The 112,607-nt window shown below is 42.5% G+C and overlaps 3 protein-coding genes across 12 annotated transcripts; 2 read left to right on the top strand and 1 right to left on the bottom strand.

Moving 5' to 3' along the window:
- The first annotated feature begins 11,755 nt into the window (after nt 1-11,755).
- Nucleotides 11,756-12,748, top strand: LOC127574039 (adenosine receptor A3). The gene has a single exon (XM_052022630.1). The coding sequence runs from the start codon at nt 11,756-11,758 to the stop codon at nt 12,746-12,748; it is 993 nt and encodes a 330-aa protein (XP_051878590.1).
- Nucleotides 12,749-24,030: 11,282 nt separating this feature from the next.
- On the bottom strand, nt 24,031-54,588 carry ndufaf6 (NADH:ubiquinone oxidoreductase complex assembly factor 6). Of its 9 annotated transcripts, none has more exons than XR_007956878.1 (11): nt 54,533-54,588; nt 52,489-52,588; nt 48,924-49,023; nt 46,186-46,308; nt 42,326-42,382; nt 38,033-38,135; nt 37,371-37,504; nt 33,768-33,869; nt 33,460-33,516; nt 30,238-30,419; nt 25,789-27,941 (listed from the first exon to the last, which is right to left on the bottom strand). XR_007956878.1 is itself a non-coding variant. In XM_052022925.1 (9 exons), the coding sequence occupies exons 1-9, from the start codon at nt 53,693-53,695 to the stop codon at nt 30,291-30,293; spliced, it is 966 nt and encodes a 321-aa protein (XP_051878885.1). In that variant the 5' UTR covers nt 53,696-54,018; the 3' UTR covers nt 28,854-30,290. The 9 variants fall into 9 exon arrangements, 1 of the variants encoding a protein (XP_051878885.1); XR_007956877.1 differs by lacking the exon at nt 54,533-54,588 and adding an exon at nt 53,535-53,654; XR_007956874.1 differs by lacking the exons at nt 25,789-27,941; nt 52,489-52,588; nt 54,533-54,588 and adding exons at nt 24,031-25,395; nt 53,535-54,019.
- Nucleotides 54,176-107,041, top strand: nagpa (N-acetylglucosamine-1-phosphodiester alpha-N-acetylglucosaminidase). Of its 2 annotated transcripts, XM_052022916.1 has the most exons (11): nt 54,176-54,340; nt 57,370-57,849; nt 63,632-63,771; nt 70,600-70,708; nt 79,112-79,240; nt 86,538-86,743; nt 94,539-94,586; nt 97,030-97,158; nt 98,624-98,755; nt 101,053-101,134; nt 103,494-107,041. In XM_052022916.1, exons 1-11 carry the CDS (start codon nt 54,189-54,191, stop codon nt 103,732-103,734), a joined length of 1,848 nt encoding a protein of 615 aa, XP_051878876.1. In that variant the 5' UTR covers nt 54,176-54,188; the 3' UTR covers nt 103,735-107,041. The 2 variants fall into 2 exon arrangements, with proteins under 2 accessions (XP_051878876.1, XP_051878877.1); XM_052022917.1 differs by lacking the exons at nt 63,632-63,771; nt 70,600-70,708 and having other exon boundaries at nt 54,214-54,340.
- Nucleotides 107,042-112,607: the final 5,566 nt, after the last annotated feature.

Here is a 112,607-nt window from a genome sequence, read left to right as displayed (position 1 = left end):
ATATCGACGCCACGGCCAAGAAAGCTCACCGGCACCTCTACTTCCTCAGGAGGCTAAAATTTGGTACGTCCCCTTTGACTCTCACCAACTTTTAGCGAGGCACCATAGAAAGCATCCTATCTGGATGCATCACGGCTTGGTACGGCAACTGCTCTGCCCTGGACCGCAAGAAACTGCAGAGAGTCGTGGGCACAGCCCAGCGCATCAGGGACACCAGCCTCCCCTCCTTGGACTCTGTCTTTACCTCTCGTTGTCTTGGTGTAGCAGCCGGCATAATCAAAGACCCCACCCACCCGGGACATTCTCTGTTCTGCCCCCTCCCAAAAGCCTGAAAGCACGTACCACCGGGCTCAAGGACACTTTCTATCCCACTGTGTTAAGACTATTGAACAGTTCCCTAGCACGATAAGATGGACGCTTGACCTCAAACCAACCTCGTTATGACCTTGCACCTTATTGTCTGCCTGCACTGCATTTTCACTGTAGCTGTGACACTTTATTCTGAATTCTGTTATTGTTTTACCCTGTACTACCTCAATGCACTGTGCAATGAATTGATCTGTACGAACGGGATGCAAGACAAGTTTTTCACTGTACCCCAGTACAAGTGACAATAATAACCCAAATTACCAAAGGCCAGAGGAAATGAGGACCACCAGGTCAGTCTGTGGGAACGATGTAAGAAGCTGGGAGATAATAGGTGGAAGTGACAAAGGGGTATTGGGGCCGGTGAGACGGAAACATCCGGTTCCCATCCTCACCTCCTTCCATTTACTCCATGGTCCACTGTCGTCTCCAATCAGCTTGCATCTTCTTCAGTCCTTTGTCACTTCCACCTATCACCTCTCAGCTTCTTACATCATTCCCACTCCCCTCCCCCACCTGCCTATCACCCCCTCACCTGGACCCACCCATCACCTGCCAGCTCGTGCTCCACCCCCCCCCCCACCAATTCATACTGACTATCCCCCCTCTTCCTTTCCAGTCCTGATGAAGGGTCTTGACCTGAAATGTCAACTGTCCATTTCCCTTCATAGATGCTCCCTGACCTGCTGAGTTCCTCCAGTATTTTGTGTGTTGCAGTCTCTTGTGTCTCTGGTTACAGCTGACCAAGTTTTAGAACAGAGGTTGGCAGACACTGCCAGCTTTCTCTACTCTATCTATTTGTTTCCATTCTAGCTCTGTAAGATAAGAACTCTGCCACTAAGCAGAAATTACCAGCCAATCAGTAGAACTTTTTCCATGCATCCAAGGTCACTCTCCTGTGTGAGAACAGAGTAAGGGGTAATATAATGCTCTGGAAGTCTTTGACAGTAGTGCCAGTTCCAGACCCAAGCTGAGAGCCCACTAACAAAACTGTGTGGTGACACAGAGGCCCTCAGAGTTGTAAGCTTACCAGAACCGCTGTCACATTCGCGGAAATAACCATTCCATGTTGTTCTTCTGGATAGAATATCTTCCATACCAAGTCAAATGAATGCAGATGCTGGAAATCTGAAATAAAAGGAACGTATCCCCCTGTTGTTTAGTGTACGGTGCATCCTCTCCGACAGTCTGTGAAGGAGACCTTGAAGGTTTTCAGCACGGCCTCCATGTGGGCACATTACAAGCTTTGTTTGCGTACTGTAACTCTGTGACTGAGTTAGAGTGATCTGGGTTCTGAGGTGCAGGCAAAGAAAGCTGAACAGTTTCCACACATTCTGCAGATTACCACCACTGGAGCTAATAAAGCATTAAAACAAGGAACCCCCACCACACTCAGCAGGCATTGAGCAGCAGACTAAAAGATTACGACGATGACACCAGAGCTACTTGGAACGTTTATATGCAAGGCTGATTCTGGCATATTGTTGGTACAGGCCACTATTTGACAGAGTAGGCTGAGGGGCCTAATCCTGCACTTGATTGTTGCTCTTTTCCACTGAGGCTGAAGGAGGGCCTAATACACATGTTTAAAATGTTGGAATGTTTTGCTAGGATTCTGGTTGGCCCAGCCCTCTCTCAGTCTACGATCCAGTACCACGTCAACCAGGAGACACAAAGGACTTGCTGGAATCTGGAACAAAATACAAACTCAGCAGGTCAAACAGCATCTGTGGAGGGAAATGGATAGTTGATGCTTCGGGTGGAGACCCTTCATCTGTGTGACCCGCTGAGTTCCTCCAGCACTTTGCACCATGTAAACCAGTACAGTTGGTCCCATGGTCAGGTTGTCACACTAAGCTGGTGCCATTATCTGTGTAGACACAGGAGACTGCAGACACTGGAATCTGGAGCAACAAACGATGTGCTGGAGGAACTCGGCAGGTCGAGCAGCATCTGTGGGAGGAAAGGAATTGTCGACATTTCGGGTCAAAACCCTTCACCAGGACTTGTCAGGACTGCTGCAGGGTTTCGACCTGAAATGTTGACAATTCCTTTCCTCCCACAGATGCTGCTCGACCTGCTGAGTTCCTCCAGCACATTGTTTGTGTGTAGCGGTTAGCGTAACACTTTACAGCGCCAGCGACCCAGGTTCAATTCCAGCCTGTAAGGAGTTTGTACGTTCTCCCCGTGTCTGCATAGGTTTCCTCCGGGTGCTCTGGTTTCTTCCCACATTCCAAAGATGTATGGGTTAGGAAGTTGTGGGCATGCTACGTTGGCACCGGAAGCGTGGTGACACTTGCAGGCTGCCCCCAGAACACTCTACGCAAAAAGATGCATTTCACTGTGTGTCTCGATGTACATGTGACTAATAAAAATATCTTGTCTTTCCTTATCTTATCTTGTTGGTGCCATTACCTATACTGGGTGAGGTATTTGTGTAGTGAGTCACCAGGTCTAAAAACAAGACCTGCCAAAGGCCGGATGAACTTATATACCTGGGGAGGCACTGAGTGCCACCAGGTCAGTCTGCCCAAAGTGTCACATCCAAGGCAAGGCAACTAAATGTTATTACAGCATCCGAGACATCCCAATAATTGTAGCAGTCTTGGGAATGACTGCCTCACTTGACTTCAATGGAGTGTTTCCACTTGTGGGAAGAGCAAAATTTAAAGACTAAAGACACAAGTAGTCACTAAAATATAAATCATAATTTGATTTCCTGATATGAAAAAACACTTGCTAAATAGCCGCGCCCTTGCTGCTATTGGTAATGCAAGAAATGCCTCCAGAATCAGAACCTGGGGGAATCTTCCTTATCCACAAATTGATAGACTGTTGAATTCATTATTGTAAAGTTTATTTGATTCATATAAAGTAAGCTGGGCAAACATATGAGAGAGAATGGACTCACAGGTTCTGCTGCAAGGGTTAGATGGGAAGAGACCCGGATCAAGCGGAGTATATATGCTGACATGGACCGGTTGGGGTTTCAATTTTGCGAATTCAGTGTAATTCCATGTAAAAAAATTATCTCATCAGAGGCCGTTAAATATATCTTTTAAAACAACTTCCCTTTTGAAATCTTAGGAAAACTCTTAGAAAAGGTGTTCAGAGAAAATTGGTACGCACAAGTACTGTGTGTACCAATGTTAACATTAGCCAACAGCTCAGAAGTTAACTGTGCTATGTCTAAAAGACCCACTCAGTCAGTTTAAAAGGCCCAGACATCCAAGTTTAAAGTCTGCCCCCATACTGTACAATGTAAGTGCTCTAAGTGTACATTAACTACAGTCGTAGTGAACTAATCACAGATAAAGTGCAGTAAGAATACATGATCCATAGCAACGTTCAATAATAGTACATTAAGTGTAATTACAGTACGGTAAACATATATCAACTGCATCAGAGGACAGTAATGTATTGACTACCATTAGCACAAAATAATTATATTAAATGTAACTACAGGAATACAGAAATGCTGCTTTGACTACAATTAGAATACAGAAGAATCTATTCTAACTGATTAAATCTTTCAAGCTTATTTAAGCTTATTCAAGATAAGATCTTTATTAGTCACATGTACATCGAAACACACAGTGAAATGCATCTTTTGCATAGAGTGTTCTGGGGGCAGCCCACAAGTGTCGCCACACTTCCGGCACCAACATAGTATGCCCACAACTTGCTAACCTCTTCCTATGTCTTTGGGTTATGGGAGGAAACCAGAGCACCTGCAGGAAACCTACGCAGACACGGGGAGAACGTACAAACTCCTTACAGACAGCGGCCAGAATAGAACCTGGGTTGATGGTGTTGTAATAGTGTTACGCTAACCACACAGTTGCAGGGTAACCTAGAGAGGCATAATGCTAAACATTGGCAAATCTCTGGGAGTGGAAACAGGTCGTTTTGACCATTGGAAAGAAATCTGGAGTTCTGGAAAAGGGCACCACTGTAAAACAATTCTCAAACTAATATGACTGATGAATTAAACAAAGTATCAGGTAGCACATTTTCTTAAAGATAAAGATAAGATCTTTATTAGTCACATGTACATCGAAACACACAGTGAAATACATCTTTTGGGTAGAGTATTCTGGGGGCAGCCCGCAAGTGTCGCCACGCTTCCGGCACCAACATAGCGTGCCCACAACTTTCTAACCCGTATGTTTTTGGAACGTGGGAGGAAACCGGAGCACCCGGAGGAAACCCACGCAGACACGGGGAGAACGTACAAACTTTTTACAGACAGCAGTCAGAATTGAACCCAGGTCGCTGGCACTGTAATAGCATTATGCTAACCACTGCACTACTGTGCCTTTTAATTTGTTTTCCATTATTATTTTGCACTATCCATATTTTTGCATCATCCAGTGAAGTACTTCCCTCTGTTACCTTGGATAATTATGGGATGATTGTATTTCTGTTCATTGTCAAAGCGAGAACAAAGTCTCGTTTTAAAATATAAAATGCTTACAGTGCCATCTATCAGCTTGAACTGGAAAATATAATGACTATAATTTCATCTTGACAAATAATGCAACTGTATTAATGCTTTCAGCTTTTCTTATGAGGTAGGGTTTTTATCTCATGAATTTTCCCAAAACAAATTGACAATGGAAATGAAACTCTCCATTTAAGGGTGGTCTGAAAAACCCACTATTAAAAAACCCAAAGGGAAATAGAACCCTGAACTGAACCAGTTGGGGAGGGGAAAACCAATGAACAGAATATTCTTCATCAGTACAGTGGCAGTAATATACTCAAGAGAGCTAAAGTCAGTATTGAAATGATATCTGCATAACAAATGTTTTCTGTGAGTCAATGTCCCAGGAAGCTTAAACATATGATCCAGGATCTTTTCATTTAAAGTCAATCCTAAGCCTCTGTAATGCTTACTCAGTAGGTAGCTTTATGATGGTTATGTGGCCTTTCCCGATATATATTATCTAAATGTTGCCCTCTATTTTGTGAGCATTTAACTTTAATATTGAATTAGAATAGAATTGAATTTATTTGTTATTTTTATTTGTTCTCCTTAGTTGTGAAAATCAGGTGATGTACCAGATCTGGTGGCTTCATGAGCTCAGAATTTGATTTGATAAAAGCTTCATCAGATAACACCTAAACCCATGCCGTCACAGTGAGAATGCAGAAATTCCACACAGACAGCACCCAAGGTCAGGATTGAACCCATGTCTCTGGTGCTGTGAGGCAGTGGGTCTACCAGCTGCCCAACGTGCTGCTCTCTCTACCTGCCCCATTGTGCAACTTGTACTATTCCTGTTTGCTCACAGTCTGGAGGACGAATCACTTACCTGAAATATGAACGGTTCCTCTCTCCACCATTGCTCTCTGACCTGCCGTGTCGTTCCAGCACTTCCTGTTTATTGCTTTTTCTCTCTTCAATATTTTTCACATTGCAGCAACACAATCGCAGTGGAGTGACCAATTGCTTGTATTTCCTCAATTCAGATGAAGAGTATGCTATTAAATAGTTAAGCTTTAATTGCATGACATTGCTCAAAACAAGACTTCAATTGCCTCCCCTTCTCTACTTATCCCCCTTGAAAACCAAGAAGAATGAAATTTGACAAGACAACATAAGCACATTGCCCTCAACTTGCATTCATTGCACTTTTGACGTAACACTGTGCCAGATTCACAAGGTTGCCCATCAACCATCTATTCACAACAGGTTTAAGGTCCAATCGAGTAAGATTTATTGTGAAATCAAGGTGGAAGATAGCATACAGTAAAGGCCCCAGCTTCTATTAAAACAATGTAGCTGATTACTGCTGAGCAGAAAATTCAAAATGACTAAACATTGACACTGAGCATTACTATTTTCATGGAATTACATCAAAAATAAAGCATGGAAAGGGGTTTTTTGACTGAATCATAGATGTTTATTTACTAGAGAAACAAAGGATTACAGATACTGGAACCTAGATGAAAAACACGATGATGAACTCAGAAGGCCAGGTAGCATCTGTGGAGATTTACGTCATCATATATTCCAAATATAATCCCATGTGTCCGATATAATTTCTCTTGATTCCTCATTCCTTCAACCATTGAATTTATTTTTAGTCACAGTCATAGAGTCACACAGCATGGAAACAGGCCCTTCGGCCCAACTCGTCCATGCCGACCAGGATGCCAATCTAAACTAGTCCCATCTACCCATATTTGACCCATATCCCTCTGACCATTTCCAATCCATGGACCTGTCTAACTGTCTATAAAATGTTGTTATTGTACCTGCCTCACCCACTTCCTCTGGAAGCTCATTCCATATATGCACCACCCTCTGTGTGATGAAGTTACCCCCATCCCCCCCAGGTCCCTTTTAAGTCTTTTGCCTATCACTTTAAACCTATGCCCCCTGGTTTTTGATTCCTTTTCCCCAGGAAAAGACTGTGTGCATTCACCCTAACTATGCCCCTCATGATCTTACACACCTCTATAAGATCACTGCTCAATCTCCTACTCTCCAAGGAATAAAGACCCAGCCTGGCCAACCTCTCCCTTTAACTCAGGCCCTTGAGTCCTGCCAATAGTCTTGGAAATCTCTGCACTCTTTCCAGCTTAATGATCTGTTTTCTAACAGGTCAACCAAAACTGTACCCAGTGCTCCAGGTGCAGCCTCACCAACGTCCTGTACAATGGCAACATAATGTCCCAACTCCTATACTCAGTGCCCCAACTGATGAAGGCCAGCGAGCCAAACGCCTTCTTCACTACCCTGTCTACGTGCGACACTACTTTCAGGGAGCCATGTATCTGTACTCCTAGGTCCCTCTGTTCTGCCCTCCCATTCACTGTGAAAGTCCTACCCTAGCTTGACTTCCCAAAATGCAACACTTCACACTTATCTGGATTGAACCCATCTGCCAATCCTCAGTCCACTGACCCAGCTGATCAAGATCCCCCGGTAATTTTTGATAACCTTCCTTACCGTCTACAACACCACCTATTTTAGTGTCATCTGCAAATTTACTGACCATGATGTACATTCTCATCCAAATCATTTATATGAATAACAAACAACAATGGTCCCAGCAGCAACCCCTGTGGCACATATTCAACCTCTCCCTGCTTCAATCTCAGGTTCCCTCCTGTTTTAAGAAGACCACTATCATCCCAGTGCCAAAGGAAAGCAAGGTAACATGCCTCAATGACTACCGACCAGTGGCTCTGACATCCACCATCACGAAGTGCTTTGAGAGGTTGGTCATGGCACACATCAACTCCAGCCTCCCAGACAACCTGGACCCACTGTAATTCGCCTATTGGAGAAACAGGTCTACAGGGGATGCGATCTCCCTGGCCCTACACTCAGCTCTGGAGCATCTGGACAGTAAAGACACCTACATAGACAATTGTTTATTGACTACAGCTCTGCCTTCAATACAATAGTCCCAAGCAAGCCTGTCCCTAGACTCCGAGACCTAGGACTCAACACCTCCCCCTGTAAATGGATCCTTGACTTTCTAACCAACAGACCACAATCAGTGAGCATAGGCAGCAATACCTCTGGCACAATTATTCCCAACACTGGTGCCCCACAAGGCTGTGTCCTCAGCCCTCTACTCTACTCCCTATACACTCATGACTGTGTGGCCAGATTCTGCTCTAACTCCATCTATAAGTTTGCAGATGATACCACCGTTGTTGGCCGTATCTCAAACAGCGATGAGTCGGAGTACAAGGAGGAGATAGAGAGCTTAGTGGAATGGTGTCATGACAACAACCTTTCCCTCAATATCAACAAAACAAAAGAGCTGGTCATTGACTTCAGGAAAGGGGGTGGTGTACATGCACCCGTCTACATCAATGGTGCTGAGGTCAAGAGGTTTGAGAGCTTCAAGTTCCTAGGAGTGAACATCACCAACAGCCTGTCCTGGTCAAATCACGTAGATACCATGGTCAAGAAAGCTCACCAGTGTCTCTTCTTCCTCAGGAGGCTAAAGAAATTTGGTTTGTCCCCTTTGACTCTCACCGTCTTCTACAGATGCACCATAGAAAGCATCCTATCTGGATGTATCACGGCTTGGTACGGCAACTGCTCTGCCCAGGACCGCAGGAAGCTTCAGAGAGTTGTAGACACAGCCCAGCGCATCACGGACACCAGCCTCCCCTCCTTGGACTCTGTCTTTACCTCTCGTTGTCTTGGTGAAGCAGCCAGCATAATCAAAGACCACCCATCCGGGACATTCTCTCTTCTCTCCTCCATTCCATCGGGTAGAAGATACAGGAGCCTGAGGGCACGTACCACCAGACAGCTTCTACCCCACTGTGATAAGATTATTGAACTGTTCCTTTATACAATGAGATGGACTCTGACCTCACGATCTACCTTGTTGTGACCTTGCACCTTATTGCACTGCACTTCCTCTGTAGCTGTGACACTTTACTCTGTACTGTCACTGGTTTTAACTGTACTACATCAATGCACTTTGCACTAATTCAATGTAACTGCACTGTGTAATGAATTGACCCGTACGATCGGTTTGTAAGACAAGCTTTTCACTGTACCTCGGTACAAGTGACAATAATAAACCAATACCAATACCAATACACCACTGGAGTCACAGGCCTCCAGTCTGATAAACAATCTTCAACCATCGCCCTCTGCTTCCTGCTATCAGGCCAACTATGTATCCACGTAGCCAGCTCTCACTCGATCCCATGCCATCTAACCTTCCAGATTAGCCTTTCATGCAGGACCTTGTCAAAGGCCTTGTAAAAGTCCATGTAGACAATGTCTACCACCATGTCCTCATCAATCCTCTTGGTCAGCTCTTCAAAAAAAACTCAATCAAATTTGTGAAAGATGATTTTCCGCACACAAAGCCATGTTGACTTTCCCTAATCAGTCCTTGTCTAGATCCTGTCCCTCAGAATCCTCTCCAGTAACCAACCCACCACTTTTAATATATCTCTGCTTAATTCACTGTTACCACAGTGTTATCTACATTAGATCAGAGGAGGTGCTGCTGGTCCTAAGGCATATTACAGTGGATAAATCCCCAGGGTCTGATAAAGTGTAACCAAGGGCTTTGTGAGAAGCTTGGGAAGAAATTGGGTAAACTCCAGTAGTGTAGCGGTTAGCGTAACACTATTACAGTGCCAGTGACCCGGGTTCAATTCCCACTGCTGTCTGTAAGGAGTTTGTATGTTCTCCCCGTGTCTGCGTGGGTTTCCTCCGGGTGCTCCAGTTTCCTCCCACATTCCAAAGACATACAGGTTAGGAGTTGTGGGCATGCTATGTTGGCACCGGAAGCGTGGTGACACTTGCGGGCTGCCCCCAGAACATTCTCAGTAACCCAGAGAGACACATTTCGTGTTTTGATGCACATGTGACTAATAAATAAATATCTTAAATTGCAGGGCCCTGGCAGAGATATTTCTGTCTTCCTTAGCCATGGGTGAGGTACCAGAAGACTGCAGGGTGGGTTATGTTGTGCCTTTATTTAAGAAGGGCAACAGGGACAAGCCAGAGAACTACAGGCCGGCAAGCCTAACATCAGTGGTGGGAAGGTTACTGGAGGGGATTCTGAGGGATAGGATCTACCAGCATTTGGAAGGCAAGCACTGATAAGGGACAGTCAGCGTGGCTTTGTGTGTGGGAAATCGTGTCTCATGAACTTGACTGAGTTTTTTGATGAAGAAGATTGACCAGAGCAGACCGGTCTCTGTGGACTTTACCAAGGACTGTGCAAGGATCCACAGGGTAGGCTAGTCTGAAAGGTTAGAGCACATGGGGTCCAAGGTGAAACAGCCAATCCAAGTAGACACAAAAGTTGGCTTGATACAAGGAGACAGAGGAATGTTACTTGTCAGGTTACTTCATGGATTGGAGGCCTGTGCCTAGGGGTCAGAGCTGGGCCCCTGTTTGTTATTTATATTAACGATTTGGATGATAATGCTGTTAACATGGTTAATAAGTTTGCGGATGACACCAAAATTGGTGGTGTAGTGGACAGTGAAGAAGATTATCTGAGTTAACAACAGGATCTAGATCAACTGGGGATAAGGGCCAATGAATGGCAGATAGAATTTAACTCAGACAAGTTGTATTTTGATAAGTTAAACCAAGGCAGGGCTTACATGGTAAAAGACAGGGCCCTGGAAAGTGTTGTAGGGCAGAGAGACCTGGGGGTACAGGTACATAGTTCTCTGAAAATGGTGACACAGGTGGACAGGGTGGGGAAGGTGTGTGAAAGACATTAGGACAGGTACATGGATAGGAAAGGTTGAGAGGAATATGGGCCAAATGCAGGTAAATGGGACTAGCTTGGATAGACATCTTGGTCAGCATGAATGAGTTGGGCTGAAGGGCCTGTTTCCGTGCTGTATGACTCTGTGACTCCTGCGTTGTACAGCTTTGCCAGCCACAGTACATAGAGATTACTTTTTTTTATCTTAACCTCTTGCATTTCATCTTAGATCTGTCATTATTGTTCTACACAGTAAGCATGTGTAAGCATAGGAATATTTATCCAAACAGTGCAATGTTCAAAGAATTCTTTGAAGAACTCATAGCTGAACCTGGAGACAACGGCGCTGGACATTCGTTGACTGCAGCTGGTGAATACAACAACCTACCACCTTTGGCTACGTGTTGTACACGACAACATAGCAGCCGGGGCAATGTTCTTCCCTCCCCCAACTCTTCAGCCAATTGGATCGTCCCCATCATCCTTCCTCGCTTGTCTATTGACTGTTCCCCCGAGCCAAACAACGCTGAAGATGCAGCGAAGCAGCTCAGGAGCTGCATCAAGGCTACAGAAGATTTTTAAAGAGGAGATTTTAAAAGACCACTTTGGGGCCCGGTACTAACTCTGATTTGCCTCTCGGGGTTGGGTGGTGAAAGTGGTTAATTTGCCCATGGAACCAAGCGACAGCCGTCGGGTTACAGGTTCCCAGTTCCAGTAGCCCCGGAGAAAGTGACCGGAGCTGATTTCCTCCGATCTTGAAGTAAAATTACTGCACATCTGTCCCTGGTCGATTGGACATTTTTGAGCGAAGGAGTGGATTTTCTTCAATCTGTTTGCTAGAAAACATTGATACTGTGCGTCTAAAACAGGAATGTTTGATTACCTCACTTTAATAAGGAAATATCATTAATGAAGTTCAAAAGCGCCGCATTGGATTGTTAGGTGCGCCGTGACTGAGTCAGGAAACGTGGTTCTATCTGGTGAACCTTCACACATCTTGCCTTTGCTGGACTCTGAAAAGCGTGCGTTTGTATTAGAGGCCTCGACGATGATGTCGCTGGAGATGAACTAGTCTGTTGTGCAGCCGGCCGTTTCGGACTGAGCCTGAGCGAAGGGAGCGCTCTGCACATGGTGTCACTGTGACTTTGGAGAGATGATGGGTAATGAACTTCAGCAAACCAACTGCAGTATCTGCTACCGCAACTTTACCAGCCAAGCTCCTGACAATCATCTTCATGATCTTCTTAACCCTCTCCGTGCTGCTTGGGAACCTGCTGGCCTTGGTTGTGTTCTTAGGCTCCAAGCGCTTCTCCACCCCTCAGGGCTACCTGAAGGCGTCTCTGGCGGTGGCGGACCTGGCTGTCGGTGTTTTCGTCATCCCCTTTTCCGTCTACGTGGAGCTATTCCTTCTGCTGGAGGAATCTTCTGCAGGACGCGAGGTGAACTCGTTACTCGGCGACTATGTCCGGCTCTGCACGGTGATCGGAACAGTTTATGCTGGGTGCACGCTGGTCTCCGTCAGCACCATCTTTCTGTTGTCGATGGAGCGAAGCCTGGCGATCCTGAGGCCGCTGCACAGAGAGGCGGTGATGACCAGGAAGAGAACCTCATGGCTGATTGGGATCTCCTGGGTTGTTGGTTTCTCTCTGGCCGTGTCCCCGCTGGTGTTTGGTGAGGGGATCGTGCTGCACTACAACCCGTGCAGTCGGATGTGTAACTTCGCCTGCGTGCCGGGGACCCTGCCTCAGAATGATTGGAAAATTCTCCTACTGTTCCCAGCTTTTGATTTCACCCTCCTGGGAGGGACGGTGGCGATAAACATCCTGTCTTTCAGCGCTATTCGGCAACACTCCAAACAGAGGAAAGTGCTAGCGAACACCCACATGTCCCGTGTCTCGTCTTCCGATATCAAAGCCGCGAAGACCATCGCCACGGTGACCTTCGCTTTCACGGCTTCCTTCAGCCCCGTCGCCGTGTTTGTGGTGGGCAACGTCCTGGGACATCAGTGGTGCGATTTCTCGTTTTTCGCTTTTTGGATCCTGACTTCCAGCAGCTGTTGGAATGTGATCATTTACAGCGTCCGAGAGCAGAGGTTCCGGCAACGGGCGAGGCAGCTGGTGGGCATCTCCAGAGCGGCCGCTTCAATGAACAGATAGCTGGAAACGGCGCACTGGTGAAACACTGGGCTGAGCCGGCAAAACCCTGATCACCACTGCCGTTTAATTTATGCTTTTCTTGTGAATGCTGCTTATCTGATGCCATGTGCCTGTGATGCTGCTGCAAGTAAGTTTCTCACTGCCCTGGTGCAGAAGGCAATAAACTCCACTGTGACTTTTTGACTTTGAAAGTTACACTTCAAGTGCTAGTGGACACGCAAGAACCCACAGGTGCCGGAGCAACAGAGCGCTGGAGGAACTCAGCGGGTCGGGCAGCATCTGTGGAGGGAGAGAGACAGTCGACGTTTCGAGTTGACACCCTTCATCTGGACTAATTTAAGTATTAATGCTGTTGAATCAAGTATGAGGTCATCATATGGTTTGGTATTGGTTTATTATTGTCACTTGTACCGAGGTACAGTGACAAACTTGTCTTGCATACCGTTCATTAATTACACAGTGCATTGAGGTAGTACAGGGTAAAAACAATAACAGAATACAGAGTAAAGTGTCACAGCTACGGGGAAGTGCAGTGCAGGTAGACAATAATCCTGGGGTTGAATAATGTTAAGTTCTGGAGCTTGAGTTTCCCCGCAAATGATGAGAGTTAAACGGAGGTGCTCTCTCTTTACTCAATCACTTCGACATGCATGTAAACGTGTGCTTTTTAACATGCCAAGCTATGTATACAGTACGTGCGCTGCGAATCTACACTGGAGTCAGTGCGCTGCATGATTCAACCACACAGTCTACCTGTTACAACAAGACTGCTGTTAAATGTAACTAGATACGTTATTGGTCTGCAGTGGAAAGTTGCCCAAGTCCCGGACGGTTCATTGTTGATTGGGTCAGAATGTGCTGAATGGACCTGGTCCTGACTTTGCTCGCTGACGGTCGCGGTCAGTGAAGACTCTCTGCCGTGTTTTAGAGAAGATTGCGGACTCCGCACAGACCTGATAGATGGAAGTTTACCATCGTCTATTATTCAAGTTGATTAAACGCATTTTGAACTGACCACACGAGGTAAAGGCTACATTTTACCGATTTCTTCATTTGAAAACATTCGGCTGTTGAAGTAACATTTCATATATTTCACCGTTTTCACGACACAGTGAGAGGTCAGCCGGCCCATCGAGTCTGTGACGTCTCTCAGAGCTACCCCGTCGTTCCCATCCGCCAGTTATTCCTCTGTAACCTCTCGTGTGTCCATCAGTTCGCCCCTTCCCTCCGAGTTTCCAGCCACACGGGGGGCAACTTACACGAACCAGTTAGCTCATCAGCATGTTTTTGTGGCACAGAGAGAATCCGGATTCAGGGGGAAACCATGCCAACTCCACACAGACAGCACCCTAGCTCAGGATCTAATCGCGACCGCTGGAGGTGGACATCAACTGTAGGGCCACTGCTACAATCTTCAACATGCTCATTAATTCAGTACCTCCAGCTCCCCAAAGATTCAATATTCCTGAAGAGAAGCTACTTTTCCTCATCTTTGTTCTAAACGGCCAACTACTTTTCCACAATCTCAGGTCCTTAGTTGTCGACTCTCCGGCCAGGGAAACACCTCAGCAAATCATGTAAACATTCGGTGTTTTCCAATGAGATCATCTCTCCTTCTTCCAAACCCCAGAAACCAATCGAGTGAACCTTTGATATTGGCAAGTGTGAACTTCTGGGAGAATCAGAAATATAAAGTGTTCCAGGTATGGTTCCGCCAAAGCGCAGTGTAATTGCAGCACGACTTCCTTCCTGCGGCACTGGTCTATCCTATTACCACCCTTCCTCCTGGCCTGCTAAAATGACACGTTAACATTGTGTGATTTGTATACAGTGCAAGAACAACCAGAGAGAGAGAGAGAGGCGGGGGTGTGGTGATCGGAGAATCGGCCACAGGGGAAGGGAGCAACACACAAAGTGCTGGCGGAACCCAGCGGGTCAGGCAGCATCTATGGAGGGAAATGGACCGTCTATGTTTAGGGCCGAGACCCTTCATCTGGACTGGAAAGGAAGAGGGTAGAAGCCAGAATAAAAAGGTAGGGGAAGGAACATCGACTGTTTCTTTCCCTCCACAGATGCTGCCCGACCCGCTGAGTTCCTGCAGCGTTGTGTGTGCGTTATCGTAGTTTACTGACAAGCGTGCAAAACCATTCCGAGTGCTGGCAACAACGAATGCACTCCCATTAAAGCGATAACAATGATCGGTGTACGCCTTCATCCCGTCACATCGGGAGAACAAAATATCACTACAATGTACTCATTATAATTAAACACCATGGACAGCGACTTCCCGCCTGGATTGAGTTGCTCGCTCTCGCCGGCTCTTACATTTCACTTTGTGCTTCAGTTTTCTCCCACACCTGTCGCGCCGTTAACACTTTTTTTCTGAGTTGATTAGATTTTTCTTCAATACTACAGTTCATCTTCAGCGTATTGCTTGAACACTGTGATTGGTCAGATGGATCGCAATATGTTTCCTCGCATTCTGAGGGATACCTTATCAAATCACCAAGGCTGCATTTGTTGTTACCTGAGACCCTCAGTGACTTTCACAGCTCCAACACTTCATTCCAGTGTTGCACTTCGGTTGCAAGGTGTTTCGTTAACATTTAAAAGCGCTTGAATTTCACTCATTGTCAGTGTCTGGTGGGAGGCCACAGAAAGCCGCCGAGGTTTTGCGAGGATGTTGCCGGGACGCGAGAGACTTAGTTATGGAGAGAGGTTGAGCAGGTTGGGACTTTATTCATCGGAGAGGAGGAGAATGAGGGGTGATCTTATAATCATGAGGGGCAGAGACAGGGCGAATGCGCACAGTCTTTTCCCCGGGGTTGGGGAATCGAGATCTAGAGGGCATATGTTTAAGGTGAGAGCGGGGTGATGTAATAGGAACCGAGGGGCAACTTTTTCACCCAGGGGATGGTCAATACATGGAACAAGCTGCCAGAGGAAGTGGTTGAGGCAGGTACATTAACAACATTTGGAAGGTACTTGGACAGGTACACGGATAGGAAAGGTTTAGAGGGATATGGACCAAACACGGGCAAATGGGACTGGCTTAGATGGGTGTCTTGGTCGGCCTGGTCCAGTTGGGCCGAAGGGCCTGTTTCCGTGCTGTGTGACTCTGGGACTCTAAATTAACGCAGACAATAAGAAGGAAACTGACACTGCAATCTTAAAGCATTGTTCAGCGGGCATCCGTGCCGATGATCTAACTTAACACCAGAATACTTGTTAATTATCTTCAATTCAATTTGCCGATGTGCTACTAAAATGCCGACTATGCGTGAATTTGACTTTGCACTGACAGGGTGAGTGGCGGGGCGAGAGGGTGAATGACCCCAGTTGCTCTTCTGCTGCTGGCAATAACTTCAACGTAAGAGCCCCCGACTTCCGTGGTAATGGGTGTAGGACGCCGTTTTATTCCGTTTCTCCGAGATTGGAAGAGCTCCCACAGAAACTTATACTGTTCGAATTTAAGAATAACATGTTAATTCTTTTTCATCATAGATGTTCCAAAACTGGAATAAAAAGTCTTTTTTTTTAATCTTGTAGTTTCCCGGTGGTGTCTGGGACAGGAGTTGGATTCCAGATCTTTATTGCCTTAATGAGACAGAATACACTCCAGCAACACACAATGTGCTGGAGGAACTCAGCGGGTCGAGCAGCATCTGATGGGGGGTGGTTGGGGGGGAAGGAACTGTCGACGTTTCGGGTCCTGATGCAGGGTTTCCACCCAAAACGTCGGCAGTTCCTCTCCCCCCACAGGTGCTGCTCGACCCGCTGAGTTCCTGCAGCACATTGTGCGTTGCTCCAGATTCCGGCGTCTGCCTGTGTCTGCAGAATATATTGCACCTTGAATGGACCGAACTCGTGCCGGACTGTACTCAGACACACCGTCTTTTAATAGACTTTAAATCAAACCCTTCTGCTCATTTGTGCTTCTATTTTAAAAGCAGGATAGTTATGCCTTGTCTCCGTCTACACATACGCCTCATAAAGGAACATAGATATATATGACTGTTGACACGAAATCAAGATATTCCGTACTTTACTGATGAGAAAAGGCAAAGTTCAGGTATCAAGGTCTAGAAATGTTGGTATCAGTGTTATTGAAAGACTAATGTTATTTGATTGACCGCGTTTGTTCCTCTACAACTAAAGGTTAGGGGCTGTGTAGGAGGAAAGGGTCAGATTGATTGTGGGGAGGGCAGGCACGGTAGTGCAGCGCTTGGTATTACAATCACAATTCCGGCCGCTGTCTGTAAGGAGTTTGTACGTTCTCCCCGTGTCTGCGTGGGTTTCCTCCGGGTGCTCCGGTTTCCTCCCACATTCTAAAGATGTACGGGTTAGGAAGTTGTGGGCATGCTATGTTGGCGCCGGAAGCGTGGCGACACTTGCGGGCTGCCCCCAGAACACTACACAAAGGCTGCATTTCACTGTGTGTTTCCATGTACGTGTGACTAATAAAGAGATCTTATATAGGTTATCTTATCTTACATAGGTCAGCACAACATGGTGGGCCGAAGGGCCGTGCTGTTCTATGTTCTAATTGCGAGGCTGTGGAACGTGGCGCTTGTCCTGAACTGAAGGTGCAGAATCTTTCTCTGAATGCTCTCCGTCAGTCTGGGCTGGAACAGGACACTGCGGCGTTACGCCAGTATTCGGCGGGGCAATTTCCTCAACACTTCCCGGTCCAACATCCCGGTGTCCACAGCTGGGATGTACATCGCATAATTGATTCGCTGTCATACTTTAGAATTTTCCCCCAAGTCCAATAATTCTTTCTTAGTCTTTCAAGAGCCCGTAAGATCTGAGACACGGTCCTTTTAATCAGTTACTCCCGAAAAGCTGGATCAAGCAATTGTGAGGACGGTGAGCAGCCGTCCCGTCTCGGCAGCCCTATGGTTAAAGCACCTTGTCAAAGATGTAGGTGGTGTTGTCCTGCTGGGACAAGTTCCCACCAACAGCAATAATGTCCAGATATCTGCTTTCATTTCTGGTTGCGAGATGTGTTGGCCAGAAGGCGGGGCATCCCTTCCCTCCCGTCCGTCAGAACAGAAGCACGAACGAGCAAAAGGCTTTGGTTTAAGGTCTATTCATAGGACGGCCTTCTGAGAGCAACACTCCATTCAGGATATTAAAGGCAGGTTATACTGAAGACAGAGAGCGATAGATGTTGTCGCAGATAGCAAAGAATCAAGGGATGTGTGGTTAGTGCGAGAAAGTGGTGCTGAGGTTAAACACAGACAAGATCTTATCGAATAGCGGAGCGATCATGTGGGCGGAATCGCCTCCCTCCACTTCAATGTCTTATGTTCTCATGTTTGGATTCTTTCCTCCACACTGAAGTGGGTCTTGAACCACAGACTTCTGCAGCATCAGTAAAAGTGCTTCCCGCTGAGGCTCAGATGTCACTGAACCCTGGAAGGGCCGCTACCCCCGTCACTTCGGAAATGTGATAGACGATTGTTTGTACAAACAAGATCCCTCAGACAGCAATGGGACGATGATCTCGTTCTTTTGGTAATATTAACTGATGTTGTCCAGGTCACTGTAAGAAGCGGAAAGAAGTTAAGGGAAGTCCCGTGGTGGTGAAGACACGAGGTTTGGTTCCAGCATGAACTGTGGAAAAGTGTGACAGGTTGAACTGAGGAGGAAATGCAAAGAAACAAAGGACTGTAGATGCTGGAATCCAGATGAAAAACACGATGATGCTGGAGGAACTCAGCAGGCCAGGCAGCATCCGTGGAGAAAAGCAGGCGGTCAACGTTTCAGGTCAGGACCCTTCTTCAGGACTGAAGATAGGAAAAGGGGAAGCCCGATATATCAGAGGGAAAAGCAGAGCAGTGATAGGTGGACAGAAGAGGGGAGGTGGGGTGGGCACAGGGTGGTGATAGGGAGATGCAGGTAAGAGATAGTGATGGGCAGGTGCGGGGGAGGGGGTGTGGGGGTGTGTGGGAGGTGGTGGGGAGGTGTGGGGGGGTGTGGGATGGTGTGGGAGGGGGTGGGGGGTGTGGGAGGGGGTGGGGAGGTGTGGGGGGTGTTGGAGGGGGTGGGGAGGTGTGGGAGGGGGTGTGGGTGGGGGTGGGGAGGTGTGGGGGGGTGTGGGAGGGGGTGGGGAGGTGTGGGGGTGTGTGGGAGGGGGTGGGGAGGTGTGGGGGGGTGTGAGGGGGTGGGGAGGTGTGGGGGGTGTGGGGGTGTGTGAGGAGGTGTGGGAGGGGGTGGGGAGGTGTGGGGGGGTGGGGGGAGGTGTGGGGGTGTGTGGGAGGGGTTGTGGGAGGGGGTGTGGGAGGGGGTGGGGAGGTGTGGGGGGTGTGTGGGGGGGGTGTGTGAGGTGTGGGGGGGTGTGGAGGGGGTTTGGGAGGGGGTGAGGAGGTGTGGGGGTGTGTGGGAGGGGGTGGGGAGGGTGTGGGGAGGTGTGGGGGGGTGGGGAGGTGTGGGGGGTGTGGGAGGGGGTGGGGAGGTGTGGGGGGGTGTGGGAGGGTGTGGGGAGGTGTGGGGGTGTGGGAGGGTGTGGGGGTGTGGGAGGGGGTGGGGAGGGGGTGGGGAGGTGTGGGGGGGTGTGGGAGGGGGTGGGGAGGTGTGGGGGGTGTGGGAGGGGGTGGGGAGGGTGTGGGGAGGTGTGGGGGGGTGTGGGAGGGGTGGGGAGGTGTGGGGGGGTGTGGGAGGGGGTGGGGGGGTGTGGGAGGGGGTGGGGAGGTGTGGGGGGTGTGGGAGGGGGTGGGGAGGGTGTGGGGAGGTGTGGGGGGGTGTGGGAGGGGGTGGGGAGGTTTGGGGGGTGTGGGAGGGGGTGGGGAGGGTGTGGGGAGGTGTGGGGGGTGTGGGAGGGGGTGGGGAAGTGTGGGGGGTGTGGGAGGGGGTGGGGAGGTGTGGGGGGGGTGTGGGGAAGGGGGGTGGGGATTACCTGAAGTGGGAGAATTCAATGTTCGTGCCGTCAGGCTGCAAGGTTCCAAGACGGAAAGTGAGGAGCTGTTCCTCCAGTCTGTGCTGGGAATTCTCCCGGCAGTGGAGGAGGCCGAGGACAGACATATCAGTGATAGTGTGGGAGGGGGAGTTGAAGTGACCGGCAATGGGGAGATGCAGATCGCGGCTACGGACAGAGTTCAGGTGATCTGTGAAATGGTCACCTAGTCTGCGTTTGGTCTCACCAATGTAGAGGAGGCCACACCTGAAGCACCAAATGCAGTAGATGATATTAAGGGGGGTGCAGGTGAATCTCTGTCTCACCTGTTTGGGTCCCTGGATGGAGGTGATGGAGGTGGTGCAGGGGCAGGTGTTGCACCTATGGCGGGGCAGTGGAAAGTTCTCGGGGTGGGAGCGGGATGGGGGGGGGGGAGGAGTGAACTAGGGAGTTGCAGAGAGAGCGGTCCCAGCGAAAGGCAGAAAGGGGTGGCGAGGGGAAGATATGCTTGGTGGTGGGGTCCCATGGGAGACGGCGGAAGTGACGGAGAATGATGTGTTGGATACGTAGGCTGGTGGGATGAAATGTGAGGACGGGGACCCTGTCCCTGTTGGGTCTGGGAGGGGTGGGGGTGAGAGCGGAGGTGCAGAAATGGCAGAGATACGGGTGTGAGCTCTCTCCACCACAGTCGGGGGGAAGCTCCGGTTAGAAAGGAAGTTGGACATCTCGAATGTCCTGGAGTGGAAAGGTGGAGAAATTGAGAAAAAGGGATCGCGTCCTTGCAAGAGACAGGGTGGGAGGAGCTGTAATCGAGGTAGCTGTGGGCGTCAGTGGGTTTGTAGAAGATGTCAGTGGATGAGGAATCTCCTGAGATGGAGACAGAAAGATCGAGGAAGGAGAGAGAGGTGTCAGAGATAGTCCGAGTGAATTGGAGAGCTGGGTGAAAATTAGTGGTGAAATTTATGAAACTATCAAGTTCCGCACGGGTACGAGAGGTGGCACCAATGCAGTCGTTGATATAGCGGAGAAAGAGTTGAGGAATGGAGCAGGAGGTTCCGTCTTGGAACGTTGCAGCCTAATTGCATGAATATTGAATTCTCCCACTTTAGGTAATCCCCACCCCCCTCCCCCACACCCCCCCCCCCCTCCCACACCACGCTTCTTCTCCTCTTCCCTTTCCCAGCCTCTTTTTCCCCTCTCTCTCCTTACCTGTGACCCACCCCCCGGTAGATCTGCTCTCCCCTCCTCCCCCACACCTGCCTATCGCTCTCTTACCTGCACCTACCTATCACCACCCTGTGCCCACCCCACCTCCCCTCTTTTGCCCACCTATCACTGCTCTGCTTTCCCCTCCTATATATTGGGCTTCCCCTTTTCCTATCTTCAGTCCTGAAGAAGGATCCTGACCTGAAACGTTGACCGCCTGCTTTTCTCCACGGATGCTGCCTGGCCTGCTGAGTTCCTCCAGCATCATCGTGTTTTTTTGGAAAGAAAATGTTTATTTCCTCTATTTTAAAATTAAAACTTAATTAACTGTGCGATAGAACTACATTTATAGTGAACCTAAAGATATAATTGTAATTTAAAACTCAACATTTGCCAAGAAGAATATGCTGTCAAACAGTATGTTTTTTTTTGTTTTCAATGTTTGGATTTTCTTTTCAATCGTTTGTGTACTTCTGTGAATGCATGGATAGTGTCTCATAGGATTACGTTGCATAGAAACAGGGCATTCATTCCCCAATCCATCCTAGCCAATATTAATGCTCCACTCAAACCTCCCCCTCCCTTCCTCTAAATCTATCAGCATTGTCCTCTTGATTTCATGATCTCTTTATTAGTCACATGTACATCAAAACACACAGTGAAATGCACCTTTGTATAGAATGCTCTGGGGGCAGCCCGCAGGTATAACATAGCACGTATAACAAGCCCAACATAGCATGCCCACAACTTCCTAATGTGTACATCTTTGGAATGTGGGAGGAAACCAGAGCACCCGGAGGAAACTCACGCAGACACGGGGAGAACGTACAAACTCCTTACAGACGGCAGCAGAATTGAACCCGGGTCGCTGGTGCTGTAAAGCGTCACACTAACCGCTACACCACCGTGCCTCTAGCCCCTTCTTCCTCAAACGCTTGCCCACCCTCCCTTTGAATGTAGCTCCAGTATTCATTTCAATCACTGTGGTTGTAAATTCTGTGTTCTCACCACATTCCAGTCGTAGAAGCTTCCAATTAAGCATGTATCTGTTTCTTGGTGGTGATCTTATATTGATGTTATAGCCTTAGCTACAAAGCCTATATAACTAATTGTTTTTACCCGACAAAGCTTATAAACTGGGTTGTTCTTGTGAGTTGTGTCAATTTTTTGTGGTCAGCTCATACTCGTTTTCCAGTGGTTAAATATAGTTAGATAACACCTTCATATTCAAAAGATATGCAAAACAACAAGTTCCCCAAAAATCCCCGGGACAACCCTTTCACAAATTTCTTTCCTTGCACTTTTACCAAAGCATTCTTCCCCACCAACCCCAACAGTTTACAGAGAATGTGATGGTTTTTCAGGTTAATTGGTACAACTTACAGTATTTTTTGCTTTTCTTTCCAAGTTGAATGAATTCAGGAAGAGTTGTGCATACTTTAAATATAACAATAATTATGCTTTAATATAATTTTACTGGATCCGGCAAGGCCAGTATTTATTAGTTGTTCCTCACTGCACTTGAAGAAGTGATGATGAAGTCCTTCTGATGAATGTTACTTGCTACCAATGCTGATGAATAGGGAGTTTCAGGATTTTAACCTTGTGATGATGAAGAAATAGTGATCTAGTTTCAATAATGTGTGCAACTTCGATGGGAATATGCAGTGTTGGTACTCCCGTGTACCTGAATGCCCTGGTCCTTCTTGGTGATGGAGGTCACAGGTTTGGCAGTCACCGAAGTAGCCCAGGCAAATGATGACGTATCCCAAAATCTCTAAAATCTTTTGCTCCATCTCTCCCAATTCTACCCATGTGATTTGCATTGAGATAATTTGGAGTAAGTACCCACCTGGGCATTCTGCACTACTTGGGCTGAATGCAAATAGCAAATTCTGGCAAGGATGCATTACCTTGATCATTTTTGGCTGGTACATTTGAAGTTTCCCACCCACTCAACCTGTCAAGCAGTCAAGAAATGAAACCTTGTGACAGCTGCAGAAGCACAGCATTGCAGAAAGCCTGGCGGAGTCTTACTATTTAAAGCAAATAGTCTGGTCTCTCTCATGGATCTGGTCCAATAATAATGGCAAGAAGCATGCCATTCATGATTATGATGAAATAAAATCCATACTGATTAAACAGATTAAAGCCACTTACATGCTTCATACAATGCTCTCTGTATTCACAGTGCATTTAGGAACATTTGAGGTTGTTGAAGTTAATCATGAATGACATAGTAAAGACTGGGCTGCTATTGCTGTTTCAAAAGTTCACTAAGAGAGGAGCGGCAAGTGGGGGAAAAAAAATCATGCTTAAATTTCCATTCCTGATGGTTATCCATTAGCCACGTGTCTGGGGTGAGGATGGGTCTGGTGACGTGGTGTTGCTTCTGTTGGTTGAAGGGTCTGACAACACTCACTGCTTGTGCTTACACAAAACAAACTGGACTGTCACACCAGCAGGAGTCAGCAGCATTAGGAATCTATTTATTTGACTATAATACTCCAATTGTTTACCTTCGATAAATTAGAACTAATAAATGTACAATTATATTTATGTGTGTTATGGGCAAAGTGGTTGATATTGACATTTTCAAAACAAAATGGAAAACTGCTTTGAATTTTCTGTGGATTGAAACCATGTCCTACATTAATTGTACATTTTTTAATTATGGGGCTGGACAGTGCAGTGATGGAGTTATACAGCACACAAACATGCCCTTCAGACCAGCTCATCCAAGCTGCCTACCTGAGCTAGTCCCATTTGCCTGCATTTGGCCCATATCCCTCTAAACCTTTCCTATCCATGTACCTGTCCAAATGTCTTTTGAACACTGTAATTGTCCCCGCGTCACTAACAGTGGAAGGGTTAAGTGACTATGGGTCCTGATCTTCACTCTGTTACCGACTAACTTTAACCTCATAGCCAGCTGAAGGAACAACACAAGGGGAAGATGACAGGGAAGGGCTGTAGAGAAAATTTCAGCACTGCCACAAACCCCATCTCCTCCATGGTTAACTGCTGCACTCTGCAATCATGCATATCTTCACATTGTGCCGCTGTGTTAAGGAGTCCTGTATACAAGTGCTGTGCCAGTTATGATGGTAAAAGTGGTACACCGTGAGGTGTGGGTGTAGGGCTTGCTGCGCTGGTAGATTCTGAGAGTGCTGTGAATGTTTGGTACGAGTTCTGGTTGCTCAGGGCCCCTGGCAACTGGACGCATGGCCACCAATCAGGTTACAATTAAAATTTATAAATTAGAGGTTTGCAGACATCTCAGCTGGAATATATTACAGGAGTAGAGAGAAATGAGGCCATGAAAGGATTGAAAAACAAGAATATGAATTTTCTGATTGAGGCATAATTTAGCTGGGAGCTGAAGTAGGTCAGCAGGCAGAGGGGTGATGAGTGCATGGGGCTTTCAGCAGAATGACAGAAGGCATTTGAATAGTCAAGTGTAGAATTAACAAAGGCATGAATGAGTTCTTAAACAGCAAATGAAGTGAAGCAGAGGTCGAGCTGGACACATGAGTCTCAGCATGATCTGGAACTTTTCTGGGGAATCAAATTGAGCACCAAGTTCTGGCTCAGTCAGTCAGTTGACGGGGAAGGGGCGGTATTGATGGTCATGGGCTAGAGAGAGCTTCAATCTTTTGAACATTAGCTGGGGGAAAGTTTTGTTCATCCACTCCTGAAGTTCAAACAGTCAAATCAGAACCAGTGAAGGGTTTTGATACAGGTGGTATTGAGGTGGAGCTGGATTTCATCAGCATCCAATTAGAAACTGATATCCGTGTATTCGAGGGTGTTGCAGAGGCAGCAAGTAGATGAGAATACACATGTGTAGGCATAGATTAAACTAATGGAATATTATCTGTATCCAGATAATACCATGAAACATTTCATTATTTTTGCTTGCTTGAGAAATGCTTTCAAAATGTATGGGAGAATTTTCGCAAGTCAGGTCATTCATAACCTGGGGAGCCCCTTTACCTAAAGTTATCAAACAGAACTGTGAATGTGGCATGGTGGCATTTTAGTCAAACTGCCGCCCTCGGTTCCAGTAACCTGGGTCACTACTTCCTACTAGTTAGTCACTTCTCTCGCCGTGCTAATACATCACCTCCAACGCCTTGAGCTCTGATCTCGCAAAGTAACCTACTGTGTGGCATTTTGTTGAATACATATTGAAAATCCAAATACATCCAGTTTGGCTAAAAAAACTCAAAGCACTAATAAAGTTAATAGAGTTGACTCCTCTTTCTTGAAGCCATGTTGAATCTGCTTGATCAGATTTTGACTACCCAAATATTCTGCTATTACCTCCTTACTAAAGATTCTAATATTCAATAATAAATGTTAGGCTAACCAGCCTAGTTACCTGCCTTCCGTCTCTCACAATTTTTGAATAAGCAGCAAAACCCAAGTACTGGTTCAAGGCATACAGCATATCTTGAGTCTTTTTGCAATCATCACAAATTTTCATTGAAGTGCAAAAGACAGTTTTCAGTGAATGCAGTGTTTTTGTGTGTTTGGTAACCTGAAACGGGAACAAATGCAAATGATCATTAATAGGCTGTCATGTTACTCGGAGTTTAAAGGATTTTTGTTTACAAATAACTCCTGTTTCGGATAATGATTCATGTTTGCATATAATTGCTTTTCAAATGAATAAAATTGGAGCTTGGAGTTTACTCAGTTGAGAATGTCAAGTTGGAGCCCTGGATAAGAAAATAAATTATAAAACTAATATCTGAAGAGGCAGTTAGATTAACACAATTTTTGTAACAATGACAAAATTGTGTTTTCTGTCCAGCACAGAGAACAAGAAGATTGCAAGACTGTTACCCTGCAGGGATAAGGTTACACAGGTTGAATTTAATCAAAATTATTTATTCAAACCTATCTTGTAACATTTTTCTGTGGCTTCCAGGTCAATACAGTCACAAAGACAAATACTGCCTACCGCATAACTTTGCATTAGAAAAATGTCACAATGGTGGAGCAGGAGGGAGAAAACATTGTATTGCCAAGACAAGAGGCAGATGCACATGCGAAAGGAACATCACAGAAAGAATATTAAACATAGCACTCATTCAACACTGAATACGACTTTCAAAGGTTACTCTCATCCATTCCTTTAACAAACCCATCTGTCCACAAACATTTAAATCAAATGGGCCAGAAGCACCAATTCCAACAGTGTTTTTGGCATTACCTTAATTATATTTCATGACAATTTTTTCTTTTACTATGGTCTGACCTTATTTTGGACACAGATTTTTACACTAGCTCCTGCACTTTCTACATTACAACTTCAAATGTGCCTCATGGCTAATTAAGGGATTGCAGATCCTTAGTAAGTGACATGCACAATATTATTGCAAGGCTTTTGGAATTTGTATTTGATGTCACTGTTTGTTGGCTCACACCTTATCTTTCAGCTTGGGTATTCTGTGAAACATTTGAGAGTCTTACAGCACAGAAACAGGCCCTTCAGTGCACTGCATCCCTGCCAGCCAGCAAGTATCCATCTATAGCAACCCCACTTTCCCTTTCATATCCCCATCCATTCCCATACACCCGCTCCCATCCCTGATTCTGTCGCCATCCACCTGCAATAAGAGCAACTTACAGCAGCCAATTAACCAACCAACCCACCTTCGCTTTTCCTTCCAAATTTGCACAACTGGATCTCAATAGGAGGCAGACAAGTCTCTTGTCAACATCCAGGATGGTTTGTCAGCGACCGTTGCATCCACTGCTACAGTGATATTACACCCTGATGGAGCAGATCTGCATTACCTTCAGGGACAGCATCTCGCATGTCTCCTCTAACCATGGCCCTTCCTCCATACAACTATTGACCCGCACGGGGCAGGCAGGAGCAATGTTTTATATCATAGCTCTTCACTTTACCTGTCTCAGGTGAGAGGGCAGCGGGTGCAAGGCCGACAGCTCCATCCTCACTGCCATATTCCCAACATTCAATAGGAATTCCTCTGAACTCTCTGAAATTAATCAAAATTTCCTCCCACCTGTTTGATTCCAACCACGTGAACTTATTCTAAAGCAAAAAGTAATGCTCCAGCAGGTATCCACGTTGTGTATAAATAATACACATACATCGTGGATTAGGATCATTTCCATATTCCCTTAGGACACAGAGGCCATTCAGCCCTTCAAGCCCATGCCAGAACACAGAGCAATCCTAGTTCCTCCACTAACTTTCCATGCAACCTATTCTACCACAAATTCCCATCAACTCCCCCCAGATTCTACTATTTATCTGCACACTAGGGGCAATTTACAGTGCCTAACTAACCTACATGTTTGGGATGTGGGAAAAAACTAGAGCACCCAGAGGAAACCCACGTAGTCACTTCACACAGACAGCAGAGGTCAGGACTGAAGCCGATCTCTGGCGCTCTGAGGCAGCAGCTCTGCTAGCTGCACTACCGTGGAGATTCAAAACAGAAAACAATCACCAAGTAATATCTGTGGTGGGAGAAACAAAAAATCTCAGGTCACTGACCATTGATCAGAACTCTAACCTGAAATGTTAATTCTGCTTCTCTTCCCACAGACCTGCTGAGCATTTCTCACATTTTGTTATTTCAGATTTCACTGGACTTTCTTTTATATACAAAAGGCACAGCTGGATAGATTCTTCATAAGAGTGAATGACCCCTGCCATCAAATCAGCAATGACCTTTTAAATGGAAGAGAAAGTTCAAGGGTCTGAATGACTTAATCCTGCTTCTAATTCGTATGTTCATATGGAGATTGTATGAAAAAAACCGTACCAGTTATAAACTGCAGAATGTTAGGGCTAGATTTTGCAGTAAGCAGTGAACAAATGGTATTACCACTGAAACACAAACATTCTACAGATTCTGACAAAGGTTCTTCAATCTTGAACATTATTTCCATTTCTCTTTCCACAAATGCTGCCTGAACTGAGTGTTTCCAGCATGTGTTTTTATTTCAGATTTCCAGTATCTACAGTTTTTTTTACTCTATAGGGTAAACACTTCTGATTAGAAAGTCAGTTTGAGATTGCATCTTCTCCTGGGGATTCTGTACCTGTGTGAACAGGATAAACAATTGTGCATCACTATAGCAATTAGAAGTGTTAATGAGAAGTGTGATGTCTCAAGCAGGAAATAAATAGAAAGTTCATTTCACAAGCAGGATATAAATAAAGATAGAAGGATACAGAAATAAAGAAAAAGTAAACATAACATTATATCAATAATTAAAATCTGATGCAGTGGAACTTCATACTTCATAAAAATTAGTCATTCAGATTTTGGCTTCAAATCCCCATTATCTTTCAAAAGCCATTAAAAAAAAACTGATGCAGTCTTATTGGCATGAGGACAAGAAATCCCCCTTTTTCTGCATGTGAACTCCTAGAGTCTAACTGGGTGGGAGCTTGCTGTTAATACAGAATAAAGGCTGAACAAAACTTCCAAATGCTTGTGCTCATGATGGAAGTTGAAGTTTTACCACTGCTCCTTTGAGGTAGCCTCACAAACACCATCTAGGACTGGTATCAGAAATGACCAGAGCAACAGCATATCGTCTTTTCGTTTAGAATAGAACAACCATTAATTGCTTTCCAGTATTCAATCTGCTTAATGACAGCTGCTTCAGGTAGGTCAGCACATTCACTCTGTTTTCCTTTGCAGAATGACACACGACTGTACTCAACTTTTTTTTAGTCCTCAAGGGCAAGGTTTGACCACCAATGAATTTTGACTGACCTTCTGCAAAGTAGGATGCAGTTTTAATTTTTCTTTTAATTTCCCCAGACTGTTCTCTTCCTTTTTCCTTAAACTAGCTTGACTGACCCACACTACTATCATTTAGTTATGCTGCCTCAGAGAGAAGGCACTTGCTGCAGTGGCAGGTTGGACTTTGCCAAAGGTCACGTTTCCACCCCCTTCTGTGCCCCTCCCGCCCCACCCCAATTAAACCCAACTAACTAAATCAGGATATTTTATTATAATAAAATGTTATCACAATATTATAGTATTATCAGACTATCATAATCACCAAGAAGTCAATGAGGGCAGAGCAGTAGATATGGTCTATATGGACTTCAGTAATGATCTGCCATTACTTCATTAATGATGGAATCCAAAATTTTCCAATGACAGATGTTAGGCTAAGTCGCCTAAGTTTTCCTCTGTCACCCTCCTTTCTTGAATAGTGGCATTACATTTGCAGTTTCCCAATCCCTTGGGATCCTTCCAGAATTCCAGGGAATTTTGGTAGGTTACAACCAATGTATACAGTCTTTGCAGCCATATCCTTTAACACCTGTAGAGGAGGCCATCAGGACCAGGAGAACCTGTCAATGTCTAGCATCATTAGTTTGTCTGGCTCTTTTTTTCCCGTGATTGTGTAGGCTCTTTCTGCCACGTAGCCCCTTAATTATGTTATCAGTTTTCACTATGGATGAAATTAATAATTCAGACACAAATTTTGCCCAAAATCTTTTTTCTAATTCCACTTAAAACTCACTCGCATATTACCAATTCCAAAACCCAGTATAAGCAGTTTTGGAATGTAATTTTTTATTGAAAAATTGCTTTCAAAATTAAATAATTTGTACAGTTTGATTAAGAGGTAAATGGATTACCACAAAATATTTTGATCAAAGTGTTTGGTACACCTCAAGTAACCCAGTCTTAAATAATCAAAAGGGACTTTAAAAACCCATACTGCCCAAAAGAACAAAAGGAGATTTAAGAGTGCTCTGAAGAAAATGGCTCAATTAGTAGAAACTCACAATAGTGATTAATTTAATTAGGGGATGTCTCTGGTATTGTAGGTGGGTCAGCTTCTTCTGTTTATTTCTTTTATATACAACACAGTGCAAGTAACTTGTGTCTTTTGCACTGGAAGAAATGTCATGGTCCTTTGCAAGTTTGCCAGATTTTACCAAACAGACTTGGAAAAATTGCACCACTCTTGACATGTGCTCATCAGGAAGGGCTTATGATATAGACATTTACTTTGTTGATATAGGACTGATGCTTCACAGAAACAAAGTATTAAATATATGAAAGCTATTAAATATGATTTGGATTAAGCCATCTAAGAAATAACTTACAATGAAAAAAATTAAATTGTGGGATGAAAGAATACAAGGGAAACAACTCAAGATGACAGTTCGAATTAATTCTCTCTTAAACCTTAACATAGAGGAGTTCTGAACTACAAGCGATTTTATGCTGAGATCATTCATTAAGCATTGATGGCTCCAAACTCAGTTCCTCTTGCACAATTGAGGGCATAGAAGAAACCTGAATTCTTCTGGTTGTAGAGATCAAAGGGACAATGTCATCCTGTTTCTGTACTGAATACTTACTTTTCAAAAAAAACTGGCCACTGCATTTAGACTTTGTTATAAAATTGATAATATTAATAGATTTTCCTCCAAGAACGTATATACAAGTAGAAAGGAAGCATCATATTCCTCTTCTGAAGACTGGGATGAAATATATCAAAATCCACTTTACGAATTTTGTTCAAATAGTCATCAAGAATAACCTATGAAAATAAAGTTGAATAAGTGTTAAATTTTGTCGTGTTCTCTTTTAAAAATTCAAAAACAACTTCCATGTTCCCTTCAAATGCACGCCTAGAACCTCCTAGCCAGTAACACATGGGAGTACCTTCACAAAGACAGCAGCAGTTCATATCCTGTGACTGAGTTTTTAATATTACATATTTTATATGGCTTTATTTGAATTCAAGATGTATTCAAAAATAAGATTTGACAAAGTGAAATAAAGCTATTAGGGCAGAGGTAGGCTTTATAGAACACTGCAAAGAATTGAATTAAAGAGGTGAAGAGACTTAGGAATGGAATTTCAAACCTCTGTCAGATCTAAGCAAGACCACGTATAATAAGTCAGATTCACAAGCCAGAAATTGAAAAGTGTAGATATCATGGAACGTTGTAGGGCTTAGGACAGCATAGTTAGGGATAATCATAGATTTGAAGATATTTGAAGACAAGAATGAGAATTTTTAAAATCATGCTTCTGTTTAACCAAAGGTAGGCAAAGGATAGAGGACACAGGAGGGGATGGGCGAGTGGATATTACAATGAAGAGAACTTTGGGTAAACCCAGCATGGCCAAACAAAGCAGGCCATCTTGGAATGCAACAAGATAGATTAGCCTGGAGGAAACAAAGATGTAGATGAGGTTTTAGTAACAGGAAGACCAAGGGAGGGCAGTGTTACACACACAATTAGACCATCTTAGATCCACGTATTCCATAATGTACAGTTCACTTTGGTAAAAGACAGTTGGCAGGAGGAGAAATGGGGTCAGTGTCCAGGCAACAGAATCTGGCAAGAATATAGCTCCCTGATAGTTGAAGAAAATTTCTGATCATTTAGTGTTAAGTGTCAGACAAGTAATTTAAACAGTCAGAGGGGTGGTAATGGGGTGGAGCTGCAGGTCAGTGTTCATACAGAAAACAACACCATGTCCTGATAATGTCAGGGAGTAGCACTGAAGTAGGAGGGGGGCAAAGACAGATTTTTGACACCAGAGTTAACAGTTTAGAATCAGGAAGGGGAAGCCATTGCAGATGACTCTGGCTGCAGCTGGATTGATAAGAATAGAACCATCCATCAAACTTGCCCATTTAGTTCTTGCTGAAAAGGAACTGGAGAAGAATGATACATCCCGACTGTTTCAAAGACTCCAAACTAGTTGAGGGCTACGAGAAGAGATAGATTGCTTTAATGGCACCCAATGACCCGTGATTTTGACAAGAGCATTTTGGTACAGTGGCAGGAGCTGAAACTCAATTTGTCTTCAGGGAAAGATCAGCACAAATCTGGGAGCTGTAGCACATAACAGCAAAATGAAGTTCAGAAAGAAGGATGCAAAAAAAATTTCTAAGCATTATTTACTCTGGAGACAGACACAGAGACTATAGAACTGAGGTATAAGAATAGTAAGGTCATGGACCATATCCAGATTACGGAAGAGGTGGTGCTGGTTGTCTTGAGGCGAATTAAGGTGAATAAATCCCCAGGGCCCGACAAGGAGTCCCCTCAGACCTCGTGGGACGCTAGTGCAGAAACTGCAGGGGCCCTGGCAGAGATATTTAAAATGTCCCTAGCCACGGGTGAGGTGCTGGAGGACTGGAGGATAGCTAATGTTGTTCAAGAAAGACTCCAAGAATAAGCCCGGAAATTAGAGGCCAGTGAGCCTGGTGTCAGTCATTCCTAAATTACTGGAAGGTATTCTAAGGGACAGGATATACAGGTATTTGGATAGACAGGGCCTGATTAGGGATAGTCAACATTGCTCTGTGCATGGTAGTTCACGTCTAACCAACCTTAGAGCTTTGAGGAAGTTACCAAGAGGTCAAAGAGGGAAAGGTGGTGGATGTTGCCTACATGGACTTTAGCAAGGCCTTTGACAAAGTACCACATGGGAGGTTGGTCCAGAAGGTTAACTTGCTTGGCATTCAGGATGAAGTAGTCAATGGGATTCAACATCAGCTTGGCGGGAGAAGCCAGAGAGTGGTAGTAGATGGTCGTCTGTCTGACTGGAGGCCTGTGTCTAGTGGTGTGCCACGGGGATTGGTGCTGGGTTCGTTATTGTTTATATAATATTAGTATAAATGATTTAGATGATAATGTGGTAAACTGGATCAGCAAATTTGCAGATGACACCAAGACTGGGGGAGTAGTGGACAGCGAGGAAAATTATCAAAGCTTGCAGACCAACTGGGGCAATGGGCTGAAAAATGGCAGATGGAATTTAATGCAGACAAGTGTGAGGTGATGCACTTTGGGAGGACTAACCAGGGTAAGACTTACACAGTGAATGGTAGAGCTCTGAGGTGTGCGGTAGAACAAAGGGACCTGGGAATACAGATCCATAGTTCCTTGAAAATGGCGTCACAAGTAGACACAGTCGTAAAGAGCTTTTGACACACTGGCCTTCATAAATCAGGGCATTGAGTACAGGAATTGGGATGTTATGTTGAAGTTGTACAAGACGTTGGTGAGGCTGAATTTAGAGTATTGTGTGCAGTTCTGGTCACTTACCTACAGGAAAGATATCAATAAGTTTGAAAGAGTGCAGAGAAAATTTACAAGGATGTCGCTGGGACTTGAGGACCTGAGTTATTGGGAAAGGCTGAATAGGTTAGGACTTTATTCCCTGGAGCGCAGGAGAATGAGGCGCGATCTTTTAGAGGTATACACAATTATGAAGGGTATAGATAGGGTGAATGCATGCAGGCTTTTTCCCCCTAAGGTCGGGTGAGACTAGAACTAGGAGGACATAGGTTTAGGGTGAAAGGTGAAATACTTAAGGGGAATCTGAGGGGAAATTTCTTCACTCAGAGGGTGGTGCGAGTGTGGACCGAGCTGCCAGCGGAAGTGGTGGATGCAGTTTCAATTGTAACATTTAAATTTGGATAGGTACATGAATGGTGGGGGGGTTTGGTCCAGGTGCAGGTAGATAGGGTTAGGCAGAAGTTCAGGCGGCATGGACTAGATGGGCCGAAGAGCCTGTTTCTGTGCTGTAGTGCTCTATGACTCTAAATAACTTACCGTTTGCAAAAATGCTGGGCAGGCCCTCAAAGGGACATTTTTACAAAAGGATCTGGCCTGAAAAAACAGAAGTTAAAGAATATTTCATCTGTTGGCAATAACAATTCCAGTAACTTTAAAAAAATGTAAGTTAAAAGCAAATTGAAAAAGAAAAATGGAAGGAAAGAACAAATTAGGATGTTCAAAACACTGAGCAGAGAACATACAGGAGAGAAGAGAGACATGCCAACAAGGCAGTGTCCCACAGCTGGAGGTGGGGTTGTGGGACACTGAAACAGTAAAATAATTAAAATAACAAAAGTACCTACGTGTTCAAGGTGAACATGAGCCTGACTTGCAACATCAAATACCACATCCCTCACACGCTTTTCACGATTTCCCCGAATAAAATCTTCTTGTGATGCACCATGCTGGAAGAATAAAACCAAAGCAAATTTAACAGACTAGAACACAGTACAAAAAGTAGTTCTGACAAGGGGTCCCAGAATTTAAACACTGACTGTTTTTTCTTCAACAGCTGCTACCTGACCTGCTGAATGCTTCCAGTGTTTTCCATTTTTATACCAAAAAGTAGTCATTGACTAATATCATCCAGCCCCACGTTGTGCAGTATGGCAACAATCTCTTACTCAGTTAGAAGCTATATTAAGCTTCCTGTATGATGACATGTAGCACAAGGCTCTCTTACTAGGTTCAAAATACCTGTGCTGAAAATATACCAATGTACAGTAGGTCATCCCAGAAGACATTTCCTCTTCTCAATGTCTAAATTCCTCTTTAGAATTATCTTCTTCCATTTCCTCCATCAGTGCCTAATATAAAGTACAAGCAGCTCAGGAGCTTTGGTACCATTTTAGAAATTGGACACTTCCCCCCCCCACCCTCTCACACCAGCTATTAACATTTTAGGACCAAATCTTTTTCTAGTTTCAAACTCCACGTACAAAACAGCTGAGAGAAAATAAATAATCTGGCAGGTTGCTAAGCCACACATTGCAGTTTAGCAGGCTGTCAAACATGCCAAAAAACTTCATGCTGCCAAATGTCTGACAGCCAAGAATATTGATAACTGAAAAACAAATTAAATAAAAAAAACATTTAAAATAAATATTTACCTAAAATCAAATAATTCATAAAAATGTAAATGACCTAATATCTTTTGTCACTCATAACCTTTCCTTTCGAGTCAGACGTATGAAGATGCTGTTCCCATGTCAGGTCTACTCTGGGGTACATTCTGATGGCAGATTCCCCAGCATAAACATTGGGGAAATACCACACTTTTAAAGGCTGACAAAATACAGACAACAGCTTCAGGACTTGCAGGTTACTTTTGGGTTCATGTTTATAAAAGTGGGGATCCTCTTCAGCAGCACCAACACGGGAAATACCAACAATTCTGCACAGAACCGACAATAGTTCCCACAAAAATTCTGGCCATTAATTCTTTCCATTAAAAATTATGTTGAGAAATGTGAAACCACACTCACATTAAATTAAATTTGCCAAACCAACTGCTGTATTCATCTAAATACCAACTGGAAGTAACATTAAATCAAACACATTAATGAACAAGCATTCATATTTCAAAACAAGTTTTAGTGTATCAGCACTTGGTCAAACATCTAGTCACCAATCATTTAATATGATGCTTAGGAGAAACTACAAGATTGAGTTGCCCATCAATGGTGAACATCAATGAGTTAGAGAAGATGAGAAATTAAAACAAAAGTTACAGATTTTAGGAATGTTCAAAAGATTGTAGGTTTTATTCACCAATAGCAGCAAAGCTATCTTCCTAGTAAAATGTTAGGAGTGCTTCCAGATGTGTTATTTTGGACTCCAGTTCCTGTTAAGCCAATCAATGTGGTCAAAAAACAAAGTATTCACCTATCCTGCATCAGATAAGACAAAATTAAACTTTCCCAGCTCCGGCCATATCCCGCTTCCACAGCTCCTCCTCCTTCAGTGGTCAAAACCTGACTTAACTCCAGAATTAATTTCACAAATGAATTATGTATCCACTTCCTCTTTTTCACAATCTTAGCACAATTCAGAAATCTATCATTCAAGTCTTCTCTCACTAAAGATACTGTACATCAAACCTTCACCAGTGCTCAGCCTCATTAGTTCTCCATCACCCAGCGCAAATTTTCTCCAGCCATGTCCTAATTTTGTTTTTCAAACTCTGGATTACTTTTTTCTACTCACTCTCTACTGATGCTCAACTTTTTCCAAGCATTATGCCCTAATTTCAAAAACTCCTTAGCAACATCACATAGTCTACGGCCCTTGGATAGCTTCCTTAAATTTTTAGAACTGAGGGCCCTGTACAAATCTTTTAAATGCAGCAACAATTGAATTTAGGACACAGGATTCAAGAAAAATAATGTACAAATTTATTGCCATTTATCATACAAGCATGCTGTCACCACTTTAGATAAACTAGATTAGTAGATATGCACATATAGTTATGATACTGCCATTACTATTTGAAACTAGGTCTTTAAAAAACATTCATGGGTAATATCTGTGTCATTAATCATACACAATGCACGTTTCACATTTCTCATGTCGGCAGGCTACACCTCCTCAGTTAAGGTAAAACCAACAGATTTGACTTCTTGTCTGTCCATTTCATCACAATTATAGTCTTTGAAACTTTTCAAACATCTAATTTAGGTAATTTCAAAAATCATTCAAAATATTTAAAACCATTCAACACCTCCCAGGTGGACTCTCCACATTCCTCTTTGTTTGCATGCAAGAGTATTTCCAACTCACACTCCAACTTGCCGGAAAGAGTTGAGGCAGAGATACTTGCTACAATTGTGTTTGCCTGGGACAATCTCTCTACCCATAAACTCTCAGAACAGGCACAATCTGCAGTGAAGCTGTGTTAATTTAACACACTCGGCACTCGGATGGTGCCAGACCAGCAGATTTTCCAGACTATGGGATTTTGTTTTATTAATATTGCAATACACACTCAATTCACTTTTGTTGAAAGATGTTATAGAGTAAATACATTTCAGTGGACCTTATTAGTTTCAAGCAAGGGAAGTGATCGGAGAGCATGGGAACCAGGGACCTGATGATTGAACAGGAACATGGCAACGGTGGAGCTGGCGAGTGGAAAGTACCAACATCACCTGCTGAGCCAGATGCCCAAAGGTCAGACAGTAGATTATCAGTCATGTATTGTAGTTGCTTTCATCTTAGCTAACATTAAATTGGTAAATTAGTTTATTGTCACACGTACCGAGGTACAGTGAAAAACTTGCCTTGCATACTGTTCATACAGATCAATCCATTACACAGTGCATTGAGGTAGTACACAGTAAAACAATACAGAATGCAGAATAAAGTGTTACAGTTACAGAGAAAGTGCAGTGCAGGCGGACAATAAGGTTCAAGGCCATAATGAGGTAGATTGTGAGGTCATTAATTTCTACAAACTAACTTGCACTAGCATCTAAAACAATGGAGAAAAATTTAATCACATGAACCCTATAAGCATCGAAGGAAAGCACCACCACATCCTTGCCCTTTGCACGGAATTCACACACTTGCTGAATTCTTAGCACAATATTTACAAACACTCTTCAATGACATTATATCAAAGACGTTTTACCCCTCGACTTTAAAAAATGGTCAAGCCACGAATATATTCTGCCAAATTTGGTGTCATCTTTGGCATTAATCCGGAGACCATTTCATTTTTGATTGGCAGAGCCAGAGAGGTGTCTCTGAGATGAAGTTAACCCATAGATCTGTACATAAACACAACCCCCTTGAGGAAATGCAACTAATTATTTGTACCATTCTTTAAACAAAGATATTGTTTTTATCTTGTTTAAAATACTTAGACAATGGATTATTTTCCAAAAGTGAAATGTATTTAAAATTACCAGCAGGCAAATGTCCAATGGGAGGTAAACTTTGCGTTGCATACTGTGATAGGGAGTTGCCCGTAGACACGTCACTATTCCCTGAGCTTTTCCAATATGACTAGCTGCATGATCAGCATGGATATCCCTTACACCTGTTGGAGAAACAGATACAGCTGAGTACTAATACTACACCACCAAGGATGAATGCAGTTGAAAACAAAGTCTGAAAAGCTAAGTGTGATGAGAAGTCATGCACAACAGCAAAACCACTGCATCACGGGGTTCTGGGAGATCGTATCATACTTTCGAATATGATAACGTGATATTAAAATGTTACAAGTTGCCCTGCATCAGTTTTACAGATATTGCTTGTTCTAACCTTCAGCAAATGAAGGCACAAGGCACAGTTATACCATGTGTCCTCTGAGTTCAGTGATGGCCCATGTGAGGGTTCCAGTCAAGAGAAAGGCTGAATACTCCAGTTAATTGGGTATTGTAATTTACCCCTGGAGTAGGTTTTATACAGATGGAGTTTAGATACCCAAGCGCCATCAGGCTGCAAATAACTTCTGTTCTTATGCAAAAACACTAACATTTAACAAAGTAAATTTGGATTTCTTAGAGAAAAATAATTTTTAAAACTCAGTTAAAGAATCAAAGTTTATAAAATGTATTCTTACCCAATACTTCCAAGAGAAGGTAGATGAATGATGACTGAGCATTCTCTGCATAGGTTTCTAGTTCTTGGATATTTCTGTATGCTTTCTCATTCAAATTCTTTTCCTGAAATTCACCATTTTGAAATAAGCTTCATAATAAAAATTCAGTGATACAAAGTACAAGAAACACCATTTATTTTATTATCAATATTATTCAGGAGCACAAAGTCCACTGGCACCGTATACTTTTGCTGGTAGTTTGTATGGAATTTAGAGCATGAGCAATCAGCAGCAACGGTGAAGCACTTCATTAGTTGTTTGATTGAGACAAGAGATGCCGGAACCTGGAGCAACACACAAAGTGCTGGCGGAACTCAGCAGGTCAGGCAGCATCTATGGAGGGAAATAAACACTCGACATTTCAGGTCGAGACCCTTTGTTTTTGTTACATGTTTGTGTCAAAGTGAGGGAATTACCAGAAGGGAATGGAATATATCTTATTGACAACTTGGTCAATTCTCTGCATGTAGAGTTCCCTCATTGGATATTAACAAAACACCAAGTACATCCTTGGAATAATATTCTTCACTTTAGCGATGGTAATGCTGAATTGATGCGCACATTCAATACTGAGGCAGTAGCAGTTTGTGCAGCAGCTTTACATATACCAACACCTGCCCCAATTTGTTTGATGCAAGCCCTTCATGGCTACAAGAGGGGAGAAATTCACCCTCATTAAGCTTGAAGTAGATACAAGCACGTGAAAAGAGTAAAGTGCACGTTCTACATTTCACCTTGCACTCCACGCAAATGCTGAAGTTCATGATGTATAAAAGTAATTGGAGGCATAGCACAGGAGCTTTAGAGGAACTGTTCCCATTGTTTGCACATCTTCCATATTTTGCTAAGTAATTTTTCTAAATTGCCACATCGTTCTTAACACACACACAAACTTCATCTTACTCTTCCCCCCCCCACAACCCACCAAAGAAAACCAATGCAGTAGTTGAAATAGGAAAGCTATAACAAAAAATGGATTCTGGTGCCAAACATATGCTTTGTCTCTTAACAATGACCTCAGAGGCTACAGAATTTATAGATTGCTGCAGTACAGAAAGAGGTTATTCAGCCCATCTTTGCAAGGAATTCATCCATTCCCATTGTACTGTTATTTCCTTGTAACCCTGCACTCTTCTTGGAGAAGCATAGGCTGATTAGGGACAGTCAGCATGGTGCTGTGAAAGGCAGGTTGTACCTCATAAGCCTGATTGAAATCTTTGAGGATGTGACAAAGCACATTGATGAAGGTAGAGCAGTGGATATGGTGTACATGGATTTTAGTAAGGCATTTGATAAGGTTCCTCATGGAAGGTTCATTCAGAAAGTCAGGAGGCATGGGATCCAGGGAAACTTGGCTGTGTGGATTCAGGATTGGCTCACCCATAGAAGACAGAGTCTGGTTGTAGATGGAGCATATTCTGCCTGGAGGTCAGTGACCAGTGATGTTCCACAGGGATCTGTTCTGGGATCCCTGCTCTTTCTGATTTTTATAAATGACTTCGATGAGGATGTGGAAGGGTGGGTTAGTAAGTTTGCTGATGATATAAAGGTTGGTGGTGTTGTGGATAGTGTAGAAGGTTGCTGTAGGTCACAACAGGACATTGATAGGATGCAGAGCTGGGCTGAGAAGCGGCAGATGGAGTTCAACCCAGAAAAGTGTGAAGTGATACACTTCAGGAGATCAAACTTGAAGGCAGAATACAAGGTTAATGGCAGGACTCTTAGCAGTGTGGAGGAACAGAGGGATCTCGGGGTCCATGTCCCCAGATCCCTCAAGGTTGCCACATAGGTCAATGGGGTTGTTAAGAAGGTGTATGGTGAGTTGGCCTTCATTAGTCAGGGTACTGAGTTCAAGAGACACGAGGTAATGTTGCAGCTCTATAGAACACTGGTTAGACCACACTTGGAGTATTGTGTTCAGTTCTAGTTGCCTCATTATAGGAAGGATGTGGAAGCTTTAGAGAGGGTGCAGAGGAGATTTACCAGGATGCTGCCTGGATTGGAGAGCATGTCTTATGAGGATAGGTTGAGTAAGTTAGGGCTTTTCTCTTTAGAGAGGAGAATGAGAGGTGACTTGATAGAGGTGTACATGATGATAAGAGGCATAGATCGAGTGGACAGTCAGAGACTTTTTCCCAGGGCGACAATGGCTAACACGAGGGGGCATAATTTTAAGGTGATTGGAGGAAGGTATAAGGGTGATGTCAGAGGTAAGTTGTTTTTTTGTTTAAGAGCACAGAGTGGTGGGTGCCAGCAGAGGTGGTAGAGGCAGATACATTTGGGGCACTTAAGAGACTCCTAGATAGGCACATGGATGACAGAAAAATGGAGGGCTATGTGGGAGGGAAGGGTTAGATACATCTTAGAGCAGGATAAAATGTCGGCACAATATTATGGGCTGAAGGGCCTGTCTGTGCTGTAATGTTCTATGTTATTTCCTCAAAATGTTGACCCAATTCGCTTAAAGCAACAAACAATCGACTGCAGGAACTCAGCAAGTCAAACAGCATCTGTGGGTCGGGGAAGGGAAGAATTGTCGATGTTTTGGGAGAGGAGGGTGGTGGGAGAAAGCATTCACTGTTCATATTATCGAGTTGTGGACTACCCAAGCGGAATGAGGTCTTGTTCCTTACCCTGGCAGTGGAGAAGGCCAAGGATGGACAGGGAGCTCAGGATGGCTATTACGGACAAATTGGTCTCCCAGTCCCATTCCACCCCTCTCCCTCTTGGTTCCATCCTCCTGCTACCCACACATTTCACCCTCCACCCTGTCCCCCCAGCATCTGATCCCATCTGCCCTTCACTTCTCCCTGAATGGTTCCCAACATCACCTTCCTTATCAGACTCCAGCACTGCTAGCCTTTGTGTTCCTGCTTATCACCCTCCCACCAGCTGGCTCCATCTGCCTCTATTTGTCTGCCTTCATCTATCATCCACCTGCATCTGTGTCCCAACTCCACCACTCCCTGGCTCAATCTCCCCATCAACCTTCACTCCTCCTGGGTCCACCGATCACCTCTGGCCCATGTCACCGCTGCCCCTCCTTCTTTATACTGACTATCTCCCCTTTCCATTCAGTCCTGATGCAGGGTTTCCACCTGAAACATCAACAATTCCTCCCCCCTGAAACATCAACAATTCCTCCCCCCTCAGATGCTGCTCGACCTGCTGAGTTCCTCCAGCAGGTTTTATTGCTCCAGATTCCAGCGTCTGCAGCCTCGTGTCTCACTTTTTAAAATCCCAATTGCTTCTACCATCCTCACGAGGCAGAGTCCTCTAAATCATAACTATTCTGCGTAAAAAGTTTTAATTACATGGTTTTCACTCATCACTATGAATCTGTGTCCTCTGGAACATGAACCATCTGCTAATGGGAACAGCTTCTTTCCATTTGTCCTATCTAAACTCAATCTCACACACTTCAATCAAAATTCCCCAACCTTTTGTGCTCTGGAGAGAACAACCAATGCATCCACATTCTAACATTGTAAATGAAACCTCTCATGCATGGAACCATTCTATGAAATCTCTTCTGCACACCCTCTGGAGCCTTCACATTCTTCCTAAAGTTTAGGGACCAACATTTTATTATAATACTCCAGTTGAGATCTAATCAATGTTTTTATAAAGTTTCAGCATATCCTCCCTGCTTTTGTCATCTGTCGCCCTGTTTACGAAACCCAGGATCCCTTGTGCTTTACCAACCACTCCCTCAACATGTCCTGCTACCTTCCAAGGTTTATGTACATATACACTCAGGTCTGTACACCCTCTATACCCATTGCATTTGATCTGTATCTAACCACACTCATCTGACACTTTTTTGCCAATTTTATTAGGTGTCTATGTTTCTGCAGTCTATTCTACCCCTCTCGATATTAACTGGACAAGATTTGGTGTCTTCTGCCAAATTTGACATTTCACCCTCCAACTCTCATATCTGTTTATGTACATCAAAAAAAAATAATCAACTAAAAATATCCCATCCATGCTATTACCAATATGCTTTAAAAATGTAATATTCCATGACGGATTACAATAGATGTGTTTTCTGTTAGCTGGGTCTCACTACCTCTCTCGTCATGAGATGGGACTGTGGGTGAGACAGAAGTACTCCATCTGGTGGCACAGCAGAGAACGTGACAAAATGTGAAGATTAAGAGACACCATGATAACTGACGGTCTTTAACTACTTAGTATTGGAATACTGGGGTTACTTGGCTGCAAGGTAGTTAAATAACAAAGGATACTTACCCTTTCATCTATAATTCTCAGAAACCATCGCTTGGTCAGCTTGTGTTTTCTTACTGCCTAGCAATGCCAAAATACAGAATATAAAAAAGGGCACAGGCATAACTATTTCCTTTTCTAAAGTAATGGAAATGAACATTTACAATTTGACAATTTCCAAAGCAGCATACACACTTGTGCTGAATTTTCCACTTCTAAAATATTTTGCACTGGCTAACATCTCAAGGAATTTGATGAAGAAAATTCTTTTCAACTGCTATCATATTTTTGTTGTGTTTGTGTCAACTACATCCACATTAAATGCGTCAAATTGCAATAATAGTTTATTCTCCGGATGACAGCTTTTTATTTGTTTACAGGACATGGATATCCTGGCAATGCCAGTACTTATTACCCATCCTTTATCACCCCTGAACCGAGGAGGCAGTTCGGAGACAACACAATCAATTTAAGCCAAACCAGGAAAACTGACAGATCTCTATCCCAGAAGGACACAAGTGAACCAGTTGAGTTGAATTTTTTTTTGGAATTTAAATTACTTGAATTTAAATTCCCAGCTGCCATGAAGGAATTGGAACCCCTGTCTAAAAGACAATAGTTACGAAATCTGGTTGTAACCAGCTACACTACTGGATACAAACACCATGATGGGACTCCACCGAGTGATTGCTCCTCAGAAGTATGCCTGAAGCTTTTAAATGCTTTTGCTGTGATTGATGAAATATTGTGCTCATCCCCTCAGGCACAATATGCTTGATCTCAAGTCCTGCCAGTTCACTGTCCACACTACTCTTCCCTTCATACCTCCTGTTATGGTTGTCACTATCAAACAACAGCTAGCATAACGCTATTACAACACTAGTGACCTGGGTTCAATTTTGACCGCTGTCTGTAATGAGTTTGTACGTTCTCCCCGTGCCTGCTTGGGTTTCCTCCCACATTCCAAAGACGTACGGGTTAGGAAGTTGTGGGCATGCTATGCTGGCACTGGAAACGTGGCGACACTTGCAGGCTGTCCCCAGCACATTCTCAATAACGTAAAAAAATGTGTTTCTCTGCGTGCTTTCAATGTACATGTGACTGATAAATAAATATCTTACAGCACAGAAGGCCACTTAGCCTGTTGAGGCCATACTGGTTTGATGTTGAAGTACTCACCTCAAAAAAATTTTCACATGTATCTTTTATTAATCATCATTATATGTTCCCAAGATCTTGACCTTTTTAACCACCCTCTCTCCATCTCTATCCATCATAACTTTAAATATCTCCATCAGGTCACCTCACAGCCTCTCCTCCAAGGAGAACAGTCCCAGATACTCCTATCCATCCACATAACTGAAATCCCTCAAATCCAGAATCATTTTAGTAAATCTCTTTTCTCCAAATCTAAAACACTTACATCTTTCCTAAAGTGTGATGATCATTATAAAAAGGCAAAATATAGTATTGATTCTGGTGACTGGGAGAAATGCAGGTAGTGACAAAACAAAGGGAATATGAAATGAAGTTAGCCCGGAATTACTGCAGGAAAGTTGTGCTGAGGTAAAAGGTCAGCCATGATCTCACCGAATGGCAGAGCCAGCACGAGAGGCTGAGGGATTCATTCTTAAATCTGTTTCTTATATCTCAAAGGATGTTCATGAAATCCTTGTACATGCCCTTATTATAACTCCTTTCGATCTGAGAATTGCTCCATAGATTGAAAAATTGTGTGCGCTCTCATAGGAAGTTGAGAGAAACAAGGGAACTTGTGAGTTAGCATTAACACCTGTGGTCAGGAATTTGAGAGTCTATAATTGAAAAGTAAATCAAAAATTTTAGTTTACCAGAGTGGATTTATAAGGAATGAATCATGCCCATTGAAACTGAATATTTTGAAGAGATGATTTGGGACAGAGGAACACCCATGATGTTTTCATTTAGAAATGGTCTTACAGAAACAATTTAACATAGAATTTCACTAGACACTTAACCAAAATTGAATCTCATGGGGTTGAATGCAATTTATTGATCTAACTAGGAAAGTGGTCATGTGGCAAGAGGCAACTGAGGTAATAAACCGATATTCAAAGAGGTAGGACATGACTACGGCAAGGATCCGTGTTGGGGATGTTACGGACTCAGTGAAAGTCCCTTTAAGATAGAGTGTGAACGTGTTTGTGTGTGTGGGGCGTGCTTATGTCGATAGAAGATAAAGGACGTAATGACGTTGTAGAAGTCAGAAGAAGAAGGAGAGAGAGAGAGAGAGAGAGAGAGAGAGAGAGAAGGGAGAGAGACACCAGCCTGCTAGTTTTCTCTATCGATGGATGAGAAACAATAACTGTGTCTGCCACTGAAATCCATGTATGGAAGTTGGAAGTAATCCAGTGGAGTTCACTTTGTTGCTGACCTGTAGAAGGAAACAGGTATTTGTGTGTGTGGACGACCACGATTCGGATGCTTTTCGGGGTGAGGAAGTCACTACCGAGTAAACACTGGAGTGTCGTTTGGGTTCCATCGTGGAACATTTGGATTTCGTATTTACTCTCTCTATGTTTCTCTACGTCTACATCTTATCTTCAGACAACGGTGGTTGTTGAAAAAGCCCTTGCTCATGTTTCACCTTATGGCTTGTGGAACTGAACTTTAGGAACCATTCCTGAACTGGGAGTTTTGGACTTTGCCACACACACACACGACAAGTTTAGTTTTGGGGTTAACGTTCAAGGTTTAACATTTTTGAATTCTAACATACTAACATTTTTACTTTTATTTTACATATTATCATAAGTAGTGATTAATAAAATAGTTTTTAACACTGAATCATGCTCAGTGTGTTTCTTTTGTTGCTGGTTTGTGACAGGGATCACAATACTTCATCAATTAACAACGTTGACGATAGAACAGAAATCCACATATCCAGGTTTGCCAACAGAAGAAATATCAGCAGCAGTGCAAACAATGTAGGTGAGAGAATGAAATTAAAAAACACTATTAATGGGCAGTATCATGTGCTGAATGGCCCATTACTCATGCTCTCTGCCCACAGTATTTCTTTAAACTTATTTATACAGCACAGTAACAGGCCCTTCCAGCCCAGTGAGTCCGCGCCACCCATTTTAAACCCATGTTAACCTACCTATACATCTTTAGAATGTGGGAGGAAGCCGGGGCACCCGGAGGAAACCCACACAGACATGGGGAGAACGTACATACCCCTTACAGACCTCGGCGGGAATTGAACCCCAATCGCTGGTGCTGTAATAGTGTTACACTAACCGCTACGCTACCGTGCCTCCCTAGCAGGTGCTTGCAGCTGTTCTTTTTGTTCAAATATCCTCCAGGCCTCGCTGCCGTGACCACCCTGGAAAGCAAAGTAGATCGCAAGTCCCGAGTTCTGGCCCCTGGGCTAGCACACAGGCCTTTTAATAGACTGCTACTGTCAAAAGCCATTGAACTGCTTTCAAGTATTTCTAATAAATTTACTTCAACTATTTTATGTCTCTGATTAAGCACCTTTTAAGAACTAATTCTAAAAAATGTTAATTTCTATCACAATCTTAATGCTTTTACTTAAAAACATGTTAAAGTAAAACAAAGTTTCCAATTCAAATATGCCAGCCATGCCTGACCCCAAATGGGAAAACAATCACAAGCAAAATTCTGAAATATACATCTTGTATTTTAAAATCATTATATTTCATTAAACATTTTGGAAGGCTCTATGCCCAGAAGATTCCTAGAATAGCTCAGAAAATGAATCCAACAAGGAGAACTGGGGAGTAATCACAGCAAGCAAGTCAGAATACAACCAGCCCCACAAATAGCATCGTACCTACTGAAAAGCCTATGAAGAACAGGTTAATTAACACCAGCTTTACCTTCCATAGTTCCATGGCAATAGGTTGGTTGGGAGGATTATCAATATAAATATCTTCAATTAGTTGCCTCCAAAACTGTATCCTCATTAGACCCAGTGTTTTCTGGGATACAACATCTTGCACCTTAGGGGAATAGAACAAGAAACAAGGAATTAGGAATGATCGCGTTGTGCAGGGTGAAGCTTTTAAGTAACCACATTCTTGTTTCATATTGATACTAATTACAAAATGCTACACATTAAGCACACAGTGTCACAATCAAGTACAATGTAAATCAGGGACAAGAGATTCTGCAGATGCTGGAATCTGGAGCAATATACCCAAAATGTTGGAGGAACTCAGCAGGTCAGGCAGCATCTATGGAAGGAAATAAACAATGTTCCTTCCCTTACCTTTTTATTCTGGCTCCCGCCCTCTTCCTTTCCGATCCTGATGAAGGGTCTCGACCTGAAGCATCGACCGTTTATTTCCCTCCATATATGCTGCCTGACCTGCTGAGTTCCTCCAGCACTTTGTGTACACAATCTAAATCAGGCAAGATTAGAGGCTTAGAGTGGAATAATTAAGCTGAAAGAGAGGCAAGTGGATAGAAAAACAAGCAGGTTAGCTGGGAACAAAGTAGGCATTTCAGGTGAGTTTTTGAGCTCTTCTCATGCAATTTAGCAATGTTAGCAGTTTGGACATCTGATAAGGTACTCTTCGTCATTCCCAAATCACATCTCTATACAAATTGCCAAAATGGCAACCAGACTGCAGTTAGATTAATGGCTCCATGAATAATGCAACACAAGTAATAACCAACTACACAGTGATACATCCACACTATCTTTCCCTATTCAAGTCTGCATCGAGTAGGTACCAACAATCCAGCAAAATACATTGTCATACAAGTCTTGGGGCAGCACTGTAGCATAGCGGTTAGCATAATGCTATTACAGCACCAGCGATCAGGGTTCAATTCCCGCTGCTGCCTGTAAAGAATCTGTACATAGGTTTCCTCCGGGTGCTCTGGTTTCCTCCCACATTCCAAAGACATACAGGTTAGCAGGTTAACGTGGGTGTAATTGGGTGGCGTGGGCTTGTTGGGCCGTTAGGCCATGTTACTGTGCTGTATAAATAGTTAATAATGATGACTGTGATATCATCAGTCAGTAAGGTCATATGGTAATGCAGTAAAGATGGGACTTTTAAACTTTTTCTTGAAGAACCAAGATCATGTGTACAAAATACAAAAGTTCTTCATTACTTTTTAACAAGCAGTCATTCCTGTACTGTAGTCAATTTGGACACAGCAAACTCCTGCAAACCACAATGTGAAAGTGACAAGATAATTCTTTCCTCACAATGACCAAGGGATAAATATTGGCCAAACCAATGGGGGTAACTCCCCTGTTGTTTTCTTTGAAATGGTGTTATAGAATCTTTTTCGTTTATCCGAGACAGGAGGAGTCTTGGCTTAATGATACATCCAACAGACAGAATTTCCACCACACATTGTGTCCATGCTACAATTTAGCTAAGATTCCCAGAATAAGATTTCTAAAATTTAGCTGCAAGATGCTAAGATTTCTGTGCTAAAATTTAGAATGGCACTTTACCCACAATCTCTGGTTGGAGAGCAGGGTATACACACATCCTCCACTGGCACACAAAAACATCACTGCCGAACCTTAACCAACAGGCTAATCCAGAAAAGCTTGTCTAGCATTATATGAACATGATATACCCAAGAAACAATCAACACAATAAACCAAGTACTGAATATAATTTGTGGTTAAGAGAAATTCTGATTCTCAGATTAGACAAAACTGTTCTCAATTAATGCAAAGAAGCTATTACAAAGCAAGATAAGACCCTGTTCTAAAGAAATGTAATTGACCTGAGACGTTAACTGTTTCTCTCCCCACAGATGCTGCCCATCCTGCTGAGGATCTCCAACATTTTCTGATTTTATTTCTTATCCCCAGCATCTGGTTTTTGGCTTTTCAACTGCAGAGTTAACATAATGTTTAATTCAGCCGCAGGTTCAAGTAGAGAACTATTAGCATTATGTGAGCTAATTACATTTCCAACAGAGCTGCAGGATTGATGCTCAAATTTTACCCAAAAAAGTGAGGTCAAAGTCAAGCACCCTTTGTCAATCTTAAACTTAATCTAAGGATTACCTTGCAACAATCTTAACTTTTTTCTTTAAAGCAGAATACAGAAAATTATACATTTTTGCTAAGGTTCTTGACAATATTCACCATTAGTTGGAGCTTTCTAAAAGTATGATCAACTGTTGTTTTTCATTGGGTTTAACCCTCAAGTATGCAGAGCAATCACTTCATAGAAAATGCAATGGCTGCCAGATGTGCTTTACTTCACATGGCCAGAAGATCGTAGCCCCCATTAATTCAAGCTTGCATGTCTGATGGAAACCCTTTCTATTCACAAAATAACACCATCGGGGAGGAGGTATGGGAGCCTGAAGTCCCACAGTCAGCAATTTAGGAACATCATCTTCCCCTACTGCATCAGATTTGTGAACAGTCCATGAACCCATGAACACAACCTCATTACTCCTTTTTTTGCACTATTTATTTTGTAATTTATAGTAATTTTGCCTTTGCACTGTACTGCTGACACAAAACAAATTTCAGTCAGTGATAATAAACCCGATTCTGAACACCACTGAGAATGGAAAATCATTTAATAAACACACAAACACATTTGGACAAGCTATTCAGAGTACTTGCCTGAGCCAACTCCACATTGAAGGCTCTTAATGCAAAAACTGAACGGCGAAATTCTGAGGACAGCAGCAGAGAAGACAGGAAACCTTCATAGTCTCGATTTCTAGGTGTGGAAAAAAAATATTGATTCAATCATTGGAAAATAAACAAAGTAAACACCCAAAGTGAACAGGGGACCTAAAGTGTGCAATAAAAATGTAGAATGCTGGAAACACTCAGCAGATCAGGCAGCACATGTGGAAATAAAAACATTTCAGATCAAAGATCCTTCGCCAAGAATGGGACAAAAGGCAGTAAGTTAGCATTCAGTTGCAGGGAGAGCGAGGGCAGATGATGGAGCAAAGGGAATATCCCTGACAGGGTGAGGCCAGGGGTTGCCCTGGAGATGAGCTATAAATGAGGTCAATGGGTAATTGAGGCATTTGAGGGCAGAGAACATAGTCCCTTGTTCATAAAGGCTATGAAATGAAGGCAGTTACAGAACAGGACGACAGACAAGGGAATGTAAAAGTTGCAAAATGCAGGGTTTTAGGACAAACCCTGCAAATCAGGCTGAGCTAATGAAGAGAGAAACAAAAAACTGAGCCAATATCACAGACAGATGACCTAGACTGCTCTGAAAGAAAATGAGTTACCCAAAGTTGTAGAATTCAATTCAATATAGAGTCTGAACAGGTGCATGTGCCCAGACAGATGAGGCAGTGTTCCTCAAGTTTAGGTTGGACAGATAGCTCAGAGTGGGAGCCGGGTGGAGAACTACATTGGTAGGAGCTCTGGTCATCACTGCTGACTCAATGCAGGTGCTCCACAAAGTGGCCACCCAACCAGAAATTCCCCTCCAACCTCTCAAAGGCAATTGGATCATAGGAATGGTGACAAACCTTCAGAGTGACAAGGACAACTAATAATCTTCCAGAAACCATCAAAACTGACAATGCACATGACCATTATTGTTCTAACAACCTAAAATGCAATATTTCAATCTGAAATTTAACTATGTGCCACAACATCTGGAGGCAATCTGCCCAGTTATAAATAATCCAAATATTAAAAATTCTATGAGTAAAGGAATACAGAGGGAGTAAAATGGGAATACATCCATAATCATACTGAATGGCAGAGCACGTACAAGGGGCCAAATGGCCTAGCCCTGCTTTTATTTCTATATTGAAATGTGGTCTGAATTAAAAACATTAACCCCAAGCTTCCATTTTTTTTATTCAGCAAAGCTGATTGGGCCTGCTAACTTCTGCTCAGCTAAGTACCAATCCCAGCGCATCTGTACTTTGCTAGGAGTCTGCTCAAAGTTTAATGGATCAGCACAGACTTCCTCAGATTTCCCATCACTTAAGTATTTCCCATCACTTAAGTAGAAATTTTTATTATTTGATTGAATTCCTTAATCTAAATGACATTTTTAAAACTCTTCTGTAGGCAGTATTTTTTAGGATTTTAATATTTTTTAATTAACTTTTTAAAAACAATACTCTATTGTTTTCGAATGTTTGTGAATAAAAAGATATTTACAAATGTTCAAGTTAAATGACAGCTTTGGCAGCCAAGGAGCCTGAGGGTAGGTCTTCACAAGCTAGCAAAGCCATCCCAAGGGCAGAACCTGAATTTGCACTTGGAGAGACCCCCAACATAGTACAGGTGGCGAGACCTTGCTCAAACCCCACAAATGGCATCTGGGGACTTTAAATTCAGCTTACTAAATAACTCACTTTAGTATGGAATGAAAGAAAACAAAACAGTATCAGTAATGATACTGGTAGGCAGCACAGTAGAGCTGATGCCCCTGCTCCAACCTAGAGGCTGCTGAACCTATAGAATTCTCTACCACAAGTGGCATAAGGAGCCTGTAAAGTGATGCTGACAGGTTAGGAGTGGGCCAGTTAGCAGATGGGGTAAAATGTTGGAAAATACTTCCACATTGGAAGGAAGAAGGGAAAAAGCAAATTATTTAGATGGTGTGCAACCAAAAATATTTCAGTACAAAGGTCTTTGGATACAAAACACTAAAAAGTTAGCACGCAGGCAGTGAAGATAGATGGAGTCTATACTCATTAACATTACGAATGTTAGGTGAACTTACCAAAACAAGATTCTGAGGGGAATTGATAGGGTGAATGCTAAGGGGACCTTCCCCCCAATAGAGCTATCTAGAGCTAGGGGAGAATATTCCAGAATAAGTGGTAACCCATTTTAGATGGAGTTGAAGAATTTCTTTTGAGAACTGTGATTCTCTAGATTCTCTACCCCAGAGAGCTGTGGAAGTGGAGTCATTGAATATATTCAAAGCAGACACTGGATATGGATAGGATATGGGGATAGACTGGGAAAGTAGTGCTGAGGCCAACATTAGATCAACCATCTTTTTGAATGGTTAAGCAGGCTCAAGGGGCTGATTGGCTTCCTCCTGCTTATGTTCTTGTATTCCAGGTTACTGCTTAGTAAGGTACCTCATTGTGACCTTGCACCTTATTGCACTGCACTTTCTCTGTAGCTGTGACACTTTACTCTGTACCGTTATTGTTTTTACCTGTACTACATCAATACACTCTGTACTACCTCAATGTAACTGCACTGTGTAATGAATTGACCTGTACAATCAGTACGCAAGACAAATTTTTCACTGTACCTCGGTACAAGTGACAATAATAAACCAATACATAGCAAGATAGAGCTCAAAATCAAATACCCTTTACGGAAGGCAACTCAACTGACAGCAGAGCTCGATACAACGATGTGCAAACATCACATATACACAATATGCTACAATGCATCACCCCCTCTCTCTGGAACCTCCTCTAGTCTTATAATCTTGAGGCCAGTGTTCCTTCAATTCCTTGTGTACCTCCAATTTAAATTTGCCAGTACTGTAACCAAAGCCGCACAATTATCTTCTAGTCCCTCGGGATTGAGGATTATTTACTCCAACTCCAGTGTTGTGGTTTCTAAAGTGACTAATGAGTACAATGTGGAAACTGCAAACTCTCTGACAGAAGGGAGAGCAGGTGGCTGACAGAGCAGTTTACAAGGAGATGCGGGACAATGCAGATGCTGGAATCGGGAGCAAAAAATAATGAACTGCTAGAAGAACTCATCAGGTCTGCGAAGACCAAGGGATGGTTGAAGTTTCAGGATGTAAAGTGCAGAGTGAAAATAGCCAGTGTAAAAAAAAGACTGAGAGGGAAAGCCAATATAGGAAAAAAACTACAGATGCTGGAAATCAAACAAAACAAAATGGTGGAAATACTCAGCAGGTCAGGCCACATCAGTGGGAAACAGAGTCATCCAGGGTGAGACAGAGGCTAGTAGGTGAGAGGTGGAACCAGATATGGGATGGATGGGTGGGTGATGGGAACTGGGCAGTGTAGGAGACAGGAAAGGTGAACCAAGGGAGAAGAAACTCAGGTGGATCGGTATATCAGTGATGGGCAGATGGAAACAGGTGGGGAAGGGTAACGAATCTTAGTAACAAGGGAGGATGTGGAAAGGATGGAAAAGTGAACACAGGAAGAGAGACTGGTGGGACTCGGAAAGGAACATAAGGGGTGAGGGTTACCTGAAATTGTTAAATTCAATGGTAGTTTGTGAGGCAGCGCACTCCTTCCAGGTGCACTATCAAAGGTGCCCACCATCCAGGCCATACCATCTTCTCACAGCTACCAAGAAACAGAAGGTACAGAAGACTGAAGTTCCACACCACCAAATTCAAGAACAGCTACTTCCTGTCAACTATTTGGTTCTTGAACCAACTAGCACAATCCTAATCACTGGAGTTTAGCAGCACTATGACCACTTTGATCATTTTGCACTAAAGTGGACTTTGCTTTTTTTTGTTCTAATTGTGTTCGTTCTTGTAAAAATTGTGTATAAATTAACCGTTTATCTCGTGAATGCTGCTTACATGAAGCTGTATCTGTGATGCTGCTGCAAGCAAGTTTTTCCAGGACTGCTGAAGGGTCTCGACCTGAAACATCGACTGTATAGATGCTGCCTGACCTGCTGAGTTCCTCCAGCATTTTATGTTGCTCCAGATTCCAGCATCTGCAGAATCTCTTGCGTCACCAGCACCTCTACTTCCTCAGGAGGCCAAAGAAATTTGGCATGTCCTCTCTGACACTCGCCGATTTTTATCCATGCACCATAGAAAGCATCCTATCTGGATGCATCCCGGCTCGGGACGGCAACTGCTCTGCCCTGGACCGCAAGAAACTGCAGAGAGTCGTGGACACGGCCCAGCGCGTCACGGACACCAGCCTCCCCTCCGCGGACTCTGTCTGCACCGCTCGCTGCCTCGGTAAAGCAGCCGGCATCATCAAAGACCCCACCCACCCGGGCCATCCTCTCTCCTCTCCTATCGGGCAGAAGATACAGGAGCCTGAGGGCACGTCCCACCAGGCTCAAGGACAGCTTCTGCCCCTCTGTGATAAGACTGTTGAACGGTTCCCTCATACAATGAGATGGGCTCCCGGCCTCACTGTGACCGTGCACCTGAGTCCGCACTGCCTTCCCCTGCGCTCCCTCAGAGCCCGGTGCGGGGGATCCGGGCGGACGGTGGGGGGGTCGCTATCCCTGGCTCCGGGTGGCGATGATGACCGGACCCACCTGACCAGCCGCAAGCAGTAGTGCTCCCGGTGCGCGGGCACGGCCGCCCCGCTGTCGGCGGCGCGCCCCCGCCCGGCCGCGTGCCCCGGACGCCCGGTTGCCAGGAGACGGAGCCTCAGCGCGCGCCCCGGCCGCACACACGCGGCGGCGCCGGACGCCATGCTGCCCGCGCTCGCCGGCCGGTCCCTCAGCCTCTTCCTTCCGGAGAGCAGCGGCAGCGCCGACAAAGCGTTCCCCCCCCACACACCGCACGGTGTCCGCTGGGTCTGCAGCGATCAGCGGGTCGGGCAGCGTCTGTGGGGGAAGGAATTGTCGACGGCCCGGGTGCAAGACAAGCCGTGCACTCGGTCCCCGCCCAAACTTCCCGCGGAAGCTGGAGTGGGAATGGAATCACGTGACCCTGACGGGGTGGGGCGGGCTGGGAATGGAGTCACATGACCGGGGGACTTGGTTGGGGGGGGGGGGGAGGGCTGAGGGTGAGACACGTCTGGAGATCGGCCGGGAATAGCCTCACGTGACCACGGTATGTTTGGAGGATGGAGTCACATGACATGGATGCGGAGGGCGGGCTGAGAATGGTGTCACGTGACTGGGGCGGCCGAGTGGGCGCGAATGGAATCACGTGATGAGGTCTGTCCGGAGGGGGGGGGTTGAATGGCGTCACGTGACCCGGGCGGGATGGGAATGGCGGCCGGCGGCTCCCGCTCGGTGTGGAGTCGGTCACCGCCGGGGAAAGGCTGCTGGCGCACCGGCCTGGCCCTCGGCGTCCTCTCGCTCTTCTGTACCGGTGGCGGAGTCACCGACGGGTAAGTGCCGCCGGCCTGCGCGCCCTCAGCGTCACCTGAACTTCTGTGAAGCGGCCGGTTGTCGCTGCGGCCCCGGTCCCGGCCCCGCGGGCGGCCCGGCCCCGGTCCCAGCCCCAGCCCCGGCCCCGCGGGCAGCCCGATCCCGGTCCCGCGGGGCGCCTGACGCCAACCGAGTGGGTGTTAAAGCAAAACCTCAGCACAGGCGCCAGAAGCTGAAGGATCGAGTGAAGGATCAAAGTTGAAGCGGGCACATTCCGACGCCTAACTTTGTATGTACTCTCTTCTGATAGTGTAGACGTGTCCTAGGCAGCACGGAAGCTTCACCAAACGCTGTAGCTGACTCTTGGCTATTTATTACATACGCACGCACTATTGTTTTAAAAATTCCAAAAAAAAGTTTTAATACAAAATTTACAAGTATTGAATATAGAACATCCAATCAAGTACTTTATAACAAGTCCTTTTATTCCTATTAACACGTCATCAGTTCCTGTTAACATTCCTGTTAACAGTCATCAATTACAACTCTCAAATAAAAATTCATAGGGTTTTAATGCCGATTTCAATTAATTTGTGTGTTCTGCCAGGAAAACACTGAATTGTAGCCCTTTCCATCGGCTCTTGTAGTCGCTGCACCCAGTTCACTGCTTCCCTTAGCACATCGTGGAGACACAAAAGACTGCAGATGCTGGAATCTGGAGCAAAGAAAAATAAACTACTAGAGAACTCAACCGGTCGAGCAGCATCTGTGGAGGCAAAGGGATAGTTGATGTTTCAGGTTGAGACCTTGCATCAGGACTTAGTGACCAGCTCTACCCGATTTCTTTTTTTCTCAAAAGCAGGACATTTTTTAACAGTTATAACATTTGCATCTATTGTGACCAACTTCCAAATATTGAAATTTTAGCAATCTGCAATATTTGATAAATGCATAAGCAGCGGAAACTGCTTTCCTTGAAATTTACTGCTCCCTCCAGACAAAATGTTGAATACAACTCTTGTACTAAATTCACAGTATGTTGACATGACAGAATTTTCAATTGAGAATGATACTGTAGGAATTTTATAGTTTCTAAAATGACAAGGTTTTTGTTTTGACATAAGATCCACACCACAACGGTTTGGTCATGTGCAAAATCTTACAGAAATCTTGAGTGAGCAGCAAATAATAAACTGAATGGAGAAACAATTGAAAAATGTTGATCATGTATAATCTGCATATAGTTTGAAAAGAGATTTCCATAAGCAACAAAAGAAATGGAACCCACATTTCTCCCCCCACTGCAGCCATAAATCCCCTACTTCCACCATCTCAGCATCTTCATGTTGATGATGGCCGGGATGTCTCCTTGTTCTCAAATATGTGTAGACCAACGCTAATGATAAATTGATCAGCACCGACTTGGTTACTCAAGATTCTGTTTTTGTGTTTCTATGAATATAGCTGGATAAGAACATTCTGGAAAAACAGGTGCTTTGTCTTGAATTGTATCTTTTCAATGTAATTAAAATATAGTAAATTTGTTAGTAAAAACGTCTTATTATTGAAGACTGAATGCAAACTTTAAAACTAATGCAAAAACAAAATACTGCAGATATTGAGTACTGGAATGGAAATGGGAAGTGCAGGATACACTCAGGTCTTCAGCATTGTGGGGTTGCTTGCAGACTGGTCTTTCATCAGACAGCCAAGCTGATGGGATGGAAACTAGAAACAAGGAAACATAATCATGGTGTTCGGATTGTTTGAGCTTCAGATATTTGAGGTTTGGATTGGGGTTGTGGAGAGACCTGGATCTTTGGGATTGGGATCCCAAGGTCACGGAGTATTTGGGGATCATTAGATCTTATTGCCCAGTGGTTCTACCTGTGCATGTTGGTTTGCTTGATTGATGGCGACTGAGAGACGATGATGAAGACTTGTTAATGGCAGCAAATCTCTCTAGATGAGGTCTTGATAGTGGGAGAAAAATGAGGATAGAGCAGTCGTAGAGCCATACAGCACGGAAACAGGCCTTTTGGCCCAACCCTTCCATGCTGACCAAGTTGCCTACCTGAGGTAGTCATGCTAGCCTGCATTTGGCCCATATCCCTCTAAACCTTTTCTGTCCAAGCACCTAAATGTCTTTTTAAGCATTGTAATTGTACCCGCCTCTACAGCCCTATCTGGTAGCTTGTTTCATATACGCACAACCCTCTGTGGAAAAAGTTGCCTATCAGGTCCCTATTCACCTTACCTGTGTATTTTATATGCCTTTTATAAGGTCATCCCTCAGCCTCCTACACTCCGGGGGAAAAATGCCCCTGGCACATTCTCAGTCACACAAAAAGACGTGTTTTGATGTACATGTGACTAATAAATATCTTATCTAGTTTCTTTTTGTAACTCGAGCTCTTCAGTCCTGGTAACATCCTTGTGAATCTTTTCTGCACCCTTTCCAGCTTAATGACATCCTTCCTATAGCAGGGCGACCAGAACAGCACACAGTGCTGTAAGTGTGATCTCACCAATGTCTTGTACAGTGTCTTGTTCTGTGCAATGTCTTGTACTTCTGACACAAACAGGAAAGGCTGATTATCTGAAATTCTTGATTTCAATGCTTAGTCCCAAGAGCTGCAGAGTGCTGAGGGAAGATTAGGTTCTTTTTGTCAAACTTACTTTAGGCTTTGTTGGAATGGTGCAAGAGGCAAAACAAGATCAGAGTGAGAGTGGGATAGGGAGTTAAAGTGAAAGGCAACTCAGCTGTTAACAAGCCTTCACCATTTTATGACACCAATTTTTGTCATCCATTTTCTCTCAGTCTCCACCCCATCACAAACATTCTCTGTGTTCTCTTCTCTGCCTTCTCTTGTGAGTGGGTTGGGAGGTGGGTTTATTTTTAATCTTTAACCTTGCAGCCATCCTAGGGAGACACGGTGTGAGTTTAATAAATGTATTGCTTGCTTTGACATTAAAACTAGGTTTTTATCATGTTTTGATTATTGATATCTACCTTTGTGTCTGTAATAAAATTTTATTTCCTTTGTAGGCCTTATTTAAATGAACTGTTTCCATACTATCCTTTGGAGCATGGTTCGCGGAATACTCATAGATACATCAGAGATTGTCAGCCTATTGCGTTCGGGAATATTACACATGAAACCTGGCCTGCAGATAAATCCACTGATCTTCCCATTGCTAAATCTACTGTATTTGTTTCAAAGTTTCCCACTGATGAGGGAAAGCTTAAAACAGTCACTGGCCATTTCACCTTTGTGAATAACCCACTGAAAACAGTCTCAGTCTTGGAGCCACGAGAACCAGGAGGATGTAGTCACTCGTACAGAGCAACAGTACAAGAAACTGCAAAATCCAGGAAGTGTTTGGTGGCCCACAATGGTGGATTTTTTGACATGGACAAAGGACGTTGCTTCGGTAATGTTGTGAGTGACGGAAAACTGGTACAAAATGGAAATGGAATTCAAAATGCACAATTTGGGATCAAGAAGGATGGCACTTTAGTATTTGGGTAAGAAACTAGATAAAACTGTGTAAATGTTTATTAAATATATAATGAAATCAGTACGCGTCTGATTTTACAGAATGAAATTCATCGGCCCCTTACATTTACAAATAGGCAAACTGACTAATTAGTTATCTTTTATCTTAGATTTTCTGTAAATGGTGAACCCCAATTTTTAATAGCTTTTTAGCATTGTGCACTTTAGTTAGCTCACTAAAAAGCTGAACTTGGGGACTTCGCATGCTGGCCTTCATCAGTTAGGGCATTGAGTATAGGAGTTGGAAATTTATGTCACAGTTGTATAGGTCATTGGTGAGGCTGCACTTGGAGTACTGTGTACAGTTTTGGTCAGCCTATTATAGGTAAGATGTGGTTAAACTGGAATCAGAATCAGGTTTATTGTCACTGACGTTGTGAAATTTGTTTTTGTGGCAGCAGTACAGTGCAAGACATTAAAACACAAAAATTACTATAAGTTACAAAAATAAATAATGCAAAAGAGGAATAATGAGGGAGTGTTCGTGGACCGTTCAGAAATCTGATGGCAGAGGGGAAGAAGCTGTTCCTGATTTGTTGAGTTTGGGTCTTCAGGCTCCTGTACCACCACCTTGATGGTAGTAATGTGAAGACGGCGTGTCCTGGGTGGTGAGGGTCCTTAATGATGGATGCCGCCTTCTTGAAGCACAGCCTCTTGAAGATGTCCTCAATGGTGGGGAGGGTTGTGCCTGTGATGGAGCTGGCTGAGTCTACAACCCTCTGCAGCCTCTTTCGATCCTGCACATTGAAGCCACCATACCAGGCGGTGATGCAACCAGTCAGAATGCTCTCCACTATACATCTGTAGAAATTTGCAAGAGTCTTTGGTGATGTACCAAATCTCCTCAAACTCCCAATAAAGTAGAGCCGCTGGCATGCCAACTTCGTGATTGCATCATTGTGTTGGGCCCAGGACAGATCCTTGGATGTTGATGCCCAGGAACTTGCTCACCCTTTCCACCGCTGACTCAATCAGTTCCTTGGTCATGCTGATGTTGAGTGTGAGGTTGTTGTTGCGAACCACTCAACCAGCCGATCAAGCCACCTCATCGCCATTTGAGATTCTGCCAACAGTGTTGTCATCGGCAAATTTATAGATGGTGTTTGAGCTGTGCCTAGCCATGCAATTATGAGTGTAGAGATAGTAGAGCAGTGGGCTAAGCATGCATCCTTGAGGTGTGCCGGTGTCAATTGTCAGCGAGGAGGAGATGTTACTACTGATCCGCACTGACTGTGGTCTCCCAATAAGGAAGTCAAGGATCCAGTTGCGGAGGGAGGTACAGAGGCCCAGATTTTAAAGCTTGTTGATTAGTACTGAGGGAATGATGGTGTTGAACACCGAGCTGTAATCGATAAACAGCAGCCTGATGTACGCTTTGCTATTGTCTAGGTGCTCCAAAGCCGAGTGAAGAGCCAATGAGATTGTGTCCGCTGTAGACCTGTTGTTGGTAGGCAAATTGCAGCAGGTCCAAGTCCTTGCTCAGGTAGGAGTTAATTCTAGCCATGACCAACCTCTCAAAGCACTTCACCACAGTAGATGTGAGTGCTACTGGGAGATAGTCATTGAGGCAGCTCATCCCACTCTTCTTGTGCGCCGGTATGATTGATGCCCTTTTGAACCAGATGTGAACCTCCAACTGCAGCAGTGAGAGGTTGAAGATGTCCTTGAACACTCCAGCTGGTTGGTTGGCACAGATTTTCAGCACCCTGCCAGGTACACTGTTGGGGCCTGATGCCTTGCAAGGGTTCGCCCTCTTGAAGGATGTTCTGACGTCGGCCCCCAAGGCAGATCACGGGGTCATCTGATGCTGTGGGGGTTTCATACAGGTGTAGTGATATTTTCCCTTTCAAAGCTGCATAAAAGGCCTTGAGCTCATCAGAGAGTGAAGCATCACTGCCATTTATGCTGTTAGGTTTTGGCTTATTAGGAAGTAATGGCATGCAAACCCTGCCCCAGCTGTTGTGCACCCGATTGCGTCTCTACCTGCACACAGAATTGCCTTTTCGCTCTCACGATGGCCTTTCATAGGTCGTACCTGGACTTCTTGTAGGGTTTTGGATCGCCAGTCTTGAACGCCACAGATCTAGCCCTCCGCAGACTGCAAACCTGGTTCATCCAGGGCTTCTGGTTTGGGAAGACTTGGTATGTTTTCGAAGGTACACACTCATCCATGCAGGTCTTGATGAAGTCAGTGGCTGTGGCATTTTCATTCAGATCTGAAGATGAATCCTTGAATATGTTCCAGTGCACCGATTCAAAGCAGTCCTGTAAATGCTCCTCCGCCTCCCTTGACCAGACCTTCGCGGTCCTCACCACTGGTGCCGCAGTCCTCAGTCTCTGCCTGTATGTTGGGTATAGAAGTACAGCCAGGTGATCGGACTTGCCAAAGTGGGCTAAAAGGATTTACAAGGATGTTGCCAGGACCAGAGGACCTGAATTATAGGGAGAGGTTAGCCAGGCAAGGTCTTTCTTCCTTAGAACACAGGAGAATGAGGGGCAACCTTATAGAAGTGTTTAAAATTATGAGAGGCATAGATAAGGTGGATGGTAACAGTCTTTTCCACAGGGTAGGGGAGTCCAAAACTAGGGGGCATGGGTTTAGGGTGAGGGGAAAAATTTAAAAGGGACCTGAGGGGCAACTTTTTCACACAGAGGGTGGTGAGTATATGGACTGAGCTGCCAGAGGAAGTGGGTGCGGCAGGTACAACAGTATCATTTAAGAAGCACTTGGATAGGTACATGGAGGGGCGGGGCTTGGAGGGATATGGGTCAAATGCAGGAAATTAGGACTAGCTGGGTGGGCCCCGTGGTCAGCATGGACTGGTTAGGCTGAAGGGCCTGTATCTGTGCTGGATTGCTCTGACTTTATGAAGCTATGACTTCAGTACATCTTGGGACAGAATCCTCTGTAGTATCTTCCCATGCTCACGTTCAGTTGTGTTGCTGACAATGCTGCTGGATTTCACTCTTCTGTCTTAGCCATTTAAGCTAATGATATCATTTGTGTAAAGATACCGTTAGAATATAAGTACCAGAGGCAGAATGATATCATTTGTGTAAAATTACGGTTAGAATATAAGTACCAGAGGCAGAATGATATCATTTGTGTAAAAATACGGTTAGAATATAAGTACCAGAGGCAGAAGTTAGGTCCTATGGCCTCTCAAGCCTTCTCCACCATTCAGTTAGATCATGGTTGTCTGTCCTTCAAGTCCACTTTGCTGTCTGATATCCTTTGATTTTCTTAGTATAAGAAAACATATCCTTTGATTTCCGTAGTATCGATTGATCCTTGCCTTGAATATGTTCAATAATTGAGCATGCATAGTCTCCTTGAATAGAATTTCAAAGATTTATAACTTGTGTAACATTTCTGTCACCTCAGTCCTAAATAGGAACCTGTCAGCCTGAGAATTGGCTTGCTAGTTGTGGACTCTCCAGCTCGAGTTCTTTTTAAACTCCAGTGAATGAAGGAAGTTGTTCTCAGTCTGATATTTTTTTGTGTATTTTTAAAAAAAATGCAATTGTTTGTCTTAACTTTAATTTTTTTTAAAATTTAATCTGCAATTTCCTTCTCGCTTGCAATGCAGTGGGGTAATCTGTATCTCCATAGTATTGGTAATCTTTCAGATTCAAAGTAAGCAGATTACATATCATTTTCCCATTGTCGATATTGTTAGCACGTTTCTGGAAGTACTAACATAAGAATTAGTAGCAGGACCCCTTGTGCCTACTGTTCATGTCAGCATCACTTTCCTGTACTAACCATGTCTCTTTATTCTCATAATGAAACAAAACTATCAAGAATATGCTCAGTGTCTGAGCCTCCATAGTTCTCTAGTGTACAGAATTCCAAAGATTCACTACTATCTGGATGATTCTTTTTCCTAACGAATGGTGAGCTGCTTTATTTGAGACTGTGACCTCTGATTGTAGACACCCCAGCCAGGGGAAACATCATGCCGGCATCTGCCATGTTAAGCCCCTAATATTGTATATTTCATTGAGAAAGCCTCTCGTTCTTCTAAACACCAAAGAGTATTGTGCCAATCTGTTTAACATCTCCTCACAGGAAAGCCTCCCTGACCCTTGGAATCATTCGGGTAAACCTTTATTGACTTCCCTCTATTACAGGTATGTTCTTCCTTCGGTAGGGAGACCAGACCTGTACACAACATTCCAGGGAGTGGTCTTGTTGGAGCCCTGTAGAATTTCATTAAGACATTTTTACTCTTGTACTCAAATCCTTTTGCAATGAAGGCTAATGTATCATCTGTTTCACTAATTGTCCTGTATCTGTATGTTAACTTGAAGTGATTCATGCACCAGGACACCCAGATCCCACTGAACACTTACACTTTGCAAACTGTTACTATTTTTAAAAGAAATTCTCCTCTTTTTTTTACCAAAATGAATGACTTCACACCTTCCATTGTACATTCTACCTTCTGTATCTTCACCAATTCACTCGGCTAAGTATTTCCCTTGACGCCTCTCTGCATCCTCCTCGCCCCTCATAACCCACACTGCCTGCCAGCCTTGTATCATCAGCAGCCTTGGATACTTGGTCCTCTCATCCAATCAATGATATTGACTGTGAACAGACAGAGCCCCAGCGTAGTTCCCAGCAGTACCCCATATGTTACAATCTACCAACCCAAAAATAATCCACTTATTCCTGCTGTGTTTTCCGTCCATTAAATAATCCTCAGTCCAACGGGTGAATGGGATAGTCTGAGTTCAGACATAAGCAACAGAATTTTGGATGGCTACAAATTTATGGAGAATAGAATGAAAGTCACTCAGGTAAGGGAAAAGGCAAGTGTAGGGGAACCAAAAACATGGATGAGATTTTCAGCAATGGATGAGCTGACCAACTGCAGGGTAAGGCAATGTTATGGAGGTGGTGTTCATACTGAGTGTAAATATAACATTTCATATTTATCCACAGTAAATCATATTTGCTGATTTCACCATTCTCTGTATATCTTCTTGTTGTTTGCTATGAGGTGATCATGCATGTTATTATATTGACAGGCTTTGTACCTTTTTGAAAACTTTGACATTGTAATCCCAGAATCAAAGTACAGGTCATTTTCATACGTCACTAACAAAAGCAATATTCCTACTGGAAGATCTCACTGGATATTTGTCCTGTCTGAAAATTCTTTTCAGTGTTTTTTCTCTGCCTTCTATTCATCAGCTCATTTTGCACCCAATTATCCCTTTATCCAATGTGCTACTATTTTCAAAATGTCTGTTATGAGTTGCCATTTGGAAGTCAATATATACAACTTCTGTACCAACTTCATCAACTCTGTTACTTAAAAATATTCAATAAGGCTAGATGGACAAAAGTTACTGTATTTTGTAAAAAAAAATCCTTAACCTTATTAATCTATGCTTCTCAAAGTGGCAGTTTTATTCTTGAGAATTGTTTGCATTAGTTTTCCCCCACACAGATGTTCAGCCTGTATATGAAAGTTTTTTCTCTTTTTGAGCAAGAATTTAAAATTTGCAGTCCCTAGTCCTCTGACTCCACAACACCAAAACCAAGCAGGATCATAGAGAATGGTAATTTCCACATCTTGGCCTTTACCTTCCCTGATTTGTGTTATGATTGTAATAAGTGCTGTTAGCCTTATCAGTGTTTTGAATTTGCCTTGCACAATTAATATGTGTAGTGTAGGTGTATACAAAGAAGCCAGCGTACAACATGGATGTTAATCATAATTCTCCAAATACTGACAGATATCTATCAGAAGAGGAGGTTCTGGATCAAGAGAATCCATTTGTCCAACTAGTGAGTGGGGTAGTATGGCTCCTGCGAAATGGCACAATTTATATTAATGAGAGCCAATCAGCCGAGTGTTCAGAGACTCAGAAAACAGGTACAGTACAAGAGTTAAAAAACTTGTGATTTAATGAGTAAAAACAGGTAAATTAATGTCTTAAAGATGCTGGAATGAAGTACAAATTTGTGGCATCATTCTGAAACCAAAAGAAACTGGCCCTTCAGTCCATACTGACCAAGATGCCCATCTAAGCGAGTCCCATTTCCCTGCATTTGCCCCATATCCCTCTAAACCTTTCCATGTACCTGTTTTAAAAATAACCTGGGATTTCTTTTTGATTATCATGAACATTAGCCTGATGCCGTATTTAATTGTGAGAAAAATGGAAAAAGTTTTATAGAGCAATGTTAACCAACTTTTTAAAACCACAATGGTTATTTAACAAGCATTTCAGCTTTTGTATTCTAACTGAGTTGTGGCATATGATATTTTGCTGTTGCTATGAAATAGTTTAAAGCAGAAATCGGTAATAATAAACTTGCTACTTTGTTCAAAAATTTGTGAAAACAATTTTTACAACAGTACCTTGTGTCCTCAGTCAAAATTTCCACTTCTTCCCACCACAGGCTGAACGGACGCTGGATAGTGGAATGTATGTGGGGGGAGGGCGTGTGGGGGCTGGAATGAGCATGGGGGTGGGGGTTGAAGAAGGTGGGGTGCAGGGGAAGGAGAGAGTGCAATGGGCGTGGGGGGAGGAGGAGGGTGCATTGGGTAGGATGGGCGTGGGGGGGGGGGGGAGGTATGAAGAGCTGGGTCAGGTGAGCCTGGAGAAGGAATGGGGCATGGTTTTGGCATAGGGTGCACCAGACCCACTGGGTCAAATTAAGGGTGGTGTGTACATTGTTAAAAAATAATCGTATGTAGAGCATGATTTCAGTAGATTCTCAACCTCGCTCCAAAATGAGTAATTTAGAAGACATGGTTGTAACAATGGGCTAATTCCATAATGATGTGCATTCACACTTGTAGAGGAAAATCCAACCTGAGGTCTTTGTTCAATAGAGTGAATAAATGTATGTAACTTTGCTTTAAGCACTCAAGCTAATATTACATACACCTGTAAGTTGTAATTTTATGATAAATAAGATGATGTAATGGATAAAATTCAGTTTTTACAGCTTTTAAATTCACCTTTGTAAACTATTTCCATGAGACATGATTAGTACTGCTGACCAGCAACATTATTTTTGAATGAGTAATTTATTTAATTTTTTTTAACTACTTGGTCCAAAGGAGTTCCATGATTATTTTCTATCTTGCCCTCAAATCTCCAGCAGCTTGTGCCTAGGCTACCAATTACGTCACAGTAACCATTACTGTAGCCCGTTACGTAAGGACAGTGAATGGGAAAACAAAGCCTCGCTGAATCTCAAAGAAACTTCTGTTTGTTTACATTGTAAATTCAAATAGGGATGTCGTCACTGCAGCCAGCTTATCACCTTGATACCCAAGCTGTTTGACAGTGACCTATGAAATGAGGCGAGGATACAAGTAAACTGATGTAAACAATATAGTGCAATATGCTGGAACTCTGCTGGTCAGTTTTGCCTCTGGACACTAGGGTGAAAATTGCATGCATAATTTACACATTAAAGATCTTAATTTGACAGCAGCAAGGAAGTAGAAGAGATCAAAACTTTTCATGTACACTGCATTGTTTCGAATTGACTATCATTTTCAGGATAATGAAGCAAGGCAATTCAGTGCCCTAAAGTTGAACGTCACTTGGGAAATTGTGAACGTGTACAAATTAGGATTGTATTAAAGAGTAACTCATTGAAGCTAAAGTGTTTGACTGAAAATAAATTCATAATTTGGATAAAATATTTGATCAAATAAATTGTGAAAGACTTTTTAAAACTATCATGGCATTAGTTGTGGCATTGCTGGAAGCACTGGATTTATTGTCAACCAGTTACATCAAGTGTGGTGGGCAACCTTTTGGAATTACTGCATTACTCTTATGTCCCCATGAGAGTATTAAGCAGAGAAGTTCAGGATTTTGAATCAGCAATAATTTTGGTAATTTATTTCCATATCAAGTAACAAGCTTGAAGTTATGGTGTTCCTATCCCATTACTCATTTTGTTCTTCAGTGATCTATTCTGCAAGGCTAGGAACTGCAGCCAATGTATTTTTTTTATATATACAATGATTTTTCAACTTTACACCTTGGATATTAGCACTTCATCCATTGTGTGCTTGCAATGAAGGCAGTGGATAATGAGTACAGAAACTCTGTGCTCAGTACTATATATCCAGCTCCTAGAATGTCACTGCAACTCATACAGTGTTTGTTCAATGGTTGCCTTCCTTCTGCCAACCCCTCGTGCATGAACGTGCACCAATATTGCTGGTGGGTGACTAGGCAACAGTAATAATGTTGAAAGTTTGTGACGGCAATTGGGGTTTTCTTATGGTTATTACCCAACAAGGCACAATTAACTGGCACTGTCAGTCCATATTTTACCCTAATCTGCAGAGGCATATTAAAGAAAATAAAACTTTGATAACCTGCTACCTGACTATTCAGAAATCCCAATGGTTTGACACCTGGTTCACCAAAGAAATATTTGCCATGCTCACCTCGGCATGGGTTTCTGGACTCCTTTACGATCCTCAGGGCCCCAATTCTGACTTTCCTTTTCCAGTCAACCTGGGCCCTGGTTCCTGTCCTCCCTTTCAACTTGCTAGGACTCCAGTTCCCATGGTCCTTCTCAACTTCACTTGTTCAGTTGAAAATTATTTATCACATTATATAAGATCAAAATAAAGAGTGTTGAGGCATTAATAGAAATATCATCCAACAATCCAGAAAATCTGCCTCCACCAAAGTCCCAAGCGTGTAGGTTCTCTGCAGACAATGTCATTAGGCACTGATATTTGAGTTTGGGAATCTTTGTTGAATGATTCAGCATCTTTTTGTGTGGAGTCACTTATAAACAAGCCTTGCCTCTTGCTCTCACATCCTTTTTCTTGGAGGGAAAATTTCTATCAATGAGTAGCTTGACGACATCAAATATCCAGGATGTTGTACAAATCTGAACTTCCAGCTAAGTGCCTTCCCACAAAGATGTTGGATCTGTTCCAGTTCAGGTGTAACTCATCCAAGTTTTCTCATGATCCAGGAAGCTAAAGCTTTCCCTCCTGTGCCATCCCTTCAGCCACACGTTCTCTGACCTGTATACTAATACCTGACCTGTACTCAATAGCACGTGACAACAGAAATAACCCAGTGACTTTATTCTGCAAGCTAGCTTCTTAAATTCACATTGTAGGCCTTCATCCCTCAGTTGTTTCCCCTCCCACAACCTAGAATGCCCCCACAATTGTTCCGTGACATCCTTGATACTGGAACCAGGGAGGCAATACATCATGCTCTATTCATGTCTATGGCAACAGACTATTGAGTCTCCTACTACTATTGCCCTTGGATTCTTGCTCCCCTCCTGCTACTTTTGTGCAGCTGAGTCATGCACAGATGCATTCACCTCCAGTTTTTCACTAGGGAGAAATTATTTTAGAGTGAGATTTCCATGAGGTTTCTTATCTACTACATGGCTACTTATCTGCCTTGCTTCCTCTGCCTGATGGTCACCCATTGCTTCTCTGACTGCTTTACCTGCAGCTGCGGAGCGACCATCTCTAAATACGTGCTACCCACATACATTTCAGCCTGGCTGAGCACCGTAAGTGTGTCCAGTCGGCACTCAAGCTGGCCAAATTGTAGGAACGTCACCACCTGGAAGTTCCCTCCAAACCTCACACCATCCTGACTTGGAAATATCTTGCTGTTCTTTTACCATTGCTACGTCAAAATCCTGGAATACTCTCCCTGACAACATTGTAGGAAAACCCACATCTCGAGGACTGCAGCAGTTCAGGAAGGCAGCTCCCCACCACTTTCTCGGGGGCAGTTAGGTCTGGGCAATTAAATGCTGGCTCAGCCTGCGAAGCCCACATCCCTTGAACGAATGAAAGAAAAACTTCCCATGGATGTCGTCATCCAGACCGCAAGGAACACCCAAATTCCACATGCTGCATGTAGAATAAAGTGCCTGCCGTACACTTAATTTAGAAAGGGCCCCTTAAAATGTAATCTAAGCTGCTCCCACACTTCATATGAACTATAAAAAGTGCAAATACTCACTGACCATTTACCTGACTGATACCATTGTAACAGTATGTAACAAGAGGCCAGTACCAGGATCCCACAGGCTCTCCTTACCCAAGCCTCCTCACTCACTAAAGCCTGCATTCTGCGACTGTTGCATTTCAAAGGAGCTGAGGTAGGGGCAGTCGAGCAGTGATACAAAGAGGGAAATAACTGTTTTAGGTGATGATGCTGGTACATGATCATTGATGAGGTTGCAAATAGTTTGTTTTATTTGAGGGAAGAGTGATGGAGTTCGTGACTGGGAATCAAAGGTTGGGCAGGGGCCCACAGAATGGCTTTGCTTTTGGTGGACCATCCAATAATAGATGCCAGATAAATGGTATAATAATTTTAGAGACAAAGGAAATGAAAGAAGAAACAAAAAATCAGAAAATTCTTGAAATACTCACCAGGTCAGGTAACATCTGTGGAGATGGAAACAAAGTTTGTTTTTAGGTCTCAGGCAGCTGAGGGGGGATTGTGACACAAAAACAGCCTGAAATGTTAGGACAGCTGGGCATCTGGCTTGTTGCTTCTACTGTTGCTAGTTGCATTGTCTGTGGCTTAATTCATACCAAGTCTCGTTTGCTGCTCACTTCTGTGCTTGCTGGCCTATGTTGACTCCATTTAAGCAAAGCCGAGAGTTCAAAAAAATTATTGTCCTTGCTTTCAAATCAGTTAATGTATGCAGATGTGGTTGGGAGAAGAACTTTCAACTGTTGTGCCATTTGCAGGCAGAGAGCCTTTTTACACTGAAATTTCAAGGCCTTTTCGTGAGTAACTGCTATGTTGGCGTAGCAGTTAGCACGATCTCTAGCGTCTATAGAACCATAGAACAATACAGCACAATACAGGCCCTTCGGCCCACCATGTTGTGCAGATCTTTAAACGTTGCTTAAGACTATCTAACCTTTTCCTCCCACATATCCCCCTATTTAAAATCCCTCTATATGCTTATCTAACAATCTCTTGAACTTGGCCAGTGTACCTGCCTCCACCACTACCCTAGGCAGTGCATTCCATGCACCAACCACTCTCTGGGTGAAAAACCTCCCTCTGATATCTCCCTTGAACCTCCCACCCATTACTTTAAAGCCATGCCCTCTTGTATTGAGCATTGGTGCCCTGGGAAAGAGGTGCTGGCTGTCCACTCTATCTATTCCTCTTAATATTTTGTATACCTTTATCATGTATTCCCTCATCCTCCTCCTCTCCAAAGAGTAAAGCCCTAGCTCCCTTAGTCTCTCCTCATAATCCATACTCTCCAAACCAGGCAGCATCCTGGTAAATCTCTTCTGCACCCTTTCCAACACTTCCACATCCTTCCTATAATGAGGCGCATCTACAAGGGCATTAGACAAATACCTGTTGGTGCTAGGGATACTAACACCTGCAAGTTCTCCCAGTTGCACACCATCCTGACTATGAAATGTATCACCATTCCTTGTTATTCACTCAAAACCCTGGAAATCTTTGCTTGGAAGCATTGTGGATTTATCTTTACAAGAAAGAGGGCATTACATTTTGTTCATGTCAAAGAAGCCATGAGTTTTTATATGTTCTAGAGAACCTTATGAGTAGACAAAATGAACAAGATTTTATTTTGAAAACTGGTTGAATTTGGCTCACTCGGCCATCTGTCATCCATGGAGAATGAGGGTGCCTATTGCATGAATGTGCCAGGTGCATGAGAATTGCTCAAAAACAACTATATTGTACATCACACACTTAGTATTCTGTACGTAAATCTTTAAGTAACTTGCCAAACTATATGTCATCTCCTCACCCTTTTAAATAACTATGTCAGGCACAGTAGTGTAGTGGTTAGCGTCACGCTATTACAGTGCCAGCGACCCGGGTTCAATTCTGTCCGCTGTCTGTAAGGAGTTTGTACGTTCTCTCCCATGTCTGCGTGGGTTTCCTCCGGGTGCTCCGGTTTCCTCCCACATTCCAAAGACGTATGGGTTAGGAAGTTGTGGGCATGCTATGTTGGCACCAGAAGCGTGGCGACACTTGCGGGCTGCCCCCAGAACACTACACAAAGGCTGCATTTCACTGTGTGTTTCCATGTACGTGTGACTAATAAAGATACCTTATACTGCAATTCTGTATTTTGAGGCTAAAGTGTATTGATGTAAAATACAACAAAAATAATGCTCAGCATCTCATGCAGTGCCAAATCTTCAAAGAGGGTGTTGCTGCTAACCGGCCTACAACTACACTGCCCTTGTGTATTAATGTAAATAAACTAAAAATGTCTCTTCAAACTTATTTTGCTTAATACTTGAATTAAAATTCACTGTTTGAGCATGTTATAAAATTGCTTGATATTCTTAAAAATTTTTGCTAGTTGCATGAGAATTCTGGATGCATATATGTGAGTTTACTTTAAATTATTAATCCAGGAATTCAGTACTGGTGGTAATGCTCTGAAAAATGTTCCACCAAAGCTGGCCATTTCTTTCAGCCACCTCTGACAATTGCTTCAGACTTGTGTTCCCCTTTCCCAAGCTGGAGTGCACTTCAAACTTACTACTTAAACCAATGGTCCTAATTCCACTTACTTTTACTCAGTACCTATTTTTAATTGACTAAACAAGCCTTGAATTGTTTTGCTACATTAAATGCTCTATATTAATGCAAGTTGTTATTGTTGAGTTCAAAATAAGTCGATCATTTTCACTAATTATATGTTCTATTTTATATAGGGTCTTTTGAAAAGTTTATTAACGTAGTATCTGCACGAAATGCTGTAGGACATGATAAATATGGAAGGCTTATTCTGTTCCATGTTGATGGACAGACTGATGACAGGGGGTAAGCTGCATTTCTTAGCCTCTTTTTATTGTTCTTTACAGGTTAAATATTTGTTTACTGTTTTCTTTTCAAGTATTATTTCTGGCTGTAATCTATTTTTCTTATTAGAGCCCTATAATAAAAGTCACACTTTTAATTATACTCAATTCATTGTTCTACCAAGTAATAGAACTGCAGTTCAATATAATCAGAATTCAGTTATAATATAATTAGCAAATACACTTAGTAGTCTATACTAAAAATGTGACAAATTAGGAATTGCTCAATTTTCTAATAGCTTTTTAAATATAGTTGGAGAAAAATATTTTCATACAGACCGAATCGATGAACAAAAGGGCACTCACGTTGTTGGCAGTGTACTATAGACAGACAGAAGAGCAAATATATAGCAACATTTCTGAAAAGTTAATAAATAGCAGGCCTTTAAAAGCAGGGAATGTCAACTATCCTAAATATTCGGCACAACATGGTGGGCCAAAGGGCCTGTATTGTGCTGTATTGTTCTACGGTATTAACTGGGGTGGTAACACAACATAAAAAGAGCAGAATTTTTGAAACATGATCAACAGTAAGTACCAAGTCCAATGAGATGAAGCAGTGCTGCCTCACTGTTCCAGTGAGCCATGTACAAGCATGCCCTCTGGTGCTGTTGTGTGCATTTTGCACATAGTCCCAGTGACTGCATTGGTTTCCTACCACATCACAAAAAGGTACCCTTTGATAGGTTAATTGGCCACTCGAAATTGCCCCTTGTCTGTGGGTGAGTGGTAGAATCTGGGGGAGATTGAGGGGAAAATAAAATGGGATTAGTGTAAATAGGGTGCCAGCTGCTTCCATCCTGTATGACTTTACGGCTCCATGATGACCTGTGCAAAAAGAAAGGGAATGAACCTAGGCTAGAAAAAAGGTGGCAGGATGAGAGCATTTTGACCGCAGGAATCATAATTCAATTAGATTTAGCATAGTTAGTGAAAAAGATAAACACCAAGAGTAAAAGTTCTATATTGCAGTAAGGTCAAGGCCGAGATATGATTTAGCAAAAGTGCACTGGAAACAGCTTTTGAAATGTGACAGCAATGGAAAGCGTTCAAGGTGGGGATAGTGAAAGTCCTCCACCAGCCTGCCTCTGCTGTACAACACTGCCCTCCTGCAGTAAGGATCCACGGTAAGATCTTGGCAATCATATACCACTTCCCCTATCTCCAGAGCCATCTTTCAGCAAAGCTTGACATCGATGATCAATCACAGAAATGCACACCAGAGAAACAGGCCTTCCAGCCTACCTGCATGCCCTCCGTGATGTCTATCTGTGCTGATCTCATTTGCCTGCATCAGGGATTAGGCCTGTATCCCTCTAGCCTTTCCTATCCAATTACCTGTCCAAATGCCTTTATAGGCATTGTAGTTGTACCTGTCTCCACCGCCTCCTCTGGCAGCTCCTTCCCGATATTCACCATTGTCTGTGGAAAAACTTATCCCTCGTGCCCCTCAGAATGAAATTCACAGTCACCTTCAGTCTGTCAGCACAACCAATGGTTAACAGGAAAAGAGTGTTTGAACTTGTTACAAAACTCACAGTGACTCTTTCCTTGTTTGCTTCTGAGGTTTGCACTTCAGGACACCAGAAAGATGCAACCAGTGCTGTCTCCTCCTCCAAATCCACTGGATGAGTACATGAATCAACATTGGTGTCTTTTCCCAGGCCACCATTCCCAAGCCTCGAGGTTGTAATTACACTCAAGTCGGCTCCATTTGTCAGGCCACATTGTTCACGTGCCCAACATCAGGCACCCAAAGCAGAGATTGGAAATCTGGATCAAGAACAGAAAATTCAGCTAGCCCTCAGCTTGTCAAGCAGCATCAGCAGGAAAGAAACAGTAAACATTTCAGGTCAGGGACTCTTCTCACTGTTCCAGTTCTGAAGAAGACAAGTATGGGTGAAGAGAGGGGGGAGAGGTGGAGAGAAAAGAGAGAATGTCTGTGGTAAAATGCAGGCCAAGGGGGGAAAAGGGGGATTACATGTTGAACTCAATATTGTCCTAATAGCTGTAACATACCTAGATAATCGAGGGAGTGCTGAACCTCAAGCATACATTGGGCAGCATTGGAGCAATGTAGGAGGTTGAAGACGGAGGTCAGGGTGGGAGTGAGGCAGAGAATTAAAAGTGACTGGGCAAACAAAGCAAGCAAATACATTATAATTGGTGGGATACAGAAGTTTAGAAGAGCAGAATAATCCCAATGCATATCCATAGATCCCTGAAAGCGGTAGAACAAGGAGATGGGATAAATAAGGAAATATATGGGATAATGTCCTTGTATTGGCCAAAGTATGGAAAATGACATCAAGAAAATAACCTTGACCCTGTGTAAAGCACCAGTTCGACCACAGTAAGAGGACTATATACAGTTCTGGTCACCACACTACTGGAAGAATATGATTGTACTCGAGAGTGTGCAGAGGAAATTTGAGATGATGTTGCTGGGGCGAATGAATTATAGTTATGAGTAGAGTCTGGGCAACTAAGGGTTTTATTTAGAATAAAGAAGATTAAGGGGAGATTTAATTAAGGAATAAAATTATGAGAGATGCAAACATGGTGGTAAGGAAGAACTTATTTCCCTTAGCATAGGGGACAGTAATTAAGGAGCAAGTTAATATGTTGAATTATTGTGGGAAATTGAGGAAATCTTTTCTTCACTCAACATGTAGTTGATGTCTGGAACTGGCTTTTTAAAAAGCTGTTGGAGGCAGCAATCCTTACTACAATTACAAAGTATCTAGATTAGCACTTGAAGCCAAAACTTCCAAGGCTATGGATCACTGGGGTTAATCTGTGTTGTCCATTTTTTGCAGGCATGGACACAGTGGTCCTGTGCTATAAAATTCTTGATGTCCTCCATTTCCATTGTTCTTTCTGGAGGTTAGGATGTGCAGTACTTTCAACTGACGTGGAATGGCTGCAACTTCTTGTCTTGTAAAAAGGTTTTGTTTGTAGAGGTTTTCAAGTTTCAAAAAAGCTGCAGTTTTGTTCTTCCATCCACTCTTTCCTATACCAATGGATTCAAGGTCTCTAAAAATAGTTAAGGTCTGAAAAACATTGCAACAAAGCTACAGCAATGTTTCATGAACTCTCAACTGCGACAGGATATCTGAGAGGGCTGTGTTTGGTATCTGTTGGCAGGCTCCAGGGAATACTCTGAGTCAGCCATGCCATGCCTTCTTAAACTGGAGAGCTGCAAGTTGGATTTGCAAAACTACGTAAGTGCAGAAAAATAACAAACATCAGAAGTGCCCTGGTGGGGGAGTGTCAGTCATAAGGAGCCAGAAGTCCATTGAACTGTTTGTCACATGTGTGAAACTTGAGCAACTAAAGCTGTCATCAACCAGAATATAAACAGAAGCCTCTTTTAACTTTCAGATCAACTTTTCAAGACTTAAAAATTCCTTGGGTTTGTTTGACAATTGTCAAACATTATTTTGATTTAGTTAGAAATAAATGTCCTCAGTTTTGTGTTGTCATTCTTGCCTTCTTGAGAAGGTTTTACTCTTCACATTTTTTATATTGGCAGAATTATTAAAGGAAGTGTGTTTGAACCATGGACTACAAACCCTTGTATTCTTGACAAAACTGCTCAGTTTGTGCTTGCTATTCTTGCTGATGTGTTTGAAGGTTATGGCCTGGTGTTGAACAAGTTTTATTTGGATCAGTGACAAACAAATCATAAATCAGGACACGCATTTGTTAGTGTCCTCATTTTGAGATCCTTGCATCAAAAACATGCTGATAAAATTAGAAAATTTGGGCACCTCTGATGTACTTGAAAGAAATATGGGTTTGCACCTTTTGGTATTGAATTCCTTTGTTAGATGGTCCTTTAGAGCAGGAAACTTGATACATATTAGGTAATACTTCATAAATTGCATAATATTGGGTTAGACATAATCAGGATCATGTTCCATGTCCAATATCATTGGTTTGTTTTGCAATGTGGCATTTAGTTGTTTAAATGGATTTGGAAATGTTGTGTGAATTTCAACAGCAATATGTACTTAGAATGCAAATTTATTTACTTATGACTTGGCAGTGCAATCCTTTGCACAAGTCCACATCCAGGATCTTTGAAATGTTTGGAATTCATACAGGATATTTAATCATGTAGATTTCCCATGTAACCAACAGAATTCAAACAAAATAATCTCAGTAGCTATACAACACTGAATTGATACCATTTCTCATGGATAATCAACATAAACATTCAGCTAACCATTTTTGAAATGATTCTTTTATTTATGTAAATAATTAATGGTCAACGATTTCCTACTTCGGTTTTATGAGCTGGGGCCCCAACTGTTTCCTGGCTTCCACTGCAGTCTCCCTTCACTGGTGCGTTGTGATATTTGGTATTTTATTGTCTGACATCAGCAGCAGAATTAGAACCCTCCGATATGTAGGAACCAACCATTGATTTTAGCCTAGAGGTTTTAAAAACAAGCTTCCTAAAGCACAGTGTGGTTTCAGCACAGTGGTTCCTGTGGCTTAGCACATGCAATTTGTAGAGTGTGGGCTCTTGTGTGTGAAGGAGCTTTGGAGAGAAAGGAGAACTGAGCATGGCAGTATGAACACCTCAATAGTGGCATCAGCTTAAAAGTGTGACATCAGTGCAAGTCATGTAGCTGGTTGGTGGGTAGTTAGAGAGTTTTTCTTTTGATAAATCTGTTTTATAAGCTATTATTAAAAATGAGTATGACTTTTAACAATGTTGGGAGTTGGGCAAAGAAGCCAATTCTTCGTTTAGTGGTAAGTAGTTAAGGTCGTTTCTACCCACACATTTAAAATCACACAAACTGGTGGTAAGTTAATAAAAGAATAAGAAAAGGAAGGTTATTAATTGTAAAATAGTTAAGTAGTTAAGTAATACATTAGGGATGGTAGGGCAGGCGAAGGTTTCATGGATGCTGCATTTAAGAGGTCCCGCATGCCAGTATGAACTAGGGCAAACATTGTCTGCAGTAAGTGTTTCCAGCACGAGGGTCTTCAGCTCTGGGTCATTGAGCTCAAGGCCAAGCTGTAGACAGAGCTTGCATGGATACAAGGCTGAATGGCCTTCTTTTGTATCATTATGCGTATAAGATAAGCTAACTGACCATGACCCCATAGTACCAGAAGCCATTCAGGTGACTGGAGCGAATAAGAATGTAGTGGTCGTGGAGACAATGTAGTGAGACTGATAGAGTCATACAGCACAGAAACAGGCCCTTCAGCCCAGCTGGTCCATGCCAACCAAGATTCCCATCTATGCTCGTCCCATTTGCCCACATTTGGCCCATATCCCTCTAAACCTTTCCCATCCATGTATCCAGAGTATTGAGAGTGTTCTTTGTGGCAATGCTGAGGAACTTAGTGGGAGAAGAAGAATCCTGCAATTGTGGTAGGTGTAGGTACCAACAACATAGGCAGGACAAAGAAAGGTTCTGCATTGTCTTCATGAGGAGCAGGACATCAAATTAAGAAACAGAACCTAAAAAGTAATAATCTCTGAATTATTACCTGAGGCATGTGCAAATTGACATTAGGCAAATACATTTAGAGAAGTGAATTTGTGGCTGGTGTAGTAGAAGTAGGTTTTGGTTCATGAGCGGTGGCAAGTGGGGAAAGTGGGAGCTGTACCTTTGGGATATCTACACCGAACCATGCTGGGACTAGTGCTACAGTGAACCAAATGACCAGGGATGGAGAAGGGATGTTAAACTAAGTAGTAGGGGCAAGGAATTAAAGCTGAAATGATGTTGTAAATTAAAGAGTAGAGGGATATGGATGTGGAAAATGATTATTAGATTGTGACAGAAAGGATAGAAAGTAAAGATTTTAAAAGTAAATCAGTAGATTAGGCTTGAAATTTATAAATGTGGTAGAAGGACGAAACTAATGGCTCTCTGAATCCTTGAAGTATTCGAAACAAAACACATGAACTGAGAGCATAAATAGAAATAAGTATGATCTGATAGCCATTGCGGAGGCGTAGCAGCAGGATGACAGATTGGGACCTGAATATTGAAGGTACGTGACATTTAGGGAGAACTGGAAGCCAGGAAATGGTGGAGGAGTGGCTCTTCTAATTAATGATTGCTTTAGTGCAATAGGTACTGGTCTGTGTTCGGGAAAGCAGGATGCAGAAGCTGTTTGGATGGAGGTAGAAGTAATAAAGTTGTTCTACTGGTCTCCTAACAGAAACCACGTGATAGAAGATGTGTATAAAGAAAGGAATAATGGGAGTTTGTTAGAAAGGTACAGAGATAATCGTGTGGGATATTAATCTACGTACAGATGGCAAAGGCAACCTCGATGAAGAGTTCATTGTGTTATCAAGATGGCTTTTAGAGCAGTGTGTTCTCGAGCCTATGAGAGAACAGTCTGTACGAGAGGGGAATTGTTATTTCTTCAAAATACTCCAATAAATTGATCAAGAATGCTGTCGATAAAGAGGAACTGGTGGCTGTTCTATACATTGATTTCCAGAAGGCATTTGATAAAATGCTGCATTAAGGGTTATTGTTCATAATAAAAGGTCATGCTTGTAGGACGTAACATTTTAGCATGGATGGAAGATTGACTGGTTAACAGGAAATAAAGTGAAAGCATAAATGGGTCTTTAACTGATTGGAAGGTGTGATAAGTGGTATGTCAAAGGGTTCAGTGCTAGGGCCTCTACTTTTTACTAATTTTATAAATAGCTTGGATGAAAACGCCTAAATTTGTAGGTGATACAAAGATAGATTGAAAAGTACCTTGTGAAGTGGACATGTGGAAGCTACAAAGGTGTATAGATGTCCTTATTCAGTGGGCAAAGGCCTGACAATTGAGGTATAGTATGCCAAGATGTAAAGTTGCTTATTTTGGTAGGAAAAATGTTATATAAATTACTGTGAGATTGCAAAGTGAGATGCAGAGTGATCTGGCTGCCCTAGTGCATGATTCACAAGTCATGTTTGCAGATACTATAAGTAATTAGGAAAGATAATGTTGTATTTTATACCAAGGGGAATTGAATATAAAAGTAGGGAGGTTATGTTTCAGTTATATAGGGCATTTGTGAAACACCTGGAATACTACGTTCAGTATTGAAGTCCTAGGTTAAGGAAGGATGTTTATGTTTGGAAGAGTTGAGAGAATGTTTACCAGACTAATAACTGAAATGAGGTTGGACATGCTAGGCTTGTACCTTCTGAAGTTTTTTTTAAATGGGAGGAAACACTGAAACATGTAAGATCCTGAGTGATCTTGACAGGGTGGAAGCAGTTTTATGAATATTTTTAATGTAGAGTGGACATGCTAGGCTTGTACCTTCTGAAGTTTTTTTTAAATGGGAGGAAACACTGAAACATGTAAGATCCTGAGTGATCTTGACAGGGTGGAAGCAGTTTTATGAATATTTTTAATGTAGAGGCAGGTAGATGTTTGGTGAGCAAGGGATGAAAAATTGTCATCGGTGGGAGTGCAGGACAGAGGTTATAGTTACATCACACACATTAAATGGTGGAGCAGGCTTGCGAGGTCAAATGGCCTCCGCCCATTTCTGCACCTTTGATTTTGGAAATCTCTTGCCTGACATGGAAGCCGTTTTAACTCATCCCAGATATTAGTATAATTTACATTGGAAATTGGTTTATTATTGTTACATGTACCGAGGTGCAGTGAAAAAGTTTGTTTTGCATGCCATCCATACAGATCATTTCTTTACAACAGAGCATTGAGGTAGTACAAGGGAAAACAATAATTCAATGCAAAATAATGTTACAGTTAGAGAGAGAGTGCAGTGCAGGCAAGACAGTAAGGTGCAAGGCCATAACGAGGTAGATTGTTCATCTTATCGTACTAGGGGACTGATCAATAGTCTTATATCAGCAGGATAGAAGCTGTCCTTGAGCCTGGTGGTATGTGCTTTCAAACTTTTGTATCTTCTGCCCGATGGGAGGGCGGAGAAGAGACAATGTCCGGTGTGGGTGAGGTCTTTAATTATGTTGGCTGCTTTACCAAGGCAGCAGGAAGTGTGGACAGAGTCCATGGAGGGGAGGCTGGTTTCTGTGATGTGCTGGGCTGTGTCCACAACTCTCTGTAGTTTCTTGCAGTCTCTGGCAGAGCAGTTGCCATACCAAGCCAGGATGCATCCGGTTAGGATGCTTTCTATGGTGCTTTGATAAAAGTTGGTGAGTGTCAATGGGGACATGCCAAATCTCTTTAGCCTCCTGAGGAAGTAGAGGTGCCAGTGAACTTTCTTGGCCGTGGTGTCTACATGGTTGGACCAGGACAGGCTATTGGTATTATTGGACAGGCGTTGTAAATGGATAATGTCATAAAAGAATTTGTGTTGAATTAACAGCAGTTCAAATTTGTATTGCAGGCTAAATCTCTGGGAAGTTGCAACATTTTTAAAGAGCCAAGGGATTATTAATGCCATTAATTTGGATGGAGGGGGATCAGCTACTCTGATATTCAATGGATCACTTGCAAGTTACCCATCAGATCACTGGTATGTACATGTAAAGAATATTAAGTTGTGTACTAATTGAACTCATGGAAGAGAAGTTTTTTTGGGATACTTTGTACATATTTGTCGTTCATTAATTTCATCTTCCTTTGGGGCATTCTGAAATTATTAATTGTCTGGATTCTATTTTTGGCAAAAATAATTCTTCATTGGGGAGGATGGAAGTACAAAGTTTTCTGGCACATTAGAAATAATAAGTTTCCAGGTGCAATTTCTGTTTGAAATCCATAAAAGTTCATGGGGAGTTTGCCTTTCATAACGCAAATAGGTGGGCATGAAAAATTCAGCCTAGTCCAAATGAAAATCTAGTGGAAGAGTTATAAGTAAGATGCTCTGTCTACTGACAACTAAAATAAGCAACTTGAACTCCTGTGTTTTTTTTTAAATAAAAATTGATGAGTCTGATCTGCTCATTCACTATTTTCAAATGTCCCTTCAATGCCCTTCATTTAGAAATATGAACCGTTGGTTTTTGCTGACATGACATGTTTCAAGTGTCTGGGGAAGCAGTTGTGGTTTGATGTTGCTTCAGGTGAGGCTGTGAATGGTTGTGATCCTATGAAAACTATGTTGGTTCTGCTTTTAATTGTTTGCATTCTAATCACAGGATGAAAATAAATTAACCACTTCTGGTAATTTAGTTAATTTTTGGTTTTCTTACGAAGCATCCTCATGCTGGTTGTGTAACTTGTGAACACATTTATGACATGATTTTGGATTGTTCCATCATTGTTTCCTCCACACAAATTAACACATTTTGTTTACATGACCATCTAATTCAGTATTGCCTCTTGGAGGGCAGGCACGGTAGTGTAGCGGTTAGCGTAACGCTATTACAGTGCCAGTGACCCGGGTTCAATTCCGGCCGCTGTCTACAAGGAGATTGTACGTTCCCCCCGTATCTGTGTGGGTTTCCTCCGGGTGCTCTGGTTTCCTCCCACATTCCAAAGACGTACGGGTTAGGAAATCGTGGGCATGCTATGTTGGTGCCGGAAGTATGGCGACACTTGTGGGCTGCCCCCAGGACACTCTACGCAAAAAGATGCATTTCATGGTGTGCTTCGATGTACATGTAACTAATAAAGATATCTTAATTGAATATGAACAATATACGCTCCACTCAGTTCGAGTTAAGATTGACGATTGTTCAGGAGCAAGGTTTGAAACGGCTGAATCTATAACAAGAAGCATTCTCTGTTCTGAAGGCTGTGTTTTCTCCACACCACTGAAAATTGACAAAGTGCAACTGGCCTTGAACGGGGATGGTCTTTCGAACAAATAAACTAATATTGAATTACCAGTGTATATATGTGATATGTTGTTGTGTCAGGTGTATCAGTATATCCAAGAATCAGTAGATGTAAAGAAACAAGCATGTGTTAATCTTAATTTCTGCATGGTCAATATAATCAGTGGGAACTGCTGTAGTCATAATGCACGTGGAATCAGTCATGAAAATTCCTTGCCTATCAGATGGTAATGCAAAATGCTTTCCATGAAGCATGCCTTGGTTCCTCCAAACTATATTCTCAGCACCTTCAGGTAGTCAGATCTGATGGTCAATGGAACAAAGGGTTACGGCAAGTTGATCAGACCAGCTGCCAAAGGATATGGTCTTTTTTTTACTGCAATTGAGTTTGGCCCCTGAAGCCAATTCGAACTAATTACAGCTGCTCATCGATGTGGACCAATGATGAGTCTAGACGGAAGAAAATAACATCATTTATATTAGGTTTTGACCTGAGTATCTCTGCTTCCTGAAACCATCATCCCTCTCAAACCCCACATCCTTTCTGATGAACTCAACAAAAAGTTCTGTAAAGTACAAATAAAACAGCAGAGAGGGGAACCTTGCTTAACTCCAGATTTGATCAACTCCTGGTCCAAGATGATTTGTAGTGGGCTGAATCTCAAATAACAATGAGTCGGAGTACAGGAAGGAGGTAGAGAGCTTAGTGACATGGTGTCATGACAACAACCTTTCCCTCAATGTCAGCAAAACAAAAGAGCTGGTCATTGACTTCAGGAAGGGGGGCAGTGCACATAATCCTGTCTACATCAATGGTGCTGAGGTCGAGAGGGTTGAGAGCTTCAAGTTCCCAGGACTGAACATCACCAATAGCCTGTCCTGATCCAACCACGTAGACACCATGGCCAGGAAAGCTCACCAACGCCTCTACTTCCTCAGGAGGCTAAAGAAATTTGGCATGTGCCCTTTGACCCTCACCAATTTTTATCGATGCTCTATAGAAAGCATCCTATCCGGACACATCACGGCTTGGTATGGCAACTGCTCTGCCTTGGTCTGCAAGAAACTGCAGAGAGTTGTGGACACAGCCCAGCACATCATTGGAAACCAGCCTCCCCTCCTCTCCATTAACTCTGTCTACACTTCTCGCTGCCTCGGTAAAGCAGACAACATAATCAGACTCCACCCACCCCAGACATTCTCTCTTCTCCTTTCCATTGGGCAGAAGATACAAAAGCCTGAAAGCACGTACCACCAGGCTCAAGGACAGCTTCTATCCCACTGTTATAAGACTATTGAATGGTTCCCTAGTACGATTAGATGGACTCTTGATCTCCCAATCTACCTCATTTTGGCCTTGCACCTTATTGTCTGCCTGTACTGCACTTTCTCTGTAACTAATAATAAGTTCATTCTGTTATTGTTTTCCCTTGTACTACCTCAATGCACTATTGTAATAAAATGATCTGTATGGATGGCATGCAAAATAAAGTCTTTCACTGTACCTTGGTACATATGACAATAATAAACCAATTTACCAACTTAAGAGTTTAGGTGCTTGTATCTCTGACTTGAGCAAGGCCCAGAACAGACTTAATTTTATAATCTACACTAAGTCGAGAAATGGGATGCCTATTTCCTTCCTCGTTCCCCTTCAGCTTGTAGATATGGGTGAGTATGCCTGTCTTAATGGATTCTGACTTGCTGCCAGCTGGAAGCATAGTGCTGTACACTTCCAACAGGAATGGGCTGATACATTTCATATGGCTTCATCGCAGTGGGGACAAATGCAGACCAACCTCGCTGTGTTGTGTGAAATGTAAAGGAAATCTGTTCTTGACTCGACTGATCCGTCTGGTTTAGACCAGATGTATTGACACCGTGCTCCATCTCCAGGGTTGCTGAAGACATTGCAAGTTTCTGCATCTTTTACCGTCCCATTCAGGAGTGGGACATGGCGTCACGTTAGCAGATGTTTCTGACTTTCTTCCACATCAATGATACAGTTGATGTCTCTGGATAGAATGACGGGACATCAGCCACAGTAGTGGGAGCTGTTGGAAAATGGCCAACCTTTCATCCTGTAGAGCCTGGGAGTACACATTGAACCTGAGCAGAATGTCATTTCATGTTACGTCGACTGTGAGCAGACAAACACCTTGCCCCCCTCCCCAACTCATCTGACTTAAACGACGGTGAATTGTTTCCCCACAGTGGGAATGGTTACTATTGCCTCCTGGCCAGATTGATTGTGAACACTGCCAATACTTGCTGAAGTGTGGAAACTGTACTCCTGCAAAAATAGCAGGTTGGCCTTGACGATGATAAAGTAATGTCACAGAATAACACACAGTGCTTTTGACATTGCACATATAAATTGATATGATCTTTAATCTCATTTTAAATGATGAAGTATATGGTCTAAATTCACATTACAATTAGTATGCTAGTTCCAGCATGCCCACTGTGGAGAATCAAGTGGTGTCAATGGTGGAGGACCAGTTTAATTGAAACCTGAAGTTTTCTCTTGAGTAGCAGTTAAGGTCTAATTAAGCTTGTTTGCCCGTGTAATGTGTTGCTTACAGTCAGGTTGTGGATGTGCTCAGTGGGTTGGATTTTACCCAAAACTAAAAAGAGAAACTGAGCCAAATCGATGATAGGCAGAAATGGCCAGTTCTGATACAGGCAGGGAAAAAATTGGGAGTTACCTAAAGTTAGAGAATTACACACCTGAGACTTGAAGGCTGTAATGTACTTGCTTGGAAAATTGTGTGTTGTTCCTCAAGCTTGTATTGGGCCACAGACAGCAGTCAGAGTAGGAGTGGGACAGTGAATTAAAGTGTCAGGCAACCAGAAGCACGGTCACTCCGGCAGATGTTCTGGAAACTGATAGTCCAGTCTGCGTTTGGCTTCTCCAATGTAGATGAGGCCGCTCTGTGAACATCAGATGCAGTACACTAGGATGGAAGAAGTGCAAGTGAATCACTGCTTCATCTGGGAAGACTGGGGCCCTGGATGGTGGAAAGGGAGGGGGTGAAAGGACAGGTTTGGCATATTCTACACTTGCTTGGGGAAGTAATGTACCAGTGTTTGGTGGGAATGGAAGACCAAAGGAGGGAGTCACAAAGTGAGCAATCCCTTCCAAAAGCTGAGAGTGAAGGGGAAGGGAATGTGTGTCTGATGGTGGAATCTTGTCAGAGCTGGCAGAAATTGCAAAGGATGATCCATTGAATGTGGAGGCTGGCGTGGTGGAGGGTCAGGGGAACTTTGTTCTTGCTCGGTCTAGGGAGGGGTTAGAGCAGAGGTGTGGGAGGTAGATGTCATGAGGTCAAAGGGTTCTGTCCACTATGGTAGAGGGGAAGTCATGGTTCAGGAAGAAGGAAGACATTTCAGGAATGTGTGGAATGCTTCACCGTCTGAGCAAATGTGACGGAGATGGAGAAACTGGGAGAATGGGGTGGAATCCTTGCAGAAGGCTGAATGGAAGGAAGTATAGTCAAGAAAGCTGTGGAAGGTGCTGGATGTTTGCAGCTGGCCTGTCACCTGAGATGGCGACAGAGTTCAGGAAGAGTTGAGAGGGACCACGTGGAGCAGGGTGGAATCGGCAGCAAAAATGACGAAATGTTCGAGTTCTGTAACCAAAAAAAAGAACAAAAGTCGTCTGTTGCAACATGGAAAATAAAGTGGAACTGTGGATCAAGACATCTTGTTGTTGTAGAGGTCAAGTGCTTGCATGAGCTTGACTTGAACATAGCCTGAGTGGGTTCAAATTATGAAGGGAGATTTAAGTAGAAATCCATGTGGGTGAGTTGGAGTAAGAGACTTTTGCTGGAAGAAATGTGGCTGTTGAAGCAAGTTTTGGTCAACACCTTACCGGCGATTAATAGGGAAAGAGAAACTATTAAATCTGAAAAAGGCAAAAGGGAGAGGTGGAATTCCCACCAGAGAACAGAGGAGAGCTCCAGGGTCGGCATTCCTGAAAGGGAAGTAGATGAAGTAATGTCAGCTTCCTTGCCTGGGCTGAGGCTCTGATCACAGCTAGCCAGCCTGCATGGGCTGACTACACACCAATTGCGGGTCTGGCACCCAATTCTTGAAAGTATACACTTTACTCCAAGTTCTGTCCTAGCAAGCAGTTTGCAGGAGAACAGAACAAACACTTCAAGGATATCCTAAATCTCTTCAGGGAAAAAAATGTAACAGCCTCAACAACTCACAGGAATTCCTAGCCCATGTCTGCTCACACTGGGGGTGAAGCATTTGGGAAGGCACCAAGTCCTTAGAGTTCTTCTGGCAATATGTGGAGGCCACGTGCAACCAGTAGGAGGGTTGTGCAATAATCCAAGCAACTTGCCTTGTCAGTCTCCACCTGGGCCTGACGAAAGGGGAAGAATATCCAAATTACCATGAGTGGCGGTAATCACCATTACCATCATACTGATTACTTAAAAGGAAAAGTTTATATTGTTGCAGATTGTTTCGTGAGTGCGCCCTGGATGTAAGAGGTTGGGAAGAACTCCTGATCTGCTGGTGGTTAGAAGATGAGTATTTGGATATACTGTTCACTGATAGCAAATTATATCTTTAAGCTGGTGGGAAGCGATGAGGAAATCAGAGCCAAACTTGAGCTTGTTACTCAAGGTATTGCTTAATGTCTCAGAGGAGTATCTGTTAGGCTAAATTAGAAGTCCGGGGAGCCAATTAATTAGGTAGAAAGCATTTGCGCAACATTAGTTGTGATTGATGATACCAGAAAATGTTCACAATTCCCAAAAACAAAGGAACAGGGTTTCATCAACACCAGGTTGATGGTGAGCAAATGGTGTTCAAGAGTTGATGCCAAGAAGCATTGGCGTGGTGGGCAATGGCAGGGTCATTGGTTGGAATCCCGACTGGTTGCATCACCGCCTGGTATGGAGCCTCCAATGCACAGCATTGTAAGAGGCTGCAGAGGATTATGGACTCAGTCGCTCCATCACAGACACAACCCCCCCCCACCATCGAGGACGTCTTCAAGAGGCAATGCCTCAAGAAGGTGGCATCCTTCATTAAGGACCCTCACCATCCAGGACGTGCCCTCTTCTCATTAATACCATCGGGGAGGAGATACAGGAGCCTGAAGAACCAAACTCAACAACTAAGGAACAGCTTCTTCCCCTCCGCCATCAGATTTCTGAACAGTCCATGAACCCATGAACACCACTTCGTTATTCTTTTTTTTTGTACTATTTATTTATTTTTGTAATTCTTAGATTTTATGTCTTTGCTGCCGCAAAATGACATATTTCACATCATATGTCAATCATAACAATTCTGATTCTAAATCAAGGGCCCATATACAAAGGAGGCGCTGCAAAGGCCTTGGTTCAAGTGATCTTTTGGGAAGCGCTCTAAATCATCTGTGATTTTAACAAGAAATTATAGTTTTAGTTTTCAATTTCAGAGTTTAAAATTTACCTTGATTTCCTTATTAAACCCACATGAGGAAATGTTAGGAAACTACACGATAACATTTACACGTCAAAACCTATCAATGCAAACCTGAATACTATAATAGCCATTGCTACTTCAGCTAAGTTTATCACGATGCTACCTATAGGTGTAACACAAATGGATTTTTCTACACGTTTGAAAGGAATTGATCCAATTCACACTTATATATGTGTTTGTATAATAAATTACTTAATGTCCCATTCAGTTTTTGCAAACTCTTGTGTTTCTACATTGAAGACTGCCAGTCCTTAACTGTTGTGATCGGATTAGTCTGTGAATTTTTTGTAACTTATAGTAATTTTTATGTCTTGCACTGTACAACAAATTTCATGACATATGTCAGTGATAATAAACCTGATTCTGACCAGGTAATGAATTGATCTGCATGAACGGTATACAAGTTTTTCGCTGTACCTTGGTACAAGTGACAATAATAAACCAATTCCAGTTCTGAATATCTACATTAAACTGCAACCCAAATGCTGTGTTCTGTCAATTAAATAAGACCACTTAAGTCAGAAATCTTTCCTTTCACAGTTTATCTGATCCCATGTGGCGCTGCCCTCGGGCTGTTTCCACAGTCATATGTGTACATGAACCTGAATGTGTACCTGCAGACTGCAGTGGACATGGAGACTGTTTACTTGGAGATTGTCACTGCACAGGTTTTTGGTCTGGAGCATCATGTAACTTACTTAACTGTGGACCTTTAAACTGTACCATCCATGGAATCTGCTCTGAGGGTGAGTATCAACTTTTTTTAATAAAACGGAAAAAGATTAGTTATAATGTATTCAATTAAGTATTTTAATGTTAAGAATTGGCAACCAAAGGTGAAGTTTCACCACCAGCTGTATTATGAAGATTAATATTTGCAATTTGAACTTTGTTTTCAACAATTAACGTTTCTGTTTTGGTCCTCGTGCCCTTACTAACCAAGATAGCTATCTATGTAACTAGAACACCATAGCGGGGTTGCATTTCACACACAGGCTGTGATAGACAACTACAAGAAGGGAATCCTATAAACAAATGTCAATCCAGGTTATTGAATTTAGTGGCTCAATTACAATGTGGCTTTGTAAAATGTGGCTTTGGGTTCTTCCTTGTTCAATTTCCATGAAAAATAGTACACTAATAGACATCAACATTTGAAGACTGAGTTTAACAAACTCAGCACAATTGTGAATTCCCCCTCTTCTATCTGTATATTTAAAGGATTCAAAATGAACCCACGTTGAGATCTTTTTCTCCTTTGATCCTTCAGCTGCATTGGAAAAGCTTGTTAATTGATTCTTTAATTTTGTATACAAAATACTTCCTCATGATTGTGTACAAAGGTTTTTTCTTACTTTGTTCAATTCATAAGTTGCAAGAATTTGTTTTCAACTTTTTTTTAATTGATAGGATTTTAAAAATTCTAACATTCAAAAATGCTGCAGAGGTTATATGAACAAATGTTGAACTCGTTGGTTAGAATTACCCAGATGGTTAAAACTCAACGCTTAGAATTCCTTTCTAGCTATTTTCTTCATGTGCCCCCCCCAGCCCCCACCCTCCACCCATAAGATTCTCCAATCTGATGGAGCTTAAAATCGGTTGACTATTTCTTATGCTTTATTTTCGTGCCCTGATCAATCCTGCTTCCTTTGAGGGTGAGAGTGCTGGAGCAGTGGGGATGAGGGCTGAATGGAGAAAGCAAAATCTGTAGGGATAAAGTGGGAGAATTGACGGCATCTGTATCGATCCATTTTGGATTTTAGGTCTTTGATACTTAACCAAAAGTGAACAAAATTCTTTAAGAAATGGTGTTACTAGTTGGTTTTCTCTTCCTCTTCAAGTGCAGTACTTTATGACACATGAACTACTTCCAAAGAACTGCAATTTTATCATTGCATGCGAGTGCAAAGGGCAAGGCTGATGTTTTCACAAATGTATTCAGCCAGAAGTGCCAAGTAGACTATTTATCATCCCCATGATCACAGAAACCAGTCTTCAGCTGATGGCTGCAAATGGTGACAGGAAATGGCCGAGTGCATTGGTTGCAGCAAACACTATGGGACCAGGCAATATCCCTACTGTGTTTCTGAAGACCTGAATTATATCAGAACAGCCATTCCAAGCTATTCCAGTACATTTCCAGGGCTAGCATTCATCTAACCATGTGGAAAATTGCCCAAGTAAGTCCTATTTACAGAAAGTAGGACTAATCCAGTGCAGCTAATTACCACCCAACCAGTCTACTCTCAGTCATCAAACTAACTGCCGAAGATGTCACTGACAATATGATGCAAGTGGCACTTGCAAGAAAACTTGCCCATTGATGTCCATGTTGGGCTTTGCACAGATCATTCAGCTCCTGACTTCATTGCAGCCTTCGTCCAAACATAGGTGAAAGAGGTGAGAGTAACTTGTCATTCAAAGCAGCATTTGATTGAGCGTAGCATCAAGGCACCCTGGTAAAGCTGAAGTCAAAGGGAATAACACTGAACTGTTTGGAATATTGTTTGCACAAGGCAAGATGATTATGTTGGTGGCTGTCAGTCATCTCAGTGGAGGTTCCTTGGGTTAGTATGCTAGATCCAAATATCTAACTGCCTTGCCTCCTTTCCTTCATAAAATCAGAAGTGGGGATGTTCACTGATGATTGTGCTACACACAATTTAATTTGCTGCAACTCAGCAAATGAAGCAGTCCATGCCTTGAGCATCAAGACTTAAGCAATATCCAGGCTGATGTGTGACAAACAACATTTGCAAAGGAAAAGCGATGACAATGACCATGTCCAAGAGGATCTGACCACCTACTCCTGACTTTCAGTGGCATTTCCATCACGGAGCTCCCAACCATTAATATCCTGGCGTCACCATTGACCAAATACTCAACTGGACCAGACAGATAGATACCGGGCTAAGATAACAAGTTAGAGACTTGGTATCCAGTCTCGCCTCCTGACATCTTAAACCCTTTTCATGATCTGCCTTGCACATCAGGAGGGTGACGGAATGTGCTCCATTTGTCTGGTTGATTGTTGCTTCCTTGTGAAAAAGCAGTTTGCTTGGTTTGTACCCCATACAAATTAGGAGCACTGGGCCCTTCAAACTTGCTCTACTGTTTAATAAAATCATTATCTGTTCTTGCTGGAACCTTAACCCATATACCTATGTACCCACAGTACCTTTCGTCGTCTTGCTTACCAACCATCTATCTACCTTTGTCTTAAGAATATAAGATGTTGCTTCCACTGTCCTTTGAGAAAGGCTCTCAACCCTCTGAAAGGAAAAGGTTTTGCCTTTTATATAAATGATATAGATGGGCAACACCTTACTTTTCAACAGTGACCTCTAATTCTAGATTCAATCATAAGATTTCGAAACAAGGTGAGTGAACTTGTGGCACAAATCTGCACAAAGGGTATGATTTAGCGGCCATTACAGAAATGTTGCAGGGTGGAGATGAGTGGGAATTAAATATCCAAGGGTATCAGGTAATACGGAAGGATAGGCAGGAAGGTAAGTGAAGTAGGGTAGTGCCCTTGATTAGGAATGAGATCAGGGCGATAGTGAGAGTCGATACAAGATCTAAGGAAATGAATATTGAGTCCATCTGGGTAGAGATTAGGAATAGTAAAGGGGAAAAATCACTGTGTCTGTAGGCCACCGAATAATAACTACAGTGGCACAGGCAATAAACCAAGAAATATTTTATGCATGTAAGAATGGAACAGCAGTTGTCATGGGGACTTTAACTTGAACATACTTGAATATCAAGATAGTCGAGGCAGTCTTGAGGACTTCATAGAATGGATCCGTGATAGCTTTCTTGAACAGCATGTTAGTGAACCTACAAGGGAAAATGCTGTCTTCGATCTGGTTCTGTGCAATGAGACAGGTAAAATTAACGATCTTGTAGTTAGGGATCCTCTTGGAAAGAGTGATCCTAGTATGATTGAATTTCTCATACAAATGGAAGGTGTAATAGTTCGATCTAAAACCAGTGTATTATGCCTAAACAGGGGAGACAACAACGGGATGAAGGAGGAGCTGACTAGCGTAGACTGGGAACACAGGCTATACGGTGGGACAGTGGAGGAACAGTGGAAGACTTCCAAAGAGATTTTTCACGGTGCTCAACAGAAGTATATTCCAGTTAAAAGCAAGGATAGTAAGGGTGGGGAGAGCCAGCCTTGGATAACTAAGGAAATAAACGAAGGAATCAAGCTAAAAGCTCATGCATAGAAAGTTGCCAAGAGCAGTGGGAGGAGAAACAAAGGACTCCAGATGCTGGAATCCAGATGAAAAACACGATGATGCTGGAGGAACTCAGCAGGCCAGGCAGCATCCGTGGAGAAAAGCAGGTGGTCAATATTTTGGGTCAGGACCCTTCTTCAGGACTGAAGATAGGAAAAGGGGAAGCCCAATATATAGGAGGGAAAAGCAGAGCAGTGATAGGTGGACAGAAGAGGGGAGGTGGGGTGGGCACAGGGAGGTGATAGGTAGATGCAGGTAAGAGATCGTGATAGGCAGGTGTGGGGGAGGAGGGGAGAGCAGATCCACCGGGGGGTGGGTCAAAGGTAAGGAGAGAGAGGGGAAAAAAGGTTGAAAAAAAGAGGCTAGGAATGGGAAGGTGGTTGGGAGGGGGGCGGGTTACCTAAAGTGGCAGAATTCAATGTTCATGCCGTTAGGCTGCAAGGTTCCCAGACGGAAAATGAGGTGCTGTTCCTCCAGTTTACGCTTGGTAGGGCTGTGGGAAACTGGAAGATTGGGAAAACTTTAAAAAGCAACAAAGAATCACTAAGCAAGCAATAAGGAAAGGGAAGATAGATTATGAAAGTAGACTAGTGCAAAATATAAAAACAGATAGTAAAAGTTTCTGTTATTATATAGAGTGGAAAAGGGTAGTTAAAGTGAATGTAGGTCCCTTGGAAGATGAGAAGGGGGAATTAATATTGGGTAATGTGGAAATGGCCAATACCTTGAACGACTATTTTGTCGGTCTTCATGGTGGAGGACACGTCTAACATGCCAAAGAGATGTTATGGATGCGATGGGAGGTGAGGACCTCGATACAATTGCTGTCACTAAAGAGGTAGTGATGAGCAAACTAGTGGGTCTAAAGGTAGACAAGTCCCCTGGTTCTGATGGGATGCATCCCAGGGTACTGAAAGAAATGGCAGAAGTTATAATAGTGACGTTTGTGATAATTTACCAAAATTCTCTGGACTCTGGGCAGGTCCCAGCCTGATTGGAAGACAGAGAATGTCACGTCACTGTTTAAAAAAAGGATGTAGGCAAAAGGGAGGTAACTATAGACCAGTTAGCTTGACATCTGTAGTTGGGAAAATGCTTGAAGCTATCATTAAGGAAGAAGTAGTGAGACATCTGGATAGAAGTGGTTCCATCAGGCGGACACAGCATGGATTCAGGAAGGGCAGGTCCTGTTACACAAACTTACTGGAGTTCTTTGAGGATATAATGAGCTCAGTGGATAGAGGGGAACTGGTGGATGTTGTATACTTGGATTTCCAGAAGACATTCAATAAGGTGCCGCATAAAAGACTTGTCCATAAGGTAAGGATGCATGGAGTTGGGGGTAAGGTATTAGCATGGATAGAGGATTGGTTAACCAATAGAAGGCAGAGAGTTGGGATAAATAGGTGTTTCTCTGGTTGGCAATCAGTGGTGAGCGGGGAGCCGCAGGGGTCGGTGCTGGACCCGCAACTGTTCACGATATACATTAATGATTTGGAAGAGGGGACCGAGTGTAGTGTGTCTAACTTTGCTAATGACACTAAATTGAATGGAAAAGCAAATTGTGCAGAGGATGCGGAGAGTCTGCAGAGAGATATAGATAGGTTAAGTGAGTGGGCAAGGGTCTGGCAGATGGAGCACAATGTTGGTAAATGTGAGGTCATCCACTTTGGAAGGAAAAATAGAAGACAGATTATTTAAATGGTGAAAGATTGCAGCATGCTGCTGTGCAGAGGGACTTGGGAGTGCTTGTGCATGAATCGCAAAATGTTGGTTTGCAGCTGCAACAGGTTATCAAGAAGGCAAATGGAATGTTGGCCTTCATTGCTGAGGGATTGAATTTAAGAGCAGGGAGGTTATGCTGCAACTGTACAGGGTACTGGTGAGGCTGCACCTGGAGTACTGCGTGCAGTTCTGGTCTCCTTACTTGAGGAAAGATTTGGAGGTGATGCAAAGGAGGTTCACCAGGCTGATTTTGGAGATGAGAGGGTTAGCCTAAGAGGAGAGATTGAGTCGCCTGGGACTATACTCACTGGAATTCAGAAGAATGAGAGGGGATCTTATAGAAACGTATAAAATTATGAAAGGGATAGATAAGATAGAGGCAGGAAGGTTGTTTCCACTGGTAGCCAAGACTAGAACCAAGGGATGTAGCCTCAAGATTTGAGGGAATAGGTTTTGGACAGAGATGAGGAGAAACTGCTTTTCCCAGAGAGTAGTGAATCTGTGGAATTCTCTGCCCAGGGAAGTAGTAGAGGCTACCTCATTAAATATATATAAGACACAGTTAGATAGATATTTTGCATAGTAGGGGAATTAAGGGTTATGGGGAGAAGGCAGGTAGGTGGATCTGAGTCCACGACCAGATCAGCCATGATTTTATTGAATGGTGGAGCAGGCTCGACGGGCCAGGTGGCCTCCTCCTGCTCCTATTTCTTATGTTCTTATGTAAGAGAGAATATCCTCTCCACATCCACTGGTTGAGACCCCTCAGGATCTTGTATATTTCAATCAAGTGCCCTCACACTAAACTCCAGTAGATTCAAGTCTAGCCTGTCTGACCTCCCTTCCTGAGACCTCTCTGCCCTTCCAGGTGTCAATCTAGTAAACCTTCACTGAACTGCTAACAATTTCCATCCATCCTTACTACAAATCATACTTCAGATGTGGTCTCATCAAAGTCCTATATAACTGAAGCTTAACTTCCCAACTTGTGAATTCAGTTCCTCTAGCAATAAATGATATTCTGTTCACTTTCCTAATTATTAGCAGTACCTGCATACTAGCTTTCTGTGATTCATGCATGAGGACACCCAGATCCCTCTGCTTTTGGAGCTCTGCAATCTCTCACCTTTTTGATAACATACCTTTTATTATTTTTCCACTACCCTAAACGATGATTCTCTTCACCAGTGTCATGCAGTGGCTACAGTATGTACCAACTAACAAAGACACTGCAGTTATGTGGTTAGACTACTCCCACAGCCCCTCCCAAACTTGTGAAATCTATCAACAAGAAGAACAAATGCTTCACATGCATGAGATCATCACCACCTGCAAGTTTCTTTCCAAGTTGCACACTATCTTGATTTTGTTTAATGTAACATTATTTCTTCATCACTATGTCTAAATCCTGGAACTTCCTCCCCAACTGCACAATGGGATTACCTTCACCAAAAGGACTAGAAGGGTTCAGGAAGGCAGCTCATCAGCCACCTTCTTGAGACCAATTAGAAATGGACAAGAAAGGAAAGCCTTGCCAGCAGTGTCCAGCTCCCAGGAAAAATAGGGAATAAATTAAAGTGATTGTTTACCTCACCTTATCTCTGTCAATTGTTAGATATCATGATATTATAACTACAGTAGGCTGCCATTTTAATCGGAGTGGATAAGTATTTTTCCAAGTCCATGTTCTTTTGTATATACAAGTCTTGGAGTAAAGTTTCAAAGTTTATTGATAAGACCTGCTTTGAGGTATAATAAATGGTAAGGATAATACCAATCAACTGCAAAAGAACATAAGCTAGCAGAATGGGCAGACAAAGCAGGTGGAATTTAATGCAGAGGTGTGAAGTTGTGCATTTTAGGAGATGTAAAGAGGCATTGGAGACTGAATGGCACAGTTCTAAAAGAAATGCAGGAACAGAGGTACCCAGGGATTTGTGTACATAAATCTTCGAAGGTGGTAGTACACTGAGTAGCATAGCACATAGGATCTGAGGCTACATAAATGGAGTTCTTGTGTACAAAAGATGGGAAGTCATGTTGAACTTTATGAAGCTCTGATTAGCCACGACCAGAGATCGTGAAGGTTCTTGAGACAGATATAAAGTGAGGTTGGATAAACTGGGTTATTCTCCTTGGAATAAAGGAATTTGAGGGAAGATTTAATAGAGATGTGCAAATCATGACAGGTTTAGATAAAGTAAAGTGGTTTCAATTAGCTGATGGTCCAAGAAATAGGGGATGCAAATTTAAGGTTTTGGGTATGAGAGATTGGGGGGTTGGGAATGTGAGGAGGAAATCTTTTTACACAGTCACCTGGGACTAGCTGCACATGAGGGTGGTTGAAGCTATCAATAATTTTAAAAGAAACCTTGATGGACATGAGGGAAATAAACTTGCAGGATTTCAAGGATAGAGAAGGAAATGGGACTGACTGGATTAATCTACAGAGAACTGACATGGACTGAACTAGCCTCATGTGCCATTGTGATTTTAAGATTTCAAATGTTAAAACAATTTTACTTTATACTGACACTAATTAGTTTAGCTGTTTATCATGCAGATGGATGTCGTTGTAATGCTGGATGGATGGGAACCAACTGTACAGATGGTGAGTGTGTCTGTTTATATTCATTTCCATTACCTTCAACTTCCTTTCCTTTCTTCTGGATGGCCTGCATCTTACCTGATGCTAATTGTATTTGCTTTCAAGTCCTTTTTCAGTGGATAGCTTAATTTAGCAGTTGACTTGTATCAACTCATAGAAAAATGATTTTAGAGTTTAGCTTAATGCCATGTTCAAAATGTGCTAGCAACTTATCAGAATTGTACACCAAGGTGGTTGAATAAAACTGTCTTATTATAATGACTTCATCATTGAATATTCTTACATAAATACTCCGCTCTTCAAAAAAAAATCAGCAATTGTAGGTGGGGGAAGAGGGCCAAAATCTAAACTAAACCTTCAGTAAAACATTTTATCATGAAACAGAATGGGACATTTCAGTGAGTTAGTGGGATCCAAAGGGAAAATACAGTAGATGCTGCGATAGGGGAAATTGAAAACAGAAAATGTTGGAAAAACTCAGCAGGTCAGGCAGGATCTATGGAAAGAAAAACAAAGCTAACATTTCACTGCCCTGAAACAGCTAGTATTGAAATGTTAGCTTTACGTTTCTCTCCACAGATGCTTTCACATATGTAACATGGTTTCATATTTAAGTTTGCTTTCAAGGTTTTGTTCTCATGGCTTGACATTGCATTTTTTTTAACCATTGGAAATCATTTGCTCCTTTCATATGATTTCAAACATGTATATAATTGAAAATATCAACACGGTACACTTGAGTGTACAAGAGCAGTAAGTATTTGTCAGTGGAAAAGGTTGCTATTTCACAGTCAGTAAGATAGAATCTATAAATTCGCTGATGACACAACTGTCATTGGCAGAATCTCAGATAAGGCATATAGGAGTGAGATAGATCAGCTGGTTGTGTGGTGTAATTCGAATGGCCTAATTCTTGTCCTATGTCTTATGGTCTTGCACTTAACGTCAGCAAGACCAAGGAATTGATTGTGGAGTTCAGGAAGGGGAGGTCGGGAGAACAGTTTTCATTGAGGGGTCAGTAGTGGAAAGGGTGAGCAGCTTCAAGTTCCTGGGTGTCAACATCTCGGAAGATCTAACCTGGGCCCAACACATTGATGCAATCACGAAGAAGGCACGCCAGCGGCTCTACTTCATTGGGAGTTTATGGAGGTTTGGTATGTCACCAAATTTCTACAGATGCACGGTGGAGAACATTCTGACTGGTTGCATCACCGCCTGGTATGTAGGCTCCAATGCAAGAGGCTGCAGAGGGTTGTAGACTCAGCCAGCTCCATCATGGGTACAGCCCTCCCTGCCGTCAAGGACATCTTCAAAAGGTGGTGCCTCAAGAAGGCGGCATCCATCATTAAAGACCGTCACTATCCGGGACATGCCCCCTTCTCATTACTACCATCGGGGAGGAGGTACATGAGCCTGAAGACCCGCACTCAACATTTTAGGAACAGCTTCTTGCCCTCCCATCAGATTTCTGAACGGTCCATGAACACTACCTCGTTATTTCTTTTTTTGCACTATTTATTTTTGTAACTTACAGTAATTTTTATGTCTTGCACTGTACTGCTGCTGCAAAACAACACATTTCACAACATATGTCCGTGATGATAAACCTAATTCTGATCCTGAGTATTTTTATTCATTGGAGTATGGTTTGGGAGTTCTTCCTCTTTAAAGGTAAAATTGGAATATTCATAGTGATTTTGGAGTCCGCACTATAGAATATACCTAAGTTACTAATACTAACAAACTTGTTTCATTATCGGACTGCCAGGAAACGTCCTGATTGCTGAAGTACCTGGGACTGTAGACTATATTGGCAGGACTCGACAGTTGTTGAATGTTTGCATTAGATGAAAATTGAGGAATAAGGTGAAGTATTAAATGAGCAAATGAGACTACATTTAAAATGTCATGTCAGTATCAAAATATTGCTTTTATTTACTCCTGGCTGTGCTAGTCAGATTTTTTTTTTATTATGTTTTGGTTGTATTGTAACTGAAGGTTTTCTATTCTTCCATCATAAAAGACAATTCAGGGCAGCACAGCAGCACAAGTAGTAGAGCTACTGCCTCACCGCTCCAGTGACTAAGGTTCAGCCCTGACCTTGGGTGCAGTCTGCATGGAACTTGCACATTCTCTCTGTGGCCACATTGGTTTCCTCTGGGTGCTCTGGTTTCCTCCCACATCCCAACATAAGTTGGGAGGCTAACTGGCCACTGTAATGCCACTGTAGTGTCAAGATCGGTGATAGAACCTAGGGAGGGGCAGGGAGGAAGGGGTGGGAAGTTAAAAGTTGACAGGAATGTGGGGAGAACAAGGTAGGTTAGGGTTATTGTCAATGGGTACTTGATGGGCTGGAGGGTCTGTTGCTGTACTGTATCTGTTTATTTGTGTTGCTCAGTGAAACATCACAAGGATGTCATTAGTTTCTCTCCTTTCTCACCAACAGTGTGCCACCTTGGCTTCTATGGTGATGGCTGTAGCCAAAAATGTCACTGCATGAATGGTGGGACTTGTGACCCTGTTCACGGTGCCTGCACCTGTCAGCCAGGCTACCATGGAGAGTTCTGTGAACAAGGTGAGTTACGCCGTCAGAAATAAACCTCCTTCATATGCCAGAGATATTATTTTTCACCTTTGCCTTTAATGATCAATATTTTAACACATTGCTCATTCCTTGTAATCCACAACCATTAACTCTGTTTGTAACGTATGAGCTCTGTGTCAGACTGCCTCAAACATAAACCCTTGTTGATGGACAAAAAAGGTCAGCACAGACATGGTGGGCTGAAAGGCCTGTTTCTGTGCTGTACAACTCGATCACTCTATGCTTTGTTCCTTCATATCACATCACACATGTAAACATCATTCAAGCCTTTTAAATTGTTTGTAAATGTTCTCCCAGTTGACCCTGCTGGAGTGTCCATGGAATCTGAAAATAATTAGAGAACAAGGTTCAAGGAACGTAGAAAACAATTTCAGCTGCACTTACTATCAAAAGAAGATAAATATTGAAAACTGTATTTCCAGGCATATCATCTGTAAATTTCTCATATCAGTTGGAAAGGAAATCTACTGTTACATGCCAATGATTTGATAATGTTTTCATCTTCAGTTAATTTGTTGCCTCCTTCCAACAAGCAAGTCATGCCTAAGTTAATCAGCCTCATTACTATAGATTTGGCACAAGGCTATGGTTCTTCCAATCCAGCTCTACTTAGCTCATGTGGGTGATACACAAACAAATAAAACGATCTGAACTCGGAAGAAAAGTTCTTCTTTTATCTGGTTAAACTTCAGCTGTTCTTGTCATTGGTACTACCAAAATTCAGACGTGAAGCAGAAAAAGGTGGGTTGATTGCATAAGAGAGAATGAGTTGCACTTCATACTGGTTAGAAAAAATGGTAATTGTGTGCACTTTTCAGCAACTTCACTTTTAAATGTGGAGCTGAGTTAGTATGTCCATCAGACACAAGGGACCAAAACTAGAATTAACAATTAGCAAAAATTCACACAATAGCAAAGCAAGATCCTGGTAATCCTGGAAATGTGAAAGAAAAACAGAAAAGCTAAAGTAATCAGTCAATCAAGCAGCATCCTTGGAGCAAGAAACAAAGTTAATTTTCAGTTCCAATGAAAGGCCATTGACCTGAGGCATTAGTTCTGTTCCCATCTCCACAGATCTGTATGAACCTTTAGTGTTCTTTTTCCTGTATAGTGGCATTATTTGATTTCATTGACTAATACTGTTTTTTTTTGCATTGCTTTATAAAGAGCATTTAGAAGAATTTTATTTATAGATATGCTCATAATTATTAATGCACATTTCAGGAAATTTGCTATCTTGAAATTTGACAATACAGGGGTCTCTTAACCACAGATATAACATATTTTGACTTTCTTTAAATCTTTGATTGTTTTCCTTATTATATTAGAAGACTTCACTAACAGATAATTATCTTTATTGATATAGAGAAGCAGGAAAATGACAATAGGTAAATATTTTGACCTATGCTAAACTATTCTGTTTCATTTCAAACAGAATGCCCCCGAGGGTGGTATGGATTGAAATGCCAGCACTCTTGTCACTGCCCAAATACATGCCCGTGCCATCCAGTGACTGGTAGTTGTAACATCACCCATGGTTCTGGATTTAATGACGACTTGTACAGAGGTATTCAAAGCAATGTTACTACAGTCATCATTGCTACAATATATTGTCAAAACATTTGTTTCCTTCACTAATCGTGGGGTTGTTTGGATTTAGAGTTTGCAAAGCTATTTTTTGGAGTGTGTGCATTTTGATTTAATTAATGTTTGCAAAGCCACATTTTTATTGGCTATTTTGCACTATCTTGTGACAGTTGCCTGAAATTACATATGGTATCAGTGATCCCTCAATGGGTTTAAGGTAGATAAGATATTTAAGCTATTTATTTATTAGTCACATGTACATCGAAACACACAGTGAAATGCGTCTTTTTGCATTACTGAGAGTGTCCTGGGGGCAGCCCACAAGTGTCGCCACGCTTCCGGCACCAACATAGCATGCCCACAATTTCCTAACCCGTACGTCTTTGGAATGTGGGAGGAAACCGGAGCACCCAGAGGAAACCCACGCAGACATGGGGAGAACGTACAAACTCCTTACAGATGGCAGTGGAATTGAACCCGGGTCGCTGGCACTGTAACAGCGTTACGCTAACCACTACACTACCGTACCGCCCATCTATATTGCTGTGGTTTAGATAGATAATTCTATGATACTGGCTCAGTACTAAGGAAGGTATGGTGAATAACTTCACGTATATGGATCTCCGGTAGTGTTCATCTTGCTACATCTTCAGGACAATTTTATATATAGAGTCACCCATGTTGCTTGTGACTGGAGTCACATGGTCCATATGGGTAGGGACAGGAGGTTGGGCTATCACAACAATTCGTCTTCTTTCATGGTCATTTTCTTCTGCAAGCCAACATGTAAATTGCCAACTTTTCAAAATGGAATGAAAGTTATGACCCAAGGCTTACTAGTCTCCTGACTTACGGGGCTAACTTTTATGGCTCTGCCCCTATCCTGAGAAGAACTTCAAAAAAAAATTGTAGTTGTTTTTATTGATCAAATTAAAGCCTTTGATCCAGTAGGATATAGGCTTATTGGAAATGCTTTGTGTCATCTAGGAATATGTAAAGATAGAACACAAGCTTTTGTGTAATTAAAGGAGGAACAAGCTTGAAGAGCTAAATAGCTTGCATGTTATTTATGGCCATTATTGTGCTCTTGGGTTTCTTCATGTCTGACAAACGTCTTCTCTCAACCAACACCTCATTTTAAAAAAAAGCTGGTCACTTACTGCTGATACTAAAATGTTGCTGTGTAAACATTGGCTTTTGCTCTCACTTGTACAGTATTTCGTTAGTATCCATGCTTCAAAAGAGCTCCATTCACAGCCAAGTACTTTGAAGTAATCTAAGATATGCAACCTACTAAATAAAACTGGGTTCTTTGTAAATAACAACCAAATAGATATTTTTTGGGAAGCTCAGAGAATTCTATAATTTGTTTACATCAAATGCCAGTGATCATTTAGAAAACCATCCACATGCTCGGATGTTACAACTTTAGTTAGGTAAATCAACAGCAGTCCTCGTCACAACTTCCCATTCTTAGTTTCTATTTTGATGTATTGAAGCTCACATTTTCTATTAACTAAAGAGAAGGAGCAGGAAATCATTGGCTTTTGATATAATTTCCTGATTAGTACACTTGAAGCATTAAAAAAAATGCACAATTTATCTGTTTTACAAAATTTGTCATAAAAAAAATCATTGCTTAAATGGGCATGTTAATTGAATTGCCTCTGAATTATTTTTGTTTTCCATTCTAACTAAAATTTCCATTTCTATTGGATGCAGTTATTGATGTTTAAGAGCAGCTCATTACTGAAAATATGACTATTTATACCATTATGCCGTAGCCTGCCTGAAATAAAACCTTTTCTGGATTCAATGCTCCATTTGATAATAATTCACACAAGATGCTAGAGGAACTCAGCAGGTCAGGCAGCATCTGTGGAGGGAAATGAAGAGACAACGTTTTGGGCTGAGACCCTTCATCAGGCCTGCTGAGTTCCTCCAGCATTTTGTGTGTGGCTCCAGGTTCCAGCATCTGCAGAATTTCTTGTGTCTCCATTTGACAACAATTGCCTGTTTGTAAATTTGTAAAGTACACGTTTGGAATGAGTAGAATTGATTAAAAGCTCTTAACAGCTGTGAGGGTACAAGGGAGGAAGGTAATTGCTTCTGTGTGGTACACTTCACCTTCTTAAAATATCCCAGAGCACATTACAGCAGTGATTATACTTTATCCATGGTAATGTGTGGAAACATGGAAGTATTTTGTGTTAATAATTTGGACCTGTTGAAAAATTAGCTTAAACATTAATGATATCTTTTTCCTTTGTATTACAGTGCATCAATGTCTAGCTTCACAGACATCTAATATCTGGAAAAACCAACATGGCTTTGGAGAAGATTCACATTTATTCAAAGAGTTTGTACAATTTATTTTTCTGTCTTGTGTGCAATTGTTTATTAACCTTTACCCTAACAGTATCATCTATAACTAAATGCATCTCACTATGTGGGCAAATTGATTACTTCTTTTAACTCTCAATATTTTGGTCTTTTAAAGTGGAGGAGGTATGTAGTCATGAAATGGGATCAATTCTTCTCCTAATCACACCACTAGAAGTTATCCATTGAGAATGATGAAAGGTAATTCTAACCAGGTTAGCATGTTTGTGGTCAAACAAAACCTTTGTTCTGAAATGGAGGGAGAAACATCACCTCGTTGGAGCTTGAAAGTTACTAAGAAGTGCTCATACTAGACAGTACACTTTCTTATTGTACTTGAGGCCTCCACAGAATGTATGCTGCCTAGACGTCCCACTTACCCAAGTCCAAAGCTTAAATATCATTTGCTTGATCAAGTCTTTTAATATGATGGCTGTTGCTTGTCCATTTAAGGGTTTAGATTAATGGATTATCTGAGAAGAAGTAGGAATTTTGCAGTTCAAAGATGAGGCTTCCATCCAAGTTCCATTAGGAATACTGTGGGCCTTTCAGCAAGTTTTAGATTATTAAGATTAGCCCTCATTGAATTGACTTTATTTCAAATTGACTTCATGGAACGATGAAATTCTTCTGTAGCAACACACACAAAATGCTGGAGGAATTCAGCAAGTCAGGCAGCATCTATTGGAGGGAAATAAACAGGTGACATTTCGGGTCAAAAGGAATAAGAAGGGAAGGGGAGGGTTACATGCAGACAGGTGATAGGTGAGTCCAGGTGAGAGGGAGAAGGTGGAGGTGGGGGTGGTGGGAAAGAAGTAGGAAGCTGAGTGGTGATGGGTAGACGAGGCAAAGGGCTGAAGAAGAAGGAATCTGGTAGGAGAGAGCAGTGGACCATGGAATGAAAGGAAGGAGGTGGGGAATAAATGGGCAGGTCATGAGGGTGGGGGAAATAGATAAACCAAATTCTATTCAACTTAAGAAAAATCTACAAGGTGAGTCGGTGATTTATAACACCATTTTCCAACAATATTCCTCTTTCCCACCCTCACGCTTAATATGGCTTTGGGTCATTCATGTTGACTAAATGATACAGCATGGATCCCACACTGAGCTGATTCACTAATCTGCCCTAATGAGAACTGACAAAATTTAGCAAATCAAAAGTGAGTTTTATAATTCTGAATCTTTTGCATGTGAATGCAACCCAATAATCCAGATTCATCTGCCAAATAATAATCCTGAACTCATAAAGCAGTACGTCATACACTACCTTCCAGAGCTCTGTGGAGGCTTCAAATACGCTGATTTTGCTTAATGGCATTCTCATTTGCATTCACCAGCCCAGCTATTTACTGAATGACTGACTCATTTTTTTCTGTCATCGGTTTGCATGTTACTTCAGCTGCAAAAACAAGGAAATTTTTAGTCAAAATCACACGTCCCTTTTGTCGTCAGATAGCACGGAAACAGCCCTTCAACCCATTGAATCTGTGCTGACCACCGAGCACCCACTTTATTCCCAAAAACCACCACTCACCTACACATATTATTGCATTACAGAAACAGTTAAGGCAAGCCCAGTCCCTCACTTTAATTAGCCAAATATTTTTCTTTCAGCTTATTGTCTTCACCAAATAAATATAGATGCCTTCAGTCACTCTAACTTTGTAGCCATAGTCTTGCATGAGGCTGCAAACAGCTCATCAGTTATAAGAACATTCTGGATCTTACAAAAAAAATCTTCCTCTTGAAATAGTTTGAAAAGAGGCAGTTGTTTCATTTTAATGAGGAGGTTGTCTTATGAGGTAAGAGTGGATCTATATTCTTCTGAGTTTAGAAAAATGAGGCATGATCTCATTGAAGTTTCCAAAGTGTTTTTTACGAGGTAGATCATGTAAGGATGTTGCCCCCGGAGGTAGCATCTGGCAAGGTCTCAGGATAAGAGATTGGTCAAAAAGATTGAGATAGGAAGAATTTCTTATGAGTCTATGTAATTCTCTATCCATGAGGAATCATGGACTGATTCAACAGAGGGAATCATGGCTGAGCTACATAGATCAAGCATGATAGTGGAGATGAGGCCAAGGATTAGAACAGCCCTCTTTGGAATGAATACTGTAGCAGGTTAGAGGGTCTTTGTGGTCTTATAATATTTTTATGTTCTTTGCTGTTTGAAGACACATTAAAACCAAAGATTGGTTTGAAACTTTCTGCAAATGTGTAACATGTTTTAACATTGTGTGTTCTGCATTATAGTAGAGAAATGCTACCAGGTTTGTGAACAATGAGAAAAATATAATAATGGAAACTATGTTCTCTCTTTCTATCTTGTATAGGAAAACTTGGCTAATCATATCACTCACTCTCCTCATCTTACTGTTACTGAGTACAGCAGGAAATCTTTTCCAGTTTTGCCAAAGAAGTGTTTGCCCTGGATTCTACAGCGAGTATTCCTATCAAAGACTCAACGAATCTAATGGATTGACTTGTGTTGATGTTCCAGAAATTATCCCATTGAAACAGAATGATGTATCATTTGAAGAGGACATCAGGAATTCGGAAACTATAAATTTTTAGCAACTTTTGCACTACCATGCCAACGTGGTCTTTTTGCTGCCTTGTTCTACTTTTGCCAAAGCAGCTGAAGTTTTCATTGAAACTTGGGAGAACTTGAATTGGTTTCTTGTGAATTGCACCTTCTGTTAATGGTCACTTGGACATCACCCTCAGGAATCGTAGCACTGTGAAAACAAAATATTCTACCTTGTAAGTGTGTAACTAAGTTTAAGTAGCTGCCAAATATACTTAATTCACATGCAGCATTTCGATTGTTGAGCAAAATTGAAAGACAGTAATGACATGATGTTGTCGTACTGAAATATTTTTGTATGCCTTCTCATTTATGTCTTAATTTTCTTCCTTCCCTTCCCCCCACCACCCCTATCCCACCCCCTAGCCCTCCAAAGTGACCATTACAAATACCAAGGTTGTGGGCATTTGGAAGATTAAGGGGTGAAATTTGCACGGCGTTAAGGGGAGCTGTTCAGCTTGGTACAGAAAAGCCATACATTGGTTGGGAAGCCTGGCCTAAAATTTAGAGCCAATCTGGTCTGGAATGATGTTACAAATATTTGATACATGTGAAGAATGGTAGAAATTTAAACTTTCTTCCACAACCAAAACTTGACATTTAGTCAGTTGTTAATTTTAAATTTGAGATTGTCAAATATTCTTTGTTAACCAAAGTTATGAAGGCAGTTGGGTCAATGGTGCACATACACAAGTTAATAGTGGAAGAACGTTACACTGAAATTTGATGCAAACTATGCATTTTTTAATATTTTAGCAGTTTTTATTTATGGTTTAGATATCTCTAAGCTTTATGACACTTCATGCAATCTGTTGGCATGATCCAAAGAAAAGTGAATGATACATCATGAGTAAATGGGGACTAACTGCTGGATTAGACATAGTTATGTCCTGCTCTTGTCCTGTCACCATGGTTTCTTAATTTAAAAAGGAAATATTTGTATGCACCTTGGATTGCACAATAATTTTATCTATAACTGGAAATTATGCATGTGTTCTTATTCCCATGATTAACTGGCACAAAAATGCAAGAGTTTAAGGAATACTGCCACAAGAGAAGGGTTTCATGTCTTTTCCAGTTTCCTTTTAAAATGTGTATCAGTAACTTATTTTTAAAATGTCTGATTTTGAAATGTATTTGTGAATGGGTGCTGCCTAGCTTTTTCCAACAGTTTGAGGAAACTGAAATTTATGAACCAGTGTCTAATCAAGGACTCCCAGACTGCATGTTACTAAATGGAAAGATGCAGTAATCTGCCTTGTGCCCGTTGATGTATTCAATGTGCTTGGTATATGTTGTGCAAGATTCAGTTTTTGCACAAAGTATCCTTGGGCCAGCCAGTGGGGAAAGTGCAATAAATTAGATATTCTGCCATAATCTGTTTTGCAGGTGAATGCAATTTTAAGCGTATTACTTAACTAAGAAAGTTATTTTATCCTCTGATTATATACTCCACTGATTGTATGTGTCGGCACAACATTGTACGCCGAAGGGCCTGTACTGTGCTGCCATGTTCTGTGTTCCTATAAGATACAGAATTGTGGTGGAGGCTGATACGATAGGGTCTTTCAAGAGACTGTTAGATCGGTACATGGAGCTGAGTAAAATAGAGGGCTATGGGTAAGCCTAGTAATTTCCAGGGTAGGAACATGTTCGGCACAGCTTTGTGGGCCGAAGGGCCTGAATTGTGCTGTAATTGTTCTATGTTCTAAGGATGATACCAAGATCACATCTGAAAATAATAAAATGTGTAGGAAAGGGTACGACTACAAAATGGATAAGTTGCAGGACCATTTCTCCAAGGACCCAAGTTTTGATCGTCTCAAGACAGCTGGGGAAATTTAATTCCAAGTGGTTAAATCTGGAATTAAAGCTGGTCTCAATAACTATGAAACTACTGAATTGTCATAGAAACCCATCTGGTTCACTAACGTCCTTCAGGGAAAGAAACCTACCATCCCGGACTGGTCTGGCCATCCTTTGACTCCAGGCTCACTGAAATGGTTGACTCTGATTTCTCAGTTTGCTGCAACCAGGAGTAGACATAAAGTGTCGGCATTTCCAGTGATGTCCACATCTTGCTGGTGAATAAATTTTTTAAATAATAAGGTAACATCACTGCCAGTTTGCAAGGAGTCATTCAATCAGCTATTTTGAGGTTTGGTGTGATGACAAAGTCAGATGAACAGTTCAATGCGAGTTCAGATCTTGCCATTCCGAGGCTGTGAGGATTTTGAGCACTAAGCATTTATACACCAGTTTACCTTTGTCCAGATTTCAATGAAACCTTGGAAATTTTGCTCTAAAGAAGAATAAATCAAAATGGTTGAACCATTTTGGCTTCAGAGGTTTCATTCTCCAATGTGAATGTACATATTTTATGCTAGAACTTGGCATAAAAAATGTCTGGAAATTCATCCCCGATCCTGCTGTGGATGCAGTATGTAGCAGGATCAATGTTCTCTACTCTACCTTGGTAATTTTTTCACTTGAATAAATTTCAGAAGCAGCCTCTTAGATAGCCACAAGAGTGATAGAGAAACGTGAGGGCTATGTGGGAGGGAAAGGTTAGATAGATCTTAGAGCAGGATAAAATGTCGGCACAACATTGTGGGCCAAAGGGCCTGTACTGTGCTGTGTAGTGTTCTATGTTCTACATAGCACACGAACACTGCTACCAACGAGGTATGAATTTCTTGGCAATAGTGCCAAAGTTACAATGCAAATTGCATGGAAAAATTTGCTTTTACATCTGAATATTACAAAGGGAGAAATTGTTCTACTAATAACTATTCCGTATTGTACATTAGTGTTCCTGGCTGGGGTTTATCAAATTATCAGTCACGTTTTTAAATTGTTTACATTTACATCTTTTAGACTGGAACATTTTAGATGAAATGCTAATAAATAACATGTAAAAAACTGGCAATGTCTTTTGTAGAAATAATTGAGATGGTTTACAATTTAGCTGCGATTCTGTGTTAAAATATACACAACTAACGTCTTGGAAAATGGATATGTAGGTTTTTAATCTTTTAACTGAATGAATATAAATTCCACCTTCTGCTTTAAGATCCTCCATAAAATGCAATACTCGGACTACAGTGATAACCACTCTTCCATTTTCGTGATTTAGCTCTGCATCCATTTCTTCAGCTGGTCTCTATGAAGCACCTTGGAATATGTTCTGGTGTCATTATGTACAGTAATTGAAAATGTTGATGTGTGTGTTCAACTTAAAAAGACAAACTACCAATAAACATTGCATCCCATTTAGGTCACCGAGTAACATAAATTGATGTCAGGGGGGTGTGATTAACATACATTATTTTAATAAAAAGATGAATTTCAACCATTAATTAGGGTATATCCATGAAGTATTTGATCACTGTCTTCTATTTCTATGTTCAGTCAGTACCACTAAAAATCTAATCTGTATTTTTAAAACTTTTGGATCAAATTAGCCAGATGTGCTTTCAGTAATCTGCATGGTATTTTCATTGTGAATTCCTCTTTTTGGGAAAGCCTTGAGCGAGAATGGGTAAAAATTGGAAACAGAAAAAGATTTTTTTTTAAAGTATAATTTTGGCAAATCACCCCATTACCACTGTAGTACCACACCTATGATCATCTAAAGCAGAATAGGAGAGAGGTGTCTACATATTAAGAGATGTGCAAGTTAAATGCAGATCTAAATAAATTGAAGTTACTGAATCTTAAAAGCTTTAAATTGTTTTAAGTAGTGGTCTTTTGAAATGTTTTATACAATAAAATTAGGTTCTACTGTGCTGTTTGTTTAGGAAAAAAATATGTTCACTCCTGTCCTCGAAAGATCTTTGAAAGAGAAGCAGGAAAAAATCCATAAAAATATTATAAATAAAAATCTTTTTCTCCTCAAATTTCATCTCTCTCTCCCGTTCCCCTTCCCCTAACACTTGAACTACATTAACTTGGGCATTTTCATATATCCCTAGACCAGGGATTGTCAGCCCAGATAACAAAAAACCTTTTTAAAAATCTGATGAAATACCTGTCTTAAGAACTAATTGCATGTAACCCCTTCTAGTCATTAAATAACAGGACAGGCACAAACCTATTTACAAATGCACATGGATGAGGATATATATGTGTTAGGATTGTCAACACTATTGAACAAAAGAAGAAAAAAGTCCCTGATCTGACTGTTAAACTCTGAAGACCACAATTGGGTATTCAGAAAATAATATATACAAAAGTTAACTGTTCACACATTTGCAGAAAGTTTCAAACCAATCTTTGGTTTCAATGTGTCTTTAAACAGCAAAGAACATAAAAATATTAGAAGACCACAAAGGCCCTTTTTAAAGTGTGAATTTTAACACTTTAATTTTTGACTTCTGAGTCAGGAAGCTGGGGGCATTTCCTCCTTGACCACCCTCAAAAGCCTGCACATTTTTGGAATGTGGGAAGAAACCAGAGCTTACTTGCCAACGTGATTAATATTTTATCTTTGTTGATGAAATGAAGTGATCCTTCCTTGATGCTCCTTGGTTCTACTACCTAGATAAAGAAAGTTGTGTAGAAACTTAACTAGCATTAACCTCCATGACACACAGACCACACATTGACACATCAGCATACACCACATGGAGCTCCACCCATTCCCTGGCTGAAATGTATTCCTAATAGCAAGACTTGATCTTTTTTTTAATGTTCTTTGAACATTAACAATTGGCTGAATCTCTAAAACCTGAAACAAATAATATTTAATAAACATCTTATTTCAATAATTTTTTCCTTTGTTTTTTTTTGCTTCACCCTCTTGACCAAAACAGCCTCATGAACACAAACCTCCTTGTTAGGCTGTGTCAAGAAACAGTACAGAAATCAGGACCAATGCCAATAAATGGTGTTACGTACCATGGTGTTGCGAGAGGTCCCGGGTTCAAATCCAGGACGAGCCCCCAATTTTGTTACGTACCAGCAACAATAGAAACACACCGAGTCATGTACAAGTGTTAAAAACTATTTTATTAATAACTACTTGTGATAATAAGAAAAGTAAAAATGTCAGATATCAACCATAATTCCCAAAACTAAACTCGAAGTGTGTGGCAAATTACCAAACCCCAAGTCTAGGAATAGTTCTCAAAGTTCAGTTCAGCAAGTCATCAAGTGAAACATGAGGAAAGGCTTTTGCAAAACCACTGTTGACTGAAGAAAAAATGTAGAGAGAAATTACGAAATCCACATGTTCCACGATGGAACCCATACGACACCTCAATCTCCAATGATCTCCATTGCTTTGTTCTGAAGTGGCTGCCACCCCGAAGGCATTTGATACGTGGCTGTCCACAGAAATACCTGTTTCCCACTACAGGTTAACGACGGGGTGGACTCCACTTGTTGCTTGAGTGGGTGAGCGAGCGAGTGAGCTGGCGAGCTCGCTGTCCAGGTGCCTTAAAGGGACATTCACCAAATAGTAACCCCAACCTGACTCGTAACCATGGCCAGCCTACCCTTGAGCTAGGCAAGCACTGAATCCCTCTTCATCTACTGCAACCATCTCCTCTCAGAACATTTTAATTCCTAAAAAATAGAAAACTTTAATCAAAAATTCTGGAAAACACTTTAATCAAAAATTGTGGAAAACACTTACAAATAAAGATTAATATAGATTTAAAGGTAGCATTACCATTAACCTTTTGGTAAGAACTTTGAAAAGCCTGTAAGCTTAGTGAAGCTATTTGTTGGCATCACTTGGTCCTTACTGCTCTTGTCAAATTTGTCATGTGTTCTGGAAAATGAAATGGTTAAAAAACAGATGAGAATAGGAGAACAATCAGGAAAAAGCACCATAACCAAGATTTAATGTAACAAAAAAGGTTATTTAAGAGCCAATGATATGTGTGCTGCACTCGGAGAGGTGAGGTTCAGCATTGGACATGGGCTGTAAATTGGCCAAAGAATAAATTATATCAAGAAACAAAGGACTGCAGATGCTGGAATCTAGATGAAAAACACTATGATGAATTGAATATTTTTTCAAATGTAAAGCAGTGAAAGGAATTTGATTCTTATCTCTTGTATAGTTGATCTTAGAAAATTAGTCGGTAATAAAAAGCCAGAACCTATGTTTTACCAGGTAGCAGGACACAGCAATCACGGGCTCTTTTGACTGGTTTGGAGAAATTAGTAAAGGAAATTAGAAATGGAGTCAGTGAAGTAAGACTGGACAAAGTGCTGAACTACACTGACTTGGGCCTCACAATCTCACCCCAAATTCACTCTGAAACGGTGTAGAGAGGAGGAGAGAGCGTGGGTTCTGCAGTACTCTACAGTCTACCTGTACACATCCACACTCAGTAAAACCCTGAAATGTGAGTGGTAGCACCTCAACAATTTCCTTCTCCAGTTTTCTAGCATCTACCCACATGGATTTTGTTTATTCCCAGTTTAACGAGTCTACCTAAAAAATTCCACTTATCCGTCATAATATTGCTGATCTCACTCTTTCTAATTCGGGATTCATCTCTCCTCCAAAATCCTTTTGTTAGTAAAGACCGATTCAAATTATTTACTAAATATGTCCGCTTTCTATAATTGCCAAATCATTCTTCCCACATTCTCATTTTTAATCATTATTTTTCTATTTACATAACTTTAAAATATCTTTATTATAGAACCATAGAACAATACAGCACGATACAGGCCCTTCGGCCCACCATGTTGTGCCGACCTTTAAACTACGCCTAAGACTATCTAACCCCTTCCTCCCACATATCCCTCTATCTTAAATTCCTCCATATGCTTATCTAACAATCTCTTGAACTTGTCCAATGTATCAGCCTCCACCACCACCCCAGGCAGCGCATTCCATGCACCAACCACTCTCTGGGTGAAAAACCTCCCTCTGACATCTCCCCTGAACCTCCCACCCATTACCTTAAAGCCATGCCGTCTTGTATTGGTCATTGGTGCCCTGGGAAAGAGGCGCTGGCTGTCCACTCTATCTATTCCTCTTAATATCTTGTACACCTCTATCATGTCTCCTCTCATCCTCCTTCTCTCCAATGAGTAAAGCCCTAGCTCCTTTAGTCTCTCCTCATAATCCATACTCTCTAATCCAGGCAGCATCCTGGTAAATCTCCTCTGCACCCTTTCCAATGCCTCCACATCCTTCCTATAATGAGGCGACCAGAACTGGACACAGTACTCTAAGTGTGGTCTAACCAGACTTTCATAGAGCTGCATCATTACCTCACGGCTCTTAATCCTACGATTTATGAAAGCTAACATCCCATAAACTTTCTTAACTACCCTATCCACCTGTGAGGCAACTTTCAGTGATCTGTGGATATGAACCCCCAGATCCCTCTGCTCCTGCACACTGCCCAGAATCCTGCCATTTACCTTGTACTCTGCCTTGGAGTTTGTCCTTCCAAAGTGTACCACCTCACACTTCTCCGGATTGAACTCCATCTGCCACTTGTCAGCCCAGCTCTGCATCCTATCAATATCCCTCTGTAAGCTTCGACAGTCCTCCACACTATCCACAACACCACCGACCTTTGTGTCATCTGCAAACTTGCTAACCCAGCCTTCCACCCCCTCATCTAAGTCATTAATAAATATCACAAAAAGTAGAGGTCCCAGAACCGATCCCAGCGGGACACCACTAGTCACAGCCCTCCAATCCGAATGCACTCTCTCCACCACAACCCTCTGCTTTCTACAGGCAAGCCAATTCTGAATCCACACAGCCAAGCCTCCCTGGATCCCTTGACCCCTGACCTTCTGAAGAAGCCTACCATGCGGAACCTTGTCAAACACCTTACGAAAATCCATGTAGACCACATCCACTGCACTACCCTCATCAATCTTCCTGGTCACTTCCTCAAAGAACCCTATCAGGCTTGTGAGGCAAGATCTTCCCTTCACAAAGCCATGCTGGCTGTCCCTAATCAGTCCATGATTCTCTAAATGCTCATAGATCCTGTCTCTTAGAATCCTCTCTAACAGCTTACCCACCACAGACGTAAGGCTCACCAGCCTGTAAATCCCTGGACTATCCCTACTACCTTTCTTGAATAAGGGGACCACATTTGCCACCCTCCAATCCTCTGGCACCATCCCCGTGGACAACGAGGACTCAAAGATCCTAACCAATGGTTCAGCAATCTCCTCCCTCGCCTCACGAAGCAGCCTGGGGAATATTCCGTCAGGCCCCGGGGACTTATCTGTCCTAATATTTTCTAACAACTCCATCACATCCTCTCTCTTGATATCTACATACTCTAGAACATTACCCTCACCAACACTGTCCTCAGCATCATCAAGACCCCTCTCCTTGGTGAATACTGAAGAGAAGTATTCATTGAGAACCTCACCCACTTCCACAGCTTCCAGGCACATCTTCCCACCTTTGTCTTTAATTGGACCTACCTTTACTCTCGACATCCTTCTGCTCTTCACGTACGAGAAAAAAGCCTTGGGATTCTCCTTAACCCTACTCGCCAAAGCCTTTTCATGTCCCTTTCTCGCTCTCCTCAGCCCTTTCTTAAGTTGCTTCCTTGCTACTCTATATTCCTCATGAGCCCTGTCCGATCCTTGCTGCTTACACCTTATGTATGCTGCCCTCTTCTTCCTAACTAGTTGTTCAACCTCTCTCGTCACCCACGGTTCCTTCACCCTGCCATTCCTTCTCTGCCTCACCGGGACAAATTTATCCCTAACATCCTGCAAGATATCCCTGAACATCGACCACATCTCCATAGTACATTTCCCTTCAAAAATGTCATCCCAATTTACACTCTCAAGTTCTAGCCTTATAGCCTCATAATTCGCCTTTCCCCAATTAAATATCATCCCATCCACTTTG

Source organism: Pristis pectinata, chromosome 9, assembly GCF_009764475.1.
Source record: "Pristis pectinata isolate sPriPec2 chromosome 9, sPriPec2.1.pri, whole genome shotgun sequence".
Lineage (NCBI taxonomy): Eukaryota > Metazoa > Chordata > Chondrichthyes > Rhinopristiformes > Pristidae > Pristis > Pristis pectinata.
Note: the sequence above shows the minus strand (reverse complement) of the source record. Positions and strands in the feature narration are given on the sequence as shown.

Coding starts and splice junctions, on each gene's coding strand:
- LOC127574039 (XM_052022630.1), top strand. CDS start 11,756: ATGAACTTCAGCAAACCAACTGCAGTATCTGCTACCGCAACTTTACCA.
- ndufaf6 (XM_052022925.1), bottom strand. CDS start 53,695: ATGGCGTCCGGCGCCGCCGCGTGTGTGCGGCCGGGGCGCGCGCTGAGG. Junction 49,024..53,534: donor TACTGCTTGCGGCTGGTCAG/GTGGGTCCGGTC, acceptor TTCCACACCTAG/AAATCGAGACTATGAAGGTT. Junction 46,309..48,923: donor TCAATGTGGAGTTGGCTCAG/GCAAGTACTCTG, acceptor TATTCCCCTAAG/GTGCAAGATGTTGTATCCCA.
- nagpa (XM_052022916.1), top strand. CDS start 54,189: ATGGCGTCACGTGACCCGGGCGGGATGGGAATGGCGGCCGGCGGCTCC. Junction 57,850..63,631: donor GATGGCACTTTAGTATTTGG/GTAAGAAACTAG, acceptor AAATACTGACAG/ATATCTATCAGAAGAGGAGG. Junction 70,709..79,111: donor GGACAGACTGATGACAGGGG/GTAAGCTGCATT, acceptor TTTGTATTGCAG/GCTAAATCTCTGGGAAGTTG.